The 110,732-nt window shown below is 39.1% G+C and overlaps 11 protein-coding genes and 2 pseudogenes across 13 annotated transcripts; 6 read left to right on the forward strand and 7 right to left on the reverse strand.

The window, feature by feature from the left end:
• Positions 1–18,520: 18,520 nt before the first annotated feature.
• Positions 18,521–21,516, reverse strand: LOC110697040 (annotated as a pseudogene).
• Positions 21,517–22,631: 1,115 nt separating this feature from the next.
• Positions 22,632–27,810, reverse strand: LOC110697041. Its single transcript, XM_021874375.1, has 6 exons — positions 27,614–27,810; positions 26,313–27,200; positions 24,878–24,936; positions 24,531–24,659; positions 24,174–24,309; positions 22,632–23,214 (listed from the first exon to the last, which is right to left on the reverse strand). Exons 2-6 carry the CDS (start codon positions 27,015–27,017, stop codon positions 22,882–22,884), a joined length of 1,362 nt encoding a protein of 453 aa, XP_021730067.1. The 5' UTR covers positions 27,018–27,200; positions 27,614–27,810; the 3' UTR covers positions 22,632–22,881.
• A 1,338-nt stretch (positions 27,811–29,148) lies between these two features.
• LOC110697043 (60S ribosomal protein L36-2-like) lies at positions 29,149–31,990 on the forward strand. The gene is made up of 4 exons (XM_021874376.1): positions 29,149–29,281; positions 29,782–29,886; positions 31,406–31,605; positions 31,714–31,990. Exons 2-4 carry the CDS (start codon positions 29,785–29,787, stop codon positions 31,742–31,744), a joined length of 333 nt encoding a protein of 110 aa, XP_021730068.1. The 5' UTR covers positions 29,149–29,281; positions 29,782–29,784; the 3' UTR covers positions 31,745–31,990.
• A 531-nt stretch (positions 31,991–32,521) lies between these two features.
• On the reverse strand, positions 32,522–40,596 carry LOC110697044. Of its 2 annotated transcripts, none has more exons than XM_021874377.1 (10): positions 39,988–40,596; positions 39,055–39,141; positions 38,029–38,852; positions 35,430–35,518; positions 35,241–35,344; positions 35,055–35,154; positions 34,394–34,469; positions 34,165–34,279; positions 33,537–34,068; positions 32,522–33,352 (listed from the first exon to the last, which is right to left on the reverse strand). In XM_021874377.1, the coding sequence occupies exons 1-10, from the start codon at positions 40,301–40,303 to the stop codon at positions 32,860–32,862; spliced, it is 2,736 nt and encodes a 911-aa protein (XP_021730069.1). In that variant the 5' UTR covers positions 40,304–40,596; the 3' UTR covers positions 32,522–32,859. The 2 variants fall into 2 exon arrangements, with proteins under 2 accessions (XP_021730069.1, XP_021730070.1); XM_021874378.1 differs by having other exon boundaries at positions 39,055–39,152; positions 39,988–40,071.
• Positions 40,597–41,689: 1,093 nt separating this feature from the next.
• LOC110697045 (cleavage and polyadenylation specificity factor subunit 2-like) lies at positions 41,690–50,584 on the reverse strand. The gene is made up of 18 exons (XM_021874380.1): positions 50,214–50,584; positions 48,978–49,146; positions 48,408–48,504; positions 47,898–48,024; positions 47,683–47,798; positions 47,181–47,275; positions 46,943–47,094; positions 46,638–46,695; positions 46,448–46,555; positions 45,847–46,096; positions 45,025–45,200; positions 44,723–44,815; positions 44,053–44,151; positions 43,738–43,869; positions 43,608–43,652; positions 42,324–42,491; positions 42,174–42,248; positions 41,690–42,076 (listed from the first exon to the last, which is right to left on the reverse strand). Exons 1-18 carry the CDS (start codon positions 50,360–50,362, stop codon positions 41,975–41,977), a joined length of 2,211 nt encoding a protein of 736 aa, XP_021730072.1. The 5' UTR covers positions 50,363–50,584; the 3' UTR covers positions 41,690–41,974.
• An 839-nt stretch (positions 50,585–51,423) lies between these two features.
• Positions 51,424–53,425, forward strand: LOC110697331 (annotated as a pseudogene).
• Positions 53,426–53,899: 474 nt separating this feature from the next.
• LOC110697046 (xanthoxin dehydrogenase-like) lies at positions 53,900–57,176 on the forward strand. The gene is made up of 2 exons (XM_021874381.1): positions 53,900–54,380; positions 56,152–57,176. Exons 1-2 carry the CDS (start codon positions 54,331–54,333, stop codon positions 56,948–56,950), a joined length of 849 nt encoding a protein of 282 aa, XP_021730073.1. The 5' UTR covers positions 53,900–54,330; the 3' UTR covers positions 56,951–57,176.
• A 14,170-nt stretch (positions 57,177–71,346) lies between these two features.
• Positions 71,347–72,335, forward strand: LOC110697047. The gene is made up of 3 exons (XM_021874382.1): positions 71,347–71,572; positions 71,652–72,068; positions 72,153–72,335. The coding sequence occupies exons 1-3, from the start codon at positions 71,558–71,560 to the stop codon at positions 72,291–72,293; spliced, it is 573 nt and encodes a 190-aa protein (XP_021730074.1). The 5' UTR covers positions 71,347–71,557; the 3' UTR covers positions 72,294–72,335.
• A 72-nt stretch (positions 72,336–72,407) lies between these two features.
• On the reverse strand, positions 72,408–73,617 carry LOC110697048. Its single transcript, XM_021874383.1, has 2 exons — positions 73,216–73,617; positions 72,408–73,127 (listed from the first exon to the last, which is right to left on the reverse strand). Exons 1-2 carry the CDS (start codon positions 73,469–73,471, stop codon positions 72,511–72,513), a joined length of 873 nt encoding a protein of 290 aa, XP_021730075.1. The 5' UTR covers positions 73,472–73,617; the 3' UTR covers positions 72,408–72,510.
• Positions 73,618–82,071: 8,454 nt separating this feature from the next.
• On the reverse strand, positions 82,072–86,178 carry LOC110697049 (signal peptide peptidase-like 1). 2 transcript variants are annotated; one of them, XM_021874384.1, is made up of 4 exons: positions 86,002–86,178; positions 84,157–85,091; positions 83,178–83,372; positions 82,072–82,383 (listed from the first exon to the last, which is right to left on the reverse strand). In XM_021874384.1, the coding sequence occupies exons 2-4, from the start codon at positions 84,952–84,954 to the stop codon at positions 82,267–82,269; spliced, it is 1,110 nt and encodes a 369-aa protein (XP_021730076.1). In that variant the 5' UTR covers positions 84,955–85,091; positions 86,002–86,178; the 3' UTR covers positions 82,072–82,266. The 2 variants fall into 2 exon arrangements, with proteins under 2 accessions (XP_021730076.1, XP_021730077.1); XM_021874385.1 differs by having other exon boundaries at positions 85,905–86,178.
• A 3,029-nt stretch (positions 86,179–89,207) lies between these two features.
• Positions 89,208–91,900, forward strand: LOC110697333. Its single transcript, XM_021874715.1, has 4 exons — positions 89,208–90,077; positions 90,168–90,311; positions 90,483–91,364; positions 91,456–91,900. Exons 1-4 carry the CDS (start codon positions 89,208–89,210, stop codon positions 91,681–91,683), a joined length of 2,124 nt encoding a protein of 707 aa, XP_021730407.1. The 3' UTR covers positions 91,684–91,900.
• On the reverse strand, positions 91,707–92,537 carry LOC110697334. Its single transcript, XM_021874716.1, has 2 exons — positions 92,064–92,537; positions 91,707–91,838 (listed from the first exon to the last, which is right to left on the reverse strand). Exons 1-2 carry the CDS (start codon positions 92,535–92,537, stop codon positions 91,707–91,709), a joined length of 606 nt encoding a protein of 201 aa, XP_021730408.1.
• A 1,862-nt stretch (positions 92,538–94,399) lies between these two features.
• On the forward strand, positions 94,400–103,337 carry LOC110697050 (pectin acetylesterase 9-like). Its single transcript, XM_021874386.1, has 11 exons — positions 94,400–95,866; positions 95,965–96,047; positions 98,139–98,268; positions 101,382–101,461; positions 101,587–101,673; positions 101,770–101,894; positions 101,993–102,110; positions 102,208–102,285; positions 102,373–102,478; positions 102,571–102,719; positions 102,996–103,337. Exons 1-11 carry the CDS (start codon positions 95,728–95,730, stop codon positions 103,101–103,103), a joined length of 1,203 nt encoding a protein of 400 aa, XP_021730078.1. The 5' UTR covers positions 94,400–95,727; the 3' UTR covers positions 103,104–103,337.
• The last annotated feature ends 7,395 nt before the right edge of the window (positions 103,338–110,732 follow it).

Raw genomic sequence — 110,732 nt, forward strand, 5'->3', positions numbered from 1 at the left:
TCCTTTCCTATTCTCTCTCCACGCCCCTCCTCTTCTTCTCTCTCCTCTCTTCTTTCTCTTTCTTTTCCTCACCTCCTCGCTTGTTCTTCTTCTTCTTTCCCTTTAATTTCCCTCTTCTTCTTCTTCTCTTCTCATCCCTCCTAAATCTAAAAACACGGAAGTCACAAAATACCACCACCACTACAACGAACAACCACCGTCTGCAACAACCGCCAAGAAGAACACCACCGCAACAACTACCGGCTACATCAAGGCCGCGCAAGAACACCACCACCGCAACAGCCTCCGACAACATCAACACCAAAACAGATTTACATTTAATTTTGGTTAGAATTAGATCTAGTTTTATTTTGTTCTAATTTTCAATGTATAACTTTTTGTTTTTGAAATAATTGTATATTTAAGTTAAATTTTTGCTAAATTTCGAATTGTTAAATTTCAATGTATATTTTTGTTAAATTTCGGACTGTGTTGATTTTAGATCTATTCATTTCATTTTTAATTTCTGTTTTTTATTTTATGTTATGAATTTTTTTTTTTTTCACGGGTTAGGGGTTGGTGGTTAGGTGTGGGTGTTTAGGTGGTGGTTAGGCGTGGGTGTTTAGGTTGTGGTTAGGCGGTGGTGGGGGTGGGTTAGGGGGTGGCTAATGGGTTACGGTGGTGTGGTGGGGTGGGTGATTGGTTATAGTGGTGGGGTGGGTAAGGGGGTGGCTAATGGGTTACGGTGGTGGGGTGGGGTAGGGTGGGGTGGGTTACTGTTTTTTTTTTTTTTTTTTATTTACTTTTCCGACGGAATTTTCCGTCGGAATATACCGCCTCCGAAGGAAAATTCCGTCGGAACATATCCCACTCCGACGGAAATTTCCGTCGGAACCTTGCGATGGATTTTCACTTAAAGTCCACAAAAGCACCGACAGAACATAATCCGTCTGAAATTCCGTCGGAATAGACCTTTCCGACGGAATATCGCGAAATTCCTACAAAGTGTATTCCGAGGGTGCTTTCCGACGGAATTTCGTCGGAAATGGGCATTTCCGACGGAATTTCAGGGTTTTCCGACGGATTTTTTCCGTCGTTGATTGACTGTTTTCTAGTAGTGAATGAGCAACTATGTCAAGGTTGTAATTTGCTTAACTTTCAAAAAGTTTTGCTCATTTGTTTGATGAGCAAACGTATTTGCTCATCTGTTAAATGAGCGAAAATATTTTGCTCATTTATTAATTAATTGAGTACATCAACTATGTGAAACTCATGTTTGTGCTGCAAATGATGATGCATTGAGTCCACTAGATTGCTAAGTATCTTGGCATTCTTGGGTTGCCTTTTAATATGGTCAATATATTTGATTAATATCTCTTTCTAGTCTTGTTGAGAAAAACTTCAAATGATATTATAATCTCTTGTGTGCATTTTCCTGGCAAAATATAGTTACATTTGCTCATTTTATTCCATAAATACTATAAGTTACCTACATAGGCTACTATATCTTATGTGCACTATATCTACTTAGGTGTGTTAGTAAAATTGTAAGCCTATTAGCTCAATTAGTCGAGCACTGTAGTGTTCTTATATTTGCACAGAGGATGTAGGTTCAAATCCTACATAGGCTATAGGTTTCAAATCATTTATAATTCTACATTTGCTCACTGCACTTAGCATGATATACAAAAAAAAAAAAAAAAAAAAAGAGAGAAAAGTAGTTAAGAAACTATTATTTGAACTTAGAGGAACATTTACCACTACAAGAAAATAGCCGAATTCCGACGGACTGGTTCCGACAGACACGAAATTCCGTCGGAAAATTCCAAATTTTCGACGGATTTTTTTTCCGTCGTATTTTTCCGACGAATTCAAGCAACCCGTCGTAAATCCGTCGGAATATTTGTACTTTCCGACGGAATTTTCCGTCGGAAAAGGTCATTTCCGTCAGAACATATTTTAAAAAATTTTGAAATTTTTTAAAAACCAAACCCTAACCCTTTTCTTTGTGCGAGCCGCCCCTTTTCTTTTTTCCCTCTTCTCTTTCTTTCCTCTCTTCCCTTTCTCTCCCCTCCTGGTCAGCCCTCTTTCCTCTCCTTCTTTCCTCTATTTTCTTTTCCTTCTTCCTCTATTTTCTTCTCCTTTCCTCTATTCTCTACCCGCATCTTTCTTCTCCTTCTTTCCTCTATTTTCTTCCCCTCTTTCTTCTACCATGAGAACCACCACGCCATCACCAACACCATCACCCACAACCAACAGCGACAACAACAAAGAAGAGTAGAACCACCGTCGTACAACAACCACCGTGCAACAACTCTCAGGCGGCCACAACAACACCGACAACAACAACATCAATTGCACAGCAACAACAACGACAACATCAAGTATTGTAATCTTGTTTTAATTGTAGATCTAGTTTATTTTTTAATAAATTTCTGATTATGGTTAATTTTTAAGTATTGTAATATTAGGTTATAAATTTTATGAGATAATTGTATATTTATCTAATTCCTTCAATTTTTTGTGGTTAATTTTATTTTTATTTTTAGTGATATTCGGAATAACTTGTTTCTCTTATTTTTTTGGTTTAATTGTCGTTGTTTTCGATTTTTTGGGTTTATTTATCTAATTCCTTAAAAAAATTTGAGTTATTTTTACTGATAAATTCAGATTTTTGATTTTTTTTTTTTTTTGTGGTGAACGATGGTCATGGTTTGAGGTTTGGGATAGTGGAGTGGTGGGGGTTAAGGGGTAGGTGAGGCCGTGGGCTGGTGGTGTCGGGTGGGGAGTGGTGGCGGTTAAGGGGTAGGGGGCAGGGGATGGGTAGGGGGGGCAGGGGATGTAGGCTGGTGGCGCTGGGGGTGGTGGGTACCCCTTTTTTTTTGTTTTTTTTAAAGCACTTTCCAACGGAAAATCCGTCGGAATTTTCCAACGGATTTATATTCCGTCAGATTTCCGACGGGCTTTTTCCGGTGCCGGAATTCCACTTCCGACGGAACAATTCCGTCGGAAATCCGTTGGAAAACCCCTTTCCGACGGAAAAGGCCGTTTTTCCCACAAAGGGCTTTCCGACAACAGGTAATTCCGTCGGAAAGGGGTTTTCCGACGGATTTCCTAGGAATTCCAACGGATTTTTTCCGTCGTAAAACGGCTGTTTTCTAGTAGTGTACAATTGCTAGTCGTTGATATATGTTGCTTATTTGATAAATGAACAAAGATTTTTTTTTTTTTTACAGGGAAAGGTGAGAAGGCAATATTATTCCAAATCAAAGTCCACCAAAGTTTGGATACTTAGGGGAAAATTGTTCATACAAACTAACTCCGAACACCCGTTTGTGTCCCATCTCGAAACAAGATAAGCAACAGTATTGCCCGTTGTCCTTATATGAGTAAAAGCAATTACATTAACATAATTAGCTAACATTTAAATATCCTCATAGATAAAAAAAAAAAAATCACAGGCATATTCCACAAGCTTGCTTGTTAATGGCTTGAACAACCTCCAAAGCATCTAACTCCACCCATACATTGCTGTAGCCGAATCTTCTCACCAACTGCAACCCGTAGCAAACAATAGCAGCCTCTGCATTAGCAGCAGGCCAGGATCCCTTCACCCTTTTACTGCAGCGAGCAGTAGCTTCTCCTCATGGCTTCTAACAACAACACCTAACCCCATATAGCCTGATCTTGCAATGTGAGCATCAATGCTTATTTTTATTACCCCTTCAGGAGGTACAAACTAACTTACAGAAGATATACAACGAGCAGGACTTGCTGCAGTGCTTCTGGCGAGCTTTGAGTACAAACGATAGTCATCAACCAATTGCACTAAACCTTTGGTTGTATAGTAATCCCTAGATTGAGATTAATTTGTTTGTGAACAAAGTAGTTTCTATAAAACCACACTGCCGAGCAATTTGCCATTAGTTTTCGAAATTCACCTCTCTTCAGCCTGCTTGCATACTGTAGTAATCTAGGCACATGATCCATACCAGCCACAATCTGAATCAAATCTGAAAAATCATTATGCTCCCAAATGCATATAGCATTATCACAATCAAACAATACATGGCTAATAGATTCCACCTCAACCCCGCAACAATAATTAATGCTCCTTTGATAAATAAACAAAAAAAAAAAAAAAAAAAAAAAAAAAAAAAAAAAAAAAATTAAACATCTCACATACTTTAAACTTGGATTAGTGATCTCAAATTTTTGTTTCTGTTCTACACTTTGATTCATATTCACCTTCATTGATAATCTCTAAGTTATTTTTGTACCTCATTTACTCAATTCAAGCAAATGAGCAGATTACAAAGTAGTTTAACGCACCCCAGAAGACCAGGTCTAACAACAGCAACAGGGAAAAGCCGCGAGTTCAGCACTGTTGCACTTGGACTAGCGCCAGTTGCAGCAGCCCCTGGTCCATTTGTAATAGTCCCTATGTAGGAACCCTCACATACTGTGATGTTAACTGTGCCAGATTGCACATCAGCAGGTCTTGCAATTGTATGAGCAGCAACACACTTCGGGGCAAATACCCGCCTTGAATACCTTCTATACTCCTTCACAAGACATAAAAAACCCACTGCAACCATTACATAGGTATCTCATTATTGAATATAATGCCATGAAACTTACATTAGTGCACAAAGGGACATCAACACCTTAGCATTACACTTGTAGGTAAACCATAACAATTCGGTTCCCAAAAGACTCATCAGGAGCATCTATCAAAGAGCTTGCAATGGTACATGTTGCCTTATTTCCTTGATCAATTTAGTCAAATGAGCAAAACTATGTTGCTCATTTCACAAATAAGCAAACCAATTTTGCTCATTTCACAAATAAGCAAACCAATTTTGCTCATTTCACAAATAAGCAAACCAATACCAACATACTCGAAATTACCAAATTTGAATGCTTTTTCAACTGTATTGAAACCAAGTAGCTCTGATTCTGTAGCTTCTCTGTATAGGTTGTCCAATTATATATAAAATTGATCTTCTGCAACAACAAGAATGCATCTTCTGTTTAGCTTGTACAACATGATTTCATCATTAGCAAAATTAGTTCAAATGAGCAAAGAACATTAAATTGAGCACAATACTAATGTCTCTAACCATTTGAATGACTTATGGTTTATATAAAAAAAATTGATCAAATGCAAAAAGATCAATTTCGATTCAAAATCACCAGTTGAAATATATTTGCTCATTTTTTTCGGTTATATGGCTTTAATACTTTGTAAATGAAATTAAAATATGCTCATTTAGGTTTGTTCATTTGATTTTTGATTGCACAACTGTTCACCTCAGTTTGCTATACCGGAATAGGTTATGAATATGCTTAATTAAATCTGCTCTGTCATCAAAATTAAAAGTTTAAGCAGAAATCAAGATCAAATTATTATTATGTGCATTAAATGCATCAAACTATTCTCATTAATTTATGCTCATTAGATGGATCAAATTAAATTATGCTCACTAATACATGCAACGCATTCGACCAAATTCACATCAAATTCGCAATTCCAGTTCATGCAAAGCAATTCGAAAAATTCATTACTCGTATTATGAATCAATAAATTAATCAATGGTTAAAATAATACCTGGATTAGATTGTTGAATGATTTTTTTAAGAGGATCATTTGCAATAGATTCAATATCGCCATTAATAAGCAACACAAGCTTTTGAACTTTTTTTTTTTTTTTTTTTGTTCAATTTATGTAATTCAAAGCTTCAATAATTATAAATTAAATCTTCAATTTGAATGATTTTTTAAAGAATTGCTAAAATTTTGCGCTTTAATTTTGCAGAAGAAGAGAGAGTACAGAGAACAAAGCCAAATTGAAAGCAAAAGGAGGGAGCCATGCGTGAGTCACATGTTAATTACTGCACGTAATTAAATAAATGCCCTTGGGTGTACCTAGAGGAATGTACACCCGGGTGTACAGAACCAGGCTCTGAGTTTAATTTATCCGGATGAATGTTAACAAGGTTTTACTATTTATTTTATTTGAAATTGCAAGTGTCACACTGTCACCTAAGCAATACTCCTATTATAATCATGTATGATATTGGAATACTGTCATTGTATTCTATTAAGTTTCATAAATTTTGCAAGTATGAAAATATATATATATATACATATATATATGTTTTAAGAGCATGCCTAGTCAATAGGCAAAAAAATAGGGGTAAAAGGAGTAAGAATGATATCACATAAAAAATTATATATATAAAAAAAATAGTTATCACTAAATTAAATCCCGTGCAATGCACGGTTGTTAGATAATTATAATGAAAAATTAAATTTTACCAAAAGAATTGATATATAATATTAAGAATAGACTCGGTATTAAAAAAGTATGAAATATATGTGAAAGAAAATATTAAAATGTAATAGTTATAATGGGCAATTTAATATTTAAGAAAGTTTAATTTTAGATTTTGTAGTTATACTTTAGATTGTGTAAGAAAAAAAATAAATAAATAAAATTATACTTTAGATACAAACCTTATTTTTATGTAAAAATAACAATTATTTTTAATTAAGTATTTTTGGAGGGAAAACTTTTTATATTATGTTGCCAAGTGTCCCTTCAGGGTCTGTTTTGTTCACTTTATTTTCTCTTATTTCAGGTTTAATAAGTTCAAATAAGTTCAGTTCAGGAAAAATAAGTTCTGATAATAATTACAACTAAAATAAGTTTTAATAAATTCAGGTAAGTTCAGATAATTAAAAATCAGGTGAATAAAAAACACACCCTAAGTTTCGCCATTAGTATAATGTAATTAATTTTGATTTAATCAAAATATAATAGGGGTGTTAATTTTTAAGAAGTATTGATTTACTTAATTCAAGTATTAAACCCAACTTGATAAAACCCATACATCTAGTTTATTGTTGAAAAATCAAATCAATTGGTCTGTAAATCTTTATATGGACTAATAATTGTTTGGAGACTGTCAACATTCAAATATAAGTCACTCAATTTTGGAATAACTATACTTGAATTGATATATTTATATAAATTACAATCGTACGTATATAGTCTCCTTCGGTTGACTAATATCCTTAACAAGTACTACATCACTACATGTTATTGGTGTACACTATATAGCCGCAAAGGAAAACCAAGTTGGTTAAAAAAGAATTGAAAACTTATCAAATCAGTAGTCTATAAGATCAATTAGTGAAAACCCAAGTGTTATCGAATGTCACCGTGTGATGTCGAGGCTCTGAAGAAATGCTTAGAGGAAAACAAAGGCGATTATGTCAAGTGCCAACCACAAATTCAAGCTTTCAAGTCTTCGTGCTCTATCAAAAATCAAGATTCTTCGTCGATTACGAGTAGTAACAATAGTGTCTCCAAATAAACTGAAACATTCTTGCTTTCAGATGCTAAACTAATCCTGTTGCCTGTTGGTGAGAAAATGTACTACTGTTTGCACCTCAAGTATTGCTGCAAATTTTGTAATTCTTGGTCTTTTTGACCAGTGTTGAAGGTTCATATTCTGAATCACCTTTTCATTACAATAGATTGTTCTACTTTCTTCTGGATTGTTCACAGATTTTGATTGGAAATTTGGAATTCTGTATTGCTCTGATCTCATCAATCAGCTGATTTTCTATAAAATGGACTAACGAAGTATGAAAACCTGCCTCCAAAAGTTAGCTCATTCTAGTATCGTGTTTGTTTGGGGTAAAAATACCCTAAACACGTGGCCCAATGGCCTAGTGACACGTGGCATCCAGCCGTTGGTCAGCAGGGCTCCAATCCTCTGCTGACACGTGTCCTCTAAACCCTAAAAGGGAAACCATCCCTTCCCCACTATAAATAGTGGAAGGACCCTCATTAATGGGGGGCTGGAACATTTATTATTCACATTGAATACTCCTCAAAAAGGAAAATACTTACCCCGAACAATATTAATTGCAGAATTCTCCCATTACGCGAGAAGTAACTTCTACATTACGTGCATCCTACCTCCCGTATCTTTACTAACTTGATCGTCGGAGGCGGAGCTCCTACCCCCAGGAGTCTTCGTGATTTTGCAGGCACAGGCGTCGAAGGGCATTCTTGGAATTGTAACTCTCCCGCAGGACACATCAAAAAACCCCGAAACATTTGGCGCCGTCTGTGGGGAGAGTACTTCTAAGATGACTTCTGATACTGTGTCACCGAATCAGGGCAAACGGCCTGTGGTCGAGCCTGAGGTCCAGACGGACCATGAAAGTGGAGACGAAATTGAAACATATGTGGCCCCGGATGGGTCTTTCAGAACGAAGCACCCTCGTGCTAAAGATAGAAGAGAACGGGAAATCAGCCAAGCTGCTCCCAGCAACCCAGCCGGGCAACCGGCTGGAATTGCCCAGACGGTGGAGGGCTCAGCTCCCGTTACAAGAAACGAACTCATGTCTTTCATGAATAGTTTCAAGGGTGAGATCAAGAGCCTCATCCGGTCAGCTACTCCAAAGAAGGGTCAGCCGGCCAAGAAGCCTTCTAGGAAGAAGGCGGTCAAAGAACGAGTTCCTACCCCTCACCCAAAGCCAAAGAAGGGGGAGGGCCTAAGGTTTGACCCGAGCAGACTCCGTTTTCCTCAAGGGGAGCTGCGAAAGGCCATCCGGCACGTACAGCCGGATGGCTCCAAGAAAACATTCTCAGACGCCCGCACATTTCTCCAACAGAAGCGAGGTCAGGCGTCTGCGTCGGCCTCAACGTCGACCTTCCCGGACAGTTTCCATGACGTCTCACACAGGCGTACGGGAACGAACCCTGGGAGCCAGACGGGCGAAGCTTCTGCCCGGTCTGGACCCAAAGTGATCCAGCCTGGCCTATTCGGCACACCGAATGGGTTGGGTGGATCCCCTTTTATGTCGCCGGGTCTTTTCGGTGGGCAAGCGCAGCAGCCGTACCAACCCACGGACTGGCAGCTGCGCCTGCTAAATTTGGGGGAACAGCCAACGGCGTTCTCACCCGAGATAACCCAGGCGGCACAGCCGCCTAAGATCAAGAATGTTTTGGTGGGGGCCTATGACGGCACCACCAACCCAGAAGACCATCTAATGGCCTACTCTAACCTCATGTACCTTCAGGGGTTAGATGATGCCGTCTGGTGTCGATGCTTCCCGGCTACCCTCAAGGGCATAGCCCAGCGGTGGTTTGGTAACCTACCAGCCGGTTGCATCAACAGCTTTCGAACTTTGGCGTACTTGTTTACGTCAAATTTCTCAATGAATATTCCTGCCAAAAAGACTAGCCTCGACCTAGGGGCAATACAGCAGGGCGACCGGGAGGGCCTCCGGTCATACGTCAGACGGTTCAATCTGATGAAAATTCAGATTCCAGGACTATCAGACGAAGTGGCCTATACAGACTTCTTTCGAGGTCTGAAGGATGGGTCGACCTTTAAGTTTGACCTCGTCCGGAAGAGGGTTGCTACCCTCCAAGAGGCGTTAATTGAAGCTGAAGCCTATATACAGGCGACGGAGCTTTGTGCTGTCAAGCAGCCGTCAGATTCTAAAAAGTCTGACAAAAAAGAGAGCCGGCAACAGCATCAGCCGGCAAGAAAGGAAGAAAAGAGAAAAGGGGTCTGGGCAGCTGACCGATCAGGACAGCCGGCCCAGAAGATCAGGCGGAAGTCAGAACCGTATGTCCCCAAATACGAGTTCACAAAAGATTGCTCCACCATCCTCCTGGAAATCAAAGACCGGATGTCTCTCGACAAACCGGCTGAAATGAAAAGCCCCGTGAATAAACGGGACAAGAGCAAGTATTGCCAATACCACGAGGATGTTGGCCACGACACCAATGGCTGCTATAGCCTCAGGCGGCTATTGGACCGTCTGGCAGATGAGGGGGCCCTAAAATCCTACCTACCCAAGGCTAAGGGTAATACCCAGGCCAAGAAAGGGCAGGCGGCAAAAACCGGCCCAGTAAACTCCGAGACGGATGAAGAGACCATCTTCACCATAGCAGGCGGTTTTGCCGGAGGGGGTCCCACCATCCGGGGCACCAAAGACAACATCAGGAAGCTGGTCAACTCAGTGGATGAGGGCCAGGCGTCGAAAGACATCTTCCCTGAGGTCCTTATTTCTGAAAAGGACCGGGGCAAGGTCAGGCGGCCTCATGATGACCCCATCGTCATCGAATGCAAGGTTGCCAACCAGAAGGTTGGCCGGATCCTAATAGACACCGGGAGCTCGTCTGACCTAATTAGTTATCAGTGCTTGACCAAGCTCAAGTACACATCCGGTAACATGCACCAGGCTCCTCACCCATTAGTCGGTTTTGGGGGTGGAGTAGTGCATCCGGTCGGAAGCATAGATCTTCCGATCCGGCTGGGTGAAAAGGGGCAAGGACGCCACATGATAGTCAAGTTTTTAGTTGTGGAGGAGCTGTCCGCCTACAACATGATATTTGGCCGTCCTACCCTCAACGCATCTAAGGCTGTCATCATTCCGTCCCTCATGTTGGTCAAGTTTCAAAAGGATGATGGTACAGTCGGTGCCCTAAGCGAGGACCAGAAGACGGCAAGAGAGTGCTATCTCTCTGACGTCAAGACAACTATGGGAGCAGCCGGCCAGGGTGAGCCCATAGATATTGATAACTGCGACCCAGCAGTCCCGGCTCCAAGGGCAGCCGGTAAGAAAAGAAAGGCGGACCAACTGGCACCCGTCAAAAATGAGAAATAGCAATCACTAGCCGGGGAAAGGTCAGATGACCAACGACCTCAGCCGGCTGGTGACTGCCTTGATGTCATCCTAGATGACAGCCGTCCCGAAAGAACAGTCAAGGTCGGGACGGTAGCCTTCGAACGGTTGGGAGAAGGCTTGCTCCAGCTGCTGAAGGAATTCAAAGACATCTTTGCCTTTGAAGTGGAAGAGATGCCAGGCGTCAGCCCGGATCTTGCTGTCCACAAGCTAGCCGTAGATCCCAAAAAGCAGCCGGTTAGGCAGAAAAAGAGGGATCATGGTGGAGAAAGATCTCAAGCGGCAGCGGCTGAGGTCAAAAAGCTGTTGGATGCTGGGTTCATTAGGCAATGCTACTACCCGGATTGGGTGGCAAATGTCGTTCTAGTAAAGAAGCCGAACGGTACTTGGCGGATGTGTGTGGATTACACAGATCTGAACAAAGCATGCCCAAAAGATAGCTACCCGCTTCCAAAGATCGACAGCCTAGTCGACTCAACAGCCGGCCATGCGCTAATGAGCTTTATGGATGCCTATTCCGGCTTCCATCAAATACCCCTCTGGAAGAAAGATCAGGAGAAGACGGCTTTCGTCACTGATCAGGGGTTATTCTGCTATACGGTGATGCCGTTTGGGTTGAAGAATGCACCGGCTACATTCCAGCGCATGATAAACACTGTTTTTATCAACCAGATTGGCAGGAATGTAGAGGCGTATATCGATGACATGATAGTCAAATCCAAGCTACAGACGGATCACCTAACAGACCTGCGAGAAACCTTCACCACACTCAGGCGGCACCGGGTCATGCTTAACCCAAAGAAATGCGTATTTGGTGTTGAGTCTGGGAAGTTTCTCGGATTCTTGATTGACCAAAGAGGCATTGAAGCTAATCCGGAAAAAATACAGGCGGTAATTGACATGAAATCTCCCCGCACTGTAAAAGAGGTCCAGAAGTTGACCGGTTGCCTGGCGGCATTGGGGAGGTTCCTCAGCCGGTCAGGTGACAAGTGCCTCTATTTCTTCCAGGCAATCAGGAAGAGGTCAAGGTTTGAATGGGGTGACGAAGCAGAGGCGGCATTCCAGAGGCTTAAGCAGCACTTGCATTCTTTGCCAAGGCTAGTGAGCCCCCTACCCCGGGAGGTTCTGTACATGTACCTAGCCGTCTCTGATCACGCCCTTAGTGCCGTTCTCCTCGCTGAGAGAGACGGCATTCAGCTGCCGGTGTACTTCATCAGCCATGTCCTTAAAAATGCTGAGCTCCGATACCCCATGATCGAAAAATTTGGGTTGGCCTTATTCGTAGCAGTCAAGCGGTTGAAGCCTTATTTTTTGGCACATCCGGTTGTGGTATACACAGATCAGCCGCTCAAACGCACAATGACTGCTATAGAGTCATCCGGTAGAATGATCAAGTGGGCTGTTGAAATACAAAGCCTTGAGATAACTTTTGAACCCAGGCGGGCAGTGAAAGGTCAGGCGTTTGCCGACTTCATTGTCGAGATGACAAGGCCGGTGCAACCGGAAAATCCTGATCAGGTCTGGAAGTTATTTGTAGACGGCAGCTCTACGGTGAACGACTGTGGTGCAGGTGTTATCTGTCATTCCCCGGAAGGGGATAAGTTTGAATATGCACTACGGTTTAAGTTCCAAGCCTCCAACAATGAGGCAGAGTATGAAGCTCTACTAGCCGGATTGCGCATGTGTAAGGCAACCGGTGCAAGAAAGGTTGACGCCTGCTCAGATTCACAGCTGATCGTTAGCCAATACCTTGGTGACTACGAAGCCACCCATCCGGCTATGATCAAATATTTGCAGGCGGTTAAGGAAGAGGCTGGGTCCTTCGATGAATTTCATCTGCGACAGGTGCCCCGGTCTGAAAACAATCAGGCGGATGCCCTCTCAAAGTTGGCATCATCAGCCTCCTGTGATTCACCTAGGAAGGTCTTTTGGGAAGTCATTGAAAAACGAAGTATTCAGAATGATCCCATTGGAGTCCTGGACAGAAGTGCTACTTGGATGGATCCCATCCGGTCTTTCTTGACGGATGGTTCTTTACCGGATGATCCTTCAGAAGCATCAGCGCTCAAGAAGCGTGCTTCAAGTTTTGTTATGCATCAAGGGGAACTCCTCCGGAAGGGTTACCTGCAGCCGTTTTTGAAATGTGTAACCCCGGCTAGGGGGAGAGAAGTTTTGGAGGACCTGCATGCGGGGTTTTGTGCTTCGCATATTGGCGGCAGGTCCCTGGCCAGAAGAACCAGGCGGCAAGGGTACTTCTGGCCCACTCTTGAAGCGGATGCCATGGATCTAGTAAAGAGATGCGACAAGTGCCAAAAATTCGCCAAGTTGATACATCAACCGGCAACAGATCTCACGGCAATCCATAGTCCGGTTCCGTTTGCTAAATGGGGCATGGACATTTTGGGACCTTATACGCCTGCGACAGGCGGCCGCCGCTACATTCTTGTAGCAGTAGACTACTTCACCAAATGGGTTGAGGCAGAGGCGGTAAAAGGGATTAAAACGAAAGACGTGATTTCTTTCATCTGGAGAAACGTCATCACCCGGTTCGGGGTACCAATGTCCATGGTTTTCGACAACGGACCGCAGTTCGAAACGCCTGTCCCGAAGACCTGGTTGGGAGACCAAGGAATTTCCCATTGTTTTGCATCCGTTGGCCGTCCTCAGGCAAACGGTCAAGTTGAGGCTTTTAACAAGTTGATCTCAGACGGGATAAAGAAGAAAGTAGAAAGAGCCGGTGGACTATGGGCAGAGGAATTACCTCATGTCCTTTGGGCTATCCGGACAACCGAAAAGGGGGCAACCAGTGAGACCCCATTTCTCATGACATACGGCACTGAAGCAGTTCTTCCCATTGAACATTATGAGCCTACTCTACGCATTATGTTATATGACGAGGAGGCTAACTGGGAAGCCATGCGGTTGGCATTAGATGCTCTCCCAGAGCGAAGGGGGAATGCTGCCCTGCGTCATGAGATCTACCGTCTGCGTATGACTAGAGCCTACAACAAGCGGGTTCGTAAAAGACCTTTGAAAGAAGGAGATTTTGTGCTTCGCAAAATGGAGGCAACCGATAGGGCCAATGAACAAGGCAAATTAACCCCAAATTGGGAGGGACCCTACCGGATCTTTGAAGAAGTACGAGACGGCACTTACCGCCTGGAAACTCCAGACGGAAGAAAGTTGCCTAGAACTTGGAATGTAGATAACCTCAAAAAATACTACTTCTAAATATTGTACATCTTTTGTAAATTCTCAAATGATTAATGAGAATTACATTCAATTTTGTATACAGCCGCCATGTCTTGTGCCTACCACAAGCGGCACCAGTAACTAATTTTTGCATCCTGTGACACCCATACAGGTGAATTCATCGAAGAGAACATCTCCCATTTGGGTGGTAAATTGTTCTAAGCGATCACACAGGCGGATTTATCCGCCTGACGATCCCTCGCACCAAAAAAAAAAAAAAAAAAGGGCAGGCTAGCAACCCCAAACTTGCAGCCGCCCCACTTTTTGGAAGTACCACTAAAGGTTGTTTCCAAAATTCAGCCGGTACTCAATACCGCCGCCTGACTCTCTAAGAGCAGGCCTAAAAACATTTGGTCTAGGCCATAATTCATTCAGGGGTATGCTTGCAAAAGCCCAACCGGTGAATGGACATCCTAATCTGGCGTGATTCTTTTGCGAAGTCCCGACCGGTAATTCAGTATAAACCGACTGGCTCCCAAATCTAATGTTGGCACTTAGTGTATATATTCGTGCTATATCATATGGATAGCCGCCTGGCTTGCAAAGACCCAGACCGCTATCCAGGGGCAATTACCCAGACGCCATTCGGTTTGGTTTTGGGTCGAAATTTCTCGCCTAGTTTGCGAAGACCCAGACGGCAGTGTTACCGGTGGGGTCTTCTGGGCAACCCTTGCAAATTTCTTCGCCTAGTTTGCGAAGACCCAGACGGCAGTGTTACCGGTGGGGTCCTCTTGGCAACCCTTGCAGTGTTACCGGTGGGGTCTTCTGGGCAACCCTAGCAAATTTCTTCGCCTAGTTTGCGAAGACCCAGACAGCAGTGTTACCGGTGGGGTCTTCTGGGCAACCCTAGCAAATTTCTTCGCCTAGTTTGCGAAGACCCAGACGGCAGTGTTACCGGTGGGGTCTTCTGGGCAACCCTAGCAAATTTCTTCGCCTAGTTTGCGAAGACCCAGACGGCAGTGTTACCGGTGGGGTCCTCTTGGCAACCCTTGCAAATTTCTTTGCTGTTTGTGAAGACCCAAGCGGTAGTGTTACCGGCGGGGTTCTTTTGGTTATCCTCGCAGAAATATGTATAAAAAAAATAACAAGAATTCTAGTATTGAAGTGCAGAAACATAAAAAGCATTCAAAAGCCAAGTGTGAAAAACAGAGTGCATTCAAAAGCCGGCTCAGCCGGTGAAAATGTTAATATTCAAAATAAAAATTATTACAGCTTAGCCCATCTCATCCGGCGCTATTACAAGATAATGCAAGGCGCGCAGGCCGGGAGGTAGTTGCTACTCCAGGCGAACAGTGAACCGGTCCTCTTCCGGTTGGTTCTGGGTTGGATCAGGGTGAGCGGCTGCGTCGGCTTCAGGAACAACTTCTTCCTCTTCAGCAGCCTCTGCCTGCCGTCGCGCAATCTCCTCCCCAACCCAAGCGTCATAGGGTCCGGGTCCCGGCTCATTCGCCTCCTCGGCCAGAATGGCAAGATCAGAATATTTGAAGACGAGTTCCCAGACGGTGAAGTCCGCCTCCGGGTGGATGAGGGAAAACGCCCGTCGCATCCGGTTTGCACAATCAAGCTCATTCTCCTCAATGAGCCTGTCCTGCTCCGCCTCCAAGGTGGCCTTGAAGTTCTCATTGGCAGCAGCCGCCTCTTTGCGCAGGCGCTCATTCTCTTTGGCAAGGCGGCCATTTTCAGTCTCCGCCTTGCTCAGCCGTTGGAGGGGCTATTTCTGTTCCTCCAACTTTTTATTGGCATCATCCAGGGACGCCTGCAGTTGGTCAACTTGGTTTTTCAGTTGATCAATCTGCTGTTGGAGAGCCTTGGTCTTCTCCGCCTGTTCCATGCGTATAGATTTAGATTCTAAGCCATGCATGTACAAAGAGTAGTCAGCAACATTATGGGCGTCATCAACAGCCCGTTTGCTTCTCCTTACCTCTTCAGACTTGCGGGTATAAGCTCGTTTGAGCCCCTCTACGCGCAGCATAGCCTGCAAAAATACAGCCGGTTAATACTGCATATTTAAAAATGCACGTCAAGAAAATTACCGCATGGTTGTTGGAGCATACGTCGGCCAGGTCGACCAGCACCCGGTCGGCATTAAAGGAGTTGATCCCAGAGATCGCCTCCTTCTCGTCCCTGGGGACGGCTTTCAGCATGGCCCGGGCATATTGTGCCCCGTCCGGCCAGCGGGGAGAATTATCTGCACCAGAAACAGACGGTGAGAAAGTCGCATATGCTCTGCCTATAGATTGCCGGCTGATTGGAGAATCCCCCGGCTGCGATCGAGACTGTGAATAAGACTTGACCCGCATGGGCAGGTCAAGCAGTGTAAGGTCGAAGTTACCTTGGCGGCCCGAACGGCCTTCAGAGGGACCGGTTGCGGTCCTCAATGGGATGGCAGAAAGCACATCCGCAGATCCAGGTCCGCCTGGGACCTTTATTGATTTGCCGCCGGTAGTTTGTCGGTCGGCAATCTTCTGCACCTTGGATGCAGACTCTTGTTGGGTCGGCGGAGGCCTGACCTGTTTTTGAAGGGACCGGGGCATCTGCTTCCCGTCCTGTAAACGAGAAAAATATAAGTTATGGGATAAAAGGATTGAAATAAACGAGAAGGATCAGACGGTTATACCTTCTTCGCCGCCTGGGCAGCAAGTTTTTTCTCGAGATTGGCTTTCCGGATGTCGGCAGCCGACCTAGCCGGTGTCTTCTCGGTGGGCAGCATTTTCTTGGCTTCTTCTGCAGAGGAAGGCACACGGTTAGAATAATAAACAAGCAAGGAAATAAAAGCATCCGGTTCGAAAGAAACCGGCTGAGTTCCGAATACATACGTTTTTTAAACATGCTGCTTAGACCACAAGCGGACAAGAAGCATTCGTCCCTAAAAAATTCATGTTTGGGCACCCAGTTTCTAGGTACCCTTACTATCTCTCCGGATGAGAGCGTGTCAGGAACTAACTCAAAAACCCGGAGTCAAGGATGGTCTCTCTATCATCCTCCGGGACAGGGGGCAGGCAGCACTTGGTCCCCAAGAGTTCTGGTTTCCGGTTGTAGATCCGGAATTCTCTGTTCTCTGTCGTAGTTGGGGCCTTAACCAAGTAGAACCGGTGCTTCCAGTCCGACCATTTGGATGACTTGTCCAAGGTCATAAGGTATTTGGGCTGGGTGGTCAAGGTATACCAGGCTCTCCAGCCGCCTGGGCTCCTACTCAAGTAATGCATGTGGGCAAACGCCTCCCAGCCGGGGTTGAGGCCCTGCATCTCGCAGGCGGCGATATACCCTAAAATATTTACCCATGAGTTGGGGGTTAATTGCCAGAGACCTAGGTCATACCCCCTAAGTATGGCTTTTATTGTGTCGTGGAGAGGGAAGCGGACTCCGGCCAAGAAGGCCGCCTCGTAGCACCCGAACCAAGCGTTCGCGTTCGGTTGTCCATCCTCCCACCATATTGTCCCCAGAGCAGCCGGGATTTTTATTGTATAGTCACCCCCCAGCGGCCGCCGTTTGATAAAATCTGGCAGCGCAGCCCGCATGAGCTCGCGGTCCTTAGAGGAGACGGCGATCATGAGAGGATCGTTCCTATTATCCCAAGAAGGCCTCTCCGCCTCCTCGCTATCCTCAGATTCGGTTAAGTAGCTGCTACTGCTACTTTGAACGCGACCGGCATCAGAGCCGGCTGGGGAGTTGGAGACCTCCTTATCAGAGCCTACCTGCTCTCTGGACTCCTGGAGGGGAGCAGTCTCTTCATTTAAAATGCTATCACCCGGGGTGCTAGGAGCGCCCCCGGGTGAGCCTCTCTGCTCTACCTAACCTTGCTCTACTTCACCGCCTGAAGCTGGGACCTCAGGCGGCTGCTCATCTGAGCTCCCACTTCTGTAGTTGGGATCTCTGGCAGTAGACCGGATTCTGGCCATTGTGTCCTGCACAGACACAGAGTCGGTCGATATGGGTGTTGAAAAAGGGTTGTCCCAAAGAACAGAGGCGGCAGACCCAGTTCTAGACTCAGCCGTACTAATAAACCGGCTGAGTTCACAGCTAGGTTCCGGGTATGGGTATAAGGGGTCCATCTACTTATGGGACCAATGAACAAAAATGCGAGTAAAAGACTCAAACGGAAATACATGAAAAAGCTAGAAAGAATAGAGACGGTACCTAGAAGAAAATCTGGAAATTCTTTGGGATGCTTGCGAAGACGCAGGCGGTTCAAAATCCGGCTGGGTTTCTCTGATTACCCTCTCGAAAACCTTTGGCTAGCTTGCAACGACCCAGACGGTCTGTAGACCGGTTGCTCTCAACGAATCTCAACTCCGAATGCTCTCAACTCTCAAATTGCCGGCTGCTCTCAAATTTTCAGAAATTTGGCAAAGTTTGTAAATGAGAGCTCGGGGGGCATCTTCTCCTATTTATAGGATTTGTCCCAGAAGGTGAAGAGTCGTGACTCTTCGCCTTCTGCTTTTCCATCCATCAAAAAGAATCTGAAGAGTTGTAAAAAAAAAAAAAAAAAAAAAAAAAAAAAAAAAGCCTTTCACCGGCGCCACGTGGCACTCTGCCACGTCAGCACCAGTGAGGGGCAAATGTTTGGGGTAAAAATACCCTAAACACGTGGCCCAATGGCCTAGTGACACGTGGCATCCAGCCGTTGGTCAGCTGGCTCTAGATCCAGCTAAAAGCTTCTTGACAGTGATCCGATGCATCAGCAAACATGACAGCTCCTCCTACATGTCCCATAATAATCAGGAGAGCCAACCATGAATGTTGGATTCTTTTGACATTCACCAAGTGCAGCCCATTGTGGGCAATTTTCATCTTCATCGCTGCAGTCACTGTTGTCTGACTCAGATGGAATGTTTCTCTTACTACTGATCGTATATGAAAGAATTTGGTGGCACACCACATTTCACCCTCAAGAACAGGATTTCTCTCATGGCGACTGCTTTTGTCAGGAGATGCGTTGGGGCGGACACTGAAAAACAGAATAGCGTTCCCTTTGATAGGTCTTAGCAGCTTGTCATGGTTAGTAGACCACACTCCACTCCTCAATCGAGAGGTTTTGAGCTGCAGATTTTAATCACAAGTTGATTAACCAGCTATATATTAATGATAAAATACCATCTACTTTGTATAATGTTCCTAGAAAAAAGGGAAAATAAAAGCAGTAAACAGTTCAGCGACTTGCATATGACAATTCCCAGCCTCATTGCTAAGATCATTTCTCATCAAACAGGGTACTGAATTGAAAATTTGTAGACAATTCCCTCAATGCCTAAAGAATCATTGTTCAGACGAGTTGAAGACTGAAGAGAATCATACATAAAGAACTATAAAAAGCAAATGTTCAGTATAATGTACTAGTTTTATTAAGCGGTCATCAGATATGTTTCCATCAATCCATTGTCTGAAAATGTTCATTGCATATTCGGATATTGTATAAACAGATTTTCTTTGCAGAGGAGGGGAAAAGAACATTAGAATTGCACTAGTAAAAAATTCCATCTAGGTCAAAAACAAAAGAAAAATGATCATGAGGTCATTGTTACCTGCGACTCAGGGAAGGAAATCTCACCACCTCGAGACACATCTGAAAGAAACAAGATAACAGTTGCCATCAAAGGTTCACTAACTTGCCAGGCAGACTGATTCCCAAAATAGTCATATTTCTGTTTGGCTTCTTCATTCCCATAGTGCTGAACTTCTAAAGACCTACTATTCTCTGTTAACACAACGAAGTAGAGAAGACTAGAAGAGTAAGGTAACTTCATATTACTAGTGTTCAGATGAAACACTCGAGTAAGAGAGAATACCTAGAGGAAGAAGAGTCCATGCTGAATTTTTTTCTTCTATTCTTGCAACTACTTCATCCTAGAGAGGAACACACATGGTAAAATATTTGTCATACATGTCATAAGACTAGCCCAAACAGCTGCAAGCACTTCTTAGGCAACTTTTAACAAAGTGAGTGCTATGAAAAGATAGGATGATAGTGGAACTAAAAATAATCACTTCGTACCCAACATTACAAACTTACTACTTACTTTAAAATCAAGAGTGACTAATGATCTTGTACTCAGTCCTTGGGTGTCACTGACCACAGAATTGGTACCTTCTTTCTGTCCCTGCGCCTATTAAATTATTAAGGAAAAACATTAAGTCCAATTCAAGCACAAAGTGGTAATTGTGACTCTGTGATACAAAGAGACTTACCAGAGAGATGAGATGGTCACAATCCTCTTCAGAGATTAAATCTCTATAAACAAAGACCCTGCCCCATTCAAAAACTTTCAATCAATTTTCGAGTAGAGAAAGGGTGATAGGCCATAAATACACTATGCTAGTAACTTGTAAGTATAGTAACTTATAATTCTTCACAAACAACAAATAATAAATAGCATATCTTCTCTTGCCTTGCATAAGAGAAAATACTACAATTCGGTTAAGGGAAGATCTAAAGCTTTTCGACAGCAATTCGTGTCAAAATACCTGACCTTGGTTGCCAAGACAGCTGGACAACCCTTGATGGATCGATCCTGCTCGACTGTACAGAATTTTCCTGGATTGTTTCTTTACTTCTTACTTCCTTTCTGCTACTACTGAACAACAAAAGCACAGTGCATTGACCATTCAGAAATTTTTACATCTGAACCTCCTCGAAACAACCGAAAACAAAATCAAGCACTGAGTAGCATATTCTATAACAAAACTAGGAGTAACAAATATCTTGAAAGATCAATTTATCAATCAATCCTAAATTTGAACATCAATTACTCCATAATAGATTCTTCCCCACACATTAAGCACAGAAAAAAACATTAACCTTCTAAAAAATTCTCCAATCTAAATAAATTTCACATCAGTCAATTTTTTGATAGCATTATCAGCTGAGCAGCAATCAAGTAATGATTTATACTAATTCAGTGAGTTAACATGACGTTTTTACAGAAAAAGAAAAAACAAATCAATCAAAAATCAGTGCACTTTTAAAAACCCTAAAAATTAAAGAAAATAATCAAACTTTGACAGAAAACAAGAGTTGAATTTATGAATTAATTATTGAACTAATGCAGTGCGAAATTATGCATATAATTTCAAATAAATGAGCACCCAGATCAAATATAGTAAATCAAGACAAAATCGAACCAAATTAACTGATACCGAGTAATCGAATCGACCAAATTAACTTACATTTCAGCTGAGGAACTCGAGAAAAAATTCATAAAAGCAAAAAACAGAAGAATTTGAGGCAACGATGCCATATCTTTGAGAAAGATTGAAACTTGAAAAAGGTTAAAGAGAGAAAAGAAGAATAATAGAATGAATTAAAGATGAGAAAATATCTGGAATTGATTGGTGAAATTGAAATTCTGGAATGGTTTAATCATGTAAAATGAAACGCCATGAAACTTCGGGGAGTATGGATTTTGTGACACTGAGAAAGTGAAAATGAGAAATGAAGGAAGTTTGTCAACCGATTTAGCTGTCATGAAACAGGTTTTTTCCTAGAAAAGTAATGTGTTATTTTTAAAAATTTGTTAATTTTATTATTTTTAATACAAGTATATTCGGCAATCTAAAGCCAAATAGATTTCGACTAATTCAGATTTGAACCAAGTGAAGCCTCAATTGGAGGAAAAGTTTTTGCAATAAGTGTTGCTGCGTTCTCAAATCTCAAATCCAACCCCGTTAAGCTAGAACAACTCATTTATCAGCTGATCTAAGCACTTGTTTGAAGTTAAAAGAAAATTATTGCTCTTCTATGGTCACTTAAACAACCTTGAGTCAGTATCTAGTTTTGATGCTTTGTATTTGACTACCTTAAAATCTACTCATAAATGTCATAAATCAATAAATGTAGTATCCACTCATAAATGTCATTTATGCTTCAAAATTAAAATTACTCAATACATAACCTTGGTTCATCGCTTTAATTAGAGCTTTGTACTCCCTAAGACAATATTAAAGGCAATATCCTACTTAACCAAAGAAAACAAGATGTTGAAATCACTTTGAAAGCTGAACAGACGTCTACAATCAAACATGGTACTCAAGACTAGGGTTGTACAAAACTATCGAAGAATCCAAAAATTTGATAATCTAATCCGCAACCGATCCGAATTTTGGATATCCGATCCGAAAAAGCGGATATCGGGTGCGGATTTGGATATTGATTTTCAAAATTTCGGATATCCGATATCCGGAATACAAAAGCTAAAATAGTGAAATATATAAATTTTTTAAATTGTTCATATAAAACTGACCCTGTATTATCAACTTATTATATATATTTAATGATAATTTTTATTGCAAAAAGACTACTATTTTGTTAAAATATGTTGTACAACTTAATGATTAAAAAGCGATAGAATTAGGGAAATTTAGAAAGTAATCAGATTTACTTATTATTGGATAATGGATATCCGAAGCATCCGATCCGAAAATTTTGGATTTCCAATATCGGATATCCGAAATTTTCGGATTGGATTTGGATATTAGTTTCTGATATCCAAGTATTCGGATATTTGATCCGAAATTACAATTCAGATCGGATATCCGATTCGTGAATAGGCCTACTCAGGGCTCAGTTCTGTCTTCCCTATCATAACACTGGCATCAAGCTTCGATCTTGATAACATGTCAACTGTCTAATTGCCAACTTTCAGAGATGCAATCGACATCAAAGATTTAACTTCAATTTCGTCACTCATTTGCAAATGCACCTGCTCAATCTTATACAAATAATACATTTACTGAAAATTTTACAGGAGCAACTCCTGACATAGATTATAATAGAGGAATGTTGCAGCCATTGTCATATCATCAACTAAGTTTAATGCTTCTAACAATGTGGAACAACTCTTTTAATTAAGTTCGAGAAACAAATGCCAAATCTGGGAAAACAATTGGTAAAGAATAGAAAGAATAACTCATAACACAACATACACATGATAGTTCTAAACACTAAGAGCCTTGGGGATGAGATGACCAGTTTCATCCTTGTCGAAAAGACGTGCAACTAATTCATCCCAGCTTTCCTTGTTCTTGCTTCCCTTAGATGATTCCTCATAAGGTGTCCCTTGGAAAGATCCATCTGAATGCTCACTTGCGTCATCAAGATCCTCAAAAGTTCCATATTGGGAAGGAAGAATTGCATGAGGTACGGATAATGTGACAGCCCTCTGCAGTGCTGCTTTATGTTCTTGGCTATGTTCCCTGGCCAAAGTCTCCTGCCTCTCCATCTTTTGCTTAACTGGAATTTCCATTGCATCATCTTTCTCTTGCATCAGCTGTATTCAAGGGAAGTGAGGTAAAATCAATACTTAGAACGTAGAAACTCGCTAATGTAATAATCTGCAGTGACTTTGAAGGACTTGAGCTATTTGCCTTCCCATAAGGAATTTTTTTAATCTATCTTTCAAGAGTAGTTGAGATAAGATATCAAGAATAAGTTTATCAAAAATGAAAAAAAGAAATCAAGAATAAGGCGTTATGTCAGTTCACCCATGAAAAAGTAAGATTCGGGAAAAATATATAAGTTCAGATAAGAGCCAATCAGTTCAGAAAATTTAGAGAAGTGCAAATAAGTTCAGATAAGTCAAAGGTTACTAAGAAAATAAGTTATGAAATTCATAAGGGCTACTAAAATCAGAAAATGGTTTAAGGTTAAATGAATTAAGACTAACATGATGATTCTCTAAAAGCCATATCTATTTAAAAGTTCAAAACGACCTAGAACAAAAAGAACAGAATACACCCAATAGGATACACATACAGCTACTGCAGAAGATCTATTTCTCAATTGTCAGGGAAAAGTAAGCATTTATTGTAGTGTCTTTTAAGCTGATTGTTCATCTTCACTTTGAATAATTTCTAGTGATCAAATTGACATGCACGCATGGACTATAGAACAACCAAGATTAAGTAATGCAAATTTTAGCTAATTTAATTGTAGAGACTAGAGAGTGCCAAAGCATTTCAGACTATGAGTACAGGATCCCAAATCATGGTTTATGATCTATATCGTTATAGCTATTAGCTACCCATGGATACCCTTTTGAGAACAAGTGGAATGACTGTGCAAACCGAGTAGTTGTAAACATATGTCATGGACACATGAATTAGGCCACTTTGGATCATAATTTTGTTGCAAAAAAAAACACTTTGACCCTTCCCACACTGATGGATCATAGAGTGGATTAATGTACCAAAATTTATCTACGGAAGCTGTAAGGAAATTGTGACTGACCTCCAATGCCCTTTTTGCTTCCCTTTCTATCCAAATGATAGCATGGTCAGAAGTTGCATTACAAGAAAGAACAATATGCTCAAACCTTCCATCTACAGGAACCGCTGTCCTAACAACTGGAGGGAACCTTCCACATCTGCCATACAACAAAGAAAGTGAAAAGAATCCCACTATATATCATCCAAATCAAAGTTATACTTCGTCAATGAGAAATAATAAAGGTTCTCCACTATATTAATCAATCTTCGCCATATTAATTAGGAAGTATGAAATATTTGAATGTGATGACTAGTTCAGTGAAAGATTCGTAGTAATTGCAGTCTTGTAACGAGTCCATAAGGAGCCTCTGATATCTACCTGAATAGTTTTCTCTCAACGATGTGATACAGACGACCAGGTGCATACAACCTTCTTGGATCTCTGAGCTTCTTTTCTTCTGATATGCATGTATCCCTCATACACCTTAAGCATAGTAAGCATGGTAAACTGTGGAGCAAGAATAACAGAAAAAGATAATAAAATGAGATTACGAGACAAAGGTGACAGAATATCATTAAGTAAATTGCCAATCATAGAATCAAACAAATGAAACAATAGGATGTTTGCTCTAGTAGGAGTATGCTAGCATGAAAATAACATAACCCAATAAACATATCTATCATGCTACTTAAGCCCATATAATTTTTACTTAAGAAAAAAATTACCAAAAAAGTGATTTAAATATGTCTTCTAGAGGCGTTGCTGTCCTTGGCAAAAAGTCATCCTGGTTTATACAGAAATGCATGTTAGAGGTCTGTAGTATACAAGGAAAAGAAAGGGTTGTGGAAATTGAGAAGAAGTAGAATATGCACATCATGTTTCAACATCTCTGTTTCTTATGTTTGAATATCATGAGAAAAAACCTGTTGTAAATAAGAGGGAATGGGGGATTAACGTGTAAGGACTTCCTCCACAAATAAGCTAGATAAGAGAAACAAGGTAGTCTATCAAAAGATCACCGCCATAGAATAGTAAGCAATAAACAAAAATATCAAAGATTCATCCATCATCCTTTCTGGCTTTCTCAGCCATCTTAAAGATCAAAGATTGGTGTAGGTGTCCAATTACATCAGAAACTTTTTTTTTTCCTTTTTTGCAGACTCAATTTAATGAACCTTTTCTTCTGAATAAATTACTTGATTGCCTCCAAGAGTCCAAGGGAAATCTTTCTCGTGCTCAACATCTCCTAGATCTTGAAATAGGTTACCCATTACCTTCATCAGCAAACACATTATGCCCTCTCTAAGTCACAACTCACAAGTATATCTCTACAGTCATGTTGATGCTTCATCCTGTTCTAACAGGTAGCACATATTCAGATTATCTGTATTAACTGTGATAGTCTATAGAAACCTAGCTCTTTGTTCTGACCTCTCAAGCATGTTAGTTGACATAATTGCTATGATTATATCACCCAAGAACAATCAACAAATTAAACAGCCATGTTGGCTCATATTCAAGGAGGTTGACACAACACAACACATAATCCATAAGACTCCTGAGTTGATCACCGTGAATGGACCCCAAAAAGGTCTATTGTGAAACAAAAGTACACAAACAGGTCCTCTTACTCTCTTCCACAAACCCAAAATTTTAAAAGTTATTAAAAAAAAGAAAAAATAAATAAATTAGTTCTATACTTTTGAGAGTCCTACAAGCATACAGGAAGTGAAGATTAAGAAAAGTCAAAACCCAATTCACCAACGTGAAATTTCGTCACTATTTCACATACATTTAGGATCAACTTCAAGGAACTTCTACACAATAATTAGAATGTGCTTTAAAAGAGCTCAGAAAAGTACTGAATTATGTTTCCACTTATAGTGTGCCTATCTCCTATCATAATTACGCTGTGGAGCCAAGGAGTAGTTATCATGAGATTTTTCTCACACAAAGGCAATTAGGCAAATACAGTAACATGTTTAGATTTATAATAATGTGATACCTGCTATAAATACCTATAAGGAAGCTCATTCTCGAGTTCACTAAATTTAGCTAATTGATTGCATGATAAAAATGTATATGTTTAGGTAAACATAAATCACTCAATAACAAATCTTCCAACATTTTGACAACTAAAGGATCGCATGGATTCCTTACCTGAAGCACAATGGAGTTGATGACATCTGCATATCTTACAGCAAGATTTAGTGAAACGCTCCTAGCAGGTGCAATAGCATAGCCTCTAACCTTTTTCCTGTCAATATTTCCCAATTTTTCTAGGTTATGCACAGCCACCATTGTCAGAAGTGTTGCAACACCAGACCCAAGGGAGTGGCCAGCAAAAGTCAATGTATAATCTGGATGCTTTTCTATCAGCTCCCTCAACAAATCACCCTCTTTCTCCAAAACCCAAACAGCAGCTCTAAATAGACCATTATGCACATAACCTCCATCAAATTTCTTTTTTCCTAACTTATTATCCAAAAGGACTTTATAATCACTCTCCTTAGCCATATTTAACCCCCTAAAGGCAAGAACTATATCAGCATGATCATGATCAAGGTACACTATATAAGGAGGCGCATGTTTTTGTGTATCTTTGTATGTCCTTTTAGTTACTAAACAATCTGAGTCCATTCCATAACCTCCAGGTGGTGCAAAGAGAGGGTTTTGTAGATCATCTTCGTAAACAGAAAGAATGTACCGACACAATCGAGGTACAGGCTCAAATTCCTCAGCAGTAGCAATCCCCCAGTCCTCACTATCATGGCCAGCCGTGTGAAGACACCGCTTCCACGCCCAACGAGCACAGCCTAGGCAGTATACACACTCAATAAGAGGTAAACCACAGAGGATCGACATCGTCCTCTACAGTCCAAGGTTGTTCCTCTAGTACTTAGCATATACCAATAAGTCAGATTGTTATTGCTAGGGAATTTGCAGCATCCAAAATCTTATATGCATCAAACATGATCTTTTGAACATGGGTTTTATGAGCAAGTACAGGAACTCAGCTTTGAGCTAATCTTCAACAAAATGAGATAACTGGAAAAGATTACAAACCATACTAAATAAGCAAGATCAAAGCTCAAAAGGGTACAATTTTCATAGCATTCTAACTTCAAACAGAGAACCCCACCAAGCAAAAAGGTATTGAAAGCAAACTATTGCCAGCAGACTAAGCAAGTTAAAAAGTGGGAATCTGCGGGGGAAAAAAAAATTCTGCAAAAAGGGAATTTAATTTGATCTATAAGATTGTTTGGTCATCCACAAAAGTGTAACAAATCAACAATTAAACCCCAATATCCAAAATTATGGGAAATGTAGGTGCTTTTTCTAGATAATTACCCACTGAAAATAAAATTAAGGTACTTCTAAATTGCTTGAAAATTGCAATCTAAGGTGAGAAAAATATGAATGTACAACTAAATCAAGATAAGGTAGACTGGTAGAGGTACCTGGATTCAGCGAAGAATTTGGAAATTTGTCAAAAAATGAGTTTGAAAGTTTAAATTGATGATGGGTTGGTGTATTTTTTGTGATTTGATTATTGGCATTCCGGTGGCACGCACGGCGGCTCCGTTGCAACACGATTCCGAGAGCTGGCTTTTGGTTGTTTCTTTTTCAACCAGAAAAAACACGTGACACCTACATTTTTCACATTTTATTAACATAAAAACAACATATTAGGTTTGACATTAGTTTTTTATTTATAATAATAACAACATATTTTATCATTTTTTATTATTATTCATATATTAGGTTTGACATTAGTTTTATTTTTATTAGCATAATAACAACATATTTGATCATTTTTTTTAAAATCTTTTAATAAAAAAAATTGTTTTAAATATGTATTGATATAAAGTTTAATAATATAACTTTATTTTTATTAATATTTACTCATGTAAAAATAAGGTTAAACTATTGCATCAACAAGTGCGCAAAGTTTTGACTGCGTTGGTTATTTTGGGACAAGGGAGTAGTAAAAAATTATAGACAAAATTATTATATGAATAACGAAAAAAAGTCCAACTTCAATTATTTTGAGATGGAGGAAGTAGTAAAATAAAATAAGATAAACCCTTTAATCTAAATAAAGTGTTGAATTCATAATTATAAGGACTTATTCATACTAATGTAAGGGACTTGCCCTACCAAAGTCTAATAAGACGACTCTACTTAAACTTATACTTGTTGAATATGAAAAACATCTTGAAGATTTTCAATTGATGTGACACTATGGTTTTGATACGTCTCCACATAATTTTAACTCACAACTAGAAAATAAAATATACAGCGTGTGACCTGATTATGCAAAAATTATCAATGGCCTATAGGCTACGATTCAAAACTTATATTCAAAGGGGTGTGTTTCAAGTGCACATAATTAATTGAGTGGCACATACATGCTTATGCCTCACACTCTGAACCAGTAATTGACCCCTCCCCCCCACGAGAACATGTATCACACACACACACACCATCATTGCACATCACTAGTAAGTAGAGACTTCTGAAACTTAAGATTAATCTCTTATGAGAAAGAAAAATTTGCGTATTATCAGTTAGCAATCTACAACTTATCCATATCAAGTCTAATCTTAATTTATAATTTTCTTGAGGCATTGATTGAGAAGTTTTATTGCAATTTTTTTTTTAACAACCTAATATCTAAAATCAATCAATTTGAGTTTAATTAACTAGTCAAATTCGCTGAGCTTAGCAACGCAAGCTTGTGACCCAAGTGGGGGCATTAAAGTGGTGGAACAAATGGAAGTTTAAGAGTTTTTATGTTAGATAAGGGCAGTAACACATTCAACATACGAATAAAACTTAGCTGTGGGCTAACACTTGCAGTGCCGTTGGACAGAACCAATCTTCCATATTTTCTCAAAAAAAAATAAAAAAATAGTCAAATTGACCAACTTAGGCCCTTAAGGTCATTTGGAGTAGTTTATACAATATGGGCCTCTACTCTAACAAAGCAAACAATTCAAACCTTATAAAAAAAAGCCCAATCAATCACATCCCCAATATAAACGCTATAAAACCCCCATTTTTTACATTAGTGAGCCGTGAAGCTATTCAAGGTTTTTAGGGTTTCTCATCCAGTCGCATAAATCGTAAGCCCCTCTTCTCTTCCCTCTTTGATTCGTCTTCGATTATTCGTTTTGATTCGCATTTGATTTCACTTAATCGATCTGTCTGTATGATGTTTTAGCTCTGTACCTTACGATTGAACTCTGTAATGCTAGTTTAGGGTTTGAGGAGCTCGAATTAGGGTTGTTTTATTTTCGTAAATGTGGATATTGCAAATTTTTTCTAGGTTTTTGCAATAAACCCATTAATTCGTGCTAAAAATACCAAATGTTGGTTGCTTGAAATTGATTATAATTGATCTTAAGGTTTTAGTAATCATTAACTTCGAGCTGGGTATGTTTCAATATGTTCTTAATTTTGTGCATTTTAATTATTCCCAGAAGAGGGCTAAATGTTGCATGTAGTGGTTTTGAAAGTTTTTTTTTTTTTCCTTTTAATTTGACAATATTAGTTGCTCTTTGGTATATTTTAAGGTATAATACCTGGAATTTAATAGTTACTTGTTTGATTAATTTGAAAGCAGAAGATGGCTCCAAAACAGCCGAGTACTGGTCTCTTCGTAGGTTTGAACAAGGGTCACATTGTTACCAAGAAGGAGTTGGCACCACGGCCCTCCGACCGCACAGGGGTAAATTGTTTATTCTTACTAATTTCTGATGTTTTGAGTCTGATTACTTACCGCAGAATCATATTTCTGTTAAAATGAATATGAAATTGTCTGATTTGTTTATGGCAATGTTAATGAAATATGTGAATGTCTACCGTTTGATTTGATCGTATGAAAGAACGTTACACTTTGTTTGAATTCTATGGCTTAGGTGCTTAGCTATTCACACAACTTACCATGTGCTTGAATTCCGTATCCTAGATATGCACATCATTGATTGACTAAAGCTGCATGAAATGAGTAATTGCTGAGAAATGCTATCTATTGAAGTTTCATTTGTGCTTTTGATGGATTTATTTTGGAATGCTGGACTCATTTGCTGATTGCATATGATAGCATTGCAAAAAGTAATGTACTTTTTGGCTTAAAGCTGTGTTAATTTTCAATGTTGTTTATAACTTTAGATGGTTTAGTTAATAGAACTTTTGTGTGTTAAAGGAAGTGGATATTGTTGATCTTCATGTTAAATTCAAATTTAATCTATCAACTATTACTAAAACAGGTAATTGCTGATATCATCATCTCCCCAAACTGTATAAGTGTTGCTTTCTCATAAAAAAATTTCCCGCCTAACACACTTATGATGTCATTTTTTTCTTTTTTTAATTTTTATCTTTTTAAGGTTTTAATGTTATTTTGTGTATGTGTGTGTTTTTTTTTTTTTTTTTTTTTTTTTTACTTAATGAGGATTATGCAAGCAATTTAACTATGAAGTCATGGACTAATAATATGGATGTTTGTTATACAAAAATGATTAACGTTGTCGGTAAATGTTTTTATTGTTTTGTATTTTAAAGGTGCTTCTATTTATTTAAATTACAATTATTTTTAATTTTTATTTCGAACTCTTAGATGACATATAAATTCGTATGCATATGATTTGATTAGATCAGATTGGTCGGCTTTTATTTTTATATTTTGTTACTTATGTAATTTATGATGATAGATATGTTTTTATGATCTAATTTATAAATATGTTCGGAGAAATAAATAACAGAAATAAGTTATATTTCATTCCAATAATTTTTTTAATCCGTGCATCGCACGGGCCTAATCTAGTGCTAGTAATAAAAGTCCATGTTTATTTGATGAAAATAGTTCCTGTTTGTTCGAATGAATAGTAGCGTATGAGTTGGCAGTCTTGACACCATGAAACGATGTTTACTCGTGTTGAAATTTATCGTTTTTTGCTTCTGGGACAAGTGGACCTTTATCGTTATGTAATGGTGTACATTGATCTCTTTTTCTTTCGTTTGATTAAAATCAATTCAAAATGAGATGTATGTATTGTACCTTGAATATCGTGTTGCATTCCGATGCTGACAATGTAGGCTGTTCATTATGTTGAAAAGTAGATTTTTCAGTGTTATTAATGAATGCAATTGTGTTTTTTATTGTTAAAAGTCCAAACATTGAAAGTAAGTGGTTTTGGAGATTTGATTCTGTATACCATTTATATTTTGTTTATGACAATTGACAGAAAACCAGCAAGAGGGTTCTCTTTGTGAGGAGTATTATTAGGGAAGTTGCTGGATTTGCTCCCTATGAAAAGAGAATCACTGAGCTCTTGAAGGTTGGGAAAGACAAGCGTGCTTTGAAATTGGCTAAGAGAAAGTTGGGTACCCACAAGAGGGCAAAGAGGAAGCGTGAGGAGATGTCCAATGTGCTGAGGAAGATGAGGTTTGTTATTTGTTAATCTTTTTGTCTCTGAATTTTGTAGGCTACGATCTTTAGTTGATATCTAGTTTCACCATTTCATGTTTCTAACTGGTGGACTGCTTTTGATAGATCTGCTGGAGGAACAGAGAAGAAGAAGTGAAGCTCGGACGTTCTGTGATCCATATCTTGTAGGAACTCTTAAGATGTTTTGATTACTTAAAAGTTGAAGTAACTTCTGTTTAAAATGTTTTACTTGCATCCAATTTTGCTTTGGCAATGCTGCATCACAGTATTGTGAAACTAGTCTAAACTTTTTTCTTATGCTTGTAAGTTGTAATCAGTGAGACAGTAACATTGGTCAATGTAGGTTTGATATTAAATTATTACTATGCCTTATTGTCTCTCATTTTGTATCTTCTCTTTATTTATTTGCAATTTCTTGCCTCTTAGAGCTCTAGCGCTTGACTGCTTGAAATTAAGGTAGCAATATACATCATCCATTTTCATTTAGTAAAACACTTCAATTTTTTTAAGACTCCGCTGAGCAACAGAGGAGTATTTGTGATATTACATTGTAGGTAATTAATTCATGAGTGCACATACTCATCTGGGAAAACAAATTTAATACGAAGTATAATAATTATATCATTAACATCATATACTTTGTAATTAATTCATGAGTGGCGGATGAATTGAAATAATGTGGATGTCATCAAATACGGATTATATTTCTATAGAAATGTTACTACATCAACGGATAGACCAATGCTATATTATGTTGAAATATCTTACTTCATGCCTCATAAAATATGATTGTATCAATTATACGGGTTAATATTTGACTTTTAGGTAAAAAAAAGTGTATCCTAAAATTCAAAATTTAACTATCCGGACACAAAGCTATTGAATCAATAAAAGTGAAATTTTATTCAATAAGTTGAGAATTTGTAGAAGTCTATCATATGCATGGTTCTGTGTCTGATCTAATTCAAAGCCTTTCGCAGTTACAAAACTAGGTCATACTACGAATAGCTTCTTTTATTCAAATTCAGTCACATATGCTGGTATCAGCTATGTTGTTAATCTTGCTATTCGAGTATCCTGATCTCTGTCATTATTACAAATAGTCTCTTTCATGTACAATTTGGGGTGTACATAAGTTAATGTGAAAGTTCCAGCGAAATTCCAGTGTACAAACAATTATATGAGTATTACACAAAAACTCCAAGCTTGCCAAAAATCAGTTGGTCTCTAAGCCAATATAGAGGGGAGACATCATGTCTTAAACCTTTGTGTTAGTTTCTCAACACCTTCTCTACAGTCTCCAACAACGCGCTTAGCTCCTTCCTTCACAGTTGTACCAAAACCTGCAGCATTTTGTTGCAATTCTTGTACAGATCCACCTACTTTTGCAACAGCAACATCTCTGAATTCTGTCGTTTGCTTGCCTGCCCCGGAGATCCATTCCTTGATGACTGAGATTAGCGACTGAATCCTTTGGATGATGTTGTTAATTATCTCTTTAGATTTTCCACCAACTTCACCTGCCATAACCTTGAGTTTGTCTAATAAATTATCAGCCCTCTCAGTGGTTTCCTCTACTGATAGCTTTTTCCCCACGTTGGTCCATGTAATATCAGCTGAGGCCTCCTCACGAAGGTTCTCATCAACCATAATTTTGAGGCCTTTCCTCTCCCAGCGGTCTCTAGCCTCCTCCAGTGCTTTAGCATGTTCTTGCACTCTTCTAGCTTCGTCTTCTGCCCATGTCCTGAAATGATAATAGAATGTCATTAGCTTTATGGGAAATTCAACCAGAAAGCTAAAGGATTTATAATATTTTAATTTATTTGTTGGGGGGTGGGGTGTTGTGTTAGTTGTAGGGGGAGGAAAGTGATGGGAAGGGGCAACAAAGACGGTAAGATAATCAAACAATTCAAGCAAAACATATTTACCGGGCCATGGAAAGGGCCTTTCGCTCGACTTCCAGCTCATATTGCAATCGAACAATTGCTTGATTTTCATCTTCAGTCTCTTTCTTGAGTTTTTCAATCCGCTCCTTCTCATAAGATATCTCAACCTTATTACTCATGACACTTTGCAACTGCTCCTCTAGCTCATGTCTCAATTTTGAAAGAACTTCCATTTCTGAATCCAAAGTAGCCCGTTCCTTCATTAGGGCAATATTTTTTTCTTCTCTCTCTTCTCTCAGCCTTTCCACTTCTTGCATTGCTTCTTCAGCCATTTTCTGCACAGCATCTATTTTTTCTTTTTCCATCAAGAGCTCCATCTCAAAATTCGCATTTATATCCTTTTCCACTTCTGCCATCAATGCATTATGGGTAGCAACTGCTTTGTCAGCAATAGATTCTGCTTCAATACGAGCGAGCTCTTCGCTGACTAAATCAGCCGCCTCCCCATTTGCAAGAGCAATTGCAGCTTGACCTTTCGTGACTGGCTTGTCTGGCTGGAAAAGTCTCGTGTAGCCTGCAATTTCACGTTAGTGGTCCATCAAACACCAAGCTACAAGAACATTGGGAGAAACATAAACAACTACGCTATTGGTACAAGAATTAGACCGACCAAATGCAAGTGCCACAATCCCCTGCTCTGATGCAGATAAGTCAGCCACAAGTGCAGGACATGCATCTGGGTCAATTCTGTCAATGTCTATGAAACCAGAAAGTTGGTGCAGGGCCTATTGAAAAATGCACAAGGCATTAGTTGTTTCATTAAATTAATATTTTGCAAATGATCAGAAATATGGATATTTGCAAATGATTAGAAATATGGAGTACATTAAATTCTTAACCTTTCTGTCAGCTTCTGGTAGCTGCCTCTTTTCCAAGGCCATCTTCCAAGTCACAAGATCCTGACGAGATAAAGGGCTGCAGAAAGAAATAAAGAAAAATACATAACATTTAGGCCATTTGAAGTATACTGTGTTTTGACATCATGCAAAACGAGTTCAAAGCAACTATGGGCAAACAGAACAGAGGTAGAATGTCCACATGATATTAGCCAGCATAATATCCCACTCTAACCAATCAGCACAAGTAAAATTGTACTTAAAAGCTGTCAAACATTCTAAGAATTAAAAATGCCAAAAAGTTGGCCTAGTGAATTAGAGCAAGATTCTAGATACATTAGTCCTCGAATTGCCTTACCCCTTTGCACAGCATTTCAATATCATTCTAGATACCACACGCAGTTCTAAAAGCTTAATAAGTACATCAATAGTGAAGTCACAAACACAGATTTATGTCAAGGCATCTATTCTCAGCAAGTTCTAGATGGGTCCACTCTTGCCTAATCACTGCCCTCAAATCCTTTGTAGGTCGACCTCTATCACTATAGGCTCTATTAATAGCAAAGGTCCAAGGACTTAATCAATCATGTACTACGTACTAACAATGAGCAAACCACATTTGACTCCCAAAAGCTTGCCTATTAGTAGAAAATGGAAGATTCACCTATCAGGATGGAAGTAGAAGGAACCTATATCTTCATCAGGAGAAGAAAGCATATCACGTCTAGAAAGCTTGCTCGATATAAGTCCAGCTTCTGCCAAACCTGGAACACGGGATTTATTAGTAATCTTTAATATGGTACATTAAACCCAATAACTCAAATCTTTTACTGACATAACAGTATTATACCTTGGATAAATGAGAAGTCGGGATCTTCAGGTGTGATGTCATCAAATGCAAGCTCGGTAACATTTTCTATATACATAGCTGGATAGACCTTCAAGATCAAGTTTCTGAAAATGGAAAACCGAAACTCATTTACCACACATAAGCACATTAGTGTAAAACAAAGTAATGGATTTAAAAACCCACACATACCGTGAAAGAGCACTACTTGCAGAAACTAACCAACGGGCATACTCACGACGAGTGCATAGATCACCAGGTTGAACATCACTCTCAATCACCTGAGATTAACGAAGGAATACGTCAAGAGACAGAATACTTCAGAGCATAATAGAGGTTAGTACCACCAACTGACAATCACAAACAAAAAAGCAGAAAAGAAAGAAGAAAGGATTACCAATCAATCAATCAAAAGCCTTAATCCCATAAGTGGGGTTGGCTACATGAACCAAAAATGATTATTCCGTATAGTCATCCACAAAAATCTTCTTGCTCCATCCCTTACGATCAAATGTCTCATGCTCATGCAAATCCATATACTTCATATCCTTCCAAACTCCTTCCAACCAAGTCATTTTCGGTCTCCCTTTCTCTCGTTTAACCCCTCCATGGTCCCACTCTTCGCACCAGTGCACCCTCGGGTCTCCGTCTTACATACCCAAACAATATTTCATAGGTAGGACTAAACAAAAATGAAATCTCAAAACCTTCTTAAAATTTGTTTACTGTTAAACACGCTAGTTGCCTATTAATTGTGAAATATAAGGCTTCATAAATGAGAGTCTTCCCCGCAAGAGCATCGATGTCACAGAAATGTACGCTGTTCAAGTATTGAAGACTTTGATCCACATAAAATTCTAGATTTCAAAGCAAAAGTTCATCTACTCAGGGTTTTAGGGGAAAAATTCAGACAAGATAGAAATGCACAGCAGTCAAGGCTGTATTGTCAATGAGGATATGAAAGTTGTGAGTAGATTTAAAACTATATGAAGTACAAAATGCACAGGCCAAAAAGATAAAAAAAAAAGTTACGAACCTTTCTCCAGTCTGTAAATAAAATTTCTAAATCATGATGCACATTCTTTTCAACCATCTACAACAAAATTACCGTAACTTGCCTATTGGCTTTTAATGATGTTTCTAGTGATTGACGCCGAAAATAGAGCTCATTTGTTGAGAAAATTGACTATGCTGCATTGGCTGCCAGCTTCAGTTTGAAAGAGTGGGAGGGGGAGGGGGGGGGGGTAGATATATCCAGTGCGTCACATCCAGCCTTGTGAGGCAGATATTGACATATTCCACTATGAAACCTATGTACCCAAGACAACCACATGCCATATCTGCATAACAAATGGCCCTTTGTTTCCCTCTAGTCAAATGTGACACAGGGTCCCAAGTCCCAACTTGAACTTCATACATCTTAAGCACATGTTTGTTTTGGAAGTACAATAACATGGCACTCCTAGTGCAATTTTTTTTGAGTGGGGCGTCCAGAAAGCATAGGTGTCATGTCAAGTGTTTAGAAATACAATAACATAGCACTCCTAATGCAATTCTTATGAGTGGGACGTCCAGAAAGCAAAGGTGTCATGTCAAGTAAAGGGTAGCCCAGGAGAATAGGCTTGTTAAACGGTTGATGAAACAAAAAAAATGTAATAGAAAGGAGGATGAACGGCAGTAATGGCTGGGCTAAATGATAATGGCAGCATGTTGGAGAAGGAGATAAGAATTTACAATTGGTCATCTTTTCATGCACAATTCTATGCATGGTATAATGGCCTACCGACAGCGATGGACAATGGCTATAGATAAATAATTAATGATGGTGGGTAACTCTGAACAGGGGTTGAAAAATCCTTATCATACCAGGATGAAAACTAGATCTATACTTCTTGGTATCCTTAATCAAGTTTTGGAATTGATGTTTGCATTCCATCAAATGTAAGTCAATCAAGTCTGCGTAGTGGCAGTCATGGGCATGGCCAGTAAGGTGGTCTTATCTATATGTAAATCTGTTACATAAATTGCCTAAAATAAACGACAGCACTTCCGGTGCACTTTTTATTCTTATGATGTCTAGTCAGTAATGGAAGCAACCGTCCTAAGAGACAACAAAATACATAATTCAAGTTCCCTGCATAAATTCTGATACAATTGTCCACTTGAGGGATATTGACAAACAACATTGTTGATAGCCACAGGCCCACAGGTTCATATTTTATTGTTAAGATTTCTCACAGGTAATGCTATTATTAGAGGGCAGGAGGCTTATCTTAAGATTGCAAAACTCTTGTCAAAAAACAAAAAAAAAAAAAAAAAAAAAAAAAAAAAAAAAAAAAAAAAGATTGCAAAACTACTTCTCACAGCCTCACATGTGATGGAATAATGCTATCGTTGAACGGCTAGAGGTTAAATGGAACTGAAATGATCAATAACAATTGAAACCACCTCTATCGGTTCTATGGGCTTATGGCACTATTTACTAGGTAGTACTTTAGATATTATTCCAATGTTTGTTTAATTGTAAATGCCTAAATATAAGAGATCCACACTTCTAAGTCTCCTTAGATCACAAACATACTAAACAGTCACACACTAAATGATACCAATGCTTACAGAGTTACAGCAACCCAACACTTTCATTTTTGTTAGAACAAGTTACTGAGTATTTCATAGGACGGTCAGGGCCGTAACAGTATCTAATACCATAGAGAAGGTCAGCAGACATATAAAGATCACAACTCAAAAAAAAAAAAAAAAAAAAAAAAAAAAAAAAAAAAAAAAAGAATACCTTCAACACTTGCAATGCCGTCAAAGCTTGCGATTGAGTTTGATCAGCGACTGCAGGAACCAAAACCTTTCCAGGAGGCGCCATAAGTGCAGCAGAAAGTAATGATGGTGCAGGGATTCCACGAGAGGCAGAGACGCTACTCAAAGATTGTGAATCAAAGATAGAGGGTTTCTGCACCTCGTTGTCTTCCTTGCTTGTAACTGATGCAACTACTGGCTTATCACCACCAGGAACACTATCAGTTCCTAGCGCTGCGTTAGCGGTGGCTGAATGGTCAACATTTTGAATATCGATAGGCACAACTACACTAGTAGATGGTTCAACTGCAGCATTGGAAGCATCGATCTGGCTTGCTGTGAAGGTTTCTTGCTGCTCATATGTGCTAAGGAGCACAGCACCAGCTTGAGCATCATTTAACCCAGCATCAAGGTGATCTTCTGTTTCACTCACCACGATGGTGTTCTGCCTATCTATGGAAGTAGAAGTCATGTAGGAGCCATCTACACTTTCTATTTGAGAAATTTCGGCTGAGGTTGAAACTGTATCAGGACTGTTTACATCAGATAATGTGGAACCAGTTTGTAAATTATCTTCAGCAGAAGCATCAAGGTCATTCAATGTGGGATTTTCACTAACATCTAATGACTCTACATTGGTATCATCAACAAGTTCCCCTTGATTAACAAATTCAGTAGGTCCGTTACTTTCACCCTGCACATTAAATTTATCATCATTAACATTCTCTCCGTCCCCGTAAACCTCCTCTTCAGAAGACAACAGTACTTCTTGCTGTTCCACCAATGGCTTCATCTCTTGCATTGACCCTGAAAAAACAAGTTGAGCAGATATAATGTTCTAGATTTCAAACCAACATATAAACTTAGAAAGGATATGTGGTGGACTGGTGGGGCATCATTGGAAGATTTAAAACACAGATGGAGCAATATAAGGGTTTTGTTACTCAATAGCTAGTTTTAACAGATACATATCTTAAACACTACTATAACAAAGGAGAGTGCTACTCACTTGAGCTGCTCCTCTTGCCCATTGATATTGCAGCAGAGGTGATTCCAGCAAAAAGTAAAACACCAGCGAGCCCTACTCCCAGAATTCCTGAAATTCAGCTACTTCAAGATCATCACAGTGACTTCGAAAAAGAAGCAATAAAAATAAGATAGAGCAGACAATAAATGAAAAGGAAATGACAATTCCTATAATGATATGGAGCTTCGGACATTTCTTTGCGTGAATCAACATCCTTATTTAAGGGTCAAAATCCCAGTTAGAAACTTAAAAATTGTTTCCAAAATGAAAAGGTTTCATCAACTTCAACTAAACATCCCTTTCGAATCCCAAACTGCTTTAAATTGATCCTTTTTCAAAGATATGTAAATGAAGTTCTCCGAAGCTATTATATTAACACTGATCCTACACCCTTCTCTCCTTCCTATAGAATCAACTCAATTGCCAACAGTTCAATTAGTTCTAGATACATTTGACATTTGTTACAAGTTCTTATCAAGCTAAAGAAAAATTTATCACATTTCTTAACAAAACGACATACGTAGTAATTCGATAATCACATAAACCTACCATTTCCTTCAAAATTCCTATCAACATGTTGCTACAAATTCTCAATTAAAACCAAAACTAACAGACTATAACAATTAAGCTATTCCAAGTTCTGAAACACATATCATGCACAATTACAGATTAAATTAAGTACAATTATTATAATTCAATGTTTTCTAACACTTTACTACACGCCAATTCTTACTAAGCTTAATTCAATTAACCAAATTTACAACACCCAATAACCTGTATAATCCAATTAAACCCAAAGAGCTTAAGAACAATTAAAAATTTAAAAACTAACTAAAATTCACAATAACAAAAAAAAAAACCCTTAAACCCAATAAAAACCCATAATCTAAAATAGCAAAAGAACAAAAATTTCACCTCCAATTCCATTTTTCTGGCCAGAATCATCAGGGTCAGAATTTCCAAACCAATCAGACAAAGCAGCATCAACAGAAGAAGCATTAAAATTAATCCAAGAATCCCCAGAACGACGCCGTTCTGATTCATCACTACCACTCTTAGCTTCATCTTGTGCAACACAATGAACTCGAAGATGATGGCGGCGGAAATTACCAGGGTTCGAACCCCGAGCTTTGATAAACAACAATGGCGTCTGAGATTTCCTGAACTTGAAATTGAATTGAAGCTGATAACACCATGTTGTTCTTGTTGTTGGTGGTGTTAGTAAACTCATTTCAGAAATCCCAGAAAATTAACCCAGAAAATAAAATAAACCAGAAAAATTACCCAGAAAATAAAAAGGGGAAAAATGTGTGAAATTGTTGAGGGATTGTTTGTTGGTGGAAGACTTTATTTTGGCACTTGAAAAAGAAGATGTTCGAAAGTGATAGAAGAAGTGTAGTGATATTCTGAAAATTGAGGGGTTGTTGTTAGAAAGTTGAGTATGAAGATAGGACGAAAATGGTGATGTGATCATCCAACAATGTTATCTACTTCGTACTTTCTATATTTATCAAGGAAAATTGGTTTTTTTTTTATCTTATGGAAGATAAGATAATAAGACTACATTTGAAAAAAACTAACTTGTATACAAGTATGAAATTTTATGAAGATTCTTACATACATCAAACTAACTTGAAAAGTGTTTGATGTTATTTCTTGCGTAGGTACAGATTATTAGCAACAAAATCATTGAATGAATAGAGTATGAAGTAAAACCATTAGAATATTAGATACATCTAACTCAAGCTATATTCGGGTGCATTATAGAGGTTTTTTAAATTTTATTTTAGTTAGGTAACTCAGATTAGAATGGTACCCTAAGTAACGATTTGATCATCAATTTTTTCTTCTAGATGACCATACGACTTATTAAGCTATTCACATAATTTAGTTTGACAAAATCTAAAGATAGAACTATGACATAAGCTCTATCACTTCTCACCATTTTTGGTAAGGAGAAGAACTCTGACAAACATCAATTCTCACGGTTTAACAACTATTAGTGATCAACAAAATCTTGTGTAAGATTGTCAAGATTATTTCAATGTATATTTTTAAATATAACCTTTACAATTTTTACTTGTGTTAATAATTGAATTTTTTTAGTGGTTAAAATAGTACCATTGTCAAACATGTATAAAGTGAAACAAGTAAATGAACTACTCTATAGTGAAACAAGTAAATGAAGTGATCTGTAGTGAAACAAAGGAAATATATGACACCAAACCATGCTTAATTTTGACATGGATTACAAACTTTTTAGTTTTTATTACCTATTGAAATATATTACTTAATTTAATTGGATCCAATAGTACAAACTGAGCTATATTACTCTGAAAATGAAGATTTGTTCACTTTCTAAAACGATTTTGTACAATATTAAGGGTTTTGGTTCTCACTTCACTAATCAAGTAATCACATATGCTTTGTGTAGAAAAAGTGTATACTTGTAGAAACTATACAAGCTAACTAAGATTTACTTTAATTATTGAAACCTTGATCAACCAACTCAATTTCAATTACGTAAATAATTTCAACACCTCTCTAAAGTAATACTCTAATATAGATGCCAAATTTGACCAACAAATTCGTTAAACTAGCTGTAATTACATGTCAAACACACGGCCTGTTCTATTTAGAATAATTTCAGTTCAGCTCTAATCAGTTCAGTTTAGTTCCTAATTTCCTTCTCTCATAAACAATTCATTTCAATTCAGTTGTTTTCAGTAAATCGGAACAGGTCCTTAGAGCAAGGAATCTAAAATTTAACAGCTTGCTCTGTAATGCTCTGATACAACATGATATTAATTATATCACAGTATAAAATAATTTGTTCCGCCAAAGGTAAGGAAATAAAAATAACTACAGAGTGTAAGTTCCGACTGAGTGTATATTGGCAAACTTAGAGCAAATAGAATTGAGAATAAAGATAATCCCTAATCTTATAGTATTCCTCTGATAGAGGGCCTTCAATAACAATTTGCTGACTCCCGGCTACACCACCCTACATCATAGATTAAATGAAAAGAATCAGCTCACATGGTTTAATTATACACCTAGATGATACTAAAGCCATGTTTGATGGAAAAATGAGAGCTAACCTTTTGGGTAGGGTCTCCAACTTTACGCAAGGTAACAAACTCTCCACACCGCAAGGCTCCCCCAGAAAATTCTGCCTGAAAATTGAGTAGACTCTTGTAAGACTTACATGTCAATCAAAATCCACGAAGTTAGTCATGAGAGATCATTACCTGGATGCCTTTACTAGCTAAAAACTGTTTAAAATCTGCCATTTTAATGTCACCAACCAGAACTGATTTGTGAGTTGGAGCTTGATTTGACAGAGGGAGCAATGAAAGCGTCCCACCTTCAGTTTGGCCAACTTCAGAATCAATCCAAGCAATTTCATAATCTCCAAGCTGCCAGATTTGGTATAAGTACATAACAAGAGCAAAAGGACATATAAGATGAATTAGAAAAATTAATGTTGATGCTAGTATTAGTAGTATACTTTTTCCGTTAAACTTTAGTTGACAATTTTTTTAAGGTTGCCAAGAATGCCAACACATGATTTCAAACATCAATATCTTCAACAGTCAATAAGAAGAAATTATAAAAGTTTATTAATGGAAAATATACATTGAGGCAAATCTAACAATATTCCACAGTATAATCACAAAAGGAAGTCAAAGTAAGCTATGTGAATAGTATCCAAAGTCAAAATGTATCAACTAATATGAAATGGAGAAGTATGACAAAATGAAAATATACACAAGAGCTTTACGGAATATACTAATATATACTTGTTCATATACCAAGATTGATGCTATGCTTTGATAAAGTAAAGGCCAAATACCCCCCCCCCCTCTCCTGGATAACTGGCACAGAAGGCACGACCCATATGGAAGAGATTAAGGAATCTCACCCAGGCAACAACAATCACAATATTCAACCATGAAGTTGGGAATAATGCAAAAAAAAAAAAAAAAAAAAAAAAAAAAAAAAAAAAAAACTTCCCAACTTGGGAGGTTAGAGCTGACGAGCTCAACCATTGAGGCATTGAGCTCCTACTTAATTCTCATACTGGCATATATGCTACTTTCTAAATATATTAATGCAAACTTTCAACTTGCCCATTTTAGGTATTACCCCTAATGATACCTCCTAGAGTAAAATCTTCAAGGCAAGATCATATTGTACATGAGATGGGGATGTACAACTCTGATGGAAATCAAAACTCATGATATTCCAACTCAATTTGTAAACAAGCCAGTTATGGCCTAATATTCAGAAACAGAGGCAATAATAGATATTTGCTATAGCTAGACAACTTGATCAGCATTCCTTAAGTCTGACACTACTTCAAGACACCAAGCCTACATTCTGAATATTCCAAAATAGAGAGGATAGATAATTGAGTTATGCATTATATCTTGAGATTTGGAGAAAAGATTATTAGGAGTCAAAGTAATGTAAAAGCAGTTAATGCCCATCTCACAATTTAACATCAACCATGTCATACTTCAATGACTTACTTTCTTAAACAGAACATTGCTCATCAACTTTTCCGAGAGTTGCACCTGCAGAGAGACCAGATGCTCAGATAAAATGCAAACCTACTATCACATAAAACATCTTTACAAAACTACGTCCTGCAGTCTATACCTTGTAAGCGCAAAGATCAGAAGTGACATCAATTGTTTCTTCAATTTGAGGTGCATAAACATGTGGACAAACATTCTTAGAGCAATGTTGCTTCAAGTGCTCGGTAGCCTCAGCTGATCCATGCACCAAAACCTGAAAGAAAAAAAAACGGGTTGTTTCAATTTTCAAAACAGAGGAATCTGGAGGAGGGAGGAGGAACGTGTAATGCAAGATATGTGCCATCATTCTAACTTACACATCACTTGTGAATAGTTTGAGACATAATTAAAATGGAGACTAATAAAAAAAAAAAAAGGTAATAAAAATCATTCTTACAAGCTTTAGAGGAGCCACATGAGCAAGAATTGACTTAATGGATCGGCCATCAGAGCGGCCCTCGAAATCCATGTAGATCAATGAACACTTCACTTGCACCTGAAACATTACGAATAATATCAACAACATTAACTACAATTCTCAAAGCACAGAGATTAGTGAAATATACACAGCCATTCACAAAGTACAAGTAACTTCTGCTATGGTTACGTTTGCATGCAATGTCCACTTTCCTCTCCGTTTTAACTCAGGTTGAGGGTTAAGAGTAAGCAAATAAATTTGCCTCTATTGGCTCTATATGGCCCCAAACTTCTTCAAAAAAAGCCAAAACATATACCAGTAACTATAGCAACAAAATGTGCCAATTATGGAAACATAGGGCAAAAGGTGAAATGCACAACTGAACCAAACAAAAGAGTTTACACTGATATCAAATGAGATACATAATAAATTCAACCTCAAATACTTTGTTCTAAACTGATTGGGTAAAAAGTATCCTGAATATAAGCACCTTATCAAGGTCTTACAACAATTATTGTAAAGCTAACAAGATCAATAATTGTGTACCAGTAGGTGGAAAAGAAAATATACAAAAGTTAGGTGTTGTCCACATAGAATGAATATACAAAAAACATTAAAGAGTAAGGGAGGAAAAATAAAGGAAACTTACGGTCAACTCAGTGGATACAACTTTGGAAGGAGTAGTATCTAGCATTAGGCCAGCGGAGCCTTCGTCAAGTTTTCCATTGAGATCTCCACCACCCTGCACAAATACAAGCAGTTTGGCAAATTTATTATCAACTTAATATGATATGATTCTTGCAGCTGACAGAAAGACAAAAAGGTAATTGGTCATCAATTATGAATTTCTATAAGAACAATGATGCCACAAACAAATATAGAACAACAAATCAGCAACCATTTGATACAACGAATAGATCCAATAACAGTACTTTGATTAGAAAACTCAACCTGTAAGAAATCCATATTATCTTCCTTGATCATATAATCATCAGGGTTGATGACTTCACCAAAATCATCCCATGCAGCAGAATTTTCAAAGAAGGGAAACATTGGGGCTACACTAGTTGAAGGTGAAACGAATCCATCGATCAAAATGTCCTTATGCCCACCAACAGATGTTCCACCTGAGAAAAGGTACAAGATAGAATCAACCAACATTTAGCAAATGCAAATTGTGACCCCCCCCCCCCCTTCCACGACGATAAGGCTGAGAAAGATGCAATGTGCAAATTTTGTCACGGCAAATGTACTAATGAACATAGTAAATCTCAAAAGAGGGAGTGAGGGACAAAAGGCTTCATTTTGCAAGGGAAGAAACGGTGAAAATGGCTTTAGGTATAGAATTATGTCCCTTCACATCTTTAAATATGCCGTAGTGCTATTACCTTCAATTCTTCAAACAACGTCAAAATTAAAAATAAAAACACAACTTAAAGGAAACAAGTATTATAATATTATATTAATGCAGCGAGCATGTCAACTACACATGTGAGTCCAACAAATGACTGCAAGCATAAGTGCGTAACTGATAAAACATGCATAACCCTCCCTAAGAGCATGAATCAATAAGTTTGCCAAAATAATTGATTGAAAAGGTCTGACAACTTCAATGACATAGAGTCAGTGACCTCACTGAAATAAAGTGCTTTAGTAGAAGTTCCACAACATCACATAACATGTTCACAGATTCGTCATCAAAATTTCCTTATTTTATCCTCTCTGAGGAAATTGATAGTGTATCAGATGTCAGCACATAAAAATTTGACATACCTTCTGATGAGGCATGTATCTCACGAGAATCAATCACCATTGGATCACCCAAATTAGGATCAGATCCATGTGATATCTTCACTTCTTCCTCTTTGATTTGACTGGCTTTTAGAGCTTCTTCCTTTTTTCGGTTTTGCTCTTCTTCATATGCTGCTAACTCCTCTCCTACCAAAGGCACTCTATTCGATAATGTGACTTTAACAGCTTTTGGAGGGGGATCTGCCTGCAGCATTCGAGCTAATGTGCCAAACTACATACCAAAAAAAAAAAATATCAGCATGCAGAGGCAGTCATCAGATAGATATTGTTACTCTGTATGTCTGAAACTATTCTGAATGCCAGACAAAAGCAAGTCAAAAATCAATATTTATATGTATATCTAAATTCTTGATCTATAACATTAAAGGGAAGCAAATAATTTATATTGGTTCATTATCACCAAACTCAAAAGGTAAAAGGGCTCAACCTAGAGCTTGCAAAAATTAGAAGAAAGTAAGAATACAAAGGTATTTGTTGGTTAAAAATGCTCAGCAAGAAATTTCAAGCAACTTCAGCATTATTGTTTAGCAGTGTCATAATATCAGACAAAACAAAAGATTACCTGCCCTCTTTCTGAGAAAAGAACAAGATTCTTGGGATCAGTAGCCCACTCAGCAAATATGTCATGAGAGAAACCTGCTTCAAGACTGGCCATTGATGCCAGAACAATCTGCACAATGGAAACAATATATATTGGATACAAAGTAAGAAAAGTGATAAACAAACAAATAAGAACTTTGCATATAACCTACCTTTGGACCTTCAGGAACTTTCTCCAGTTCACTCTTATTGATCAAAAGCGAGACGTGCCTTCAAGTGTTTGTAGAAATGCCTAGTAAGCGATTATCCATACATAAATAATTTTTATTTTAACACAGGCCAACTACAGACTTGATTTTGAAAATAAAAGAAATCAGATATAGCAGTTAAAGAATATCAGTACATCCTTGAAAAAAATTGTTATGCTTCATAAGCAAGATCATATACGGAAGAATCATAATGATGCCAATAAGAATATACAAATATGAGTAGCATAAAGGAAAGCAAAACTATATACCTCAGAAGAAAAGCATTATCACGTGTGTGTTCAAAGGACTTTGCTATTGAATCATTCATCCACTCCAAAAAACTTTTCACATAGTCTATTGTACTTGAGGAAACATATGTGAGAAAGAAGATTGGAAAAGTCAAATGGTGCTGTGCCCAGTGCTGCAGTTTCCAATATGATCATAGCATCAGTTACTTGACGGATGACATCAGTCCATAGAGGAAAAGACTACAACATTTGAACATACCTGTTCCAGTATCAAAAGAAGTTCCAGTACTCGCCCGGCAGTATCGACCGGAAGTAATACCTTTCCATCAGCTCTGAGTGTTTTCATTATAGCATCTACACAAGTGAAGTGGGAAAAGTAAGAAATTGTTTCAGCTGTATGCCATATTAGAATTATGATTTTGTTACATGCATGAGGGGATGTATAAAGATTGAATTGTTTAATAACAAAGTCTCAAAGAAACTTAATAACATGCAGAGGAAGGAAGAGCGTATATATGATATAACATTCAGTAATGCCAAAAAATCAAAAATTCACTATTCTTTGCATTGTTAGGAGTTTGCAACTAGTTAATGAGGAAATATGTGAAAGCTTAGTAATTTGATTCACTAGCCTTGTCTATGGCGGTGCAATTCAATATGGCAGAAATATATATAAACTTGTATTTGTATGCTTGTACATTATATCACATATATGCAAAGAGAAGTAAAGGGGGCAAAGGGGGAGAAAAAAAGAAATCAACCTAAGAATTCATGATCCCTTTGGCGTCTTGGAGGTTGATTGTTCAATGCATTGTAAGCATCTGTTATCAGCACAGCTGGGCGAACAAATGATTCAAGAACTGTTCCATTTAAATGCCTGATATCCAGTTAAATAAGTCAATAGCCTTATTATAAGCAGATTCCACGACCACACAGTAAAACATATTCAGATGAAGCTCAACAGTAGACAGCAAACCTTTCCTTGCGATGATTAAAGTCTACAGCATATATAACATCCTCCCCATCCTTGGTTATCTTCCACACGGTACCTCCAAGTAGATGCCCAGACACATGTGGAGCAATAACAATTCCTTCACCTTTGTCTATAATGAAGAGCAATATCAAAATCAAAACCAAAACCAAATGAGCCATACAAGATTACATCTAAAAAATATTGATAGATCATTTCCAACTCATTCTGATTCATCATTGACTTGTACAACTAGATAGTTTGAACCCATATAAAATAACAAGTAAAGTAGAAAGCCAACAATGAGCCAAAAACTATAATAGTTGATCAAAAAGAAAATTTAACCAAGGAAATATAGGTGAATCAGATTTTCATAACCAGTTAGCCACCAACATCATAGTCTCATATGCCAAGTTCACTAGTACATTCTCAGGAATTTATCTCCGACTTCACTAATTTATTATCATAAATTAATCTCCTTTGTGGTGTGAAAAGATGCAAAGATATGGCACTAACCAGACAGATGATGATTCTGGGAATAAGTCAGTCGTGTCACATTCTGGAAAGCAGCATCAATGTCATCCAGTGTAAACAAGTCAAAATCTGACACTTGCTGCAGATAGATCAAGAACAATTAGCAATTTCACATTGGATAAAGATTGCAAAATCTAGAAAGCAGATATCACATTAACAGCATGTTGATATGTTTTTAGTCAAAGTTTCAACAAGAAACATAAGGTGTACTATTGTAGTTTCATCAAAAACACTAGTCATTCTCTTACTTCACTTATCATCTACAGCCTTCTATCAGCACCAAGTAAATTTGAAGCATAGACAAAGATGGATGCTAGCTCTAGGAAGTCATTAAAAAAAGCAGTAGGGTTTTGTCATAATGCCGAATTCATTTCATCATTCAATTGCATAAAATGAGATCAGTCAATAGTTTGAAAACTCATAACAGCGGTTCCTCAGAACACACAAGCTCAATTCGCTCAGCTTTTATGAGATTGAAAGAGCGAATGAGAGATATAGAGCATACAAATCTCAAAGAATTAACATGGCTAATAGAGATAGATAGCAATTTACCTTGCGTGAAAGATAGTGATCATACATAGTCAGAAGACCTAGTCTGTAGACTGGCTCTGTTGCATAAACTGGTGCGGAGAGCCCAAACTGCTTCATTGCATATGGCAAAGCACCAAGATGCATTGTATCAGGGTATGATAGGAGAACAGCATCTACAGTAGAAGCTACCCTGCATTACACACAAGAATGATAAATTTGGTGAATGGCTGCTCTAGTGTTCTGTCTGTGATCAATATCACATAATGAAAATAATTATTTTGCCTAGTTCTGAGCCTCTACTGACCAGATTCTCCCCCTTTCCTCAACCCAAGATCTCACACCCCGAAAAAAGGAGGAAAAAATAATTATTTTGCAGGAGTTGCAACAGACATATAGTAGGAAAAGAAAAGCATCCATAATGACCTGATTGATGATGCATTTAGCCACAACGATTATCATTCATACAATCCTGCAGATGCTATGTTAATCCCTTGGCAAATCTTAACTCAGATGAATATATTCTACACATGCTTAAATCAGATCCATAATAATTATAATTAATGCTCGGATGCTCAACTAGTCAACTACGTTTTATAAGTTAAATCTAGAGCTACCATCAAGCTCAGGCCTAGTAAAAGGGGAGTTATAAGCTTGTAAACAAAGAGAGCTAGGTCGAGAGGCTTTGCTGAAAAACAATCCGCTACATGTAAAAATTATAGCCATATCTACCCCCTCACAATTAAAGCTAAGTGTAAAACCCCAAAATACTCTATACTCCGTACTTAAATTTTTGAGCATCTTAATTGCCCAATCACAGTCTCTACTATTATTGGTAGAAAGCAACCACTTCAATTTTTATCCCAAAAAAAATTATAGTACCATGTGCTTCATTTGTGTAGAAGGGTTCATAGCTTCATACCAATGTGCTCAAACAAAAATGTCAATACCCAACTTTTAAAAATCATCAAGGTCATCCCCAAATACAAGTACAAAACATAAAAACTACCCCGACGATTCAATATAACAGATACATTTTAAAGGAACAATATTAACAAATAAACCCCAGAACCCACAAATCATAAACCTTTTATACAACGAAAGAATGACCCTTTATTGAATTGATTTCCTGATCGAATACATAAATGACATTAGTCCAATCTTTCACTCCAGCTTATATTTCTCGGACAAAATTGACATAGATAGAAATTACAATATAGAGTGAAGCAAAATTGAAAGGAAAGAAGAGAGGGAAAAAACCTAGAGAGGGGTAGAAGAAGGGAGGGGTCAAAATGGTCATTCCAACCGCAATCAATGAGGAAGTTGAAGCCATCAATGGAGACCAAATACGAAAGTGGATTCTCGTTGTATACGCCGCACAAAGGTGTTACCTGAACCGATGTCCCCATTTTTCTCTCTCCGAAGACTGTGTTTGTGTGTAAAGAGAGAAGAATTGGAGAGAGGAGGAGGGAAGTTTTTGCGTTTTCGGAATTCAGAACAAGGGGGATTTGAGTGGGTTTTAGCAAGCAATGAACGACGTTGTTTTGTAATTTTTTGTTTTTGGGGGTTTTTACAAAAATGACCGGAGTTGAAATCGAACAAAACTAATAAATCATCAAAATCTTAAAAGTATATGAAATACGGAAACTACTAGTCTACTACAGAGTACAATTTATAGCATTTTAGACCTGAGAAATGAGATTGGTGGACCGAATAAATAAACAGCTTAAAGAGTGTAAAACTACACCACATAGCTAAAAAAATTAAATAGTTACGAACAAAAATTGAGTATAGATTACAAAAACTCATATTATTTAAGAATTACCTTATTTATCTAACTTTACTTAAATTTTCTCATTAAAATAAAGTTGAACAATCCATATCATAATAGGATACGGTCTGAGACGTATCCTCATGTGTCCCACGAGTGTTTGGTGTCTGACACAATGTCCGACACGGACACGGCAATTGGATGAAGTGTCCATGTATCCTAGTGGACCATATTAGGATAAGGTGTGCCACACGCCTACTCTAGGATTGTTTGGCAAAATCTGTACTATAATGGACTATCAGACTACTTATAGTTAAATGAATTAGACTCTTAATGATTGGTTTAACAAATTAGATCAAGTCTAACTCAATTATGTCCATGCAAGAAAGTCAAAATCTTTAATTGAGCAAGCTTTCACCTTAATCTAGTTTTAAAACTTATGGTTCGTTCTATTCACTTTATTTTCACTTAATAGAACATATTGACACTTGCATAATTTAGTTATAATTTGAACTTGTGTAACTCATATTAACCTCTAATATGTGGAATTGATGATTGATGAACAGAACATGACCTTATATCGAGTCAATTTCAAATGAGACCAACATATATATTTTTGGTGAAAAATAACTAATTAGTGGATTATATAAAGATAGGTGGAGAGATAGAGAGAAGAGAGATAAAGATAGCTCAAAACTAATGGCAGCAATCAGCAGCTGTATTAATCCTCCACCTCCAACAAAGGTAAAGTAATCACATGATCACGTCAGACTTTTGTTTTAGCTTATTTCTATGATCATTAGTTTGCTCTAGATTAGCTGCAACTTCTGTATCTTAATTACTAGTTTATCACCCAGTTGGCATTCTTATTTGAGTGGTTCTTACTAATTGATATTTAGTCTTGTATCTTCCCATCCTAGAGGAGTTTTTTTTTTTTGGTTTCTACATATTTCAAACATAAGATGTTATCATGCTTTATTCAATTATTTTTGTACACTCTCTGTATTCAGTTATTTGTCACGTATTTGAACTAGTCATGATTCAGATCGTATGTTATATGGTATTAATATAGTTCAAACTAATTACGTGACTACTAGATTTGGACAAAGGAAGGTAGTAATGAAATTCTACAAGTTAGTGTAGATTTGTGGGGTTTAGCCTTTTACCCTGATGGCTGTAGCCACGTTAAATACTGCATTATGAGGAATTGTGTCCTTCCCTGAGACCCTGACACCCATATTCGAATTCCTTGTGAGTAGCATTTTCCTTGCTGAACTTCCTGATCTCCTAGCCAGATTGTAGTCTGACAAAATGGTATGATCCTGTAGTCTGAACTTCCGGATTTAGTACTTAGTCTTGAAAAATGGTATAGAATATATCTGATGTTCCTGTAGTCTAAACTTCCTGCTCTCCTAGCTAAAAAGGACTAGTCTGAAGAAATGGTATAAGTTCACATGAGCCTGTAGTCTGAACTTTATTTCCACTTTAGTAGTCTGACTTCTGAAGTAACGGTATAAATTATTTGATGATCATGTAGTCTGAACTTTCTGCAGTCCTGAAAATAAATTGTAATATTTCGTATGTGGCTGGTTAGCTGCAGGGTAACGAATTAATTTTCCCTGATGCATGTATATTGTTACCTGAATTGTTTCACTGTATGTGCAAATATGCATTCATATATTTCAGGTTATTGGGGAAAGTAGCACTCGTAACTGGAGGAGCTGCAGGATTAGGAGAGAGCATAGTGTGCATACTCCACAAGCATGGTGCAAAAGTATGTTTAGTAGATATTAGCGATGAAGCTGGCCAACGCGTCTGTGATTCTCTTGGTGTTGACTCGAACATATGTTTCTTCCACTGTGATGTTGCCAATGAGGATGATGTTAGACGAGCTGTGGATTCCACAGTAGAAAATTTTGGCACTCTCGATATAATGGTGAACAATGCAGGGCTCTCAGACCCCTTTCAAGGACATCCGTGAGGTAGACTGTGCTGATGTGGAGGAGGTGTTGGATATAAATGTGAAGGGTGTATTTTTGGGATGAAGCATGCTGCTAGAGTTATGATCCCATCAAAGAAAGGTTCCATAATTTCACTCTGTAGTGTTGCTGCAGTCGTAGCAGGCCTAAGCCCTCATGCATATGCAGCATCCAAACACGCTGTCTTAGGCCTAACAAAGAATGTAGCAGCCGAGCTTGGAATAAGGGTTAATTGTGTTTCTCCCTATGCAATTCCAACAAACTTGGCCTTGGCTCATGTGCCTGAGGAAGAGAGGGAGGGTAATGCAGATGCTGATTTCCGGAGATTCGTTGCTAGGGAAGCAAATCTGCAAGGGGTGGAGTTGACAGCAGACGATGTGGCTAATGCTGTGCTTTTCTTGGCAAGCGACGAGGCAAGGTATATAAGTGCAGATAATCTTGTGATTGATGGAGGATTTGCATCAGTTAATCATTCTTTAGGTAACTTTAAATGACAAGTTTCTGTTATCTAGTCGATTATGACAAAAATCTGCTCCTTGCAACAAAGTATTTGTATCTAAATCATTTTTAAACTACAAGCATATAATTTGACAACTTTAAGGTTGAATTTAATCAACCTGGAAATATGTAAACTGTTGTTGTATTATTCTCAGCTTAATGAATCTGTTTCAAAACATTAAGTTTATACACCATTTTTTTTAATAGATATTACCTTCCTTTCATCTTGATTGGTTCATTTGCCTTTTTTTTAGAAAATGTTTCAATTTAATACACCCATTTTATTTCAATAATTTTTTTCTCTTCCACTTTTTTTTTTCTTTATAATTGAGTCCTACATGAGAACCCACATAGGAGATAGGACCAGTAAATTAAAAAAAATGAAAGGAGAAACTACATACAAGATACTTCTTCCATTATAAGGTAAGTATCACTGTATCACACAAGACTTTCATGTTATTCACATACACAAGTTTGGCTTATGTTGGTGCTTTATATGAAGTATATAAGATTATACATAATTAGGGTAGTTCTTGCTATAATTGTCTCAACATATAATTTCCCACCATCAACTTGTTATATTTAATACTTAATACGGAGTAGTAATCAAATACATTACTTGTATTAGTTAAACCTCCGTATTGACATATGTGGCGGACAAAATAAGCCACTTGTTTCGTGAACAATAGATACCAATCATATCATAGATTATTACTAGTAGATTATTACGAGTACTCTCTTCTATCCCATAAATGCATCAAAAGAATATAATTTAAATCAACAACATGACAATTAAACGGGTACCACAGGGCCACAGATGTAAGTATCATCCAATCTTTGTACGAGTAAATAATAACAACTCTTACAAGGTTTCTTTCAACCGTTATCAATTGAGTACAAATTGCAATATCTAGCACCCAGAAAAGTACCTGTCAAAAAAAAAAAAAAAAAAAAAAAAATATGAAGATAAAATAAAAACACCAAGTGACCCACCCACATCGGCCACATGTACAACATGCTGTCATGTGTTACATATTTTGTTTTTTCGTATAATACATGCTGCTTACTCTGCTCCAAACTCCAAACACTTGAATATTCCAACTCAAACACACAATTTACAGAATAATCAATGGAAACTTCAAACACCAACTCTGTTAATTCTCAACCTCCATTTCAAAGGTTTGTTCTTTATCAAATTCTATGCTTTTTATACTTTTTGTTACCTTTATTTTATCATTTTTCTGTTTATTTATTTTGCTAATTTGCTTGATTTGATCTGGGTTTGATGATTGGATTTTGAATGTTATATCTACTTGTATCTAATGCTCAAATTTTCTGGGTTCTTAATCTTTATTCATTTGATTCCTTTTAGACTGGTTTTGATTATTAGAAGAATTTTACTTTTTTTGTTTATAAAGTTACTCCTATTTATTATGTGGAATATATTTGCAGTTGGAATTGTGGGCCAGATAATTCACAATGTTAGGTGGAGTGATGTTTGCTAAAAAGTAACATCATCGGATAATAGTAGGCTTTTGATTAATCTTTAATTTAAACTAGAGTTCAATCCAAAAAATTAGAGCTGAGCAGAGGGCCGGGTTGGACCAAATTCGGGCTTTCGGGCCTTGTTTGGGCCGGATTTTCAGTAAAAGGAAAATCAGCCTGGGTTTTCACTTGTCGGGCACTCAGACTAAATGAGCAACTCTGGGCCGGATTTTTCAGGCCAGAATTTATCCGGTCCAATTCAGGCTTTTAGGCCCTTTTTAATCATATGTCAATAATTTAAAGTAGCTTTTTATTTTGTTGTTGTTGTTGTTGCTGCTAAATTGATGTTATTTGTATGTGATAAGAGCTAATAATGGTGAGATTGTAATCAGTGTTTAAGGGATTGGATGATTCTTGCATTCTTGTTTGTTCTTGTTAGTGTTAACTGAATTGTATCAAATTGGGTTTAAGATCAAATAATTGAAAACATATATGATTTTCTACTCCTTCCTTCCAGAATTAATAGTCACGTTCATAATGTAATTTGAACTACGAGTAAGTAATGTCATAAATCCAGAGGGAGTATATAATTGGAAATCTGCATATAATCGTACAAGTAAGTCATTGTTAATAGTTATTATAGCTAGCCAGCTACATAATAGAGAAATGACACTTAATTAGTAACTATCCTCAGCTTTAGTTAATTGTGGATCTTGTTTATTAAGCCATGTGAAATGATCTATGAGAAGTGGCCTACATTATTTGCATATTGGATTAAGGTTCGATTGGAAACACCCTCTTTATATATTGCAAGGGAAAGGCTATGTACATGCGCTCCCTTTAACTCAGCCAGACCTTGAACTTCTTTAGAAGTATTTGGGGTAATATTGTAGTAAATGATCGTTGAGAAGCTGTCTAGTGTGATTTAATTCTAAATTTTCAGGATTTTATATGAGATCTAGATTCTGATGAGTGAACTGTGAATAGTACGTCTTCATTGACTGGGATGTTTATTTCGGCTATGAAGGCTGCAGATGACTTTTAGGTGATACTCCGTAGTATTTCCATTAGTTTCACTAACATGTTACAGGGGTCAGTTAGATGTGCTTCATGGCCTGCTACTGCTTATAATGTGTAATAACATCTTACTCCAGCATTTATGTAGTGGTAGCTACAAAGTGAAGCAGCATACTTGTATTAGAGTAAGAATGACAATGATTGTTTCCACCAACTAGCAGCAAGCCTTGGTAATGATGAGAATAGTATTCTTGTAACACATAGCATCTCATAATGTGTAGGACTCCCTATTTGCTTACAGAATTTTGGTTTTTAATTACTCGAGTTTTAAAGTATGTGAAACAGAAAAGATCTAATACCTTAGAAGATCTGATCTTGACATGGTTGTATAATATACTCGTATATTTTAACTGTTTCATACTATGTCACTCTTGTGTTTGATCTCCAGGTTATCAGGAAAAGTGGCCTTGGTAACCGGAGGAGCCAATGGAATAGGAGAGAGCATTGTGCGTTTATTCCACAATAGTGGTGCGAAAGTATGTTTTGTAGATATAAATGATGATGATGGCCAACGCCTCTTTAATTCTTTTGGTGGTGACTCGAACATCTGTTTCGTCCACTGTGATGTTAGTAAAGAAGATGATGTCCGGCATGCCGTTGACTTTACAGTTGAAAAGTTTGGCGCTCTTGATATTATGGTGAACAATGCAGGGATTTCAGGTCCTCCTAGCAGTGACATTCGTAATGTAGACCTTTCTGATTTCGAGAGGACATTCGACATAAATGTGAAGGGTGTGTTTCTAGGGATGAAGCATGCTGCTCGAGTAATGATCCCATCTAAAAAAGGGTCCATTATTTCAATCTCTAGTGTTTCAAGCATTGTAGCAGGTGTAGGTCCACATGCATACACAGGGTCTAAACATGCTGTTTTGGGACTAACAAAGAGTGTGGCAGCTGAACTAGGACTGCATGGGATACGAGTTAACTGTGTTTCTCCCTATGCGATTCCAACAAAGTTGTCCGTGGCTCATTTGCCCGAGGATGAGAGGACCGAAGATGTTTTCGCTGGTGTCCGTGCCTTCAGTGCAAAAAACGCCAATCTGCATGGGGTGGAGCTGACAGTCGATGATGTTGCTAATTGCGTGCTTTTTTTGGCAAGCGACGAGGCAAAGTATATAAGTGGGGATAATCTTGTGGTTGATGGAGGGTTCACAGTTGTGAATCACTCCTTTAAAGTTTTCAGATGATATATGTGGATTAGTATATGAATTGATGATTCAAATGGTGATTATGAAATTGGAGTAATTGTGAATTTTGAGTTTCCAACCTCTGTTTAGATGCTTTAATTTATGTCGATAATGAAGACATTGTTTATATTGAACTATTGGAGTGATGCACAATTATAGAGCTTGATCTTGTAATTGATTGTATTTCAATTGAAATTTGAAGTCCATGTATCGTTGTTGGGTTTAACATTCTGGTGCTTCTAATGAATAGAGTGTACGATTCCTTAGAGAGAAACCGAAGAGAATTATGTGCATATAACTTGAAATTTTCCTAACAATGTTTCCTATGACACCGACTCTAATTACTCTATTAAGTAAAGCATCTTCTTGTATTTGTAAACGAACATGATCAAACCAACCCTGCATAGATCAGCGTGGTGTGATTTCGATTGGGCTACTTGCCCTTTGACTCGGCATTCTTTTACAGGTTGGCTTTTGTTTCTAGGTCCATTATTCTCCGATTTTTTGAAAAACCAAGAATTAACATTCAAATTCAAAATCTTCTCCAAAGGTTGAGTATGGTTCAATGGTTGTTATTACTTTTGAATAAAATGGTACGGAGAGTCTTTGCTTTGAAGTGTAGGGGTGGATTACCCATGAGTTATGAGTTTATTTTGTGATAGTAAGTCGTCAATACAATATGAAATACTAGAAAGGTCTCGTGTCATGCACGATAATTATACTACATTTAATTAATAAAAGAAAAATAATTAATTGTATTTAAAATAAAATAGATAAAATACAACTATAACATATTTATTCTCTTCTTATTTTTTTGCATATATAATGAAATGAATATAACAAAAGAATCGATTAGACAAATTAGTATATCTAAATTACATGTTAGACGACCATATAGGTGTTTTAAAAATTTAATGATAAATTAGTATCAATTTTCTTTTTATTAACCAAATAAGTATTTAAAATTATATATGTATTACATACACCTAATTTTTAGGAATAATAATTCCGATTTAATGATATTTGGTTAATTTTTTAACCTAATATATGAAAGTATTGGAGATACAACTAAGAAAGAATTAAATTTCAATTAGTCAAATTTTCTTACATGATTACATGCCAATAGATAAATTATTTATAATGTTACGCTATGTTGTTAAACTCCCTTCGTTTTGCTTTCCATTCGTATTAGAATTAGGCGAGAAACCAATTATAGTATTTAAAAAAAAATGTCCGTTTTATTATAATAATACTAATAATAATAATTTTGTGTAGTATGATTTTATTATTTAATAGAGTCATCATTTTAAATATTGATAAAAATTATCTTATTTAAAATATAATAATCAATTAAAGGAATAAAATATGATGTGTTAAAGATGACGTACAGAGTAATATTTATTATGATATATTGTCCTATTATTAAAAGATATGGGATACGAACTGTTTTGGGGTTTTTTGATGTTCTGCGGGAGAGTTACAAATCCAAGACTGACTTCTGAACGCCTGTACCTGCAAAACAACGGAAACTCCCGAGGGTGGGAGTTCCGCCTCCAACGATCAAGTTAGAACGTGTTTGAGGAGTTTAAGTGCGGAATGTAAAGACTCTCCATTGGGTTTCAAGAGAGGATCTGCAATGTATGATTGCTCAGTTTGGGATGTCAGGTAACTGACAAGTTCTCTACTTTGAGAGTGAGAGTAGGTGAGAGCGCCTATCAGATGTGATATGAGGCTCCCTGAATGTGTTTAGAAATCTCTGAATAGGTGTTCCCTTGGAGGAAACACCTTATTTATAGTCTGGGAGACTGTGCCCAATACTAGGTTTCTGGGAAACCTAGGACTGATTGGGTTTGCCTGGGTAGTTAGGCCGTTTGCAGGCTGCTTTTCCTGACAGGTCTTTCAGTCTTCCACGTGTCGTGACCTAAGAGGTCCACTTTGGACCTCTTACAAGGTGACACGTGGCAGACTCCGATTGGTCCACACAGAGGACACGTGGCAACGCATAATTGGTCCACGTGGCGGGGAAAATTTCCCAAATCATTTGCCCCTCACAGGGGTGACGTGGCGTGCCACGTGGCGCCGGTGACAGGTGTCACTCTTTCGATTGGTTAACGGTTTTAACCTTTTTTTTTTTTTTTTACCCTGACCTTTGGAATTCACCCCCCTATAAATAGGGGATGTCCAAAACATTTGCAATGATTACCATCATTTTCAGACAAACAAAAACAGGACGCCTGCTCCCCTTTTAAGACATCCGGCTGCTTTGAAAGAACGACTGTTTTCAGGACCAACCGACCTTCAGGCCGACTGTTTTTTAACCTTTTTCAAACGCTCCCAGATTTTAACAGGTAACCGCATGTTTCCTTGCACTTTTTCCTTGTACTTTCTGCTTTTCTATTTTATTTTTACGAAAATGGTAGCCCCAAAGCACCCGGCACGGCCTAGGTTAGTGATCAGCCGGTCACCGGGGACGGCTGAATCTAGAACTAGGAGTGCCGACTGCCCCTTGATGGACCACCCTTTGCGAACTAGGAGTCCGACTGTCTCTGTATCTGTGCAGGACACTATGGCCAGGACAAAAAAGACTGCAAGATATTCAAATTCAGACGGCTCCTTTTTCTCTCGGGAGGAGCTTTCGGAACAGCCGCATGGGACCCCAAGTACCCCGAGTGATTCTATTTTAAGAGAATCAGGGGATGAGGTTGGGAATGAACCCTTATCTATAGATATCTCTGGACAGGCGGCTGATCTGGCCGAGAGCTCGAGTGACTCGGAAACGAGCACCTCCAGTCGGTATTCTGCCGACTCAGAAGAAAAGCACTCTCGCCTGCATGAGGCGAGAGCCAGTCATGCAACCGAAAAGGGGGACGACTGGGCAGAGCCGGCTGCCTCTCGAAGGGAGTCGCACACCCCTTATTACTGCCACGTTCCTTCTGGCAGGCGCAAGACCATGCTTGACAAGCTGGCAAGCATCAGGGCCGACTACTTTATGGGTGGCGATTACATATTGTCGGTACCGGACCCAGAAGATACAGTCGTCTGGCCAGAGGCGGCAAGCTACGGGGACGAGTGCTTTGGCTGCTATGAAGCGGCCATCAAAGCTGGCCTAAGGTTTCCTCTACATCCGGCAGTAGAGAGGATTTTAGACGGCTACCAGCTGGGCCTTTGGCAACTTGCCCCTAATTCATGGTTCAACATTTTGGGGTACGTGGCCGCCTGCGAAATGCATGGGGTGGACGCCAATTTTGAGGCGTTCGCCCATATGAATTATTTGAGTCGGACCCCCAAGGCAAGCGGTACCGGATGGTACCAAATAAATAGCCACAAAGGCTACATGATGACTATGGGGAAAGAAAACAAATGGAAAGATTGGCGCAACACTTTCTTCATAGTCTCAAGCCCCAACAAAATCCAAAATAAAAAGTACAACAGGTGGAACCGGTGCCCACCTTATTTATCAGGCGGTGGGCCTTGCCTCCTGGCTTTTCTTGCAAGCGCCCGTCCGCCTATATGAGAGGCGCAGAAACCAGAATGCAAGTCCTCTAGGATTTCTCGGCCTTTTTCAGGAGTAACACATTTCAAGAGTGGTTGTAGGTAACCCTTTTTGAAGAGTTCCCCTTGATGAATTACAAAGTTAGATGCACGCTTTTTCAGTGCAATCTTTTCTGAGTAGTCGTCCGGCAAAGTACCGTCGGTTAGATATGCCCGGATGGGATCCATCTAAGTTGAGCTGCGATCAAGGATTCCAATAGGATCCTCCTCAATGCTTCTTTTTTCAATTGTCTCCCAGAAGACAGCTCTCGGTGCATCACAGGAGGCGGATGATGCAAGTTTGGAGAGGGCATCCGCCTGGTTATTTTCAGACCTTGGCACTTGGCTTAGATTAAATTCCTCAAGTGTCCCGGCCTCTTCTTTCACGGCCTGCAAATACTTGATCATAGCCGGATGGGTGGCTTCATAATCACCGTGGTACTGACTTACAATCAGCTGTGAGTCAGAACAGGCGTCCACCTTCCTTTCCCCGGCCGCCTTGCACATGCGGATGCCGGCCAATAAGGCTTCATACTCGGCCTCATTGTTTGAGGCTTGAAATTTGAAGCGCAATGCATATTCGAACTTGTCCCCTTCAGGGGACTGGCATATGACGCCTGCACCGCAACCGTTTGTTGTGGAACTTCCGTCCACATAGACCTTCCAGACTTGGTCTACATTATCAGGAGCAAGCGGCCTGGTCATTTCAACAATAAAGTCGGCTGGGGCCTGACCCTTCACCGCTTTTCTTGGCTCAAAAGTAATTTCCAAGCTTTGAATTTCAATCGCCCATTTTATCATTCGGCCGGACGACTCCATGGTCGTTAAGGGCCGCTTGATAGGCTGGTCAGTGTATACTACAACCGAATGTGCCAAGAAATAAGGTTTTCGCTTTTTAATTGCCATATAGAGGGTCAGGCCAAATTTCTCAACCATGGGATACCGTAACTCGGCATTTTTCAACACATGACTGATGAAGTAGACAGGGATCTGGCAGCCGTCTCTTTCAGCAAGGAGAACAGCACTGACCGCATGATCAGAGACGGCCAGGTACATGTACAACACTTCCTTGGTCAAAGGACTGACAAGCCTTGGCAAAGAATGCAAATGTTCCTTCAGTCTTTGGAAGGCCGCCTATGCATCCGGCCCCCATTCGAACATAGCTTTCTTTTTTATCGCCTGGAAGAAATAAAGGCATTTGTCGCCTGATCGGCTGAGAAATCTTCCCAAGGCCGCCAGGCAACTTGTTAATTTTGTACTTCCTTTACATTACGGGGCGACTGCATGTCTATGACCGCCTGTATTTTTTCAGGGTTCGCCTCTATCCCCCTTTGGTCAATCAGAAATCCGAGGAATTTTCCAGACTCAACACCGAAAACACATTTTTTAGGATTAAGCATGACATGGTGTCGCCTGAGTGTGGAAAATGTTTCTCGGAGGTCTGCCAGGTGATCCGACTGAAGCTTGGACTTAACTATTATATCGTCAATATACGCCTCCACATTTCTTCCAATTTGATTAAAAAAGACAGTATTGATCATTCTTTGGAAGGTGGCAGGCGCATTCTTCAGACCAAACGGCATCACCATATAACAAAATAGCCCCTGATCAGTGACGAAAGCCGTCTTCTCTTGATCCTTCTTCCATAGGGGTATTTGGTGGAACCCTGAATAGGCGTCCATAAAACTCATCAAGGCATGGCCGGCTGTAGAGTCGACCAGGCTATCAATCTTTGGGAGAGGATAGCTATCTTTTAGACATGCCTTGTTCAAGTCCGTGTAGTCCACACACATGCGCCAAGTTCCATTCGGCTTTTTTACTAGGACAACATTGGCAACCCAGTCCGGAAAGTAGCATTGCCGGATGAACTTAGCTTCTAAAAGCTTTTTAACCTCAGCGGCAGCTGCCTGGCTTCTTTCCTCACCATGGTTCCTTTTCTTTTGCCTTACCGGCTTCTTTTGAGGATCCACAGCAAGTTTATGTACGGCAAGATCCGGGCTGATGTCTGACATCTCGTCTACTTCAAAGGCAAAAATGTCTTTGAAATCCTTCAAGAGTTGGTGCAAATTTGCACCAAGTTCAGCAAAAGCAGTCGTCCCAACCTTAACAGTTCGGTCAGGACGAGAGTCATCTAAGACAATGTCCACGTGCTCTCCAGCCGTCTGGGGATGAAGTTCATCCGGCCTCTGTCCAGGCAGTGACTGCTATTTTTCTTTTTTCTCGGCCACCTGTTGGCTGAACTTCCTCTTTTTGCCAGCTACTGTTGCAGCAGGCGCTGCCTCTTCACTGGGGCCGACGGCCGCAGTGGACTTTACATCAGAGAGATAGCACTCCCTGGCCATTTTTTGGTCTCCCCGTAGGGAGCCGACTGTTCCGTCATCCCTCTCAAACTTGAGAAGCATAAGAGATGGAATGATCACAGCCTTAGACTGATTTAGGGTAGGACGCCCCAGGATCATGTTGTAGGCCGTCAGCTCTTCAACAACTAAGAACCGGACCACCATATGTCGTCCCTTTCCCTTCTCGCCTAAGCGGACAAGTAAGTCTACCTGTCCTACCGGGTGTACTACACCACCTCCGAATCCCACCAAGGGATGCGAGACCTGGTGCATACTCTCAGATTTGTACCTGAGCTTTGTCAGGCACTTGAGACTGACGAGATCCGAAGAACTCCCAGTATCAATGAGAATGCGGCCGACTCTTAGGTTGGCCACTTTACATTCGATGACCACGGGGTCATCATGCGGTCTTTTGAACTGTCCTCGGTCCTCTTCAGTAATTATGACTTCGGGGAAGGGGTCCTTGGACGCCTGTCCCTCGTCTACTGAATTAATGTCGAGGCCTCGGATATAGTTCTTGTTACCCCGAATGGTCGGACCACCCCCAGCAAATCCTCCTGCTATAGTGTAGATCGGAGTTTCATCCTTATCCGAACTATTAGTAGAGCTGGGCTTCTTCTTAGGAGGCTCCCTAGAGTTTGTCTGCAGGGTAACCTTGGACCTGAGTACATAGGACTTGAGTACCCCTTTATCGGCCAGTCGGTCCAACAAGCGCTTGAGAGTATAGCATTCGTTGGTGTCGTGACCAACATCCTCATGATAATGACAATATTTATTCCGGTTCCGACTTTTAGCAGGAGCCTTCATAGGAGCCGGCTTTTCAAGGGGAACTCGGTCCTTAATCTCCATGAGGATGGAGTAGCAGTCTTTATTAAATTTGTACTTAGGGGAGTACGTCTGTCCCTCCTTTTTCTTCCGGGGTGGCTGTTCAGAAGGCTCGGCCACCCAGACTTGTTTTCTTTTCAACTCTTCTTTTTTAGCCGGCTGCTGAGTCCGACTCTCTTTCTTGTCGGACCTCCTTGAGTCCAACTGTTTTCCAACATTACAAAGCTCGGTCGCCTGTATATAAGCGTCCGCCTCCATCAATGCTTCTTGGAGGGTAGCAGCCCTCTTCCTGACAAGGTCGAACTTGGAGGCCGACCCGTCCTTCAGACCTTTGAAAAAATCTGTATAGGCGACCTCATCAGACAACCCTTGAATCTAAATTCTCATCAGATTGAAGCGCCTGATATATGAACGCAACCCTTCTTTATCTCCCTGCTGTATGGTGCCCAGATCAAGGCTTGTTTTCTTAGCCGGGATGTTCATTGAGAAATTGGACGCAAACAGATACGCAAGCGTCCTAAAATTGTTAATGCACTCGGCTGGCAAGTTGCCGAACCACTGCTGGGCGACTCCCTTCAATGTGGCCGGGAAGCATTTACACCACGTGGCGTCGTCCAACCCTTGTAAATACATAAGGTTGGTGTAAGCCATTAAGTGGTCTTCAGGATTGGTGGTACCGTCGTAGGTGCCTACCAATACATTTTTAACTTTGGCCGGCTGTGCGGCCTCCGTTATTTCCTTGGAGAAAGCCGTAGGCTGTCCCCCAAGTCTCTGCAGCCGAAGCTGCCAGTCCAGAGGCTGGACTGTAGGTGCCGCCTGTCCCCCAAAAGGAGTAGGCTGCACGTAAAATTGTCCATACGGCCCGTATGGCTGGTGAGGAACATATGGGGCTGTCTGGTATAATTGAGGAGTAGATTGGGCGGATGTGCCGCCTGTCTGACCCCCCTGGGGTAGATTGGAATACCTCATTGAGGTATTCTGAAAACTATCATTAAAGTTTGCAGTGGAGGCCGACTCTGATAGTTGCATATTCTTCTTTTGCTGGATTATCATCCGAGCATCGGAATATGTTTTCTTGGAACCATCCGGCAGAATATGTCGGATAGCTTTTCTGTTTCCTGGCGCAGGAAAGTTGAGTCCGGCCAAGATTGTAGAGGGCTTCGGCCCTACCCTAGGTTTTGGGTAAGGAGTCGGCTCTCGATCCTTGACCAGTTTGCTTCTCCCTGAATGGGAGGCCTTTTTGGCCGACTGCTCCTTGGCAGGAGCAGCTGTTTGCTCAGCAATGAGATCCTTGATCTCCCCTTTGAAACTTGTCATGAGACTCATGAGCTCGTTTCTGGTAATGGGGGTGGATCCCTCGGCCTCTTGGTGGCCAGTCGACGGGACGACTGTTCCACTGGGCCCGGCCTGGCCGACGGTCCGTTCCCTCCTTTCGGTGGGGCGGACACGCCGAGTCCTTAAGGTCCCGTCAGGTGCCGTGTGAGCGACGACATCATAGTCGTCATCGGTGTCCTGGTCTGAGGTGACCAGGACGTCGGCCAAAGGCCGCTTCTCACTTAGACTCGGTACAGGTTCTTGTGAAGTCATCTTAAATGTACTCTCCCCACAGACGGCGCCAAATGTTTTGGGGTTTTTTGATGTCCTGCGGGAGAGTTACAAATCCAAGACTGACTTCTGGACGCCTGTACCTGCAAAACAACGGAAACTCCCGGGGGTGGGAGTTCCTCCTCCAACGATCAAGTTAGAACGTGTTTGAGGAGTTTAAGTGCGGAATGTAAAGAGTCTCCCTTGGGTTTCAAGAGAGGATCTGCAATGTATGATTGCTCAGTTTGGGATGTCAGGTAACTGACAAGTTCTCTACTTTGAGAGTGAGAGTAGGTGAGAGCGCCTATCAGATGTGATATGAGGCTCCCTGAATGTGTTTAGAAATCTCTGAATAGGTGTTCCCTTGGAGGAAACACCTTATTTATAGTTTGGGAGACTGTGCCCAATACTAGGTTTATGGGAAACCTAGGACTGATTGGGCTTGCCTAGGAAGTTGGGCCGTTTGCAGGCTGCTTTTCCTGACAGGTCTTTCAGTCTTCCACGTGTCGTGACCTAAGAGGTCCACTTTGGACCTCTTACAAGGTGACACGTGGCAGACTCTGATTGGTCCACACGGAGGACACGTGACAACGCATAATTGGTCCACGTGGCGGGGAAAAATTCCCAAATCACGAACTAATAGGTATAAAGGAAAATATTTATTATAAAAGATACGTATAAAAGATTTGGAATAATATTATGATGGTTATATTATACTAAACTTCTCAAATAATATTTTAGCAAAAAAGGAAAGTGGTGTTTTTGGAGGGAAAAAAACTACATCAGGAATTGACACGTGTCGTTTATGTTATCTGTTTTAGTATTATGTTATTGATACTTAAAAAAAGAATTTGAAATAAAATTTTAGCTCAATATTTATCGTAAATATATGATGGTTAATTGGTAAGAAATATTATTATAGTATACTGAATATCAGAAAGTCACTTCTTCAAAAAAAAAAAAATCGAAAAGTCACACGTGGCACTCCTATTGTTTTGTCTAATTTTTTATATATAGATTATATAGATAGATTATAGATGGAAAAAACATAATCATAAAATATGCTAAAGAATATAACAACAAACTAAATAGCTCGCTAGAAAAATATGGTTATCTAAGTGAAAATTTAAATGGGAAACTTTTTAATTAAGAATCAACATGATCAGTTTTCAATGCGAAGTACTCCCTTTGTTTTTATTTAAGTGCCCCATTTGATTAGCATATTTGCAAATGCATAACTTAATTATGTCTTTGACTATCAATAATTATATAAAAAGTTAGTATTTAAGAATTTGCATTGAATCGATTCTAAACAGTACTTACTTGACAATTTTCAATTTATGTATGAAACAAAAACATTAGTAAAAGTAGTACATGTGAATAGTGTCAAATTAAAAAAAAAAAGGGACACTTAAATAAAATTAGAAAGAGTTTACGGATTAATTTACTATTTTAGTAGAATATACTTTATTTTATTCTGTTACAAACACAATCTCGTGGAGTGGCATGCACTTTGAGATCGAGACTATATAACATATAAACGGACAAATTCAGCAACATAATTTTTACACATGGTACCCAACCTATCTTGGTGTTATATTTATTTTGATGATAAAACCATTTGTATATGTTGCAAATAAAAGAAAACTAAAACAATATATATATACACTATACTAGTCTCGTTTGATGTACAGTTTGAACAAAATAAATTTGCTGAATTTGTTTACTACAGAGGTAGCATATAATTTAATACCAAGATAAAAAATACGAAGTATATATATTCCGTGGTTATAGATTATACTTTGTATATTTGATGGAGTTAAGTATTAATACGGGACTTAACATTTCGTATTTTTCACTTTTATTAATAAGGATTTCGCACATTTATTTTCATCCTTTAAGGATCTAGACTCTAGAGTTAACTTTCAAGGCATTTAACTCACTTGAGTTCCAGCCAAAATATTAAGTCCTTTTTTTTTTTTTTTTTTGAGGAAAAGAAAATATTAAGTCCTTCATTACCTTAATTACATCAAAAACTTAAGTCCTTGCTTTCTTAGTCTTATCTGATAAATTAAAAATCGTCATTTTTTTCTCTGAATTTTATGTCATTTACCCAAAAAAAAATCGTCGTGATCGAAACAATTTTGTCTCTATCTCCATTGCTAAGAGCTGCACGTTTATTTTCTCTCCCCTCTACTTCTTCATCATCGTATTATTATCCTTCTAGACTCTTCTTGGCCGTTCAATATCAGCCGGTTTTCGGTTATCGATTTTCATTGGGTCTCCGATTTATTACTTACTCCACTTTCCGGTGGAGTCACGGTACTCATTGGCGATCTCTGGTCACTCTTAGATCTCAAATTGCTTCTTCTCCTCCTACTCCTCTTGAAGGATTCCAACGCAAAATCACAACTATGGGCATATTTTATTTGTTTTTGTAAATTAATTTCATTTTTTTGGGTAATTATATGAAAAAAACTGTAGTTATTGAATTGTATATAATAATGGAAGTGTATAATTTGATCTAAAAGTAAGTAAAGTTGTAATTATTGAATTTTATATAATAATAATGAAAGCATGGGTGGGGGTTGGCAGCCATTCGCGACTTCACGGGTACGTTTTAGGGTGGTTGGGAGTTCGTTCGTGGTTGTTTTAGGTGGGTGTTTGGGTTGGGTTGAGTCGCCGGTTGTGGTAAGGGGTGAAACTTCGGTTTTCAGTGTGGTTTATAGCTCAAATCGAAACCAAACCACGTTAATTTTGTTTTGGAATTTTTCAAACCACGTCGCACCATATTACTATTGAAATCAAACCAAACCACACTGTTTTAAATTCGGTTTTTCAAAAATAAAAAATAAAAAACCAAACCATACGTAATTTTTTGGACCTAGTGATTTGGGTCTTAATTTACAACTTTTTATGGGCCTAATTACTCAAAACCTATTTTTTGGTTTTGAATATCCAAAAGTAAAGCCAACAAATGTTAAATATCAAATAATGAAATAACAAGTTCTAACTTCTAATAAAGTATTGGTAGTGACTAAGTCTTACGAGGCCTAATTTGAATATGGGCTATATTTCGGTTTGGATTCCGGTTTTTCAAATCCTAAAACCAAAACCAAACCACAGACCACAACTTTTTTTCCTCAAAATAAACTGAACCATATTAGAAAAAAATAAACCGCACCGCATTTCTAATTTGATTTGGTTTGTGGTTTGGTTCAGTTTTAAACCGCATTAGTTTCACCTCTAGCTGTGGGTGGGGGACGGGTGTTGGGAGGGTTGTTTTCCGCCAAGGGGGCTTGGTTAGAAAGGGGAGGGTGGTTAAATTTTCCGGTAGGTGGGTGGTTCAGTTTTTTTTTTTTTTTTTTTTTTTTGGTTTGTATTTTTGGACCAATTAAAGTGTGACATGTGGTAATTTAAATAATAAAGAAAAAAGTGGGTAACATCTTTAGAAAAGGATGTGTGCTTCCCTATGCCACGTCACTCCCATAATCATGACTAATTTTTACTTAACCAGAGCTAAACTCAACTTGGATTAAATTTTATTAATTTTTTTTTTTGGTGTTCCACCCGATTTATCCTTTGGGGCTAATTCGGATTCGGGGAACAGTTCTGGGTGGTTAGGTTCCAGTCCCTTCCCAATTGTTTTTTGCGAGGGATCGAACACGGGTCCTCCCTACCAAGTGCAGCCCCAATCACCCCTGCACCAAAAACCAATTGGTTAAATTTTATTATTTATGGCATGAAAGTAAATGTTAAGTCCTTAAAGGTGAAAAAACATGTGCGAGGTCCTTAAATGTGAAAATACGAAATGTTAAGTCCCGTATTTATGATTAACTCAGATTTGATGGCCAAATGAAAGGCTTGACAAATAGTCCAGCCCAATTTGGGAGCCCATATTGTAAGAAATACTGGTACAAGTGTATAACCGTACAAGACACCACGAACCGACATACGGACATTATATTTAGGATTTTTTAGAAAATAACACCACAAAATAACACAAAATTTGATTATAACATCACAAAATAAAAGACTTTTATTATAACACCACAAAAAAAAAACCCAAAAAATTGATTTCACCACCACTTAACGGATTCTTGGATGGAATCCGTTAGTGGGGCTCACAACAGACACGTGTTACTAAACTATTAGTTTAAAAAAATTAATAAAAAAAATGAAAAAAGTAAAAAAAAAAAAAAAAACCTAAACAACCAAGTGAACTGTTAAACATCGCCCGCAAATTCCTACATAAAGCCCACAAAATAAGAGTGAAATGACACTTTTGCCCTCATACTAAAAAACACACAATTTCTCTCTCTACTCTCTACTTCCACTTTCTCTCTCTAAATTATTTCCAAAGCTATGTCGAGGCGGCCCGGCAAGGAAGTGGCGGCACCGGCGGTGGGCGGAAGGCGGTTTGCCGGCCAGAAGGTAAATTTTTTAATTTTTGTAATTTTTTTTAAAAAAAAAAAACCTCCGGCGACGGTGGGGCGCCAAGGCGAGACGCCACCACCACGGCGGAAGCGCCTAGGCAAGGCGCCCGTACGGTGGTGGCGGCGCCTAGCCCAGACGCCACTACCACGGCGGCGGCGCAGAGGCTACGCGCCACGGCCGTGGTAGTGGCGTCTGGGCTAGGCGCCGACACCACCGTACAGGCGCCTTGCCTAGGCGCCTCGTTCTTTTTTTTTTTTTTTTAAATTTTTTTTTTGTTTTTTTTTAATTTTAAATTTTATTTTCGATTTTTTTTTTTTTTTTTTTTTTAAAAAATTTGTTTTTCTTTTTTTTAAATTGTATGTTCCCTTTTTTTTTTATCTTTTTTTTTTTAAATTTTGTTTTTTTATTTGTTTTAATTTTATATTTTTTATGTTTATAATTTTATTTCCGTGACTTGTTTATTTGCTTTTGTGTTTATTTTCGACTTTTTTTAATTTGTTTTCGTTATTATGTTTCGTTATTTACTTGGAGTTAGGCATCGCAATTTAGACCTGGTGCGGGGAAGAGTATTGACGTCGTGAGGAGTACGATCTACTCAATGGAGAGCTCGGGGCCCAGACACGTTAGATCCCGTGGTATTTCGGCCTCGGCCCGCAGAGAACGGGTGCACTGTTCTGCGGACGATCAAGATGATGATGATGATGATGAGGAGGAGGAGGAGGAGGTCGAGGAGGAGGAGTTCGAGGACGAGGATGATGCAGATGAGGATGTCGACGATCAGAGTGGACCATATGATGATTACGGTCCATTCAGTCAGAGACTTGATGATACGTATGAGACGCATAGGGTAGATGTGCGTAAGGGTCGAGATGGTAGGTTTGTTAGTAGATCTGGCACATCATCTGCGTCCACTGTGTCTGCGGGTAGCAGAAAACGGTCGAGGGCCGTTAATGATTCTTGGATGGTGAGGGGTGAGGTGGCCGGGGGACCTATAGACGGGAGTGTGATTCCTAGCTTTTTAGGACACATCGCTACCCGTATTTGGGAGGACCAGGAGAGGGCTTTGGATACAGGCATTTTGAAATGCCAAACCCGGGAAAAGACTTGTAGGTTTTTGTGTAGCTGGGCTGATGCTTGGCCGGAGGAGAGCGAGATGGTCGGGCGATTGAGGGCCACTAGAGTGAGTCACCTTCCTGCCACCATGCACGATAGGATTGACTGGACGCTGATCACGGCTTTCGTTGAGCGATGGCAGCCGGATACGAACTCGTTCCACCTTCCGTTCGGTGAGATGACGATCATGTTGCATGACGTCGAGGCCATCCTTGGGATTCCCGTGGAGGGAAACCGAGCATCTGTCGTCACTGATGCGGATCAGGCAGATTTACTAGCGGAGCTGTTGGCGGTGGATAGGGCTGCGCTGTACACATCGGCACTTGGTGTGTGGGATCACGGCGGCGTTAAGATCGCAGCCGTCTTGCAGCGATGTTTGCACCCTACGGCACGTAGGACGCAGGACACACAGCTGGCTGCATATGTTTTTCTTCTTCTCGGGTGTACCTTGTTTCCGGATAAGAGCGGGAACAAGCTCAGGCCACGCGACATAGTTGACGCGTGTGAGCCCGACAGAGTAGGCCAGTTTTCTTGGGGGTCGGCTACGCTGGCGTATCTGTATCGCCAGTTAGGATTCTCGAGCCGGGCTGATGCAGCAGGTATCACTGGATGTCTGACGTTGTTACAGACCTGGATATACGAGTATTTTCCTGCGTTTCGACCACACCGCGACCCGGTTCCCATTGGTGATGGCCAGCCACGTGCCTGTGCGTGGAGTCCGCGTGTCGAGAAGAAGTCCGTTGACCGCCTGCGCTCCATACGGTTATCGCTTGACAGGATGTCCCCCTTAGAGGTACAGTGATTAAATTATTTCTACTTTTACAATCTGATGCTTTATTTTATGACTGTTACTGATTTTAAATAATGTGCAGGTGAACTGGATGCCTTTCGGCCAGAACCCTAGTAATAGGGTACCCAGGACCCTCTACACTGGACTGATTCAGTATCGCGAGATCGTAGAGGCGTACATGCCGCAGCGCTGTCTTCGCCAGCTTGGATTTGTCCAAGTTGTCCCACCTCCACCGGCATGGCCCAGTAAGGCGGTACGATCTGCGTCGTCGAAGGAGTACGTCGTCCAATGGCCGTCAAACATGATATCCATGTGGGAGCAGTTTCCGATGGTTGCCCGCCTATGGACGGCGGAGCTGCAGCGGCCGCCAAGTGGGGTGACTGCCATGTGTGACCAGCACTACATGGAATGGTACATCCGGCACTCGCACCCGAGGTTGATCAAAGACATCGACGACGCAGATGATGACGATGTGCCACCTGCCACTGCCTCTTATGCGGTACGTCTCATCTTTTATTTGTTGTTCTCTTATTTTAATATATATATGTATAATACGTCGTTTCATGTTTTTTGTTTTGTGTAGTGGATGGGCAAGATTATGCAGTTGGGACACCGACTTTTTGAGGAAAGGGACTGCATGACGAGTGCATCAGGCAGAGCTGTTATTGACGATCTGGAACGGACCCTTGAGCAGTGGCAGTGGGCGTCACAGAGGGATTACTGATATTTGAAATTAGACATTATCTTTTTAGTTTGTAATATTTGACATTATTGTTCTTAGTTTTTAAAATTCAATATTATCATTTTAGTTTGTAATATTTGAAATTATTGTTGTTAGTTTTTAAAATGAAACATTATCTTTTAAAAATGAACACATAGAAATGACATAGTATTGACAATACAAGGCCTCATAGTAAAAGGTAGGTGTACATCAACAAAAACTACATGGCAATTAAATTGTTCCACTGTTGCACGCGAGCATGGTACAAAGCATCCCAACCCTCCACGCTTGCTCTACGAATTTCATACCACTTCGGTATGATATTTGGGACCGGAAAATCGGGTGACATGTCTAATCGGATAAAATGTCTGTATGACGGCCCAAGAAATCCAATAGCAACGTCCCTTACCGGTCTGGTGACGGTCTCGCGCGAACACCAGGGCAGAACCGTTGTACATGGATAATAGGCTCGACTATGTAAACCAAGGCCGAAATGCATGACTGCACACTTGTAGATGTTTGCAACGGCAAAGAGATCAAGTGGCGCATCGAACCAATGATTTTGACCGCAAGGTCCCCCTCCCCACCGGATACGCTGCAGAGACCTATCCAAGTCCTCGCCGTACACATGGCCATACACATCTCGGTTTGATGCGATTTCACTGTACATCAACTGCCGCACTAAACCGTAGTTGTCTTCACCCATTTGAAACACATCCGCCACAACCCGAAATCCGCAGTTACCATCTGCAATGACATCATTCCACCCGTCCAAGAATGGCATCATGATATTAGGGATCCTGTCCTTATATGGAAAATGTTCAATGTCCATTCTCCCTGTTACACACATCAATAAACACAATAAACAAGTCAACAGTAAACTAATCAAACAGTCAACAAAAGAAATTGAAGTCGAATGTCTTACCGGTGCCGGGCATATTCACCGACGACGATGATTGGCTGCCACTTGATGAGGATGTACGACCACGGCCACGGCCACGGCCACGACCGCGAATGTACTCAAACGCACTCTTGTTCCGCCGTGGTTGTCGACCCCTAGGTCGCTCGACCCCTTCCGGTTCCTCGGTATCCAAACACGATGTATTGAACATGTCATGAAGTATGTGTGTAGCACTACGAATGATCGAAGGGTGACTGGAGGACACTTGGTCAAACATCATCTGAAACTGCTCCAACTCCTCCTGTTCACGGTGAACCGTATGCGGAACAGCATGCTCTCCGATAACGAGCGTCCGCCAGAATGGATGAACCTGATCGACATGTAACGACGCCCTGTCTTGCGTAATTACGCGGTGAATGGTGCATGCACAAGGTAATCCATGAGTCATTGATATAGCACATCCGCACCGAATAGCCACTTCATCGCCCAACTCCCTCATCCTGGTATACTCGCTCAGAATCAACCCCAAACAGTGGTGTGACACACGACCGTGGAGAATCTTAAATATGAAATGGCCATACAACATGCCATGTCGTCGCCTGGAGTCCTCGAGATAGTTCTTGATGCCGTTCCTCTGAGTATCAATAGCCTTGTTTATTCTCTCGAACAGTGTATCCAGAGCAGCCGTGGAAGAATCAATCCAGTCCTTCAAAGCTCTATGAGCGCTCTCGACTCTGCATGTCGTAGTGTTCCCAAAATGAAGAACTTGGTTCGTCCAATATTTGACAAACTTTTCCCTCTGAGGTACCCACTGATGCATCACATAGTCTACGATTGGCGGGCACCACTTGTACGCATCCTTTAAGTTTTCCAAGGCTCGATCGTACTCTGCCTCCGTGGTAGCTTGCAGGATCTTCCGCCACTTACCATTTACCAATCTCTCTGCTGAATCTAAGTTCTTGTTGAAAAGGTTGTAGGCTTTGACTTTCACGCAGTTGTTGATGTGCCATGTGCACAGTAAATGGCTCGACTCCGGAAACAGCTCCGCTATAGGGGCAAAAAGACCTCCCTCACAATCACTTACGATGGCCGATGGCTGTACATTTGGGCCGATGTAGTTTCTCAACTTTTCCAACACCCAACGGTAACTCGCAGCCGTCTCATCCTTCATGACTGCATAACCAATCAGAAAGTTCTGGTTCGTTGGAGCCATCCCAACCATCTCAACCAGTGGGAACTTGTACTTGTTTGTCTTGTACGTTGAATCGATCAAAATCACAGATGGCCAAGACGAAATCATATCAGCACAATCAGGATGGACAAGGAACAAATGAGTTACCTCCGATGTGTCTTCGTCAGATTCAAACCAGTAAAGGTAACCACGTGCTTGTGCCTGGTGCAGAAGCTGCTGTATAGGGTTCCTTCCCTCTGACCGTTCAAACCTCAATTTCTGTCTGACGTTGTAGATGTGTCTTCGGTTTGGCTGGTCTTCGGGGAATTTCTCTAACACAGACGCTAATATTTTAGCGGGCTTCACTTGAGCATCACTCATTTCTTTTACAACTAGTTTCGCAGCTGGACTTAGGCCGCTTAACTGTCGATGCCCCACTTTGTATGCTATCAGCTCATGGTTGTGATATCCCCATTTGTCGTAACCCTTCACTTCCCAACCGTCACGCCTTTGATGTTGTCGAACCTTAACTCGGAACTGACACCCACAACCTTTCCGCTTTGAGTCAAACCGAATCGCTTTACTGAAATCTCGTTCTTCTCTTTTGCGATAACGGTCGCATCTCAAAATGCGATCCATTCTACCATCCCGTTGAGATTTATGAGTTGCTACTACTAAACAAAAGCCTGATCTAATTGCAACCTGTTTTGCCCAATCAATCGCTTGTTGAGCATCTTCGAACAGGCCATCATGTACAAAAATCCCACTGTAATCATTTCCGTCTCCACCATAATCCTGTAACAATAACATATAACGTATAAATATAATTACATTAAGATTAAATTAACAAAAACAAACAAAAAAAAAAAAAGGGGATTAAATTAAAAAAAAAAAAAAAAAAAAAAAAAAAAAAAAAAAAAAAAAATATTCCCCTACTGGCGCCTGGCCAGGACGCCGGAGCCACGGCCGGGGCGCCTGGTCAGGACGCCGCCGCCATGGTGGCGGCGTGGTGGCCAGGCGCCTTGGCCGTGGCTGCGGCGTCCTGGCCACGCGCCACTACTATGGTCGAGGCTTCTCCACCAGGCGCCGTGACCACAGTGGCGGCGTCCTGGCTAGGCGCCACAACCACGGCATGGCCTTTTGGCTAGGCGCCAGCCACCATTTCGTCCTTACGATGCGTTACGAACCTCGTTTTCCGATGACGACGGCGATTCTCCGGTGATCCTCGGCGATCCGGTGCTGCTCCACATTTTTTTAGTGCGAAAAATTTATCTTCCGTTAAAATTATAAAAAGGGCAAATTTGTCAAAAAATTATAAAATGTGGGCTTTATGTAGAGATTTGCGGGCGATGAATAACAAGTCCCACAACCAAACCCGGCCCTGCGGCACCACTTGTCCCCCACCGCCGGCACTCCTGCCCCACCAAAACCGGCGAAACCCACCGCAAATCACCACCTACCAGCCGCAAATCACCACATCCCTCAGCAACAACAACTTCATCGTTGAAACCCCAACCAATTCGAAACCCCAACCGTCAAATTGAAACCCCAGCACCTTCGAACCACCGCAAACACCAACCACAATCACAACCAATTCGAACCCCATCACCTTCGAACCACAGCAAATACCAACCACAATCCACCGGATCGGTGTGAATCGGTATTTGCGGTGGTTCAAAGAGGTGGGAATTGGTTTTGTGCAGTGGCGGAGGTTGTTGCGGGGTCGCTCGGTGCAAATTTGGTGGTTGGAGATGTGACGCTACGCGGAGCTAGGATGGTTTTTATGGAGGGGGAAGAGAGTAAGTGTTAGGTTTTCAGTGTATTCAATCTAGAAAAACACTTAATAAATTGTGTGGGACAAAACCTAAGTAATGTAATTACACTAACAATGTAATGTAATACAAACAAACACAATAAAGGTGTTACAATCAAGTATTATAATATAATAGAAATTACAGAAAAATTCTAAAAGAAACACTAATATGAAGACTTAAGCACTTGCCTATACTCCAAGCCAATCAACCAAGCATGAACATGAGAATTGCAATTTCCCTTGAGACTATGATCTTGATACACTGTTAAAGGCGTATGAATACTTTCCTAAAGGGATTAATTTCCCCCACACGGTGCTTGGGTTAATCCGGAAATTCCCTTTGAGATACAATTGACAGCCCTTTCCGTTCTTAGCACAAAGAATCGAAAACAAAGATGAATGATTCTCGAAGAAGGATAAAATCAAGAATATTTTCTCAAATAGTTTGCAAGAAAATTTAGAGAAAAAATTGGAGAATTCTTGGGGAGGAGATCAGAATGAATGTTCTGTCTTTTCTTTTCGAAAAACCTCATTCTATATAAAATAGAATCAACCGTCGTATAAAACCGCAAAAACGGCAAGAAGCGCGGGCGCGAGCTAAGAGGCGCGGGCGCGCCACCTGCCTGCGCGGGCGCGCCTCCTTCTTTGCCTAAAAACCCGATTTTTCCAGAAAGTTAGCGCGATTTTAGCGCGGTTTAGGCGCGGGTCGCGCCATGCCATGACGCGGGCGCGCTAACCGGAGGCGCGGGCGCACCTCCAAAATTTTCCAGATTTTCCAGAAACTCATCGCGGTTTATGCGCGGTTTTGTCGCGGGTCACGCCTATCTAGCGCGAGCGCGATTCAGAAGAGCGAGCGCTCCTCCGACACTCTAAATTATCAACAGTAAGGGCTGGTTATGGCGGTTTTGGTGGGGGCTGGAGGTTATGACGGCTTGGATTAGGCTGTGTACTTTATATTGAATTGATTATTGATAATGCTACTTATATGGACACAAATATTTAGTTATGGAGTATTTTAATTGGTTATATTATCTTTGTTATTCAGCTCTTCATAATAAATTTCTAGTTGTGTTATGCTTTCACCATTCCGCCGTGCCAGCAGCAAGAATCGAGCTTGTAACTTGTAATTAGCTCCCCTTTTCCTTTAAATTGAATATTTTTGTACACACCCGAGCGTTGTAGTTGTGTTATGCATTTCACCATTCTGCCTAGCCACAAGAATTAATATACAAGTAGTCAAGTACAATATGTGGGTGTTTTTGGCACTTGTTTTCGGTAACACAAATACACATTCGACCTTGTAAGTTGTAACTTGTATAAAATGAGTTATACTGTAGTGAAGAAGATTTATTTTTAATAATTTTTTAAACTTATGTTCTCTTGTGTTGCAATTGATATGATTTTAAGTTATCTTTGGATATATTTTCATACACTTTTTGTATGTGTTCACAAGTACCCATCCTAACTTTACTCACGCGTGACAATTTTCCATATTACCTATTCTCTTTGTTTTTTATTAAGTATTACATTTATCACACGCGGCCGTGTTTTAATAAGTGTTACTCATTTTTTTTTGGCAAAAAACTACATTTTAATATTATATTTTTCTTATCTCATAGTCTCCATCCAAACTCACTAATACATTTTTTTAGGGATATTCTCAACGCTGACCCCCAGCTTCTGCTACGCACCAACGGTAACCCCCTTTTTTTGGATTATACAAAATAAAACTACTTATCTTTTTTCCCCTAATGATGACATTAATGATGGTGTTTTAACATAAAATTTAATCATGGTTAACCAAAATAGCGAAATGACATAACTGCCCCCTTTTTTATTTCACCCAACCATCCGATTTTAATTCGCTCCATATATCTCTCTCTCTTTCTTTCTCCCTCTTCATTACTTTTAATCTTCTTCCTTCTGGTAGCTTTCCCATCAAAAGATTCATCGAGACACAAAAAAAACGCAGAGCATTGAATGCGAACTCTATAATACCATCAAAAAAGACGGTGATAGTCATTTTTCTTCTGGGTTGAAGTAAAGGGTGATTCAAACTTTTTTGATTTCAAAAAGTGCGACTAGGGTATTCAAGTTTGGGATAAGAATCGGGGGTACCTGGTGAAAGATCGAATCTTTCTGCATCATCTTGCCAAAAAGAAGTTCAGGTATGCATCCAAAACCCTAATTTTTATATAACGTTTGAATTGTGCATGTTATGTACTCTGTTTTGGCATGATCGTTTTGTTGTATGTTTTATGTGGTTGTATTGAAGTATTATGCCCTAAAATGAAATTTTTTGTTGTCTTGTTTACTGATTTTGTGTTATGGACTTGCTTGTCTGTGTTTGTGCTTGGAATACGGTATGGTGTTAGAATGAGTGATGCAGTGGTGTTGAGGTTTCATTATCAGGGTGTTGAGGTTGATGTGGTAATTGAGGATATTGACACAGTCAATCTAGTTGACCTAGTGATAAAGTATTGGGATAAGGTTGTTGAGAGTAAGAAACCAATTCCAAAACATGCTAGTTTTGCTTATGGTCACAAAATGAAACATGTGGACTTGATTAATGATCAAGACTTGATGAAAATGTTTACTAACTTAAATGGAAAAGACCTTATATATATAGGTGGGTGAGGCTAATTCACCAAATGAGTTACTGAAGGCTGCTAAGACTTTGAGGGCAAGTAGGATAGCTGCTGAGTTGAAACAAAGTGTGGGGCAGTTGGGTTAGACAGAATGTGATCCTGAAAAGGGAATCCCTAAGTGAAGTCTAAGGAAGCTAGAGGGTAGTTCAAGTCAACCTGTGATAGATGTTGAGAGACCTAAGAAACTAACCCCTAGGAGAAACACTTCATCCAATGATAGAGAACCTGTAGACTCAGTTCCAAACCCTATTCCCGAACTTGTTAATGAGAGAGATAAAAAAGCTGATGATAAAAGTGATGGTGAACCTGTTGAAAACCCTATAGTTGAAATATATAATGCAGTACCTAGTGATGATACCTTGGCTAATTTGATGAGGGAAATGGAAAAAGAACAAGAATACATGAGTAGGGGGAGAGGAAGAGGGAGGGGGGGACTTAGAGGGAGAAGTAGGGGTAGAGCTAAGGGGAAAGAAGCACCTATCAAGCTCACAGGAGGTAGGATATGGCATAGTGGACCTGAAAGAGACTTGAAGGCATGGTATAGGAAGCAACTGAAGAATGCAGTAGAGACTGAGGTTGAGAGGTTGGCTAGGGAGAGGTATGAGAAGAGAGAAGAAGAATTGAGGAAATAATTAGGGTTACCACCTATAGTCCAGGTACTTAGAAGAAGTCCAAGAAAAAGGTTCCAAAGTGAGGGTCAGACAAAATCTAGGATAGATGTGATTGCACCACCTCTGTCTGAGATGAATGTTATCACAAGGCAAGCTTCAGGGCCCTCTGGGGAGATAGTGACATCTTCTAAATCTTCCAAGACATCTAACACATTTGGTAAAAAAAATTCCAAGGACTACAGATAAGAGGAGGGGATTGATTATCAGAACAAGTTTTGATGAAGCAACTGAGCCATCAAACCAACTTACTGTGAGTTTGGGTGAAGATGAAGCTATTCCAAGAGATGAAGGGGATGGTGGTGAATTTGATTATGAAGAAGTTGAAGATCAGGAAGATGATAATGTAGATCGGGAAAATGAAGATGAAGATGATGTAGGACCAGTTGTTGACAACTTTGATCCTTGGGAAGGCCTTGTGTGGGAGAATGACAATGAAGCTGAAGATTACTTTGCAAAATTGTGCAAAAATGGAGAGTTGTACAATGATGAGGAGTTTGGAAAAAATGTCATCAAACCATAGCAATTATTCACAGATAAACAGTATTTGAGAGATGTTGTGAGGGATTACTGCATACAAAATGGGTTTTCAGTAGTTGTGCTCAAGGCATCTAATTTCAGGTGGATAGTTAAATGTTCTGCAATTAACTGTGAGTGGAGGTTGCATGCATCTAGGCTTCCTGATGGTGTCACATGGGCAATCAAGTCCATTCAGAACATGGAGCACACTTGTTCTGGTTTAGAGGTGAAGAATCCTATGGTGTCTACCAAGTAGGCTGCAAGAGTGTTGCTTGAGGATATAAGAGCCAACAATGATATCCCTGCCAAATCATTGAACCAGTTACTCTGGCAAAGATATGGAGTACAAATGTCTACAAGTACTCTATACATGATGAGGTCAAAGGCTCAAAGGGATATTAATGGGGGTCATGACATCTCATATGCCCAGCTTCCTGACTATTGTGAAATGGTGAGATCAACAAACCCAGGTTCTTTTGCATTCTGTGCTTGGACACCTCAAGATCGTATTGACAGGCCTCTGCGGTTCCTAAGTATCTTCATATCATTCAGTATAGATGGGTTGCTAGCTGGTTGTAGGAGCTTCACAGGTGTGAATAGGGCTCACTTAAAGAGGAATTATGGTGGTGTCCTGTTATCTGCAGTAGCACTGGATGCAAACAATGAGCTATTCCCCTTTGCTTGGGCAATTGTATCGGTTGAGGACATAGATAATTGGAAGTGCTTTGTGTGGCATTTGAAGAACTTGCTCAAAGACAGTGGGAGAGGTGATGAGTGGTGCATTATCTCAGACAGACAGAAGGTATGAAACTTAGCCTCGATTTTCTTTGTTAACTTCCTTAAGCATTTCTTTGTCTTACATCTATCTTTTTTTGTGTAGGGTATTGATGCTGCATTAACTGAGTTGTGGCCAAAGGCTGGAAGAAGATATTGTTGCAAGCACCTGGTAAAGAATTGGAAGAAACCATTCATTAGTCCTTTGATGTTTAGCCTATTTTGGAGGGCTTGTGGGGCCTATTCTGAGTTCACATTCAAGAAACCATGGAACAGCTGCAGAAGGTCAATCCAGCTACTTTGATATGGTTGTCTAAAGTTAGGGACCAATCAACATGGACCAAGCACAAATTCAATGAGGCTATCAAATGTGATGTAAACAAAAGCAACTTTGTGGAAAGCTTTAATGCCACATTAGGTATGGACAGAGCAAGACCTGTTCCGACTTTGTTAGAAGGTAACATATTCTTTGTTATGTACATGTAATGTGTCTATATTGGTGAATGTAGCATTAACATTTGTGGTGATTAATGTTAGGAATTAGGAGAACAACAATAGTCATGATGTGCACTAGGAAGCAAGCTTCTGCAAACTGGATAGATGATGATATATGTCCAAGCATCGAGGCCAGACTTAAAGTGATAACTCAAGAGTCCAGGTGTTGCAAGGCATACCCTAGTGCTGATGGGTATGAGGTCACTGATGGAAAATTAGTGCTCTCTGTCAGTTTTGCTGAAAAAAGGTGCCTATGTGGGGTATGTCATATTTCTGGAATTCCTTGCAGGCATGGCATGAGAGCCATCTTGCATGCAAGGCTTGATCCAAAACAGTTTGTACATGAATGGTACTCTGTGAGAAGGTACAAAGCTGCATATGCTGGTGGAATCAATTCCATCCCTGACAGTGATCAATGGCCAGACTTTGACATGCCTAAAATTGAACCTCCTGCCATGAAAAGAGGAGTTGGCGAGCCTTGTAGAAAGAGAAGAAGGGATGAAGATGAAGAAAGGAAGGGCAATAGAAGCAAAACCATTAAGTGCAACAAATGTCAATGCTATGGGCTCGTAGATTATGTTAACGATACAATCCGCTCTTCCACTTTATTGAATGTGTGATTTGGAGGATGTGCGCTCGTAGATTATGTTTGGTATTATCTGAATAAGCTTCACTGTAATTAAAACTTAAGTATGATTGTGATTAGGAACTCAAACTTGAATCCATCAAAGAGTCAATGTCATAACTATAAGTGTTTAATCAAGCATTATGCAGAATTTCCGAGACCGTGAATACAAGGATAGTAGTGTACTTTAATGAAGAATTAATTCAACAATTTCATTGATGAGAGAGAAATCAATCTTTTCTCCATACAACAGGTGGTGTTTCTAAGAAACTAAAACAGAAGCGTTACTCGCGCCCAAAGTATCTTTACATTTACCGAGCCCTTAATCTGAATCGTATATACTCTGAAATGGATTCAAGTAATCATACTTCAACTGAATGAGCTTTTTCATTCAAAGTTGGCGATGAACCTTCCCATAGCTCTAGCAGCTCGTTCCTTAGCCAAGAGATTACAATTATTGGACCTAATGTTGAAGGGACCTGCATCAACACAGAAGAGAATTTCAAATCAGAATAAAGTGATAATCAAAAGGTACATACATCGTATAAGTTGCCTTGAAGTATATACCCTAAAGTTCGAAAGTTTTCAACTTAGCGGCAGCAATCTTTTGTCTCCACGACAACCACTACTACTACACTCTTGAGTCTTCGAAGAGTTCAAAAGTGAATTCACTGAGTTCTGGTAACTACCAACATCTGTATATATTCCTATGTGAAGAGGAAATATACAAAAGAGCAGTTTCGTACTTTCACAGCATAATGTCAAGAAATATTTCAATCCATCACAGCCTCATTTTGACATTATAAGGTTGAGGAACCTCTCCCCACGCCCACAGCATTCTCTCTACGGGAGAAGATGATTGTTTTAATTTCTAATGAATGAATCTCAACTAACTAGCACAAAATGATGCCAAACTACTTAACAGATTTTCTAATTCCTACAGAGAAACTACAATGTGCAAGTTCGCAACCATAAAACTCATACAAATATCACCCTTAAGCATACCACATCAGCAAATAGAATATTTTTGATACAGTAATGTAATGTAATATTGTAACGTATAGAAACTCCATAATTAATTGGTATTAATTAAGCTAAATGAAACATCTCATAATCAGAAACATGAATCAATAAACCTATAATAAGAAGTTACCAGCCAGATAAACATCTCTTTCTAATAAGTACAATCACATCAAGCATATCAATGATGCAATTATAGAACCATGCCTTAATACCAATTTCATATATTCCACCTGTATGGAAGTGTCCTTACCAGGTACAAAAGTGCTGGCTGCGGTGAATGAGACAAAATTCCAGCAGCCAAAGCCGTCACAAGGCCGACAGCATATCCAGAAGTGGCGTACCATATATACTTGTGCCCTCTAGAGGATGCAAAATCTATCGGGTTGACTGCTCTCTTTCTGTGATCGAAGCAGAAAACTAATGCTAAAAGCATGGCAGGGATTGCCTGAACAAGATTCAAAAATAGATTAAAATGCACAATTCCTTGAAAAGACATGGAAGAGAATTCAGTTGCAAAAGAGAAGACTAGGGCTTTGCTAATGACGAAGACAATCAGAGAATTTAGACATCCAGTTTTCCTAACAATGTTACCTATGACATATCTCTAATTACTTTATTAAGCAGAAGCATCTTGTTGCATTTATAGCTGGGCAGGATCAAACCAGCCCTGTATAAATAGCTGTTTAGCTTGGTAGTCAGTGGACACAACGCCAACAATGTAAATTATCGGCATCAGATGCATCTCTGGTATAATATGTGCCAAGTGCGTCTGACTTATTCGACAGAGGATTCATTGGTAAAGGACTGTAAATGAACTTTTTTTTTTCATGTGGCAAAGGATTACTAGCAATAGAGAAGACTTGAAAAGAACACAAAGTTGCTGACACCTCAATACACGAAAAACAGATGCATGCTAAAGTTTGAATGAGATAGCTATCAACAGACAACCTTGCTTAATGATATTGTGATGACCTTGCACAACATAGGGTAGCTCACTCCAGCCATGAGAAAAAATGCTTGGAGCAATAAAAGGAAGTGTGTATGCATGATCAAGGACTAAAACCAGCAAATAATAAATGTTCAATTTTTTCAAAATTCCAAATCTGAGCATTTCAAGTATCAATAACTATTAATTATCACAAGAATCAAGAGTGAAAATTGCATATTTGCATGTCAACCACTCAATCACTGAACTAGCAAGTTAAGTTTAAGTTGAGAGAATGCTATACCATGTCTCCTAGTCCAAGCATCATGAAGTCTGCTGCATGTTCTCCTGGAGTGACTCCACCTAGAAGATTCCTAGGGAACACAATCTTCACCGGTAGCTCCAATTTTTTAGTAATCAACTGCAAACCTGGAAGACTCAAACTATTTGCTACAGTATGTACGGGATTAGATGCCTGCTGAGTTGCAACGGAGACCATTACATTGGCACCAAAGAATCTTTCTGAGTAGAAAACCCAAAAGATGTCGTACATAAATAAACATGCAAGAAGCATCGCACAGACTTTAATGTTTGGAAGTCGCACGTGACTTACAAAAGCAACACAGATGGAAATGCCTAACAAGTTGTTCAATATCCAGTGACCAGAAACAAGCCAAGCTGCCACTGTGCACACACACACAACCAAAAGGAGCCCTTGGGTCCTGGTAATTGACTTGGAACAACACCGTGACACATATGGGTCAGCTAACCCAAGTTGCAACTTAACACGATTGACATACGGTGATAGGCAAAAAAAAAGTGAGGAAGCAGAGGCAATAGCTGTAAATCCGGTCAAGATTTGTGACACGGAAGAAAACAAGTAAAACATCATGATCAAACTGATAGAGCTCATAATTGGGATCATAAGGGCTTGAGACCTGTCCAAGGTAATTGATGTTTCAGACAAATCACGATTACGCTCCATCTCTTTACCATAATTTAGAGCTCGAAAAGCAGAACCAAATGTCACAGCAACTGCGGTTATAATGAGAGTAATCGGAGCAGGTTCTAACAGATAAAGAAGCTTCCACAAAGATTCCATAGCTTACTCCACATGCAAAACCCTTCGATTAAATCTATAAAAACTTAACTTTGCACACCTAAGATTAGTAAAAAATACTCTACTGCCAAAGCTGCAACCTTTCTCCGGTGTAAACTGGACCAGAGAAATTACACAACCTGAGATGAGTCAAAAAAGGAAAATATCAGATCAATTCCAACCAACAAGCACCTCGACTCCACGAGGAGATAAGAGTTTGGCCGTATAAGCAATGACACTAGCATTGCCCAAACACAAAAAAAAAACTAGATACACCGTTTACCATATACGATTCCATGATCTCTACTTTTGGAAAAAGCAACCAAGAGTACTAACAAGACACAATATATAACAATTAAAGCAACTACTCCACAAACATTCTTTAAACTTAAAGTCATAAACCCCATACTTTAATTGAATTTGAACATGGCCCAAAATATCAATGAAACTATGGCATAGCAAATAGGCAAACCTATGGCCATTCGTCTTGGTATCCATCAACGATCATTAAAATTCCTTTTTTGTGGTAATCATCTACTATCATGGTTTAATTAAGTAATTTGTACCTTTTCTCCCATTGCAACAAATTTTCAGTCAAAATAGTACGAGTAAAAAAAAAAAAAAAGAAAATGCTCAACACTTCACTAACCCCAGTTTCATCTTAATCCTGTGAGCTTTTAAATTCTACTAAATCAACCATTACAACAGGATAAATCATCAAATGACACTTTGCAACAAGAAATATCAAAACCCCACAAATTAAAAGAAACTATGACAATTACAAACATTAATTGCAACATACCCAAAAAAAATCATCAATAACTCTCTATTTTGATCAGCAGAAAGTAAATTATGAACCAATTAAACAAAGATTGCAATTCAAAAAAAAAAATTAAATAAATAAATAAAACAATTAATATTCAATTTAATCAAAATAAAACAAGAACAAATACCCAGATCAAAAGGAGATGGGATCTTCAAGTTTAAACATAAAAATAATTGATTTGAATGGATGAAGATATGGAATAGAGGGTTGGAAATTGGACTAACCTTGGACTTGAAGGGAGATTGAGGAGTGAGTGAAAAAGCACTTACTATTCTCGGGAGATGGTTTTAATTCGATTGACCAAAAGTAGTCAGAATTTGATATGGAGTTGATTTTGCAGATTGGTCTCTCTATCTTCTAATATTTTTAGATTTTGTCCTCAGAGTTTGAGGAATTGCAGAATTTCCGAAAGAATTTAGGATGACATTATGACATTTAATAAGCCCAACAGATTAATATTGTGTATTTAGGTTTGGGTTTAGTTGGGCCATGTATTTTATTTTTTTTGGTGCATTTAGTTGGGCCATGTATAGTGGGGGTTAATACATGAATTGATGAATGTGTTAATATGGATTTTACAGTGATTGGCACAATCTTATTTAAGACTTTCAACATATACCATGTCAAATTGTCAATATGTCATCTTTTCAATACTCACTAGTATTTAGGTCCAGACAATGTCCCGATTTATTGTATTATTTTTATGATAAAAATCTTTATTAAATACCATGTAATATGGTAATAGTTTAGTGGCTAATACTTTATAGTTTAAATTTAAGATCGTAGATTCAAATCTTATATTTAATCTCTCATTTCTATTTTTTTTTTCCTTATTTATTTATTAGTCAGCTTATTATCAACCCACGAGTTACAATCTGTATTAACTCAATCTGCTTTGGCCCAATAAAATGTGAAATTGTCTTTGACTATAACCTGACTTATCCAATGATTATATTTAGTTGTTATTTGTTAACATGACTAAATTATTAAGGGGGATTGGAAGAATTAGGAATAGGTGGGAATTGGGAAAGGGGGGGGGGGGGAGGGGGGATGAGAATTGAATATTACAATTTCAAGCTTCTATAACGCCATTAACAAGTAGATGGAAAGATTTTAGTATTATTTCCAAAATAATCCATTAATCATTGTACTTTACAATATTCTCATTATTTCTCCATCCTTGTTCCACCATCACTAAAATCTTCAAAAATCAAATTCATAAGTCTGATGTAAATTATGAATCAAGGGGTAATATGTTCATTTCAGCTAAAAAATGAGGGATATCATAGCTTTGTCATTATTTAATAAGTGGGATAAATTTGTCATTTCAACAATTGTTTTTATTAAAAAAAAAAACGGTGGCTGATTTACAATCACCCTGATTACTGGATGCTCCTCTCTACAAACACCTCATGCACATACCAAGCCTTCTTATAAATTTTGTTAAATTTCCTATGAACATCACAACAAAAGACTTATACAAAAGTACTCAATTACCCAATTTGAACCACACATCTCAAACATGATTTGAATTTGAAAATTTAATAACAAAATTATGACTAAAATCCAAATAGATCGAACCTCAATCGAACCATCTCTAAAATCAATATGACTAAGATTTTCTAAAATATTAAATCAACAATCATCTACTACCTCCGTTAACGATTATCTGCAACATTTATCAAAAACGGGTGTTAACTATTATTTGCAACAAACTTATTTCTTTCCTATTTTAGTAACATTTTTCTATCAAAATGATCAAAATACCCTTACTTAAAAATTATTAGCACATAATATTACACATAACTACAAATTATTATAACCCTAATCTAACTTAATTATCTAAGCTTTTTCCCCCCAAAAAATCAGATCAATCCCTAATTTCATCTCCCCACCATCTCTCTCCTCTCTCATTTCATCATCATCTCTCATCTTCTTGGATCTTCTTCTTCTTCCTATCTTCATCTCTCATCATCTCTCATTTTCTTCCTCTTCATCATCAAATTTCTTCTGGGTAAATCTCCCTTCATCATCAAATTTCTTCATCTTCTTCCAGATCTGTGGGTTTTCGTGGGTTTGGGTTCGTCTTGTTCGTGGAGATGGGTCTTCGTGGTGGGTGGGTCTGGTTCCATGGGTAGTCGTGGGTTTGGTTTCGTGGGGGTAGCGTGGGTCTGGTTCGTGGTGGTGGCTTGGTGGGTCTGGTTTAGGTTTGGTTTCGTAGGGGTGGCGTGGGTGGTTTCGTGGTGGTGGCTGGGTTCATCTGGTTCCAGGGGTAGTCGTGGGTTTGGTTTGTTGGGGGTGGCGTGGGTCTGGTTCGTGGTGGTCACTGGGTGGGTCTGGTTTGGGTTTAATTTCGTGGGGGTGGCGTGGGTGGTTTCGTGGTGGTGACTGAGTTCGTCTGGTTCCAGGGGTAGTCGTGGGTTTGGTTTCTTGGGGGTGGCGTGGGTCTGGTTCGTGGTGGTGGCTGGGTGGGTCTGGTTTGGGTTTGGTTTCGTGGGGGTGGCGTGGCTAGGTTCGTGGTGGTGGCTGGGTTCTTTTTGTGGTGGTGGTGGTTTACGGTAGGTTCGGTGGTGGTGGTGATTATGGGTTCTGGTTTTAATGGTTCTGATTAATTGTGGTTTTTTTTAAGGCTTAATTAGAAAATAACACCTGTTAAAAGACCTAATTTTGTTTTTAACACCTTAAGATTTCGAAGTTTAATTATAACACCTGTTAAAAAATAAAAATTTTGCTTTCACCACCAGATAACAGAAACTGTGACGGAATTTTTTGGTGGGGCCCACATAGTCGTTTACCCTCCAAATTCCATCCCCTTCAATTCGAATTTATCTTCTCTGTCATTTATTACCACCCAACTAATTTTGCTTCATTGAATTTCGTCTGCAAATCTTGAACAACCAAAATTACTGCGAACATTCAAACCCTATACTGATTATTGTGATTGAGAAATTGAGTTGGAAGAGGAGGTGTCAATATTGGAGCGAAACAAGTCAGCGAGATTCCGTCAGCCATTTCCAACATCCAAAAAGCTTGGACTTTTTCGTGGATTCTGACAGCAACAGGAGTAAGATTCCAATACAGGTACCTTTCGAACCCTTTAAGGTAGTTTTCAACAAGTACTGTGTGCTGCATTATGCCATTTGTGTGGGTGTAGTAGGGTAATTTGGGGAAAAAAATTAGGAACCCTAAGAACAGTAAAATGGGTTAATTTGTAATTAAAGTTGAATTTGATTAAATTAAGTATGATTTAGTGTAATGTGTGAATTATTTAGTTTAAATCATTGATTTTATTGACTGTTGACTGGTTTGTCATTGTGTTGGTTTAAATATGTTTGATTTTGTTGATTAAAGTATTGCGGTTGACTGTGTAATGGGGTTAGCTATGTTGGGTTTTATTGATTTGCTTTGCATTTGTTTATTAGGTAGAAAAATGGCCGACAACGAAGATGGATTAATTGATATAGTATTTAGAGTAGGGGGTGCTTTTGTTACTAAACAAGTGTCAAAATCAAAGCATTTGCTTTGTTGGTGTGGTGGGTTATGTTATTGGAGGAGGGATGTGGTAGTGGATAAGATAGATTTGCATTATTTGAGGGTAGCTGCTGTGCATGGGTTTGTGAACTTTAATGTCCATGTCCCACCTAACTACAGACTTTGGTATAAAGAAAGAGGTAGGACCTTTAACACAGGGAGAAGGGAGTTAGTAAATGAAGAGGAAGTGAAGGGGCTGCTGGAGACAGTGAATGGGGAAGGGTATGTTGAAGTATTTGTGACTGCTAATGAAACATTAAGGCCCATACATGAGATCCAGGCCCAGTCCACTCCAGTAAAGGCTGAGAGAAAGGGGAAGAAAAGTTCAGGTAAGCCTGCTGTAGTTAGGAAGAGCCCAAGAATTAACAAAAATGAGCAAGAGAGCAATATGCTAGGGTATGGGATATATGGGAAGGCTGTACTGAAATACAACCCTGGGTCTGGTTGTAATGTTGTGATTGATGGCATTGAAAAGCCTGAGCCTCCCTTGTTTATGAGGATGTTTATTTGTTTAAGGCCTTTGAAGGATGGGTTCTTGAAGGGTTGTAGGCCAATTATAGGGGTGGATGGCTGCCACTTGAAAGGAGGTTATCCAGGCCAGATTTTAGTTGCAGTCTCCAAGGATGGGAACAACAGCATTTACCCCATTGCTTGGGCAACTTGTGAGGTTGAAAACAGGGAGACTTGGGACTGGTTTCTGGAATCCTTGATGCAATGCATTGGAAGTGCAGATGGGGCAGGCTTCACCTTCATGTCAGACAGGCAGAAGGTAATATTGTTTTGATTATTGTAGTCTTATTTTCTGTCCTGTTCTTTATTGTTTGAAGTGTGACAAGTAATTGTTGATGATGTTAAACAGGGACTGGTTGAAGCTCTGTCTGAAGTTGTGCCTAATGCAGAGACTAGGTTCTGTGTTAGGCACATTTGGGCAAATTTCAAGTTGAAGTTCACTGGATCAGTTTTCAAAGAGCTCTTTTGGAGTGCTGCAAGAGCAACAACATTTGTAAGTCTCTAGGTGACCTTAAATTATTTTGAATAAGTAAATGCATGATATTGTTCCTGATCATGTACCTACTTCATGTAATAATGTTCCTGTTGTGTATAAAAGCAAAATAAGAGCAACAACAGTTGTGTATGTTATTCTTTCATGATAATGTTCCTGTTGTGGTTGTAGGTTGAGTTTCAGATAGCCATGCAACAGATTAGGGAGCTTGATGAGGATGCTTACAATTATTTGGAGAACATCCCCACTCATCACTGGTGCAGACATGCATTCAGTGACAGTTGCAGGTCCAACATGTTACTAAACAACATGTGTGAGACTTTCAACTCTGTTATCAGAGATGCAAGAGACAAACCTATCCTCACCCAAATGGAATGGATGAGGAGGTACATGATGAGGAGAAATAATGAGAAGTGGGAGGACTCCAAGGAAATCACAACCAACGTCACTCCATATGTGCATAAGCTATTTCAGAGGATGAGCTATGTGGCTAGGAATTGCATAATTGAAGCTGCCAGGGATGACACTTATGAAGTGCAGCTGAATGATGACCAGGTTCTAGTTGACTTGCCAAATTGGTCTTGTTCTTGCAATCACTGGCAATTAACAGGCATCCCATGTATTCATGCATTTGCATGCATAATGGATCAGAGGGTTGATGCTGAGCAGTTTGTCCACCCCTATTACACTATGGACACTTACAGAGCAGCATATGAGCCTGCAATTCAACCTATGCCAGGCCCAAAGCATTGGGAGAGAGTGAACATGAGAGAGCCTCATCCACCAGTATTCAAACAGCAGCCTGGAAGACCTAAACAGAAGAAGAGGAAGCTGGAACCTGGGGAGGGAACATCTGCAACAGGAGGGGAGCAGGGAAGAAAGAGGAGGAAAAGTCAGTGTAGGATTTGTGGTGGATTTGGCCACTATCCCAAGACTTGCAAGGGCCCACATGAACCTGAACCAACTGAGCAGAGAACTGCAGGAAGGCCTCCTTTAAATGTACCTTGGGTAGTTGAGCAAAGGAAGAAGAGGGAGATCAAAGCTGCTAAGAAGGTATGCTGTTGGATTTGTAACTTTTCTTTTAAAATTTGTGATGAAATTGTATGTTGATACTTGTTCATTGGTATTTGTGTTTAATAAACAGAGTGCAATAGGGGCTGGTCCAAACAGCATTGGGAATAGGACTTTTCCCCAAGAGCAACCTGGCTGTGAACCATTGAGTAAGAGGAAAGGTTCACACAGTCAACAAGGGCAGCCACAAGCCAAGCATCACACCACCCCCTCTTCCAGCCAACCTGAACCCAATGCTACTGGAGTGCAGACAAGGAGGGCTAAGCTGCTGACTTCCAGACAAGGAGGGCTGACACAATGATGTTTGAATTGTTTTTCTGAACTTTAGTTGTTGGTTGTATTTTCTGAACAATCAGTTGCAATATTTGTAGCTTTACTTTTGGGTATAGGACAAGGATCCTGTTTTGTTAAATTTATACTTTGCTGTAAGGCTTTACCAGCCAATTTTGTTAGGCACTGCAACAACAAATTTGATCAACAACTTAAATGCAATATCAACTACTTAGGTACTTACTTAATTCTTTGCTTTCATAATTGTGTACATTAGTTTGCTTGCAATAGTGGTTCACTGCCACTTATAAATCATTACATTACCATATTACTGTTTCATGCAATTACTAGCATTACAAGTTATACTTAATGCATTACAAACCCCCTAATAAGAAGGATCACTAATATGACCAAACTAATCCCAACAGCAAGACTAAGAACAGAGTGATCTGATCTAGCATTCCTTCCATGCATCTCTCTGTTCATCTTGTTCCTGTCAGAGTTTAAAGCCTTGCATTTCATTTTCAGCCTGTCCACTTCATTCAGCAAGCACCTCAACTGTCCACCAAGATCATCAACTTCCCTCTTGTAATCACTAATTTCCCCCTTCAACAGTTTCTTATCTAGCAACAAATTGTTGATCACCTCTGTTTGCCAGGCTGTCCCATCTTGTTCATCCACCCATTCAAATGCTTTACAACCTCTGCTCTCAGTTACAGGATCGTAGAACTTGCATGTTCTGAATTTACGACCAGGGTTCTCCCTTGTCCAACTGGTAAGCTTTGCAAAGGGAACACCACATTTGCACTTCTTCTCCTTTGAAGGTGAGAAACTTGTAGAAGACATTTCCTGCACCAATTTGCCATCCATAATAAGCAAAACCATTCGTACTATGAAAAAAAAACAATTGAACCACGGGAATTAAACAGTCACTCCTACAAATCAAAACCCCCAAATTATTTCTACAATGAACCCTAATTTCATTTTCTCGCAAATTACAGCACAATTAACACACAATGAACCATAACTATTTACGAATTACATGACTATTGCCAGATACGACCTGAATTATGCATTTAAGTCAACAACATATAGATTAATTTACGCCTTATTTTTGAAAGATAAATTAGGGTTTCTAAAGTGCTATTGACGCAATTACCTGATTTGATATCTACGTCCCCCAAACAATGATGGTAAAATCAAACAATTTCGCCAATTTGTTAGTCAGAATTCGCAAAATGTGAAGCAATTTTGTGTAATCAGCTCAACAATTCTACATTAGTGAAGGATGTCGTAACTATATAAAGCAGTTTGGAAAAAATAGCCGTTATTGTGGGCCCAGCTAACAGAATCTCTAACGTTGTTCCAATTTAGGTGGTGAAAGCAAAATTTTTATTTTTTAACAGGTGTTATAATTAAACTTCGAAATCTTAAGGTGTTAAAAACAAAATTAGGTCTTTTAACAGGTGTTATTTTCTAATTAAGCCTTTTTTTAATTGTATTAGTGCTTAATTACATGCCCTTATATTTCAATAATCATGTTTAAAAAGTTTTACACTGGCCTCCGTGAACGATACGTTTGTTGCACAACATGAATAAACCTCACTAGAATTGACTTGTCCTATTCAATCCCGTAACCACAGTCATGCGTCAAAATCTCTAGTACCCATAATTTGTGCTAAAGTCTAGCGTACTGCGCACTCTTTTTTTTCTTTTTTTTTTTTTTTGAAGACAAATATTGAAGCACTCTTAACTAATCTAAATCAGAATATTTCAAAGTGTACTAGTTCAAAGGTAAGCGGCAGTCACGGGACCAACTTAGGCAGACCTCCATTCTCCAACCAAACTACCCTATATTTTCTTATAGTTTGTTGAGCTTCAAATTCAATCAAACTCTCGATACTCAATTATTTCTACCAAACAATTAACACCTTAACTATTTCGTTTTATTTTACTAGATTAGAATTTACCTGTGTTAATGCACAATATATCGGAATACAATAGTAAAGGAAATTAATGGAGTGCATTTATAGAAAATTATTTACTACGCATTATTTTTTAAGGAAATGGCTAAGACGAGAGATAAAAATCAAGGATTAAGGTTTTGGAGGATCGTGGTTAAAATTTAGAAAAAAAAAAAATCTTATAATGAAATATTATTATACGTTATAGTTATACTTTTATCCAATTTGTTAACGCACGAGTTTAACAGTTAATATCATAAGTACCCTCATTAGTAAATTTTTTAATACTAGTATTATAAACTGGAGTATATGTTTGGATTAGATAAAGTAACTTAGGTGTTGTTTGGTTCATTAGGGAAGTGCAAATTCCCATGAAATTTTAATTTGTGGGAAATAAATTTCATTGTCAAAATCATGGGAATTCAACAGATTTGTTTGGTTAAGAATGGAAAAAGTAAATTCCCATGAGAATTTTGACTTATAGAGAGGGTAAGGTAAGTAAATTTCATGTTTTATGGGAAGTCAAAATTCCCATAAATTTACATTGCTTTCATTTTCATTTTTTTGTGTGAACTAAACTAGAACTTGAAAATGAAACTCATGAAATTTTGAACGCCCACAAAATATCTAACCAACCAAACAACACCTTAAATACCCCTAGATATTTGATAAATTTTAATTAAAGAAAAAAAAAGTTTGACGAAAAGCAAGAGTAGAGACGACCTATGTTGCACCGATACGGACACGGACACGGACACGGGTACGATACGGACACGGTAAAACGGCAATCCTAAAATAGGGGACACGGGTACGGCGAATAACTAGGCATATAATATATTAAAAAAAACGAAAATTTGACAACCTATTCAATAAAACACTAAGTAATTAAACTCAAAATAAGTCATTTTGTTTAAAACAAGTAATTATTTAGTGTCCGTACCAGTGTAATTATTTAGTACCGTAAAACAAGTAAACAAATTCGGTACTCATCTATCTAAACAAGTAAACAAACAAGTACACAAATACACTCAAGTAAACACTATTTCTTCTTCCTTTCTCTCTCCTCTCATCTATCATTTCTCACTCTTAAACTCCCATTTCTCGATCTCTCTGTGTCTTCCTCCAATCATACATCACAACACTTTGAAATTTTTTTCAACTCTTCAATAACACCAAAAAATCTACTCTAACAAGAAAAATCGAGAATTAAGGGATGAATTTAAATGAAAACGAGAATGAGAGGATTAACTGAGAGCACCGGCGGTGACGAGCGAGGGCGACGAGCGACGAGAAAGATTAAAGGGGGTTTCCGTTAAATTCGAGAAAGAGAGGACGGAGAATGACACCTGCGACCGGTGTGAGTGGTGACGAGCGGCGGTCAGCCGGTGACGAGTGACGGCAGTCGGAGACAATCTAGGTTGCGGTGAGGCTGAAGTTCCAGTTGTTGCCTTGTTGGTGTTTGAGTGACGAGAGAAAGAAGCAGAGAGGATTGAATTTGAGATAGGCAGGAGGACATGAGAAATTGAGCAGTAGGGTTTGAGGAAAATGCAAAATTAGCGTGTCCACTACCAAACGGGCCGTGTCTAGGGGTGACACGGTCCGTGTCCATGCATCGTTTTTAAAAAAAAAAAATTGGACACGGATTTTGGTGTGTCCGAGACGTATCGTACCGTGTCCCACCCGTGTCGGTGTCGGACACGCGAGTCGACTCGGACACCCCTATTATGTGGCGTGTCCGTGCATCACAGGAGACGACACAAAATGTAAAAAAGTGAAAAGTTAGAGGCTCGATCCCTGACCATCAATCATTTTCGCACCATACGAAATTGGGCCCCATCTTTTTCTCTATCTCTTTCTTCACTCTCCCTATAAAAACCAGCACACCACCATTTCCCTCCCATTTCCCCTCATCTTTCCTTTCCCTCCTTAACAACACTGTTGCCTATCCTCCTATATCGGGGGCGGAGGAGGTGGTATTCCAAACCCATTACCAAAAGTATTATTATTTTGGCGGAACTTGATTTTATTACGCTCCGTCTCAGCCCCGGGCTTAGCTTTCTCTCTTCTCATAACACATTATAAATTTGTTTTTCTTAACGTCGAAACGAATAATGGTGGCGTTGCGGTTAGTTGTAGCTGTATTGCTCCTGCTAACATGCGTACCGTGGTGTGTTAACTCGCAATTACCACGTCGACTTGTGGTGGGAATGACAATGGTGAAAAACTCTACTGCTAAAGCTCTTGGAGCATGTAAGTCGTTATTTTCAAACAAAATTTGAATTACATTTTTACCCTTATTATTTATTTAACTAAGTTTATATAAGTTTGATTTAATTATGTGGTTGAAGATTGCTTGGATGGGAGTTTACCCGGATATCATTTTAGCAAAGGATTCGGTTCTGGCGCACGCAACTGGCTTTTGCAATTTGAGGTAATTCATTTTAATTCTACTATAAAGTCTATAATAATGGTAGAAATTTCCGTTAACTACGTTTTAGAGATTTTAGCAATACATAGGATTATATGAATAATTAGAAAACAATAATAAATTATTGTATTCATATACATTTATTAAAAAGTGATTTTACTAATACGGGCATACGGCATTGTGCAATATGCCTAACAATTAACCTTTAAGTCAAAAAAAAAAAAAAACTTTAAGTCAAAGTAGTCAAAAGTAAATTTCCGAAGATTAAATATATACACACGTAGCACGTAGAGCATTAACTTGATACTCCGTACTAGTTTTAAAAAATTGAATACTAAAACTGGTGATTACGAAAGGTTAATTATTTGATTATTCATTTGGTATTGTATAGGTTGATCCAGTAAATTAGCACTAGAATGTAGAGATTCTTTGCTTTCTCTACTGTCAAAGTCACTTCTTTGATTGTTGTTGCAACTTTATTGCAGTTTTTTGGGGTAATCTGCAAAGCCCTCAAAAGAATTAATTCTCCTGGCTTTTATGTGAAAACAAAGTTAAACAAAATGTAAAACAAATGTCAAAAAGAACATTGAGTAGTTAAACCATTCGTTGCACGCCCACTTGTTTCCATCATTTCCGAAGGTCGCGGCTTTAGAATTGCTAATAAAGTTTGCTAACATAATTTGCACATTTTGATGAACTTCTAAATTCTAACTATAGCCCTATATAATGTACTCCAAACACGGAGTACTTTAACTACCGGAGAATTTTAATTACTTGCAATGTTAACAAGGTGTCATGTTTGTGTATTCGCGTTGGCAAAAGGCAATGTCATCCTAATTAGATGAAATTGTGTATCTTACTCTACCATATCAACGTTTGTATTACTCCATATATGTCAATGAAAACATCAACTCTATTGTTATCTTACTTTTACGGCTAATCCACTAAGTTAGAAGTATTTATGAGATTGTCATAAATCTATAAAGTCGATCAGAAAATAATTTAGTTTGTATAAGTAATGTGTAAACTTAAATAACTCGAGTAGTTATTGATTGTTTCATATGGGGATTCTTCCTCTAGTTGCACTCACTCACACTCAAGGTCAATGCTCAATAGACCTTAGATGGACCTACTTGCACGTTAAGGCCAATTGGCCATGCATGCCCCACCCTTTGAAGAAGAGCAATGCTTAGACACTTTCACATACAATATCACAGAGATATATACGATCAAATAATGTAATTTGGATAAGATTTATGAATAATGCAAGGTAGCTAAAATGAGAAGTCTTGAGTTTTGGTACGATCCAGTAAGTCAGCAACATATAATTAAATTATTAATCTTATTTTGTTGGATATTAATCATATAATTGTATAATTTGTATTTATCTAGTGAATGAATAGGTTGTTTTGCGTGTATTAATTGCACTACATACCGAATATTGTGGACCCGCCGTCATTGATCCAAAGTTATGGCTGCTGATGGAATAATTGCAGTCCTTTGTGGTCAATTGGTAATAAAGGACTAGTGGATTTAATTTTCAAGTTGAAAAATGAGGTTGTCTACGTCTAATGGTCAATAAAAGTAAGTGTAACTATTCAAAATGAACCAATCAAGAGCCAATAAAGATTATTATAATAATTATCTGTGAACAAATTCACTTTCAATTGTAATGATATGGAGTTACCTAGAGATCTATTTGAGGTTAGAGATTATATAATTCCAATAATAATTGAATTTACTACATGAAAGACGTACAAAGTTACATTCGTGATATAAGATATTGATGCTACCCTGCACGTTGATAAGATTTCATATGGTCGTTTTAGTCCTTTATGTCCTTGTCCATAAATGGACCTTCATGAACTTGATTGACAATTAATTATCACTAAGTTTGAGATTTTGATTATGAATGTCAATTAATTTAATTAATTATTAATTGTTTGAAACGTTGTGTTATACAAGTACTGTGTGACAAACTCGATAAATGATAAGAAACCATGCATAACTTTGTACGTACGTACATATGATGATTGAAAATGGAGATCACTAGCTAAATACATATGATGATGTAAATGATGATGGTTTTGGTAGGGTGGTGGGTGGTGCAATGATGTTGAATCATGCATGGAGAGGGCTAAAACTCGTCGTGGATCCACACACTACATGACTAAGGTGGAAGTCTTTTCTGGGATCCTAAGCAACAATGAATCCCTCAACCCAGGTAGGTTCTTATCTATTTCTTTATTTTTATTACTTTCTTGGTTTTTAAGATATGCTAAATTTCTGTTAGGCACTTTCGGTTAATGTTTCTCTCATGGGTCAACTTTAATTATGATCTCATCAGTACTACCAAACTTGTCCACAAAATCATGATGAAATATTGAAATTTAACAAATTGATGCTATAGCAGGGGATGATCTTCATTGAGGTATATAGGGGTTTGATGATCTCAGTAAATTTTTAAATATATATGAAATAAATAAAAAAATATTGTTTAAATTATGAATATAAAAAGTTGTGTTCACAAAGGTCAAGTTACTTAAGCTAAACTTTTAACTAGAGATTTAAGGTTTAAACCTTGGCTCTCTATACTTTTTGGTCCAAGATCCGCCACTGAATACTAGTAATATTTTATTGATCATTCTAAAACAAACCGTAGAAAAACAATCTCCTAGGCCCTGGCATTAATTAACGAAGTACTATAAAATTTTTAGAGGTGCTATAGGCTATTGGGATAATTTTGACACGGCTGGCCTAGCTCAACACAAGCACACAACCTAGCTTGGACTAGTTGGTGCACTATCTAGTCCACCTAGGCGCGTGGGTCATGATGGATCAAACTCCTAGCCCTCCATTCCGCTCTAACCATTAATTAACGGGGTCACTAAGCCTAGTGCGGTCCACCCAACCAAACCCGACTTACCCCTTTGGCCATCTCTACTCATACTCTATGAATCTTTAGAACGAAGGAAGCTAGCTAGGAATGAAACTAGATCGAGTAAGAAGTACTTGTGCAAGCAAACAATACACGAGACGACAAAGTGGGATGGCCATGTTGATACAAACTAACTAGACAGGACAGACTGGAAATTTGTCTAATTATAACAAACAGCATGTGCAAAAGGTGACATTAATCACTGTTATAGTACATGATTTAACTAAATTACTTTGATTGCTTTAAGCTGTTCTAAACATTGAACTATAGCATTGCCCATGATTTATGTCCAAAATCTTATTATGACTTGTATTATAGTTGTATGTTGATTTAGGCCAGAAATTCAGTGTGACTTTGTGTGTGTTATAGTTTGTGCCATGTCTATGTTCTGTTCACCACGTTATATCATTTGTCCCTTTGCTAATTTTAGCCTTTTCTATTATAATTGTAATGTCAGAATTCAGAAAAAGAGGAGTTAGATTTGAATGGTTTTTATAAATAATCCTCCCAGCGTAATAGCTGTTTATGTTTACCTAACACATTGACCGTATCTCTCTACCCATAAGAAGTTTATTTTAAGGCGATTTTCTAAATGAAGTTGAAATTTAATTTTACTAAACTTGCTTGACTACTGAAGTGTGTAGCTCGTATTTACTAATATCGATTCATAACAAGCTATCTTGTTTGAATCTTTTTATGGAAGAAAAACATAAATTGTTGTATCGATTGATATGTTGAGTCATTCAAGTTACAAATACTGTAACTCATCATTGGAGAAGATCGTAGGAAATTTTGATCTTGCGAGTCAAGTAGTTGTCTTGCTCGACCATTATTGGAGATTCACTTAGAAATTCAGAACAATTGCAACTGATAATTGTATATGTTAAATTAGATCTAGTTTAGATTGCCTTTAGCAGGTATCAAGTACAGGAATCAAATCTGTGGCTTTTTAATCAAATAAAGTTTACAGAATTCCATTCTTAAAATAGTGAAATACTGCCAAAATTTCCCAAAATTTCCACCCAAACAAGCTTTAACTTACTAGTGGTATAGGTTTGGAATCATTCAAACTTCAACCTGATCAGAACAAGGTAGAACTGAATAGACAAATACAAAAGCCTTCAAAGGTTGGTTTAAAGAAGAAAGCAGTAATAAAAACAGAAACTCTGTACTGAATTTTTTTTGTTGCTTTTACCCTTCCAAAATGTGGGTCAGTGAGTATAATAAGGTCCAAAATTGCATGAATCAAGCTGTATATACAAAATTTCATAAAGATCATGTTTTTTTTTTTTTTTTTTTATCAAAATCAAAGGTTCAGATTACATTATTGACTTTTACTTGCAAGTTATTTTGATAATTTGGACCTACTAGTACATCGTTTTCCACCTCTCTTTGTTTTAGTAGTTAAAATGTCACCCAACTTGAATTTCCTTACACTAAAGTTATTCGTTATCTACATAATTGGCCTTTTATTTTAACACTTTACAGCTTTTTTTAAAAAGCTTTTTCCACATTTAAAATTTGTGTTTTGGTGTATCCACATTTCCAAATTCTAGTGATTAAACACTTACATATACCATTGAAGTACAAACCCAAGCCATGTATGTTACACACTTTTTCTCTCCAAAATTTCCCCAATTATGCAAGGGAAGACATCATATTTCGAATTTACACATATATATGTCTGATACTCTTAAAAGACGCCTTTGTAATAGACTCTCGATTCATACACCATGTTGGTTTAACCACTCATCACATATAACAATTCTTCACATCTTTTTTCTTTTTATTGTAGCTTACTTTTGCATTCATGTATGCTTAAAAATAGTATTTTAAGTAAATAATCACCGGCCAAGCTAGAAGAGTCAGTTTAGTTCATGAGTGTCTAGTAGATAAATTTGTATGGTTTTTTTGAGAATCTCTAGGATGAAGTATCAGACAATGGGACCTTTTCTTGTATACTAACCTTGTTTGTTCTGTCTTATGTACGCAAATTGCAAGTATTAAATTATCCTTATATTGTAATAACTTCAAAAAAAACCTATCTTAGCAATATTTACTGAGCTAGTTATGTATGCCTTCCTCTGAAGTTGCTATAATATATTAAAAAAAATAATAATTTCGTCATCATAGCTATGCGAAGCCCCTTGCAAATTGCCTGCTGTAATTCAGTCTTCAAATTTTATTTGTGCAATATAATCATGATCATAATCCATTCCAATGATTTATAATGTGCATAGGCCAGGTTCTTGTTTAGCCAGCATAGTAACTAATAGACATGTTCTATGTGAAAAAATAACCTAGAGCATATAGGATGTAAAAGTGATTTAATCTTAAAATAACTTTGTTTAATTTCGCGCTATTGATTCAAAATTTGCTTCATATAATATTGACAACAGACTTCTACAATTGGAACCGCGTCAAGCTAAGATACTGTGATGGAGCTTCCTTTGCTGGCGATTCCAAGTTTGACAATGGGGTATACATACTTCACTTAATAGCTTGGTCTGATCTGTTTTTAGGACCAGTCTTGTGTGGGTTTCAGAATTACAGTAAATAATTATCTGCTCCATTTCTCTGATTTTGTATGTTACCATTGGACAGACCTCAGTGCTTTACTTTAGAGGGCAAAAAATTTGGCAGGCAATGATTCTTGATCTTCTTCCAAAAGGGTTGGCACATGCAGAGAAGGTAGGTTTTGATGATAATATCATGAAATCAAATGTAAAAAGCTTCTTAACACCTTGCGAAAATCATAGGCATTTGACATCTGTTCGTACTCTGCAGGCTTTGCTTTCTGGTTGCTCTGCAGGGGGTTTAGCAGTGTTCCTGCACTGTGACAACTTATCCAGGTTTCTACCAAGAAATACTACTGTCAAATGTCTGAGTGATGCCGGTTTTTTCTTGGACATGCAAGTCCTCTCCTCTGCTCGAGTCCTACAAAGTTTTGCTTATTGTTTTTCTGTACCCTATGTTTTCCAAATTTTGACCTTTGTCATTGTTCTTGCAGAAAAGATGTAGCCATGCATGATACGATTAGATCCTTATACCATGATGTTGTTACATTGCAGGGAGTAGAAGAGAATCTCGACAAAAATTGCACCAGTTCTCTAATTGATCCTAAGCTAGTATGATAATGCAAACTGCTTGTTGTATTCACCTAATAATTTGCTTTTGAGCACATTATAAGGTTCTGGACTGACATGTTTCTCTAATTTGTTTCAGTGCTTCTTTCCACAACATGTCCTAAGCTACATTAAGACTCCCTTTTTTATCTTAAACACTGCATACGATATGTGGCAGGTATTTGTTATTTTCTATTTCTTTTAGCTCCTGCATTTCTTAGATTTATTAAACTCATGTACTAATGGTTTTAATTTACTTTGGCAGTTCCATAACATCTTGGTACCATCTTCGGCTGATCAAAGAAAAGAATGGAAGTATTGCAAGTATAATGTAACAACTTGCACTGACAGTCAAATTCAGAAACTACAAGGTATAAAACTATAAAATCAAAGTGCTATCTTTAGGTTATGATGCAAAAATCAGTCAAATCATGGACCTAAATTTTCGGAACCTGTGTTTCAGATTTTCGACAGGAAATGCTCGAGGCTTCATACTCTTTCTATACACATTCAACTAGTGGAGGAATGTTTATAAATTCATGCTTTGCACATTGCCAAAGTGAACAACAGGAAACTTGGTTCGCTGTTGACTCCCCTAGAGTGCACAATAAGGTACGTGCACAGTCTTTTCTTCATGGTTTATTTCTAACACATGAATTCTGATTGTTAGTACATTGTTTAACTACATCAGAAGTGCTATTTGTTGAGATTGTGGATCATGCTATGTGAATCTACTCCCCTTTTGTCATAGAGTATTTAAGGATCATGCATTCACGCTATATTTACTAACACTGCTGCTTATTAGAGTATGATTTTGCATGTTTGAGTTTGTATATATTTCATCGTCCTTTAAGCTCAACTAGTAATAATACTTTGTATATCCTGCAGACCATTGCAGAGGCTGTTGGCGACTGGTATTTTGAACGAAACGAAACAAAGCTGATCGATTGTCCATATCCTTGTAATTCTTCCTGTCATAATATTATACCAGCATAGACTAATATACTCAAGGAATCATCATAGGACTTAGAAAATTTATACAGCTGAAGATTACATAGCCCGATTCAATGTACACAAGTTTGATTTATTTTTCTGATACAGATAGATGAAGTAAATTTTTGGTGTACACATTCCTGTAAGATAAATCAACTTGTACCCATCTCATAAGATATTCAATCACAATTCTTCTAGTTCATTCTTATACTTCAATGTTATTGTACTTTTTTATCAGATCTATCTGTTTCACAACTAAAAACTTCTTCGTATGGATCTATTTTTACCCATATCACTAGCGAATTTCGTTGGATTCTTTTGTGTACCGATTTGAACGAATTGAATATAAATGGCATGGCATATTGGCATGTATACTACATATATAGTGTTCATGTATACTACATATATAGTGTTCCAACTCCCAAGTTGAGCAAGTACTATTGAAGGCTTCAAATAATTCAAGAAATACATTTCTTTATATGATGCTATTAAGGATACTCTTAGATAGATTTTATTCCACAAGCAATATACACGGTTAAGTTGCATTCATTAGTCTATCTTTTGATTTTACTTTGCTTAATTCTAGCAGAATATATTCTTTTATTTTGTATATTGTTTTATGCTTGGAATAATTTGTTTTCGTTATTATTCTCACGTACAACTGTTGTTACACTTTAGTCTTGTGAGTTTAAATACATATAAAGTATATAGCGTTGTAATTCTCTCTATCATAAAGCTTTTGAAAATATCACATTGGATATAATTGATAACTCCCGTCCAATTAGGCTAATAGACCCTTTAGCTTATAAGTTTCACATGGCTCATGAATCACACTATCAATGTTAACCACATTTGTTGGACATAGAGTTGTATTCTCCATTGCATCGCTGAATTTTAAGGTCGAGTACTTATTAGCATAAGACTAATCAAGAAAAATGTGATGTGGGAGCTATTTTTTTTGAAAGTTATTGGAATATTCAATTGTTTGTAATGAAATTTGTGATTTTCTTGCAAATCTTGTACATTAATGGAGGTTTTTTTTACAACTTTTCTAGGTTTTTCCTATTTTCAGGCTTTAAGGGTTTATTAGGTTATTAGGATATTTATTTGTTTAAATATATTATGTTAGGATAAAATTAGTTTTCGGTTAATTAAGAACACAAAGAGATCCTTTATTCTGGATTTTTTTTCCTCAGTAAGCCATATTTGGAAAATATTTTGCAAAATGGTTGCGTGGAAAAACTATTTACCAAACTAAGCTTCAGGGATAAAACGTTGTCTCGGACAGCGTTTTTACCTGTAGACCTTTATTTTTTAATTTCGTAAATTCTGATTTTTAAAAAATAAAAATAAAAAATCAAAAACACATAAAACGCTGGCTGAGGCAGTGTTTATTTCTTTAACATAAAACGCTGCCTGGGACATCGTTTTATGTGCAATTTTTTTTGCATATAAAACGCTGTCCGAGACAGCGTTTTTTCTACTTGCTGCAACACACAGCAACCAACAGACTCCTCACATCAACTTCAGCCTCCAACACTCATTCAGCCACCACCCTCCAACACCATCCCCACCACCAACCCCAACCTCAACCACCATCCCCACCGCCATTCACGAACCCTGACAACCTCCCCACCATCGACCACCACCAACCACCGCTTTTGCCCACCCTTAGCCACTTCAAACCACTCAAACCACCCCCAACAACACTATAACCACCATGAACCACCACATTAACCATGACCGGCCATCGCTTCTACCCCGTTTCTCAGTATGGAGCCAAATGTTTTGTGTTTGATATATATCGACCTAGAAGGATCTATTTTGACTGACATAAGTCCGATTTGGACAAATAAGGAAATTAAACTTCAAACCACACACAAATTCATTCAAAAAACATTTATTATATTAATAATGTAAGTGTTATATACAACATTCTACAAAATCCGGCTACAACAAATAAATCAGCTAATACTATCCCGACTCATTTTTTCGGGATAACTGTTCTCTATCCTGTCTGTCGTCCCTCCGTCTGACACGACGCCGCCTGTAATGTGTAATGGTGGTGAATGGGTCTCGGGGCGGTGGGGGAGTCTGTTGGTTGGACGATGGGCCCTCCTGGGTAGGGGTGGGCGCAGAACTGTGGATGATGTAATCCTCTGCGTCTCTAGGTGACGTAGGATCACCTCCACAGCTACTCTGGCCGAGCTCGAACTGTGAATGGACGGAGTGGCCATCATGGTCGTCCCGCTGGTGGACGAGATAGCCGTGACCATATCTCTGCAAGGTAGCCACGCCCATATCTCGTACCCGCTCGACCTGGGATCTGGTGGGTCCGTCTGCAAGGACGATTGACAGTGCATCAACCATCGCCACCATATCCGCCACCTGCAGTAATCATCGATCAGTCAATTGTATGATATAGAAATTAAAAAATTGATGAAAATAAGTAGAATAAAAGAAACTCACATATCCGTTAATGACGTCATATGCTGGATGGTAATGTGTGGAAGGTGGTGTGTAGCTGGGGTTGATGAAATGCCGTGTAATCCGCCTGTACCAGACCATGTACGGATCGTGAGGATCCATAACGCCCTGCATCGGATCACCTTCAACGATGAACTCCAACCGTCGCTGCCATAGGTCAATGTAAATCCTATGCTCCACTGACCAGTCTGTCTCCCCATGTCCCCGACGGTCAATGTCGTGCAGGCGGATACTAGTGTCACACTGCCGGGGGACGGGCTGGCGTGGTCCAAACTGTCGCATGACTCGGTCGGGGAGGTGACTCTCCACAACCTCGAAACAGATGACGGGGGTCTAAGCATGCCACTCTACCTGATGATCCAGCAGATGTGCAGGCATGGCATCAACCAAGTCAGCTACATACGGATCCCATGTCACCTGCAAAAACACATCAAAAGTAATATCGTAAATAGGTTAGTGCGCTTACAAGAATCATATTAAATTACTGTTTACAAATTCCTTTTAAGTTACCACCTGATCCTCAGTGATTCGGTCTAGGGCGTCTCGGTAGTACGGAAGACCCCTCGCCGCATACGCAAGTGTCAGTCTGGGGACCACCCACCTAATACCGAAAAATGTTTCAGTTTGTCAACTAGCACAATAAAACCATATGAAGTCTAAAGTAATGACAACTGTAACAAACCTGCAACCGTACGCCTCATCAGGTGTAGGGAGCGGTGGAGCATCGTACGCTTGGTATTGGTCGTCCTGGTCCTGCTCCCCCCGACGATGTCTAGCAGGCCTACATGGTCTACCTACATGGATATGCTCCCAAGCCCAGAACTGTAACACAAAAATACAAAACTAGGTTTAGTTTAAACTAGGTAAGTGGCTTTCGAAATAGGTTGTTGGTAATTAGGTGAGTTACCTGAAGCACAATCAAGGGACCTTTGATCTCGCTAGAACCGCGGTGGGATGCTCTATACAGCTGGCGATACAACGTCGCCAAACAGGCACTACCCCAGCTGTAGCCACGGATATGATCCCAGTCGTGGTCTAACAGCTGTAGGTAAATGAGCTGCAGATGGCTCTCGCTCTTGTTGCCGAACAACACGTCCGAGATGAAAAAGAACAAGTACGCCCAAGCGTATCTCTGAACCGTGGCGTCATCATCGCCCGGAGACAGCTCACGAAAAGTCTCGCGTATCCAGCCAGTCCTCAACCCGGACCCCCTGATCTCGTCGGGACCTGGCTGAACCCCGAGAACTCGAGCTACCAAACCAATGGGATCGACTAACGCATGTCCTGTCACAACAGTCCCATGTATAGGAAAGCGCGTGAGTATCGCGACGTCCCACAACGTAACAGTCGCCTCCCCAACAGGTAGGTGGAAGGAGTGCATCTCCTGTCTCCACCTCTCCGCGAGCGCAGTGACAAGCGCTTGATCGATCTCCCTGAACGCCATTTGATGAAAACCACCCAAGCCAACCAACTTGACGTACGCAATAACGTGTGGATCGACAACCCATTCCACCATAAACCTGGTAGTATAATGCCTGCAAACCAGCTGCTTCGCTAGATCAACCTGATAAAAAATCGTACGAACGAAATTAATATCAGATAGTGTATCAATTTAACATGCATAAGTACAAGAACGGACGGATGAAATATTACCGTCTGGTCCCATATGGCAACGCTCCTATGTGTGTCCTGTAGTGTCAGCGCCGAAGGGCCAACGGGTTCGGGCGTCCGATCTTCTCCGTCCATGATATATGTTCATTGAAAACGTTATACACCAAATACCAACACAATTACTGGATTAACAATCAAACATAAGTTGGATGAGTTAAAGGAAAAGACAGAAATTTCAAACGACATCCAAAGTAGAAATTAGAAACGATCCAAATGTTACAAATGTTATAAACTCTAGAAAATCTAATACAAAATAATTTGTCTTTCTACTACTACAACAAATAACAAATACAAACTTAGGTCCTATGTCGATCTAGATGGACACGTTGTCCGGTTGTGACCCTGCTGGTGACAGCGACTACATTTGCTCGGGGGCCGGTTAGTCTCATCCATTTCATTGCGTATGCGCTTTGAGCTTGGCCGCCCTTTTCCACGTACCATGCTGCCATCCGGAATGAGTTTAGGGCCGACGTACTGCGTCCAGGTTGTCTCGCATGGGATAGGCCAAAATTGTGGTGCATAGGAGATTGTGTAGGCCTCTGATTGCAACACAGGGTCCACCCACGGACGCTCTGATAGTGAATACGTCGCACAGACTGCTAGAACATGAGAACAGGGGAGGTGGAATATCTTTGGTTTGTTATGTACACGTTCTCAACTGAAAGTTAACAGTATGTTTATGGCCTCCTTTACTACAAAGTCGTTCTCCCCTTTCTGTTGTAACTTGGTAAATATGCAATCGGCGGTTATACGCATCCACTCTGTGATATCTGGCTTTTGCGGTGTTCTTCTCCAGAATGGCAGTGACCTTGGGGGGGGGTATGCAAGTCCCTGTTCAGACCTTGCCTCAGAAGACTTGATAGGCTGTCGTCAAGCCTACCAAAGATAATTCTTATCTTGGTCTCACTAACTAATAGCAAGGGTAAGAAAGGGTCGAACCCAAGAGAGGCGTTAAATCAACCACCGATTACTACCGTTTAAATAAGCTAAATGAAGTTGAAATTGGTTTGGTCTTGAGTAACTTCTACTAGTTCAATTCAACTAAAGCTAAGAGGAGATTAACAATATTTAGAGGAATCTAGGGCTCAGGTTATACCACTCAACTTCATCACAAATCACGATTAGCATGCAACAATCAAGGTAAATTAAAGGGATAAATTAAGGGAAGTCATCTAAGGCACCCAACTACTCTCTCAAGCTAGAGGGATTACTTGAATCATGAATACGACATACTCTCGTGGTTACAAAGCATAAAGCAAGTGTTAAAGCATAATCACGATGACATAAACATTCCCTTGACCGGAAATTCTTATTCTCATGGCATTTCAAGTCAATTAAGCATAAGGGAGCTAACTCAAGTTCATCTCCGATCCTTCGTTGAGAAAGCTTGGATAAATAGTTCTAGCAATGGCCATATACAAGAACTAAGCAATTAAACCACTTAAGTTCAACTAATTAACACCCAATAATTACCCAATTATTACAGGCAACAAGTAATTAGTGACTACATTGAGGGTTTTACCCAACCCCTAGAAAATAGACTACTCACAATCCATGGTGAAGAACAACCTAACAACAATATCTAAGTTCAACATAAATCTAACAAGTTGAGAAAAATAGTAAGAACAAAGTAGATTGAACATGCAACAACAATAAGCAAGATTAAGAAGGAAATTAACGATTCAAAGCAATTAAAACTGAAAATAAAGAGCAAGAGATAGAGGAAGAAGTTTACTAATGAAGCTTCAAAGTTGAGAAAGTGTTGAAATTGAGAGTACAAACTTCAATTAAACTACTTCAATGATTGAAATTGAGAGAAACTACGCTAATTAATGAGAGTTTTTTTTTAGCTAACTAAGGGCCTAAGGAGACTAAAAGGAAGAAGAAGAAGTCCCCAAAATAAAAACCAAGGGTCGCCTTTATACTCCCCAATGTCACATAGAAAATTCCGTAAAGAAAACCGGGTTTGCATGCGGGAGCACCCGCTCCTACAAATAGGAGCGCCTGCTCCTAGGCGTGGAGCGCTCGCTCCGACTACTCTTGCGTGCCCGCTCCTAGCTGCAGCAAAAAAGGTAGGTTGTTGGAACTTAGGGAGGAACGCCCACTCCTCCTTAGGTGCGCGCCCAATCCTCACTGCATCAGAGGAGGCAAAATGTTGGAGCTCGATTAGGAGCGCCCGCTCCTTGACTGGTGCACGCCCGCTCCTGGCTGGGAATTTAGGGAGGTAGATTGTGGCGCTTGAGGTAGGAGGGCCCTCTCCTCAGGGGGCTGCACGCCCTCTCCTCTTGTGCTTTGCTTCCAATATAGCTCTTCATGCTTATGCTATATAACCAATTTATCATTACATCTACAAACACGAACACACACATAAAAAAAGATCGGGGAAGCCAAGAGTTATAATCATGCACAAAAGGAACCAAAAAGGGATAAAAGAGGGAAAAATAACTACAAAATTGTGTCAAAAATACCATGATAAGTGGACAAATAAAACACTTATTAAGACTCCCTTCTCAAAGTGAAATACATGTTAACTCTATGGAAAGTTAACTCGACAAGTGACATGATCGGTGGAAACCGAGCTCCCTTCAGCACATTGTTAAATGTTTCAGAGAAGTTTGTAGTACATATCCCATATCTGCGACCAGCGTCGTGAAAAAGAGACCACATAGTGAACGGGACTTGAACAATGTACTCCATGGCCTTGGTACACGCCTCACCGATGAAACACAGATCAGCTTGAAGTTTCTTTCCTGCCTTTGGTACGCCGCAGCCTTGAACACATCTCTCATTTTGTTGCTTCGCATGTGAGTCTTCAAGTTAGAAGCTATGTGGCGAACACAAAACCTATGATAGGCTCGCGGCTCGGTGAATCCAACGTTAGGATCATTCATTGCTGCAATGATCCCAGGATGTCGATCAGATATAACGCAGAGGCCATCTCGTTGCGTGACATGAACTCGAATGCAGCCTAGGAACCAAGATCAGCTGGAAATGTTTTCCCCTTCAACCATCGCAAATGCTAGCGGAAATACTTGGAAGCTTGCATCCACACTTGTAGCAACCAACAGTGTTCCTTTGTACTTCCCGTACAAGTGCGTCCCATCAATACAGATAACAAGCATACAATGTTTAAAACCGTCGATACAAGGACCGAAGGCCCAAAATACTCGTTCAAACACTTCCATGTTGCTGTAGTATACACCGTCCACCAGAGCTTTGTGTTTCCATACGACACACGTTCCCGGGTTTGACTGTTGGAGTGCTTGCATGAAGTGCGGAAGTCTGCCGTAAGAAATCTCCCAATCCCCAAATATTTCAGCTATTGCTTTCTCCTTGGCATACCATGCTCTTCGATACGGAACATCGAAATGAAATTGCTTGGAGATGAGTTCCTGTATGAATTCAACTTTCAAGGACGGATCTTTCCGCACAAAGGACTTCACATACTCTGATATTATGGACGAATCCAAGTGC

Source organism: Chenopodium quinoa, unplaced genomic scaffold (assembly GCF_001683475.1).
Source record: "Chenopodium quinoa cultivar QQ74 unplaced genomic scaffold, ASM168347v1, whole genome shotgun sequence".
NCBI lineage: Eukaryota > Viridiplantae > Streptophyta > Magnoliopsida > Caryophyllales > Amaranthaceae > Chenopodium > Chenopodium quinoa.

Coding starts and splice junctions, on each gene's coding strand:
- LOC110697041 (XM_021874375.1), bottom strand. CDS start 27,017: ATGTCGATCCTCTGTGGTTTACCTCTTATTGAGTGTGTATACTGCCTA. Junction 24,937..26,312: donor TCAACTCCATTGTGCTTCAG/GTAAGGAATCCA, acceptor TGTATAAACCAG/GATGACTTTTTGCCAAGGAC. Junction 23,215..24,173: donor AAGCAAAAAGGGCATTGGAG/GTCAGTCACAAT, acceptor CCTTGAATACAG/CTGATGCAAGAGAAAGATGA.
- LOC110697043 (XM_021874376.1), top strand. CDS start 29,785: ATGGCTCCAAAACAGCCGAGTACTGGTCTCTTCGTAGGTTTGAACAAG. Junction 29,887..31,405: donor GGCCCTCCGACCGCACAGGG/GTAAATTGTTTA, acceptor GACAATTGACAG/AAAACCAGCAAGAGGGTTCT. Junction 31,606..31,713: donor AATGTGCTGAGGAAGATGAG/GTTTGTTATTTG, acceptor TGCTTTTGATAG/ATCTGCTGGAGGAACAGAGA.
- LOC110697044 (XM_021874377.1), bottom strand. CDS start 40,303: ATGAGTTTACTAACACCACCAACAACAAGAACAACATGGTGTTATCAG. Junction 34,280..34,393: donor TACCAGAAGCTGACAGAAAG/GTTAAGAATTTA, acceptor ATTTTTCAATAG/GCCCTGCACCAACTTTCTGG. Junction 33,353..33,536: donor AAGGCCCTTTCCATGGCCCG/GTAAATATGTTT, acceptor TTATCATTTCAG/GACATGGGCAGAAGACGAAG.
- LOC110697045 (XM_021874380.1), bottom strand. CDS start 50,362: ATGGGGACATCGGTTCAGGTAACACCTTTGTGCGGCGTATACAACGAG. Junction 47,095..47,180: donor TTCTTTTGATACTGGAACAG/GTATGTTCAAAT, acceptor TGGAAACTGCAG/CACTGGGCACAGCACCATTT. Junction 43,653..43,737: donor CTGATCTTTGCGCTTACAAG/GTATAGACTGCA, acceptor GTCTCTCTGCAG/GTGCAACTCTCGGAAAAGTT.
- LOC110697046 (XM_021874381.1), top strand. CDS start 54,331: ATGGAAACTTCAAACACCAACTCTGTTAATTCTCAACCTCCATTTCAA. Junction 54,381..56,151: donor TCTCAACCTCCATTTCAAAG/GTTTGTTCTTTA, acceptor TTTGATCTCCAG/GTTATCAGGAAAAGTGGCCT.
- LOC110697047 (XM_021874382.1), top strand. Junction 72,069..72,152: donor CTGCCACTGCCTCTTATGCG/GTACGTCTCATC, acceptor TGTTTTGTGTAG/TGGATGGGCAAGATTATGCA.
- LOC110697048 (XM_021874383.1), bottom strand. CDS start 73,471: ATGATGTTTGACCAAGTGTCCTCCAGTCACCCTTCGATCATTCGTAGT. Junction 73,128..73,215: donor GGTGAATATGCCCGGCACCG/GTAAGACATTCG, acceptor TGTGTGTAACAG/GGAGAATGGACATTGAACAT.
- LOC110697049 (XM_021874384.1), bottom strand. CDS start 84,954: ATGGAATCTTTGTGGAAGCTTCTTTATCTGTTAGAACCTGCTCCGATT. Junction 83,373..84,156: donor TGCTTGGACTAGGAGACATG/GTATAGCATTCT, acceptor AATCTTGTTCAG/GCAATCCCTGCCATGCTTTT. Junction 82,384..83,177: donor AGCCAGCACTTTTGTACCTG/GTAAGGACACTT, acceptor GTGTTGATGCAG/GTCCCTTCAACATTAGGTCC.
- LOC110697333 (XM_021874715.1), top strand. CDS start 89,208: ATGGCCGACAACGAAGATGGATTAATTGATATAGTATTTAGAGTAGGG. Junction 90,078..90,167: donor TCATGTCAGACAGGCAGAAG/GTAATATTGTTT, acceptor GATGTTAAACAG/GGACTGGTTGAAGCTCTGTC. Junction 90,312..90,482: donor CTGCAAGAGCAACAACATTT/GTAAGTCTCTAG, acceptor TTGTGGTTGTAG/GTTGAGTTTCAGATAGCCAT.
- LOC110697334 (XM_021874716.1), bottom strand. CDS start 92,537: ATGGTTTTGCTTATTATGGATGGCAAATTGGTGCAGGAAATGTCTTCT. Junction 91,839..92,063: donor TTGCTGTTGGGATTAGTTTG/GTCATATTAGTG, acceptor TTGTTGTTGCAG/TGCCTAACAAAATTGGCTGG.
- LOC110697050 (XM_021874386.1), top strand. CDS start 95,728: ATGGTGGCGTTGCGGTTAGTTGTAGCTGTATTGCTCCTGCTAACATGC. Junction 98,269..101,381: donor CAATGAATCCCTCAACCCAG/GTAGGTTCTTAT, acceptor TATTGACAACAG/ACTTCTACAATTGGAACCGC. Junction 101,895..101,992: donor GCCGGTTTTTTCTTGGACAT/GCAAGTCCTCTC, acceptor TTGTTCTTGCAG/AAAAGATGTAGCCATGCATG.